The 144,179-nt window shown below is 46.4% G+C and overlaps 1 protein-coding gene across 2 annotated transcripts; it reads left to right on the forward strand.

Annotated features, from left to right (window-relative positions):
• Positions 1–18,859: 18,859 nt before the first annotated feature.
• On the forward strand, positions 18,860–107,289 carry LOC138582079 (ras-related C3 botulinum toxin substrate 1-like). Of its 2 annotated transcripts, none has more exons than XM_069653033.1 (7): positions 18,860–19,348; positions 78,326–78,397; positions 78,702–78,819; positions 95,863–95,925; positions 96,990–97,149; positions 97,731–97,902; positions 103,023–107,289. In XM_069653033.1, the coding sequence occupies exons 1-6, from the start codon at positions 19,308–19,310 to the stop codon at positions 97,862–97,864; spliced, it is 588 nt and encodes a 195-aa protein (XP_069509134.1). In that variant the 5' UTR covers positions 18,860–19,307; the 3' UTR covers positions 97,865–97,902; positions 103,023–107,289. The 2 variants fall into 2 exon arrangements, with proteins under 2 accessions (XP_069509134.1, XP_069509133.1); XM_069653032.1 differs by having other exon boundaries at positions 18,863–19,348; positions 97,731–97,866.
• Positions 107,290–144,179: the final 36,890 nt, after the last annotated feature.

The raw sequence follows: 144,179 nt of genomic DNA on the forward strand, positions 1-144,179 counted from the left end.
CTGCTTCCTCCCCTGTATCTTCATAGAGGCATTTGTAAAATCTAAGGAAACCCTCGTTCACTCCCTCCTGTGTGTTCCAGATCTGCCCTTCTTCTCCCGTTACCTCTCTGATTACTGTTCTCGGTGTCTCGTTTTTATAAAGCCATGCCAACAGCCTCCCTGTTTTGTCCCCCCCTGCGTGTTGTCTTTCGATGTATTTCTTAGAATTCAATTTGCATAGTCATTCCCAGAGCTCCCTGTTGGCTTGCTGTAATTGGCTCACTTGTTCGGCATCCTCCTGTGAGGTGCCCCCCTTCCACATCATTGCTTCTAATTTTTTCTCTGTCTCTTGTAGCTCTCGCTCTATACCCCCTTGGAGCCCTCTAGATTTGGATATGGCCGCACCTCTTACTACCAATTTAAACGCTTCCCATAGAGTTTCTTCTGACTTCACACTCCCTGTGTTAGTGTCAAAGTACTCGATAATTTCCTCCCTTAAATCCTCTCGGAATGCCGAGTCCCATGTTGGGATTCTTGCTCTGGGGGGCTGGTGTCTCCACTCCACCACCAAGGGGGAGTGTTCTGAAAGCGTTCTTGCCTTATATTTTGAGCCCACCATTTCACCCACGAGTTCGGAGGCAGCAAACATATAGTCCAGTCTCGTGTATAGGTTTTGTGGGGTGCGTAATGTGAGTAGTGCCTATCATTCGGGTGTTGCTGTCCACAGATATCCTCTAGCCCAAAGTCTCTCAACAAGGCCTGTAGTGCTTTTGTGGCGGGGGTGGGCTTATCTAGTTTCGTATCGGACCTATCCATTTTGGGATATAGCGTGCAGTTGAAATCCCCTCCCCATATAATTGCACCTCACAAGAGGGGGCTAACTTTGCCATATAGGGTCCTAAAGTAGGCCGCTGTGTCTTGGTTGGGGCATAGGTATTTATGATGCTCAATTCTCTATTCTTCAGCAGCCCCCGTACTACAATCATCCTCCCTTCTGATCCACCGTGGCTTGGAGCATCTGAAATGGCACATGACGTGCTACCCAGGTAAACATCCCCCTGGCATAAGCTGAATATTTCGCTCCCACGGTGGTCCCTCTCCACTTTTTCTTGACCTTCGCAAGTTTGTCTTTGGTGAGGTGGGTTTCCTGTAGTAATGCTATGTCCACTTTCTGCCTCCTCAGATACAACATTACCTTGTTCCTCTTCAAGTAGCTGTTAAGACCCCTCACGTTCCAAGTTACGATTCTGAGACTTCCCATTGCCATCCGTATTTTGTTCCCCTTACCCCCTCTCTATTCCTCTCTCAAACTTAGTTTGGCATGAGTATGGGCTCGTTCCCCGTCTAAATTCAAGGTTAACTCCCCAACTAACCCCCCATCCCGTTTCCCCCAACTTTGTTCAATGCACACATTCCCTTCCATCCCCCATCCTACCCATTCCCAACTGGTGACCAGCTCCATCCCTAGATCTCAGGCTCTCCCGCATTTGGTCCTATCTCGGGTTGTCGAGATCAGGAACCCAGCAGGGTGCTACCGATCTATCGGTATCCTAACTAATCTATTCACGGGGTATAATAGCGGGTTCCATGGGGCTCTTGCAATTTACTCTATATCTCGGTACCTAAGTATCCTTATCAATGCGGCCTGTGTAGCAAAAGTCACAACTGCCCACACCCTATCTTATATTCAAGTCTCAATGTCTAAGTCTGCAGCACTTTAGGTACTACAGCTTCTATGTTACTTATTTGCGCCGCCTTCCTTCTGGGTGCCAGTCTCCGATAGGTAGTTCTGTGTGTCAAGCCAATCTGACGCCTCTTCTGGGGTGTCAAAGAACAATGCTCTGTTTTGATGGTACACCTTCAATTTCACCGGGTATATCAACATGTACTTATAACCTGCTTCCCGCAGCCGTCTTTTCACTGCACCATAGTTCATGCGCCGTCTTTGTACCATCAGTGTATCAGTGTATGCCGTGATGTTCGGCGATGCCCTTTGTATCGTTCCTCCTTCCCTGTCTCGATATTTCAGGATTTTGGCGATCATTGGCCTCAGTGGGGCCCCTGGTGGTGGCCTCTGCGTTAAGGCCCTATGGGCCCGTTCCACTGCAAATCCTTGGGTCAAAACCCCTCCCGTTATTTCCTGCAGCAGCATTGTTTCAATGAAGTCTGTGGGGTTTGATCCCTCTGCTCCTTCCGGTAGTCCCACAATACTTACATTGTTTCTCCGGGCACGTCCCTCTACTTCTTCTGCCCTATTTTCCAGATTACTCACGCGTTGTTCTAAGATGTGAATCTCTATTTTGTGAGACGCGCATGCAGCTGTGTTCGGGGCCATCTCTTTTTCCAATTCGCCCGTGCGTTCTGCCAGCGTTCTGACGTCTTGCCTGAGGAGATTCACCTCTTCCTGTACTGCGCCCACTTTAAGTTCCAGTTTGGCCATCAGTTCGACTGTGGCCGATTCCAGTTTAGTTTCCCATGCTAGTTTCAGGTCCGCAATTGCTTCCAGGATCTGCTAATCTTTGTTCCCCAAGGTGGTATCTGTGGCTGGGGTCTTTTCCTTACTTCTTGCCCCTTCTGACATTTGCGGCATTCTCGTGTATTCCTCCAGCATGGGTTGTTTGCCCTTTCCCTTGGTCTGCTTATTCGCCATCTTGACGTCCCCGTATGTTTCTCTTCGGGTGCTCAGGAATATGGTTTTTGGCGCCTCAGGGATAGTCCGTACTTGGGTACGTTGCCCTCAGGGGACTGCAGTGAGAGTTCTCGTGCGCTGTATGTCTCTTGACACGAATGGATTATGTTCTCCCACGTCCTTGGCCGCTGCTGTCTCTTTCTATTCATGCACTCTGACTCAGTGGGGCATCTACGCGTCCAGGGGTTTGGGGGCCTGTGTTGATGTTACTGTAGGCCCTATAGGCACCAACCGTGGTCTGGTTTGCCACTTTACGTGGTGTCTCTGCTGCCGTGATTTCCGGTGGCCTCCTCACGTGTCCCTTGGAGCTTTTAGATGCCCGTCCCACTCTTCTGCCGCTGAGTCTCAGGCTCATATGATGCTCGGTGCAGTGAGACCACGTTGGTGTGAGCCTGCTGCCCGGTACTAGCTTGTAGCTTGGGCCAGTCTGCTTTTGGGCCCGTCCCTCCTCCTGGCAAATCCTGCCCGCATGGTGTCGTCTGGTCACCAGAGCCATCTGCACTTCCTGGATCAGTGGGTGCCTTCTGCGCTTCTGGGCCGCGGGTCTGTAGGGATTAGTGTGCTTCAGCTGGTTTGTTTTGGGAAGGGAAGTTGCTGCTGGACTAGGCTAGTTCTTTGTTGTGGGCGAGCCAGAGTGTGCCTCCCCTACCTCATCTTAGCGTGGTAATGGGCGTCAGCCGCCTAGATTACTTGCAGTCCACTTTTATGGGGTTGCCTGCAGCCCGATACGGTCCCCCTGCCGCGCTACACATGCGAGCTGGAGACGCTGTTCCCCATGTGAGAGTTACAGCCCCCTCAGGCACATCCAGTGCGTTTCCCGTGCCTCTGCCTGTGCTTAACTATGTGTCTAGAGTTGCTGGGGCGGCATTCAGGAGGTGTATGCGGCCTTGTATTGTGTTCCCCCGCACCGTTGTGCTGGCCGGCTACGCTGGATGAACCTCCGGGGCTCGCTGCATGCTCAGTTGTGGGTTGTTAGTCCCGCTTGTGCTGTCTGCATGGACCTTGTTAGTGCGCCTCGGCGCTATCTCCTCGTATGGGCTCACGAAGTCCGCTCGCTCCTCAGTGCAGATTGTGTTGGTGGGGGTGTGCGCGGCCTCTGATCCTGCCTTGTGGCACCCCTGAGCTCTGGGTGACATGGGCAGTGTGCCTTGCTGGCCTCGTCACATTTCACGCAGCACCCCGACACTTGGATGGCTTTGCTGCAGCCCTCTACGTTCCGTTCCGTTGGCAATGGGCCTTTGCTACATTGTTGCGCACCATCCGCGCTCCATTCGGCCGGTGCCACAGTGTATCTATGTCTCACACTGGCACCCGAGGGCCTGCAGCTCTCCCCGAGTCTGCCCCCACCGCTGCGCGGTGCAACAGCGTGTCTTGCTGAGACAGGCAGCGCAGAGGTGCTTACTGTGAGGAAGCACCATGCTCCTCTTCTCAAAGCGGGCGGCGCCCTGATTTCAGTGGGTGCTGAAGCAGCATCCGCATCTTGGCATGACCCTTTGTTCGGCAGCGTCCGCCATCTTGTCCGTAGGTCCGCGGGCCGGGTCCTCCAATTCGGTCCCTGCCGTTGCCGCCTTACACAATCGATCAGCTTCTGGTTATGCGCACCTTGAGCCCCACGCGTTTCGACAGCCGCCTGTCCATTTTTCTGATGTTTCAAGGCCTTTTGTTGTACTGTAGTGCCAGGATTATGCACGGATCCACAGGAGCTCCCAAAAGAGCAGCCTATTCCATGGCTGCCAAGCCACGCCCCCCCACCACACTAATTGATGCCATCCTAAAATATTCTATCTTGGTTTCTCTTTTGTATTTTAAAGCTTTAAAAAACATAAAACAAAGGATTGTCAAATTGTCATTTATAAATATGCATACAAATCTTTCAATTGTACAAAAAAAGCAAACCATTTATTTTGTCAATACCTGGACCGTTCTCTTCTGTCTAGAACCCCTTCCACTCAAATGGCCTACATAAACAAAAAGACCAGGAAAAGGGCTAAACAATGCCATCAGCATGTGAAATGGCAACCCTTCTCACAGAAGACTGCACAGTAATGTTAGTGCTATAAAATGAATTATTAGTCCAGGATCACTGTGTTGTCTGCTGGCAAAGTCATGATACAAGCATGAACGCTTTGGTTCCACAGTCTTGAATTTGGATTACTAATCACTAAAACTTTATGCTCATCATTGGAGGTGGCTTTCTAGGTTTTACAAACCAATTTCTAGACCTTCTCTGTGGTGATGTTATGTTACTTTATATAATAATGCTATCTGGTGCAGGTATATTGCTGATAATAGCAGTTGGTGTGCTACAAGACAAGTACAAAACAAGGTACATATCCATGCAGCTAGAATTTGTAATCTTGCATATGAACACAGATCTCTGCAAAGAGTGCTTAACCCACTGAGCAATCTTATGAACCATTGCTTCACTCAAATGTATTAATATGCATTTCAACTTTAGCTGTTGTCCATGATCAACAGAATTCCCATGGAAAGTTGAGAATGCTGTACAACATGTGCCGTAGTGAATGAACAAACCATGCATTCCATAGTGAGCACAGAAAGCCTTACAAGTTGAATTGATCGGAGAATAATGTACTTGTCAACAACAGACAGGCAAAACGTTTACAGCCTCAGGACCACACTATAAAATATACTGGTGTGTGCTATTTAAGTTTGTTGAACAATGAGAACTGACTTCTTTAGATCAAGCAGCTTTGTGGGGGCCCCCTCCAAGGTGGGGGCCCTGGGCAAGTGCCCCTTTTGCCCTCCCATGAAGACATCTCTGAATTATCGTTATCAAACCCAGCCGATAATGTGGGAGAACTTGCAACTAGTCTGTGGCAGCATGACCTGCCCAACTCTAGGTGGCAGGGTAGAAGCCAGTAGTCTTCGACTGATGGAGGAAGGGGCTTTGTTGGTTTCATTTAAACCGTGCATCCCATAACGATACGGTTGGAGGAAATAAGAGCTCAGCCCGGAGGATACTTTGCCAGAAAATGATTGCCAAGAGAGATGTACTCGAGATTCAAAATGTTATTAAGCCACCTCACTCCCTCCGCCTTATGATGCTCAACTGCTCACCAACTGCGCTTTGCAGGAGCTTCACTGGCGCTAGCATGGCTGGTTGTTTTGAGTAGAAGGCTCCTCCTCCACATTCCATCAATCACTGATTGTAAGTTGCACAGGCAGGCTTCACCAGCAGAAACGTACCACAACTGGTGCCCTCACACGCCAACTGAAATGTGCAAGCACTTCCTTGGAGAACATTTACATTGGAGCCATTCTATTTTTATTTATGACATTTTTTTGCCAATACCAGGTTGAAGACATTCCCTTCTCACTTTGCTATTTTGTTTGTAGTGTGAGGGTTAGGATAGAACGCTTGGACACAAGGACGGCTTTTGATTTCTGACATCCTAAAACAGACAGATCCTCAGTTTTTAGTTTTAGGTAGGGAAACTCCTCTTTAGAACAGGGTCAGAGAGACATTTTCCCAACCCGTTTAAGTTAATGAAAGTCTCCAACGGCTTTCATTTCTGACCCTTTAGACTGCACCTTTACATTTTGGTATTTGTTCCCCCCTTGTGCCCATTTGCACATGCCTGGCCCCACTGTGTCCAGGATCGGTGGTCGTTGATAGTTTAGTAATGGAATACCACACCATCTCTATGAGTCTAAGAGCACAGTTCTCCCTGCACCATGTACCGACTCCACCCAAGATTAGCCTGATGCAGGGACATTGCAAGCACTATCAAAGGTGGAGCGTGAAGGCTTCGCAAACCAGGACTCTGGAGAGCAAACTCTGGTGCAGGACCCATAGCATGGATGGTAGTAAAGATCAGGTGGACAAAGGCGGGGGAGACAAAGAGACAAGGTGACCGCTCAAGTATAAGGAAGAGACCAACACAAAGATTAGGAGAGGCATGACACAGGAATCAGGAGAAATGACTACGGGGAAGAAAAAAGGCAACACAGAGAATGAGAGAGAGTGCCACTTTATAAGGAAAGAAAGGGAAGACAGACCTGGAGGAAGACTGCCAGATAGGGGAGGGGGTTCCCAGCAATGAGGAAAAAGACAAGAGGAGGTCCAGCAACACAGGATGGGGAAAGGAGAAGGAGTATTGTGCAGAGCTCTGGCAGAATAAAGAAAGACGGATGCCCAGGAAAGCATCATGTCAGCAACAAAATGTGTCCTGAACATAACCACTGCCAGGATACAGGCCCAAATGGACAGACACTCCATAGATGGTGTATGTCCACCAAGAGCAGACACAGTGGTGAACACTGTGCTTGTGCTGAAGGTAGACCTAGGCGTGATTCTGAGCAGGCCATCTGTCATGGCAGCGCCCACATGGAGCGAGCATTGACTGCAGCAGGACCTATTAGGCGATACCATTGGCTGAACTTTGGGTCCAGAGCCAATGTGGGTGCAGCTGCCATTGCTGCCGCGGTAAGCACCAGCAGCCCACTTTGAAACAGTGTTTAACTATAGGTCCCCAGCTGTGTTTGGCCATATGTATCTCGTAATCAGCCCAACAAAACTAGAATGTACTATTTGTTCAAATTTCAGCTTGACTGGGTGGAGGCATGCGTAACGTCTGGGCGGATGCACTCGTAACCTCGAATATTGAGGGCCAGTGTGCAAACCCCTGTGTTAGGGAGAAAGCACCTCACTTCTGCACACCATTTTTTACAATGTCTTTCATCTTATACTCTCTGAAAGTAGTGAAGTTTGTAATGCAAATCATCCCAGTTATACTGCTGTTCAAATGATAAGCAATGCCCTCATAACTTTAGCTGTGCCATGGCACCCGTCTACCCAGTTAGGTTCTCAATGAACTTATCAAAACAAAGTCCTCCTCCAAAACTTCTGTAGTTTGGTGCATGACATAAGGTACTGTTAGCATTGCATTTTAAAAGATATACAATTCTCATGTTACCTTTGTAAGTTAACTGTTTTCCTATATATTTTTTTTTCTGTTTTATTTTGTCCCTGATATATGGCCTACAGTCTTCAACCCTCATTAACTGGCTCACCACGCATTCCCATATTTGCGCTATTGTACAGGCACCCTTCATGGGAATGCCTCTCTTATTTGTGAATGCATTCTTGTGCCCTGTCTTTTTAACCTCTATATTTCTGATTACAGCAAGACTTTGAAATACCTGCTCTTCTTCAACCAAAAATGACCTCATTGAGGATGCAGTGGCTTGCGTTTGTGGATGTCCTCCAAACAGGTTTCCCCATGCTCCTCCAGAACCATCAATGACAACATTGTCTCGCTTGCCCCTTCTCGTTCTGATTTCTGCAACCACTATTTTGCTACTGGATCTTCCCCTCCTCCCTCAAGCACTCACTTATGCGCCCCCTGTGGCAAAAAACCTTCAGCAGACCAGACTTGTCCAGCTAACTACCACCCTATTTCTATTACCCCTTTCCTTGGAAAACTCCTGGAGACGATGGCCTTTGCCCAATTTACCTCACACACTGAAATGATTGGCAGTCTCCACGACCATCAAACTGGATTCCAAGCATCCAGAGGCACAGAATGCTCTGAACACCCGTGAAGAACTGCTTAGATCTCTGACCTCTAACTCTCCAGCCGTCCTCATTCTACTTGATCTCGCCTCTGCCTTTGACATGGTCAACTACTCCATCCTCGTAAAACGGCTCCCTGATACCGTGGGTATCTCAGAGTGGGCACTGGACTGGCTGACCTCCTTTGTAACTGACCGTCCATCCCAGGTTATTCTGGGCACCTTCTTCTTTTCTGCCTTGTTCTCCTCCTGTGGTGTCCACCAGGGCTCCAACCTCTTCCCCTGGCTCTGCTGGCACACATCATTTACTCCTTCTCCCCCAACTTCCAGTGCTACACAGATAACACTCAACCCTTCTTCAAACTTCCTGCTGACCCACTTGCTTCTTCCATCATCCCGGACTGCCTATCTGCTATCCAGTCCTGGTGCACTTCCAATGATCTCTGTCTCAATGCCAGCAAGAACGAGATCCTTCCTATTGGGACCCGAGCTCCCTTTCTCTTCCACTCACTCTGGCTATCCTCTATCATCAGAAGCAATAATTCTTGACGCCATCTTCGACTCCTCTCTCTCTCCTTCCTCCCTCACATTCCGGACATTGCGATGAAGTCCAGATTTCAGCTCGTCCTTCTCAAAGGAATTCTCCCTTTCCTCACTTCCCCCAGAAGCCCAATGTTACCAGGGCTCTCTTTCTCTCTAGGCTTGACTACTGCAATAGCCTACTTTTGAATCTACCCTCTTCCGCTCTATGACCCCTCCAGCTAATCGAGAATAGGGCAGCAAGCCTTATCCTTGGCCTCAAGCCCAGGGACCACATCTCTCCTGCCCTAAAAACACTTCACTGACTCCTGGTTGCTGCACGGATTAAATTCAAATCCCTCTGCATCATCCACAAGGTTGTCTGGGGCCAGGGACCACGCTATCTGCAACTTGCTATCACTAAATATTCTCCCTCCAGACCTCTATGTTCCTCTGGTACCATCTCTCTGTATGGGAAGATTTTTGCTAAACAGAGGGCCCGAGACTGATCTCTTGCTTCAGCAGGCTTTCTCTTGTGGAACAGCCTCCCCATCCCTCTTCATCTTGAACCGAACATTCTCAAATTCCGGAAACTCCCCGAGCCTTTACTTTTCACTTCCTCCTTCCCTTCTATGCTAACCTCATAGTCGCTACGATTGGTGACCAGGGCCCTTATGTGTCCTTGGGACCCTAGCCTCCCACACTCAATCGCCTCAGCTTCTGGCTACACACAGCACTTGCCTCAGCACCCACCGGCCTACCCCCACTGTAGGCCTGCACTTACCCACTTATTGCAGCTCAAGGCTCCCTAGCACTTACTATACATGCAACTTACAGCTGATGCTCACCCATGAGCACAGACATTCCGCGACCCACCACCACTCTGCCCCCCAATTCTCTCTTTGCACTTGAATGTGAATGGAGATAGCGCCGGCAAACGTGCTGGTCTTGGAAGCTAGACCACACAGAGCAACAGAGGTTTGAATCCTGGATCCGTGCTTAGAAACCAAACTCGGGTATTAAGTGTGTTATAAAAAACCAATAGTGTATATACTGTTTTCAACCCATGTTCCCTCCCTGCCGGTATACGGGCGCTTTACTTGTTTTCTAAGCGACTAACTTGTTTTCTTATTGGCCCACAGAGGGCTCTGGCCTCTCCTCATTGCGATTTAGATTTGGAAGAGTTAAAACTAAATAAGACAAAAACAAAGACAATCCAATTTCCAAGTTCCAAAAAAGTAAATCAATTTAGTTGTTGCTTAGAGGGACAGATGATTTCCCAAGTTAGTTCTATTACATATTTGTGCATTCTTATATAAGGTTTTAACAACAAACAACATGCTTGGTCTGGAACCCAGACGGAAAAGAGTACCATTAGAAATAGATTCTGTCACTATTCACTCCTCCGATTATTGAAATGTTATAATGGCAAAGTTGTACCTAGTTAAATTTATGGTCTAGAGCTGTGGCACAGGGCTGGTGGGATTCTTTTGGCAAGACTTGAAGGCCTTCTGTGGTGCTCGGTTTCACATTTGACCAACTGTGATCACACCTCAGCTATATGTTTGAACTGAATTTGACTTCCCTAAAGGCATGTATTCAATGGAATATGATCTTACTCCTCTCGAAGATAGTAATTCCTGAGAAAAAGACCATATTCTGTGACCTAAATAGATGCTGGAAATCCGGTACGAATACATGGCTTAATGCATTCGCAACACAAAGTTTAGCTCTAGACACAGACCTAACAACAGATTTTTACAGTGTTATAGATGGACCAAAAATTGTTAAACGTAAGGTATGGGGAAAGGACTGGATCCATACAAATGAAGTGCTATCTAAATCAAAATATACAAATTATTAGATAAGGAGAACAAAATGGGTTATATACCTCGATACTTACTTAAGGAAATTCCCTAGTCAATATTATAGAGACCTGTTCTTAAAATGTTGATTAAACGTCTTGCATAATAATGAAATAAAAATATAAGTGCAGGATCTCTAAAGAGGAAGTCGATACTCACTTTTTGTAAGCAACAGGAAAAATCAGAATCCTGGTTCAGAAAATCAAATCAAATTTGTCTGGTAATCGTATCCTCTTTAATAGAATCAATCGTATCCTTGGAATCTGATTGGTTTTGGTGAAAGTAACATCTGGTGAAAATACATCTTTAACACTAGCTGCAGCCAAACTTATCAAAAGGATTTTTTCAAACTGAGAATGTAGAACTGTTTGACATCATATGACTTTGAATGAGTCTAGAATACACGTGTATTTTGTACTTATTGAATTTGAGCAGTCAAATAAGTATGTCTCTCTTAACTTAATCTTTTTTTTTAATCATTTTCTTATTTAATGCTATGAAATATTTTACATTTTGATCCATAAAATGTTTCTGAAATGTGATCTTTTATAATGTATTGTATAAAGGTTTATTCAAAACATATGTACAAATAATTTTTTTAAATGTCTTATTGTACTTTTTTCTCATCGAAAATTACATTCATGTTCATCAAATATATACATATAAATAAAAACAAAATATTCAAAAACCTTTATCTGTTCCTTGATATTGCACTGGCAACCAAGTTAAGACATGCAAGACTCAGCAACCGATTTGTGTAAGGAACGTTCAGTCATAGTGCACATACATGTACTGAGCGGCTAGTGTTTGCTTAAATATACTGTCTACAAAAGCAATGCATTTTTCAGTGCTTTAGTTGACAATACATTTAAGCAAACATCAAAATCCAGGCTTGTAGGTCCTTGCACACTGATGGCCACCAACAACAGGCAGTGCATAAATTGGTTTGACCCCAAGGTGTAGCGTCGAAATGGCTGGTGCAAAAGCAGCTGTGCCCAAACACAGCGTACCAACATCCATCACAGTGTTTAGTAAAGTAATAGCAGAGAATCAGGCATGCACATCTTACTCAGTGACCTTTTCACTCCTGGTGGTAGGCCAAAGCTAGAAAACTGCTTTCCCCATGGCATGCAGCAGTTCTGGAATACCTCTCTTCCAGACGCTGACCCAATGCTTGTTTGTGCTCCATTACTTCAAGGCTCACATCAGCCCACTACACATGGACCTGCTCCATGGAATGTGGAAGACCAGATGTGATGTTCATAAACACATGTTTTGTGGAGGAAGGGAAAGTGAAGAGATGTCTTGTATTTACTGTGAGATCTAAAGCAGATTTAATGTATAGAATTGCAGAGTATGTAAGCATCATGTAGTTTGCTGTTCCTAGGAATTGAGCTAAAAGATGTGCTTAGCCCAAAATACCTATCCCAATGAGATTCAAATGCCAAGCACTGGTCATCCCCCCGTCCCCTACCCTTATTAGACATCTGGAAATTTCTTTGAAGTCTCTGTAAAGTCAAGACATGGACAAAACTTGTGCCTGACCAAGGTTTTACGGTGGTGACCCACAATGTAAAAACAAAGTCCCAGCCAATGGATGTGAACTCTAAAAAATACACATGATTAAAATTCAATTTGTGGTCCTGCCCTGGGATGACTGACAGATTACATGCAACAGAACACTGCCACATGAGTGAGGGGGCAGAGTTATGCCATGTGCTCAAGAAAGATAAGCACACAAAAGGGTATTAGCCCTGGAAGAAAGAATGTACATTACTTTATAGCAGGCAGGATCAACAAAGAAGCAGATGGCCCAGGCTGACCTCTATGTTTGAAGAAAAGAAATGTGAGGTGTAATTGAAATTAAAATTATGCATCTGACTTTACATTACCGTAGGTATTATGGGTAAAAAATAATTGTTGATTATTTTGGGAATCATAATTCTCACAAAAATGGTTTAAATATGCTTGAAAATCGTATAAAAAGTCCCATCTGATCGTACAACTCCCCGCAAAATGTGGCATAGGAACCAGAGTTACAACCTTAAATGTGCTTATAACGTCTCAGAAAAAGTGACGGAGTCGAGAGTGGGAAGATGGTAGCTTATTCAATTAAATATCTGACTGTAAAATTGTGTGATGATAATTGGTATACTTTGTGAAGAAATCAAAATAATCTGCCATTCACACCTGCCGAGATGTGACACATTGCAGTGCGACCGGCATGATTAGACACATTTAGATATATACAGTTTATGATGTTTATCCTTAAATTGAAAAATGTGTCAAGTTGTAGATTTTAACTTCAATTGTAAAATGTTTCAGAAAGATAATGCAAATGGGTGGAGTCATACTTCCCAGAAATGTAACCTATGAACATCAGGACCAATTAAAGGCAAGAGGCTAGGTCTTGATTAAGGGGAGGACAAATAGATGTCCAATCTCAATCATGAGCCAATAAGCTGGCACCTGATGATTTAGATATTTTGGGGTGTGATTAGGGGTTTAAAAGGTGACACAAAATGGGAAAAGCGGTCCTCTTTCCAAAATAACAATTGTTTGTCAAGAGCTGACTAAAAAAAGGAGAGCTCTTTTACATTATCGGAGCTCTATAAGCTGAATGGAGCTCTATAATACGATTGGAAGAAAGACAAACAGAGGTATATTGGACCAGTAGGAAGACTAACATCTGGAGGGATCGTGGAGATGTAAATAGAGTGACGGATTCTGGAGGCCTCCATGACTGAACCTGCAGAGGCCATCTAACTAACTCCCTATCTTTCCCCTGTGATGATCCACAAGCCTTGATGACTTTTCCCGATCACCAAATCCAGAGAAATTCTAAGTGAGTAAACGTGTCGAACAGAACACAGTACTGGTGAGGTTTTATTTGAATGAATATCTTCCCCTAAAGAGATTGTATCTCGGAGTAGATCCCTAGTGTGTTCTGAGTAACTAAAAATTCAATTAATTCCCATATTTTCAAAGAACGTGGGTGTGAGCTCAGAGAAGTTTGAAATCCCTGATCCCTCTCCCAACGCTGATAAAGAATATAGACCTTTAAAGTGATTGGGCATCCCTAAATTATTCTTGCCAACCACAACATTTCCAAAAACGGAGGGGTGGATTTAAAAAACAAAATTCTCAACGGTGCAACATTCCCCAGACTATGCCTTAAAGCAGAGGAGTTTTGAATGATAAACTGTGGGGCAGAAAAGTGTCTCCCTCGTTAAACAAAGGGAAATAACAGATTGCACAGGCACAACTTCTAATGAGAGCATGAAAGAGACTCCAAATTGAAGAGAGATTTTCCCTGCCTTGTGGTAAAGAAAAAGATATATGGAGAAAAGTGTTTTGTTATTAAATGCTTGGAGATTTGAACATTGTTAGAAATAGAATGTGCGCAGGAATGTCAGAGCTGAATGGTGCTGCGCATGAAGAGTCTTTGCCAATTGAAAACGCGCTACATGTTATTTAAAATAAACCCCATGTAAAGTACATTGTGAAGTTAAATTATTCTGTCATTTCCAGGGTGCTGCACGATTTAGAGTATTTTGTGAGTGACCCGAGTATCTGAAGTATTCTATAAATCTGTGTTTCTATGCAACCACGGTGGAAAAGAAACAAAGAAGTAAAACTGTGCAGGTTGTTGGGTTAAAGAAGATGTGATCTTTGTTATCCTAAACCGACTGGTGTTTTCGATCCATGTGAAAAGTGAATTGATAGGAAATATTGTGTGGGCCTCATCACGAGATGGGCGGTAGCTCTTGAATGCGGCGGTAACATTGTTACCGCCACATTTAAGGGTCCGCCCAATCACGAGTCTGGCAGCTTTTGAATATAAATGCACCAACTTAACGCCCATTTTTGGGCACAAATACCCATTACTGCCCAACCCTTGATCTGGCAGTAATAGCGCCGGACCAGGTGGCGGTAATGGTATGATATGATATGGCATTTATAACGCGCCTATACACAAGTGTTTCAAGGGAGGGGGAACAGAGGGAAGACAGACAACATCATATTAGGCCAGGTGTCATTCAGCTTGCACAAGTGCATGGGAAGGGGTGAAGTGGGAAAGTGCGGGGGGACGGGGAGGGGGCAGTGCAGTACATGGGATAATAGAATAATAAACAATAAGTAAAAGTACGGCCAGCAGGTGGCAAGTGCAAGGGTAGTGCAGACATCACGTGTCAAGTGCTGGTAGTGGGACTGTAGGGATACAGAAACAGTTCCCAAGTGCGGGAGTTGCCAGGAAGGCAGTGCAGGTGTGTGATTGGTGGAGGAGCGGACCTGGGCCCGATATCAGAAGGTGGCCAGGTAACCAGTGCAGTTTCAGATTCAGCCAGGAAGTCATCAGGGGCGGGGAGGAGAAAAAGCAGAAGCCAAGAGAAAGGTTATGAGGGGCTTGAGATGATTCTCCTCAAGTTTCAGGGAGGCAGGGAGGCTGTTCCAGAGTGAGGCCCCAGCTGAAGAAAGAGATCTACCACCAAATGCTATTAGCCCGGGCCGGGACACGGCCCAACTTGTGATGAGGCCCTGTGTCTCGGACAGGGCAGTTTCTAGCCAACTTGGTGCCCAGGGTGAAACACCAGAATGTGCCCCCTCCCCCCAACTGGCACATGTCACTTTCAAGCTACACCTCTGTGTAGTGCGACAAAACCCCACCTCAATATGAATAAATAATTGCTATATAAATTAAGCTGGTTTCATTACATTGTAATGCAAGTACTTTACAGAAGAATTTTTATGTGAAAACACAGCTGTTGCTGTCCAAGTAAATAGTTTTACTGTCACCTGCTCTTAGGGAAGGCCTTGCCTGAATGGAGTTTGCAACTGTCCATACTGGCACACGGCGGTGTGACCAGCCTACCGGGGTCTGAGGGCCCACTGACCACTGGACCTGTGTTGTAGGTTTTCTGTTCGTACCACCTCACTTGTATTTCGCAAGGGGCAATACTAGACTAACCATATCAATTATTTTCTGATGGAAGGTTATCATTCCAAATGGACAGTCTGGTACACTCTTATTGTACTCTTTCAAAATACTTCTATGAGAGTGGGAACGTGGACAAATAGCACCAGTGAGGGTTCCTGTATGCTTTGCATTAGATCACAGAGTGTTTCAGGACTATAACATTGATCAGAGATCTCTATATTGAATAAACAAGTCTGTGATAAAAGGACTGTATGTGTGAATCTCTAAATTCATAACAGATGCATGGGTGGTGCTCAGCATTAAAATGTTGGTAACCATAAACCATACATACTCATTTGGACAGCTTAAGCTTTTGGATGCGAGTATAAAATGGCTGCAACATCAGCCACTCAAATGGGGTACGAGGGCTCTTTTGGTTCTTGTTGCTAAAGAGTTTTAGATGAGAAAGGGCTGGGTCTCAGTGTGAGCATGCCCAACCCCAATACAGAAACATCTTTGGGGAATTGCATCTATAGACAGCACAGGATACCATAGAAGAGAGACCCAATAAAATATGCACAGAAAGGCTACACAGAAAGGATTTTAGCTCTTACTAACTTTAGCTTGACCAATAATAAGCTGATGAAGCATTTTAGACAAAACCAGCTTCTAATGCATGGTAAAGGGTCCACAGTTCCTCAGCCAGTACCTCCTCACTATTACACAAGCTATTAGGGAGTTATTTTTACAAAAACGAGCTGGCCCATGCTTTATCTAAGAGAGCTGGCATTAGCATCTCTCATTAGTGCTGGCCAGCAGCTAGTGAAAATCATAGTGTTGTAATGTAGAAAGGGCATTTGGCCTAACGGATGTACAATTTGAGGCAACTTCTTTGATTGCTTTATGTGTTTAAGTGTGGGCGCAGTATGGCATGCTCATCAGAGCCACATACAAAGAATGTTCCAGTATGTTATGCATGGACAATGGACACATCAGACAAAAAAACAGGCATATGTGCTGTTACATATTGGAGTGCCACATATTCGCCATTAACCAACAGGGTGGTGGCTTGTGCAGCGCACACAACATTGCTGCACACATATCACTGCATTGATTTGCCATTGACTACTGTCTACATGGTGACACACAATGAACACTATTTTCCTAATGAAGGCGCTGAGTGAAATTGAGTTGTCACCTGGTGTGGGCACTAGACAGTGACTGGCTTGATTAGACAATTAAAAGAACTTTGATGCTGAGAAAGTAGCCACTAGAATACTTAGGCAAGAAAATGACAGTTAACCTTCCCAGGGATGCACCATATCTAACTAAAAAGTAATATACAAAAAAACAACGTTTTGGTGTGTCAAATAAAGAGACATAAACATAAAGAAAATAGTTTTAAACTGTTTTCTGCGTGGCAATTTAATTCTCTTTGAAGAATGCATAGGTTTGGTCAGCTAACTGATACGTGTGCAGGACTGGTGAATAAAAATGCCCCATGTTCAGTTTTTCACTCTGAAATGTTCAGCGCATACTGTGTAAACACAATGGCCATCACTTATAAATTGCCCCACTTGAAAAGCTGTCAACACAAAGAATGAGGGGCACATGGTGTGTGACTCCAGAGCATCTCACATGCAGTGTTTGGAATATGTATTCCTTTGATTGCATATTCTGAACGCATCGCAGTCATCCACAAGTCGGCAGAGAGCAGCCAGCCGAACATCGCAGAGGAGCACTCGCCGGCACAGCAGGCTGTTTAATCTTTTGTCCAGCAAGATCAGAGTCATCTTTCTGGGTTGGCCCCTTACAGCACTCCCCTCCTCAACTATTTAGCTCTGTGTCTCGGGCCGTTGCTCACTTCGCCCAGGCTAAAGAACGGGGCTGGTCCCCGAATGAAGTGGCGTTTTTAGTGATCATTCTTGAGCGATATTGATTTTGTCTACTAAATAATACATATATATTCTTTCTGCACACCAGCCTGATTATTGGCTTATCTATTTCACAGACGTGAGGGCTGATAGTGGTGTGAAATTAGTCCAAAATAGGACTACTGAAAAATCTGAAAAATTGAGTAATTAGTGTGGTGCTTTTGACTGGGGAGAAAAAGAATTGCATGCACTAATTGTTGCCTCATAAATATCTCCAGCCGTGCTATGCAATTGCTTTACAATTGCTCCTATGCATGGTCAGAAAAAAGCTGATCCCACGGCAAACCGTTGTCTGAAATAACTTGCCGGCGTGCAACAGTCTCTAAAGACCTTGACCCAGTGCATGGCAATGATGTCCTTCCTACATCATCCAGCCTTCTGGGTTGACAGGCCAGATAGCACCTAAGGGGAGGTTCTTGCTGCCAATTCCTCTCCATAAGGCCTCCCCATCCTAAGGGCCCACATCCAAAGGTGGGCACTCAAGAGGGCACATATTTGGCATCTCAAATAACTTCTGACACCCAACTACCATTGTTTCTCTCACCTGTCCCGCTTCTCTCTCACTTCTCTTCCTTCGTCCCAACTCCCCCGTATCCCTCTCTACACTCTCTTTCACTTACTTCCATATTGGTCCCATTGGTGCCCAATTCCAGCTTCTGAAAAACACTTTCTCCCTCTCTCCCTCTTCTCCATAATAAATAGTCCCTACTCTGCTCCCCCTTCGTCTAGCATGCCTTCCTGCTACCTCTCCCTCCGGGTTGTCTTTTCTGTTCTCACTGCAACCAACTTCCCTTCTCGCACCCTGTCGTATTCTCCTTTCCCCTCTCTCTTCATTGCCTCTTCACTGACCCCACCTCTCACTACCCACATCAAAATGGTGCATTGGACAGCACTTGTTTTATAATGAAAAGGAAAACAAGCCATAGGATTTAAAGACAGCGCACTTTGTGTAAAACCTCAGAAACAATACCTCAACCTGCTGAGCTACCTTTGCAGATTTCTGCTTATAAAGTTGTCACTTAACTGTCAAAGAAGTTAATACCATGTGTGGCTCTCAAAGCCAATATTTTTTGATCTGCAGTCACATTGATACTTTCACAGTTTCATGGTGGATGTATAAAAGGAAAGTGAAAACTATAAACAAGTGAGGTTCCTTCCAGTGTTACAATAGAGAGCTTAGTGTGCAGCTGTGTCCCTTATACAGCGGCTCCTGCGGTTTCTCTGTCCTCGACATCCGTGTCCCTCCCCCGGTCTCCTGCGCGCCTGGCACTCCCGGCAGAAACCTTCCCACCCTTCTCGATGTACACCTACTTCAGGAAGTCTCAGGAGAAACATGTCCCAAGGTCCTCCAATCGGGTTCTGGGGAGGAGCCCATAACCTGTCCCCCACCCACCTCCCAGGTAGGAACGTTTGAGTCACCAGGAAGAGCAGCGGCAGAACTCCCTGCGAGCCACAGTCCCCGGACCAGGAGGCAGGTGTAAACAACCTAGCCCCCACCCGAGTCCCCGAACCCTCCCGTGGGCGGCGGGTATCCCGGTACCTCGTCCGGACACGCGTGGTGACCTCTGTGCGACACGTCCGTCGACCCGGAAGAGTGTTCCTGCTACCCCCCCCCCCTTAAACCCCTCCCCCCCCTTTGCACAGTATCCCTGGCCCTGGTGTCTATTGCAGGCAATCCTTCACCTGAGAGCCCCCGTCTGCCCCCCCCCCCCACTCGAGGGAGCAACCTCTTCAATTGTTCCGCTCTCGCCTGCGCTGCAGCAGGCCCCACACACCTCAACAGCTGCTGAAACATCTGGTTGCTCTGGCGGTGACCCCTCCGGAGGCAGGCTATTGCGCCGACTGGACGTCTGTCGTCAGCCGGCATGCAGGGCATTTCCATCAAGTGTGTGGTCGTGGGAGACGGGTAGGTGAAACACTCGTCTCAACGTTAATGCGAGAGTGGCGGGTGGGGCGGGTGCTGAGAGACGGCTTGGGGTTTGAGAGGGGACTGATCGATATCTTCTGAGCTGCACCCCTGGCGGTGCACACGTGGTCTGACAGGGGGATGACAGTGCGACCTCTCCCTGTCACATAGCTCTCAACTCACGCGCTTTTGGCGGGTGGCACCCGCCTTGTAAACAGCTGACTAACCCGCCAAGCCTCCTGCGCGCCCATTCGTTTCAATGGGCCTCTCACCGCCAAAAATAAAATCTGGTGTTTTCACCCGCCTTTGCAACACAAATGGTAGAGAGCTATACACTGAAAAGGGTATCCCCAGTAGCTCACAGTGAGTGCAGGTGGTCTCCTCACTGCGTGGGTGCGTTCGTGAGAGGGCCCTCCTGACTGAGCTCAAGAACACTGTCACCGGGTCACGCTACTGTACTGCTCAAACAACATTCTCTTGGGGCCCTCTGTAGCACTGGAAAAGCAATGTTGGCGGGGGAGGCTCAGGCTGCTAGCTTGATATCATTGATATCAACGACTGCGTTTCTTGGCCTCCGGAATTCCCACAGTGCCATTTTGCAAGACCTGGGAAGCCAGTTAAATGGATCAGCGAGGGTAGGAGTGATTCTGAGAATTCGCAACAATAGAGAACAATGCGATGAGTCGGAACAGGACACATGTAAAGGAATAATAATTGCTTTGCCTTCTCATCATGCATTGCACTGCCCCGCATGTCCAAGGTGCATACCATAGTCATTATCGCACCCCATGACACCTACTACCCAGAGTACGCGCCTGTACACAAGTGTTTCCTGCACATAGAGCTGCTGCATCCAAATGTGTGGCTTGCTTGGTGTGTACATACAATCCCCGTGTACAAAATCGCTTCTGATTCGTGTCTACATGTTTGTGATTGTTTTCGCATTTGAGTTCCGTCTCTGTAGTCTTGTTTTTCGCACTGACGTGAGCAAATGCACATGCAAATCTGCATTCACAAGGTGTGTTGACATTCCCTAAAGGGCTAAAGGTGTGCTAGAAATCACCAACATGGAAGCTGCCCATTTTTAAGTATGCATCCCGAAAGGCAGGTTATTGTCTGGTCTGTGGAAAGGACATTGCAAAGAACATATTTCTTCATACTTTTTTTTAACATGAAAACGTCCATCAAATTTCACCAAACTTACCATACATGTTTGGATGCGGCCAGATCAGGTGCTCGCAATATTTGGGGAATCTTCATGGATAAGGTCAAGAGTTACAGAGCAAAATCCGTCCTCATGTTCCCTTAGCTCTAGTGTTGCTTCTGTGACATATATACATCTGAGTGAAAAAACACGCTTTAGAATGGCGGGCGAATGCGCCGTGGGACGCGGCATGGCGGGCGCCGCCCCTTAGTGGGGGTTGCCGGGCCAGAGACTCCCCCTCTCCCCTTTTCTCCTCCTCTGGCAGTCCCACGGGGGCGTGGGAGGAGGGGCCAACTCACGACCACGGGGGGGGGCGGAGGGAGAGGGGGCCGCCCCGTAAGTGGCTGGGGAACATGGACTTGGTTGGGGGAGGGGGGGTTGGCGGGAGCAGGAAGCCGGGGGGGAAGACCCTACAAAAGGGTAGGATCGTCACACGAGCGATCACTTCCCCCGGTTCCTGCTCCCGCCACGTGTGCTCCAAGAAGAAGCATTTTCCCACCCGCCCTCCCTTTATGAAGAAATGTGATGTAATGAATTTTGTTTCCTTTCAGGTCGCCCGGCGGAGTTACATTGCGATCCCTGTAGCAAAGCGCTGTCAGGCCCATAGGGGAATGCACAGCCAACAGATTAGATCTTACGGTGCCCCAGGAGTACTAGACTCAGGGGAGGCCCTGGGAAAAAGGGGAGGGAGATAGGGGTCTTAGAAACCATTCCAAACCCAAAAGAGAGGGGCGGGGGGGGGATCAAAAGAACAAAGCTCAAAAATACAACAAAGGTCTTCAAGGGAAGCCCGCCGGGGGGGGAAGGAATTTGGGGATGAGGGTCTCGAGTAGAGGCTGTGCTAGAGAAGAAGGTGGGACTGTGAGTCAAAGTAGTATGGGACACTAGTACATATGGACATCGCAGGACGATGACTTTTTAGGCAGGGAGAAAGTGGTGGGTCGGCACCGGAGGGCGGGGTCGGTCCGGTGTATGTATGGGGAGTATGAGATGCATTGGGACACTGTCGGTGGTGTCTGTATAGGAATCTTGCAGTCGCAAGGCGCCAAGGGGCGGCCTGCGGTAGATAGAAGGGGACGTTGGGGACTCAGAGAGAGGAGGGGGCGGGCAGAGCTGCATTTGGGTCAACGGACCAAAGTTAAGAGGACAACAAAACGATATGGATGGGGGCAAGTGGCAATCAACGACAGATGACCAAGGGGTAGAGAGAAGATAGACAGGGCCGGGGTACCCCGGAGGCGTCCGTACGACGCCGACGGTGGGGGGGGGAGACCCTAGGTAACCTCACACGGAGTAGAAGAACCTGTGGTGTGGTGAATTACGGATCGTATGTAAGATAACTCCAAGACTTTATGCAAAATAAAGCTGCTGTGGCATTAACACTTCCAATCGTACAACTTGTCTCCGCCTATTATTTCTTGCACAGGGAATGCTTAGGAGGGAAGGCCGGCACGTCAGAAAGGGTGGGGGGGAGTGGGGGAGGGGCAGGGGTGGATGTGCCGGCCTACACGACACCAGGACCAGGGGTTGGTTGGGTGTGCAGTGGGGGGGAGGTGAATGGCGTTAGGATGCCCCCGCTAAGAGTTAAGGGGACTACCTACACAAATATGATTAGGAGCCAAGATTAACATACACACACTCACTTCAAAGGGGAGAGAACAAACCCCAGTACTGCAAACACCGGGAATGCACATTATAAGTTAGCAGCGCACAGTGGGTCCAAATAAACACAGTCTCACATACAAAGAAAGTCCATTATCATGCAATTTGAAGATACCGTCGCACTATAGCACTGCTTTACAACACCCTCGCTAGTCATAAGATGGATGTCAGCATCATACTTTTTAAAGCAAGTGTTGTGAAGTAGTGGTGTAGTGTGAGTTAAGGCTTAATCCATGGTGTGGTGGACTTGTTTATTCTTTGGAGAGAGCTTCTGCACCTTAACGCTGACATTCACAAGGTTTGTAGTTTTCTGCTTTTTGTAGGCAGTAACCTTAGCTCCATTTTCAAAACGTCTTATTTGCACACATTCCTTATTTTTAAACTGTGTTTCGCTGTTCAAGACAAATGCAACGTGTGCATTTAAACATCTGCATGCATGGCATGTGCTTGTTGGTAAGGGTCTGCGGCTACGGTGCTCCCTGTCTTTCCGCATGCCGTTTGCGCCCATAGGCCAGTCCTGTGCTTGCTTCTCCACTCCTCAGTGTTTTTACTGTGGAATGTTTTCCGTCGCATTACACGTGGACACGCCTCATCTGCAAACGCGGGTATTGGTGACTCCCGGCCTACTCTTCGTGTTTGTATTTAGTGATTTGTATCGATCTTTCTTAACATGTACATTTCTCAAGTTTGCCTGAAGTGATTTTTTTGAATTTTTGTGGCATAAACCTGTTTAATGTGGGGGTCCTGTTTGCATAGACTTGCATAATAGCCTGGCAGTTAAGGGGTTAAGATAACGGCTAGGTTAACGACCACAAATCTCAAAAGTAGAAGTAGACAATTTTGGCATATCTGTCCCGAAAGCATATTTTGGGTCTGTAGAAAAACAAATGTAAGAACCACATTTTTCCCCTAACATTCTTTTACTACATGAATACATTAATACTCATTGGCATACGTGTTTGCATGGGGGCCGCATCTGGTGGCGCAAAGCTATTAGTAGCTAATTGCGCATGCGTAGGTTTGGCCTTGTTCAATAAGTCAAATAAGCTATTTCCATCGTATGCATGGCCTGTAAACAAAGTTATCCCTTTCGCATGCCAGTAATAGATATTACACAGTGCCCCCACACCGTAACCGTTGGGGCCATTCTCTTTAAACTCCTGCATGTGCAATCCTCAATCCTAGGTGGCTGCTGGCAGGCAGATGCTTTACCCCAATATAATCATATGACCATTCCAGTTTAAATGTATTTAAACAGGTGATCCTGGCTGGCTTTTTGGTGTCTCATGACTCATTATTTCCCCAGTCCAAGTGACAAACGGAATGTTTTACCATTGAATAACTAGGACAAACACGCTATGGAGGAAGTCCTTGCCTCTCCGGTAGGGTGACCAGACGTCCCGGTTTTGCCGGGACTGTTCCAGTATTTGGTGCTCTGTCCCCCTTTCTCAAGATTATTTTTCCATTGAAAAATTCAGTGGTCCCGGTTTTTGGTATTAGGTCTTCATAGCTGACAGGCAGGAATGCACAAAATCGCACAGAGGAAATGCTGCTTTTTACGAATTGAGATTGTAGTTTGTGATACATTAATTATAATATGTGTTTATTCAACCAGTGACTCTTAAACCTCCTTCTCCTCCAACCGCGACTCAAGTGTAGTGCCTTGACAGCCACTGTGAAGAGTTAGTCCTACTTTTATGTTACTTGGCCTGTCTTGGTTTTTTACTTTTTAAATCTGGTCACCCTATGCCTCTGGGCTTCCATATTTCTCAAAGGGTCCTGATGGAAGAAACTTGCACAGCTGCGCTGTTCCATCACTGGCAAGGAAAGGTATTGTAAGATCTCACTGCTGATCTCCTGTAGTACCAACAGCTAGAGGAAACTCCTCATGCGGGGTCCTTTAGCTTTAACAGAACTCTGACGAGGAACGTTCAGCTTGTGCTTGGCCTGTTGCCATGAATTTCCTGTTCCACTGGTGTTAAAAAACCATACTGTACATTCCTCACCTTCTACCGAGAAACTCACTAGCTATCCATAGAATCAAATAGTTCCTGCTTCCTTGTGCCAAAGCCCTTCAGCAAAACACACACACACTCACGCGCGCACCCCCCCCCACTCATAAGCCATGAAAAATGTCACAACTGCTTGATTTTGTTTTAAAAATAGGCAACATCCAGCCCGATTTTATTAACATTGGATGGACACATAAATAGGAGAAACCGTCGTCCTCCTTGGAGTGCAGCCGCTTACACGTGCCTCCAAGATGGCGGCCACCTAAGGGATGACAAAGGTCTTTTTAACATTTCTAGGATGAATCCGACACTTGGTATGTGCCCAGAATCCTCCTACAACCCACACCAAGTTCAGTCACTCGACAGGCCATTTGTGACAAAATAGGAGCTTGCTCACTCATCTTGTTTCTGCTTTGCTCAAAGGGCAAACCACTGAGGTATGACAGTAGGTGCTTAAATACACAGATAAAAACGTTTTTTGACCTCTGCCTTGTTGCAGTAGTTCAACGTGCCTTGCTCTAGTGCATGGCTGAATAAAAGCGTACCAGTATGCTAGAAGTTGGTGTCACCGGGTGCCTCAACCTTTACAACCAAAGCCACCAAGATAAAAAAAACCTAGCTGAGTGGCTACTAACCAACTACCTGGACCGCACTCACTACACTGCTCTAGACAGTAGAGTCTTCAATTAATATATTATGTATAAACACTTGTCTGACGCTCCACTTTTTAAAAGAGCTTTACTTGCTTCCATGCTTGCACCACACGACTTTGAGCGAGCCTGCGCACAGATTTGTTTCTGCGTGCTCTGCATATTCATGGATTTGTCCACATAAAGTAACGCCCACAACTCACCCCCACGCAAACCACACAATCTTTGTGCCTTCCTTTGCCCGACCATCCAGCACCCCTGAGAACTGCGTGCAAACACACATTAATTTGAAAGGACCCAAGTTACGATCAGCACCACTCAACTTGCATGAACCCAAGTTACAAGGTGCTGATCGTAACTTACAGAGGGCATGCAAGTTGCGTGATGCTGATCGTAACTTACAGAGGGCATGTGTTTGGAAAGATTTCATATATGTGCAATTTTCTCTTCATTTATGGACCCCTAATCTTTTTGCTTTTGTTTGGCTTTCCTATCCTGCCTTTTTCCAGTGGAGTCCAGCCTTCAGCTGAACTCCACTGGGATTTTGCTCACTTGTTGTGGGGAAACTGACACGCCCTTTAGACTGTCAGTACTGGGAAACTATGTATCCCTTAGTCGTTGACTGTGTTGCCATTTCTTGGTAACTTTTGAACACTGCACAATGTACCTTATAGTACCGTGCGCTGGGCTCCCGTTTTGTTTTATGGCCCAAGATACCCTCAAAGGATTTTTAGGTGATTGTACGAGTGTGCCTGGGAAAAACTGGTGGCAGCAGTTACTTTTCATAATGTTTTACTTCTTTTTACTGGGTCAAACTATGTTTAGCACAAGTCTGTGGCCATGTCTGAAAATGTTTCCTGTATTTGGGCATGCAGCCTCCAGCGAAAACCGTTCTCTTTTGCGGGCTTCCTCCTGTCACGTGTATGTGCCCAGGAAGCAGCCTGGGACTGTCTAGTCCCAATCCACACTACTGGTGCCAGGTTTTCTGGAGTGCGTGAATGAATGAGAGACTGAGACAACGGTGGACCAGGATTGGTCCACATCTGGAATGCCTGCAAGAGACATCTGGGGCCTCATTACAAGTACTCCGGTCCGGAATTAACACTGCCGGTAAAACCATACCGGCACCGTTTCCATGTCCGCGCAATCATGACCCGCGGCCCCGGTAATAGCACCACCCTAAACCGCCACCGCGGAAATAGGGCTCCCCTTAATTCCGCCTGCACGGAAACCCCTCCGTTACCGGCAACACGAAACACCGTGAGCATCACAACTAGCGCGGACACGGAAATACCGGGAAAAAAATGGCGGAAATACCGTGGTCACGGTGGCGGAACCGCCGCCACCGCAAACATGGCGTTATACACTGCCTGCTGAACTGAATCAGGGCACAGGTGCACCAAATCAGCCCAGCTGGACCTAGCAGGCCACTGGGAGCCTACAAAAGGGCCACACCCAGCCCAACACAACACAGAACCATGCAGGCAGCAGGGCTAGTAGCACTGGGACTGGGCCTACTCAACCAACAGGCAGTACTGCACATGGTGGCAGTAATGGCGCAGAGGAGGAGGCGTAGGCGGAGGAGGCGCAGGCGGCAACCAGCCAACCCTGCAGCTATGGCAAACCCCATTGCCCAGCCAGCCCGACCCCGCCGCCAGCCACCAATACCACGCATCAGGGCCTCACCCTGGAACCTCACCCCAGGACAGATCCACACCCTATACCGGCTGGACCGTGCAACTATCCTGCACATCACCGCCATGATTGAGGACAACATCAGCAGCCTAATTGACACCCCCACCGCCATCCCCCCCCTCTTGAAGGTTGTCTCAGTTCTGCATTTCCTTGGCACTGGCACCTATCAAAACACGGTTGGTGAGCTGCACGGCATATCACAACCGTGTTTCTCAAAAATCCTGGTACAGGTACTGGATGCCCTGTTGCGCCATGTGTCGGAACACATAGCCCTACCCCGCACCCTCCCCGAGGTCATTGCCACCAAGTTGGCCTTCCATGCCATAGCAGGCATGCCAAATTGCATAGGCGCAGTTGACTGCACCCACGTCGAGCTGACAGTACCACATGCAATTGAGGCGGTGTTCCGCAATAGGAAACAGTATCACTCTTTGAATGTCCAGATGGTTTGTGATGCCATGCAACTGATTACACACTGCTGTGCACGTTTCCCAGGCTCATCACATGACTCAATGGTACTGCGGAATTCCACGTTGCCACGGTACATGGAACGCTATGCCGGACAAAGCACATGGCTATTGGGTGAGTACAGCTGACGTTGCTACAACCCTGTCGGAGTGGTGTGTGTGTGTCCAGGCCAATGAGCATTGTGAGTGTGCCGCTGTGACCGCACATGCATCACCCCCCTTCCATCTACCAAATACACAGCGGATGCCAAACATCATGAAGGAAGACATGACAGGGCACCACAATGTGCCCGTGCACACGCTGCCACAGCCAATCCCGTCACTGTCCCATGAACCCTGTGCCACTGCAGACACCCACCCTCAATTGAAACACTGCCCCAAAAAGCACGAGAGGCGTGTAAATGATACGACATGTATTTACTACTTCCGTACAGTGGAGTCACTCTGCCATGTGTGGACAGCACTGCACCATGACATGCACACAATCAAATGTCACCCGCAGGGCACAGCAAACATGCAAGTTAATGTGTAGGCCCATATGCAGTCAGCGACATTCCTCGTGATGGCCAAAACATACCTCCAGACACTGCATGGTACATATGCATGAATGAATGATGATACAAGAATGCACAGCAGCAGATGAGGACATGATGCCACAAACACTGACATGTTCCCCCATCTACATCCCATGTAGGTGATGCGGGATATGCACTCACGCCATGGATGATGACACCTGTACGGAGACCAAGGAACAGGCATGAAGAGGCATACAATAGGGCACATATCCGCACACGTGGAATCATTGAGAGGACATTTGGACTGCTGAAGGACCGTTTCCGCTGTCTGAGCAGATCTGGTGGATCACTGCTGTACAGCCCAGTGAAGACGGGCAAAATCACGCTGGTATGTGCCATGCTGCACAATATATGCCTGCGCAGGAACATCCCAATGCCACCAGACGCAGATGAGGAAGATGGGGATGGGGATGGGGATGGAGATGGGGATGGGGATGGGGATGGAGATGGGGATGGGGATGGAGATGGGGATGGGATGGCACCGCCTCCCCCTGGGGGTGCACATGATGGCCAGAGAGCACGGGATGCCCTGATTCGCATTTACTTTTGAGTCACAGCACATTCACAGTAATGCACAAACATGGTGACGACAATGAATTAATAGTTGCACTGCAAAATAAATGATCAATGTCCACACATGTATGTCTTGATTTGAAATGGTGATGTATTGATGTAATAACAACAGGGAAGAAGGTGCATTGGTTAGGGAAGCTGTACACCCGGGGCCACCCACCACCCAAACGTGCCCACCCCCACCCAGAGCACATTGTCCAAACCCCCAAAACTACCTACCCCACCACCCAAACGTGCCCACCCCCACCCAGAGCCCATTGTCCAAACCCTCAAAACTACCTACCCCACCACCCAAACGTGCCCACCCCCACCCAGAGCCCATTGTCCAAACCCTCAAAACTACCTACCCCACCACCCAAACGTGCCCACCCCCACCCAGAGCCCATTGTCCAAACCCTCAAAACTACCTACCCCACCACCCAAACGTGCCCACCCCCACCCAGAGCCCATTGTCCAAACCCTCAAAACTACCTACCCCACCACCCAAACGTGCCCACCCCTCTCACACCCTTGTAGTCCACATGTGTCCTGCACTGCCCCACACACATGCCATCACTTCCGTGTGCGCTTCTGTGCAACCTTGCCCAAGGGACCCGTTAGCCTACTCGAGCGCCTCCTCGGACTGGCAGTAGTGGAGCTGGATGGGGTGGTAGTGTTTGATTGGCCAGAATCAGGGATTGAGGGCATCCGTGCCAGATTTGCCTGTTGGCCAACCAACATGGCCTCCACAAGCCTGGAGGTGTGGTCATTGCCCTCCCGCACATGGCGTGCAAGGGTCACTATGGTGCTCGCAAAGCGCCCAATGGACCTCGACAGGCGACGCACTGAGGCGCTGTAGCTCTCCCTCTGCAGCCTGGATTCCTCTAGCTGCCTCTCCACCAGCTGGGTGAGGGTAGCCTGCTGGTCCTCCATCCGCTGCATGCGGGCATTCAGTTCGGCCATGGATGGGGTGGGCGACCTCATGGGACTCCCCAGTGAAGTGGGGCTGAAGCCCAGCTCATGGAAGGAGCCCAGGTCTTCCAATGTGGGCATCTCCCCCTGTGGCCCCGTTTCCGAGTGCTCTTGCGGGGCACTGTTATCACTGCAGGCCGCCCCCTCTGCAGTGCTGCTGCCTTCGGTGTTGTGTTGGGTGGCCATGATAGGTTCCCGTGGCACCTGTCTGGACTCAGCCAGTGTGGAGACGGTGGGGATGTTGGTGGTGGTGGTGGTGTGCCGCACATCTGTAGTGGCTGGTAATGTGGCCAGAGGTGCAGAACTGCCGGCAGCATCCTCCTGTGTGGTGGCGGTGGCTAGTGTACTTGCCGATGCTGATTGGCTGTCCTGTTGTGCAGTGTCACTGTCACTTGAAACGGCTGTGGGGACACAAAGGGCATGCAATTAGTGTTGTTGTGGTGGCAGATGGGTGCATCACATGCGTCATTAAGATTGTACATTGAATGGTGTTAGTCACATGCATCTGATTGCTGGTGTCTGCGTTCAGTGATATTGGTTGCCATACGGATCATAATGGGTCCTTTGGCCCACACATGCACTGCCTGGGGGGGGGGGGGATTGTTAATGGGTCCTTTGGCCCACACATGCACTGCCTGGGGGGGGGGATTGTTAATGGGTCCTTTGGCCCAGTACTCACAACTGCATATTTACATGTGGCATTCATGTTTGGGCACTTACCGGCATCTGCAGGTGGGCTCACTCCTGCCTCAGCCTGCCCAATCCCGTGGATTCCCTCTAGGTGGAGGACGCTGCTGCAACGCTCCTCCCATGCTTGCAGCCTCAGTGGGGAAGGGGGTCCTCCGCCTGTCCCACTGCTGCGTTGGCGGTGCGTGGAAATGAGGTTGCGTACCCTCAGCCTCAGGTCGTCCCAACGCTTGTGGCAGTCCTTCACGCTCCTCACTGCCACGCCCACGGCGGTGCACTTGCGTGCAGCTTCGGCCCACACCTCCTTCCTCCGCTGCTGTGTGGCACGCCGTTGGTCGGCGCTGAACAGCATCTCAGCATTGTCCACGATGTGCTCCACCAAGACGGTTAGCTCCGCCTCGCTGAAGCGCTGTTTGCGCTGCCTCTGAGCAGGAATCCTGGCAGACATGCTGGTGGTCCCTTTTGGCTTCTCAGAGTCAGGATTGTGCTTGTGCTGGCTCTGGATGGCAATGGATTGTGCTTTTATATGATGGCCGCCTCTCTGTTTCCTGTTTTGGCGATCATGGTATTTCCGGTTCCGTGTCCGTGGCGGCGGAGGCGGAAACGGGTTTTGCGCCACTTGTGGCTTCGTTATTTCCATTTCCGTGGGGTATTCCGTGACGGCGGTAACAACGTTTCCGAGTCCGTGTGGTGCGCGCGACCGACAGCGTGTAATCGGACGGTTTTTCCGCACCCTTGCGGACACGGAAACGTTTTTACCGCCATCACGGATTTTGCACGGTCCCGGACTGGCAGGTTGTAATGAGGCCCCAGATCTTCCATTAGAAGTCCTCGATTTTGGCGCAAAGCTAATCTTGGATAAGAGAAGGGGCTCTGCATCCATTCCAGGTCAATCACCTGTGTTCTCACCGAACTACAGAAGGAGCCAAGCCTCCTACACAAAGAAACAGACTTGTGAAACCACCAGAGACGCTTTGGAAGGTTTTGGCACCCTTCGCCCTCTGCTGTCCCATCAGACCCCTGCTTTCTTCTTCAATCAAGAAGGCCTGCCAAGGTGCTTTGCCCCTTTGGAGTAGTGGGGACAATTACTATCTGCACCCCTGTTTACGCATCAAATGAGCCCCTTCGGAAGTGTTCCTGGGCCAACCAGCGAACTGTCCAGCTCTACCTCATAGTAACCCGCAGAACCACTGCGGTCTCAAGTGCAAACCCAAGATTTGGGCCATCATCGCTTGTTTGCGGTCACGTGCTTTCTCCTGACAAATTTTGCAGACCTAGCTCCTCTTATTCCTGAATTAGTAGAGTATGCGTAACGCTGCCCGCATCCACAATCCCTGCGTCACTACTTGGTGGTGACGTCGCTATTGTTCCCTTGCTGTTCTGCTCTCCTGTACCCTGAAGCCTGCTGAACCAGAATTTTCTTCATATCTCCATTGGAAGCTGAGAAAAGGCATCTATCTTGTCACAGATGATCGTTCTCCACCAAAGCCGCTGAGAGCCGTAGCGTCGCAAAACTGCAGGACTCAAACCTACTAGCGACCTCGACTAAACTGGCAAAGTTTGGTTCGGACTGTTCCGAGGGCGGTGAGTACTTACATTACTTACCGGTGACCACCTTGCACAACCAATCCCTTTTACGCAGAAGTATCTCTTAAAGGTATTTGAACTTGACTGGGTTAGCCTGTGCTCCTAGCTATTCTCGCCATTTCGCCAATTCTCACACCTTGAAACGCTTGTGTATAGGTGCGAAATAAATGCGATATCATATCATATCATATCATATCATATCATTTGAACACTGCTTTGCTGCCAAGGGCAGGGCCCACTTGAATAGTGGTAAACAATTCTTCATTGCCTCAAGCCCCTTTCCAACTTGCTGCATCCCCTCCAAGAAGACCCGCTTTCACCTTGATATGCACATTTCTGGCGACGTTCTGGCGATGTTGCATCCAATTGCGTTTATTAATGAGTCCCCCCCACTTCTTTTTTTTAGGACTTGACCCCTGATCAGAACCGGTAGTCTGGCCTCACCCCATCCCAGTTCTGCAGCACATCACCCACCACCCCCTGTGTGATAGTTGTCTCGGTCCTGCAATAAGGTTTACAATCTGATTGATTTGGCAGGAATACATTAGCCTGATGCACGTGCTTCTGGAGCTGAATTGCCATGGGCCACTCAATGTTTTTCTCCACAAAGGGTCGTCTAGCTGGTGTATGTTAGACTTTTTCAATAATGCACATCACAGTCTGATTTCCGGCTAGATGGAAAAGTACACTGTTCTTCACTACTGCTCCTATCAGATGCCTCACTAATGTCTGTATCATCAATGTCCCAATTACCTCCTCCGTGACCTGCCATCTTCCAGCTCTCCTTACTTGCTCTCCTCTCTTTTGCTTCTAAGCCCCCTCTAAAATGCATTCTATGTGATCTGCTTACCTTTATTTTCTACCTTTAGAGTCCTTCTACTTTACTTGCACCCTACTGTAACCCCTGCTTTCCTGGCCCTAGACCGGGCAAGGGAGTGTTCATTCCCTATCTCAGGAAATTAATTACTACATAAGTCTAAGGGCAAGCACATTCTGCCCAGGGCCCTATATCATTTTCACACAAAACAGACAGAAAATCTTTGAGTTAATAATTTGTACCTTCTACATCTATAGTATTCTATTAATTAGTACATATCCCTGTTCAAAAGAGACTAACTATCCCTCAGTTGGATACTGTCTCCCTAGTCAGGGCTGGTGTGCCACCTGTCTAGGTTGTCTCTCACTACTTTTACTGACAACTAAAAATAAGTGAACCCTCTAGGAAGTCAAATATACCTTTTATTACTTCCTCATAGTGTGTCTTATACACTAGAAAAAGAACAACATTTAAAACAATCTTTTTGTATTTTTTTTTAAAAAATTGAAATAGTTTTTTTTGTGTGTGGATCTATTGCCACAAGGGTTTTTACAGGATTGGTCTGTTCACTAAAATGATATGTTTTTTCCGAGCTTGCCAAATATATGCTTGTCTCTGGGGTTCAGGTCATCACCCTGAGCCTTTTTTGTATAGTCGACCAGTTTCAACAGGATGGAATATCCACTTTATGCAGGAATTAAACCTGACGTAACTAGTCAGGGTTCGAACTTAAAACAGACAACATTATTAATTTGTGTCTAAATCTCCTTCTTCTAGTCGGGGGAGTTTTGTCTCTTGTTTCCTATGCAAGCGTCTTAGTCTCGAGACACCCTAAAAAGGGAATATAAAAAGGGGAACCATCACTGAGTTGTCCTCTATCCATTCTATCAAAACATCAATATTCATATTGCATCTAGGCTGTCTTACCAGTTCTTGATTTCTTCTTTTTCTCTTGTCTGGGGGTTTCCTTAGTGGTTACCCCCCCTGCTTCTTGTCCCTGTGAGTGGATGAATAGACCGTATCCCTGATGTCATTCGGAACTTTTTTTCCACCCTACATACTGGTATCTTGTAGATGTCATTTCATAGGGATAAACTGCTTATCAGTATGCTGTCTTCAGATCATCTGTCGGAACTTCCATCTCAGTCTAAGTGATTAGCTGTTGACTGTTAGTCCACTCTGCTTGGATTGTTCAGCCTGCTCGGAAAACAAGCACCCAGGTAAGTGATGGCATAATGTCTCATTATTCACTCTAGCATGTGTGGCTTGAAGTTCCACACATTGATAGGTGAGTTTATCACCAAGCCTTTCTTTGTAAGGTAATTGTTTGACTCTTCTTCCTAACTGATACCACTGCAAGTTGTAATACATGTGTAAACAGTCTCTAAATGTACACAACTCTCTTTTCCATTTCAGTGGTGTCGCCCTAAATTAGCCTCACATTTGGTCACCTTCCACTTGTCTTAGTTTTATAATCGGATGTGTTTGTACATCAATATTCATTCCCAAACAGTTGCGATCATCGTGATGTACAATATTTTTTACATATGACTATCTACTCGTATCACGGCTACTATTGTCAGTCAAGGTGGTCCTGCCTGTAACGACTTCTCACCTCGTATCTGTGTAATGCACCATTTTGCTTCCGTCTTGCATCTCATGAGCGCTTTCCCCATTCACTCGCATCCTGCATTGAGTCAATGGCGGCACCCGTGTAGGTAATAGCGGCGTGTTTAAGTCATGTGATCGCGAGGGCTTTTTGGATAATTGGCTAGTGCTCTTTTTTATCTATGTCTATGTGGTACTCGTACTGTAAACGAGTTTCAAATTATATACATCACGTCCATGACTATTAATCATTGTGGTCATATTGGCTGTTGGTTCATGTGGTTACCCATAATTCACAGATAAAATATATGTACTGATTTTTGTACATGCAGTACGGGTCACTCTTGTTACAATAGTTGTTTTTTTCTCTTTCCACTGCGGCCCTAATGCATTCTGGTTCATGTAGTTTCCCGCATAGCACATCATTCACTGCATGCAAACCTATTTATCTACAGAGACCCAGTAAGGTATACTGTATACTTGTTACTTACTTTGGGTCCCGCCGAAACCTACATCGCTTCGGACTTCTGATACCCTACACCCAAGTATACAACCTCATTGTAAACCACCTGTAAAATTCTAAACTCTCCACCTCTTGCCTCTCAGTCGTCTGGGTATTATCAGTAGCTGCTACAACTGAATCCTAGGAATCTGACCACGCAGGACACCCTGCAAGCACCAAAACCAGTAACTACTACCATAATCCCCTCCCCAGTTACCTGCATCCATAGCCCAATTACACACCCCACCCACCAATGTACAATACCCCTCAGGACAGCCCTCCCGTTATAAGAGGAACACCAGACCCAACTGACTGAACAAAGACACACCCTTGAAAAACATCCAGACAGAACAACGTAAGAGCATGAGAACCAACGGACAGAACAAAGTCCCACTGACCCAAGACCCAACTGACTGAACAAAGACACACCCTTGAAAAACATCCAGACAGAACAACATAAGAGCATGAGAACCAACTGACAGAACAAAGTCCCACTGACCCAAGACCCACCTGACTGAACAAAGACACACCCTCAAACAGACAGACAGAACAATTTAAGACAATTAAAATCAACACTAGCCTGGCATGAGGCACCACCATTGGAAACTAACCCTATAAACCTAACACCAGACCAATTCCTCCCACCTAAGACCAAAATGACCCGACACAGAATTGGATGCAGAAAAAGAGAAAAGGAACACGGTACAAAAAACTCAGATACACAAGCTCAACTGCCCCCAGCAGAAGATGCCTTCAATACAGAACACACGCCGCAAAATAATACTATCGACAGAACAAACATTGCAAGAGAAATATCCTTATACTATACACCGTACCATGAACCAGCCAAAGAACCTAAATACTCCAACAACACCAACATTTCCATATGGAAAAAAACCTGTGCAACGGAACAAAAGAAGATGGGACCCAACAAGAGAATGGGATGACACCAACCCCCTTATTCCCTACATCACAAGAACAGAAGGGCACTATCAATACCCACATGAAATGACAAGAGATGAAGAAACAATAGCAGTCAGCAACCCAATTATCAATCCCACAGACCGATTGAACGACAAAGCCACCTTCACAGAACCTCTACCCCTCGGAGGCAGCATAATAGCACCCCAACTGAACACCCAAAAACCAAAACCGGGAACAAAAAATAAACCAAATGACACCAAAATATACACTGCAATCTAATTAATGCAAGATCAATATCCAAACAAGCCAACCAAAATATACAACCTCCTAAACCTCCTAAGTGATGGAGGCAGTCACATCCTTTTCGTAACTGAAACATGGCTAGATGACAACCACAAGATCACCCTCAATAACTGCCTGCCCGATACCTTCAAGTGCATCCAAGTAAACAGGAAAATCAAAAGAGGTGGTGGACTGGCAATCACACCTGGAAATTAAAGCAGAAGACCCATTAAACATCAACAAATGTGAATCCCTAATCATACGTCTATCAACAAATCCCAGAACAAACCTGAAATTCATACTGATATAAAGACCACCAACGTGCAATGCAGCCTTCATAGACAACTTCATAGAAGCAATCACCAACCTAGCTATTGAGCTTAACCAACTGATTATCCTCAGAGACTTCAACATCTGGTTTGATGAAGAAACCACAACCTCACAAAAATCTCTTACCAGCCAACTAACAACAATGGAAATACATCAGCTGGTCAAAGAAGCAACCCACAAAACGCATGCCCTACCTTCCTGAACGAACCTGAGATAAACATGGGGCTTGGATATATGTTTACGGGAGGGACAAAAAAAAAGCAGTCTCTGCTCTCTACAAAGTCATAATGCAGTCTCGCCCTGTAGAGAAACATACGGCCAGAAGCAAGTGGGAGCAGGATTTGGGGCAACAAATAGATGAGCAAGAATGGTCCCAGATCTGCGCATTAACCAAACAGATATCATGCAATTCCAGATTCAAACTAATTCACTATAAAATAATACATAGGACGCACTATACTCCGTCAAAGCTCAAACGAATATGACCTGCCACACTGGGAACCTGCCTGAGATGTAACATTGAAGACGCTAATATATTTCATATGCTCTGGGCATGTACAAAACTGAGGGGATACTCGACAGAGATCTGCAATGCTATAGATGGAATGGCAGATCAACCGGTGGATTGGTCACCGAGGATATGTCTGTTGGGTGCAGTGGGGAAAATAAAACCGACATGGCGTAAACTGTTGAACCTGAGCCTATTAACAGCCAGAAGAGCAATATTAATGAAGTGGAAAGACTCATACCCGCCAACCAAGTCGGACTGGGACAGAGACATGATATGGACTAATGACACAGAAGAATTATATATAGACTCAGTGCTACCCTCCTCCAGGCCCAGAAACATATGGGCAAGGTACAAACAATACTTGGCGGACATGGCAGAAATGGAGAACTCAGGCTCAGAAGGAAACTAATTGCTTATGCTGTAAAGTTGCTAAGAGGATTGTATAAATGTACGTGCATTGCCTGTGTGTGATGATAAATAAAGTTTAAAAAAAAAAGAAACAACCCACACGGCAGGACATACAGTGGACGCAATCTTCGCCAACTGAAAACTAATTACCACGGCACCACTGATTCAGGTCCTCTGGAGCGACCACCTCATCATCCCCTTCGTAATCACACTGCCCTCCCCAATAACCAAGAAACAAGGAAAACTACAAATCATCATGAAAAGAAACTGGCGAACCATAAAAAACTCCAACTTAATGGAACGACTGGAGATCACCAAACCACAATGAACAGCCATGGGCGAAGCTGACCTAGACGCTAAAATAGATATACTTCACAACTGGATCACCACAACAATTGACAAGATCGCCAAAGAAGAACTTTTCAATCCATCCCGCAAAAGAGCAACAGCAAAATAGTTTACACCACTACTAGGCACCATGAAAAGGAAAAAACGGAAACTAGAACTAGAATGGAAGAACAATAAAAGACTGCAGAAAAAAGTTCAAACTTCAACAACATACCCGTTCATACAAAAAGAAAATACAAAAAAGCAAAAAACGAAATACTATGACAACAGAATCCTCAAAGCACCACACACCCAAAAAGAACTATTTAAAATCATAAACAAAATTAACAAAACACCCAGCTGCGACAACGCTCCAATACCATCGAAGAAATTATTCAGTGACTTTGCAGAAACTTCAAAAATAAAATCATGACCATCCAACAGACCATACAAAACAGACCATGCAACGACAACACTGAAGACACTCACCGATGCAAGGAACATCAGAACAAACTCCAAAACTTCCTGCACATTTCAGTGGAGACTTTCATCAAACTCGTAAATCAAAGCAACAAATCGGGCTCCCCGCGGATCCCTGCCCTGCTGACATCTACAAAACAATCCTCTCACAAGGAACACCAATGGAATACTACAGGAACGTCCTCAACCAATCAATCTCAACACAGAGAGTGCCTCAAGCCTTCAAATCAGCATACATCAAACCATTCCTCAAGGATACAACAGGAAACGTAGAAGACCTCTCCAACTACAGACCCATCTCCAACATCCACTAACCAGCTAAACTCCTGGAAAGACACATATATAGAACAACCCAAGAATTCATAGAAGAACAGCGCCTATTAAACCAGGCACAAGTAGGCTTCAGACCGATGAGAGGAACAGAAGCAGCAGTTATTTTAATCTGGGGCGATCTAAAGACAAACGCAGACTCATACAACAGCACAGCTCTGATACTTTTAGACCTCTCTGCGGCATCCGACACAGTTAACCATGACTTCCTCATCATGAAACGGGAAGAATTCGGAATCACCAACAACGCCTTACTTTGGATCCAATCCTTCCTAAAAAACAGAACAGAAACAATATGGATGAAACCTTACAAATCAAGCCCAGGAGAATTGTTATACAAGGATCATCCTTCTCGCCACTACTATTCAATATCTACCTGTCACAGCTAATTAAAATCATCGAAAGACATGGCCTCACCTGTTACAACTAAGCCGACGACACACAAATAATCTACAAAATACAAGACTCACAAGACGACAACTCAACACTAGGGTACTGACTTTGTGTAATATACAACTGGATGAACTTAAACTACCTTAAACTCAACCCAGGCAAAACAGAAATAATGATCATCACAAAAAACGGAGAAGAAAACCTCTATATCCCATGGCCAACTGAACTTGGTGAAACGCCAGCCCCATCATCGATTGTAAAAAACCTGGGAGTCCTGATGGACAACAAACTCGCTCTAAAGCCACAAGTAAATGCCCTAATCAAGAAATGCTTCTTTCTCCTGCCATCGGCTAAAAGGATCCTACCATTGCTCTCATTCACCAACAAAACAACTACCGTCATCGCCCTCATCATGTCCAGATTAGACTACCCCAATCTAGGCATACCTGAACAACTCCTAAATAAACTCCAACGCATACAAAATGCGGCGGCCAGGCAGCTCCTTAAACTACCTCGAAGAGAACACATCAAACCAGCGCTGAAAATTCTACACTGGCTACCCATCAAACGGGATCAAGTTAAAATCAATGGCCCTCATTACAACTCAGGCGTTAAGGGTTTAATGGCGCCGTCGGCGCCGTTAACCCTTAACGCCTGATTACAAGTGTCCCTTTGCGGGTTGGTGTTTAACGCCTGCTTTTAGCAGGCGTTAAAAATCCAACCCGCAAAGGGACTTTGGAGCTAATTACGGCACCGTAATTTACAGTGCCGTAATTAGCGCCTTCCCCATTCCCATTATGCCCTATGTGGGCAAAAATGGGAATGGGGAAGGGCAAATGGTGAATGGGGAATTACCGCCCCACTCACCTTGGAATGGGGCGGTAATTCCGCCATCCACCATGGCGGAATCGTAACCTTAGCGGCATGGACCATGGTGCTAATAGTACCATGATCCTCTGCCAAGGTTGTAATGAGGGCCAATGTGCACAACGCACAGAGCAATCCATGACCAAGGTGCAGAGTTCTTCAGAAGAAAACTAAACGTACATCACACTACAAGGCCACTCAGATCCAGTAGCGACATCCGTTTGGAACCCAAATCATACAACAAGAGAAAACTCGAAGCAGCCTCTTTTTCTCACCTCCCCCCAAAAACCTGGAACGAACTACCAAAGAACATATGGAACACGAGAGATCACCTACAATTCAGGAAACTCCTCAAATCTTGGCTCTTCACCCCATAACCTGAAGGATTGCACATATGGACATACACAACGGAACTAGGCTGCAAGAAGAACCTATCCTGATTCCCTAAGTCATCAACCCATATAAATTAAGGATATACAAACCTGAAACATATCCACCTATCAATTAATAGACAAACCACATCAAATCATGCCAAAGAACACCCACAGATCAATCGGAAAGGAGAGCAAGGTATGACCCAGCAATATCATCTGGCCCACCTCGTGAACACAGGCAGCATTGGACCACTGACAGTAAATAGATAGGAACGAGCGGGGGATGATAATATAACACCACTACCTAAGCAAGGATAATGCTCACCCTCCTGGGTGTACTATGCTCAATAGCCTAGCTGAAGGCCAGCCTCACCACTGCCCCTGAAACAAGACAGTCAGGAAAGGGAAGAGTAGAATGTACCTATCCAATGGACTACCGACAGTAAATAGATAGAAAAGAGGTGGTGAATGATAATATAACACCACTATGGAATTAGGGGATAATGCTCACCCAACCGGGGGTACCAAGCCCAATACATGTGCTAGAAACAAGCCATGGTATCACCCAGAAACCAGACAGTCAGTAAACTAAGAGAAAGAATATACCTAGCCTGTATGACAACCTGTTACATATAACAAAACTACAAGGATTATGAGACATACAACCCACTAACCAAAACCTCACATTTCTTACTTAATTCACACAAAAACCCACACAACCACCTCTCTCACAGCAAACTGCATGGACTTAACCACACCGCAACAACAAACAATCAAAACATAGATCGCAACAACAGCACGCGAGGACTCGCTTAGATTCTATATGAACACCCAAGCTCAGCGGACGGTGAAAACCGAACTGAAGCTGCCAACAGTACACCATCTCTCTCTTTTATATGCCATCTTCACCCACTAACCCAACCCTCACCTTTTTGTTTACAGATCCACAGTAGTGCCTGGAGACCAACTCCGTTGGTGATGGTGCGCTATATAAATATCTTTGACATTAACATTAACATTAAACAGGCATTGTTCTGTGCTATTCCATTTGTGTCTACATTTCCTCACAAAGTCCTGCAAGGACTTCCATGGGCTCAAATCTCTTCCAGTTGTTATTGTTATGGACATACTGACTATTGGTTCATGTAATTTCTCACAGTTAACACAATTAAATATATGTACCGATTTTCGTCCATGCACTACGTCTTCACACCCAAGAGGATCAATCATATACCAAAGTATCTACAAAGATTCTCTAATGCGGGATATAGATCACAAACATTGAGGCTATGGTTCAACCTATATCCAATAAGAAATGTAACTGCATTGAGAAACCATGAAAGCAACCAAGCCACTGCATGCAGATTCTGTGGCAAGATAAAGGAGCCAGAAACTCTGGAATACCCAATTGCACAATGCACAGCGCTCTCTGAATTGAGAAAAACAAATTTTCACAAGTACCTCCACTTATATAGAACGTTAACTGCTGAAAGTCTGTGGACAATGATTCTAAGTGCACAACATGTATCTTTAAGCATAGCCACTATTAATTTTATCTTAAAACTGTGACTATATTAAATACCGAGATGTAACCAAATAATCTAACCAGATAATCGAAAAATAAGCATTCTTTAATCATCATTATTGCGCTCGAACTCAATCAGAACCTTCCACAGTACCAGAACGAAGGACAAGCATACGTGCAAATGCAAAGAGCGGATGCCAAATCCATTTAATCTTAAAACTAAACTGATCACAATCTTTAAAATGTATTTTATCATGTGAAAATGCAGAACAACACACACACATTACCTCTAGAAGCAAGCTCGTATGTTGTATATTTATAAAGTTGTAATTGCAAATATAAATATATTTTTTTTAAAAGTGTTACTATTACATGTTTTCAACCCTTTAACTTTTCTGTTGCAAAACACTCTGGTTATGACCTCATCCATACAGGATATTGTTGGTGAGGACACATGATTGGTTCATTAAGGTAGGCATAGCCTACACTAATCACTGTGGCCCATTTGGTTTTAAAAAAGGGCTTAGGTCCTCTTTAGGGCAGATCATCTCAAGACATTTCAAGGATTAGCAAGAATAACTCAGCATTGGACCCTGGCTGAAGGTACAGTTTGCCTTACATCTTCTGCCAGGGAAGGAAGGCCAAGACCTCCAGGAGGGAAGCAAGATCCCTCCCTCTAAACATCTCTCAGGGAACAGAGGGAGATACTGAATCAAGAGGACCCTCCAGTAGCTCCAGAACCGGTACACAGCCAACACACCGCGTGCCCTGCTAGGCTCTGCAGCAAGCTTCCTAGGTGGGAAGTGTCAGAAAGTCTCTGAACCAAACTAAGGACAAGGCAGCTACCTGCAACACTATCCTCAGCTTTGCGCCGTCTGCCTTAAAGGACCACATGAGTCCAGTGAAGCAAATAGGAGGTGTGCATCGATAAGCATCTACTAACGTTCACCTGAAAGGACATTTTCGAGCCAGTTGAGACCCTCGATCTGCAAACGACTGTACCGCTGACTGTTTTTATGCAGCAGTCGCTAATGCAGTCCGAGACGCCTCGACCAGTGCTTCAGACCCGCCAATCACCACTGAGATAACGAATCCTGACCCTGAATCACTGTGTAGGCTAGCCTACAGCCATCCATCCAGCCTCGCTCACCGACCTGCCTGCTGTCTGATACCTACAGCTGTCTCCCATCTTGAACTATGTCACAGAAGCTGAAAGGTGCCCTGAAACCGAATCGACCCTGTCAAGCACCAAAAACATCTAAAGCACAAGGTACATTGTTGTTCTGTCCCCCTGGTCCTTCTGCAAAGGCTCCTGGTGACATTGTATGACCCATTGCTCCCTTTGTGTTGAAACCAATTATCCTCGAACTGTTCCGAATAATTAATTTACCTACTACCGCCCTGTCAGTATCCAGAGTGCACCTCTTTTCCTTCTTTGAAACTGTCGGTCCTCTGCATTCCTTTACAGGGTGGGTTGTATGCTAGAACTGTCTATTGCGATAATAAGAAGGTCGATATTTTTATACAACCTTGACTGGACAGTCCGTTTTATCACTGGGTAATTGTACTTTCGCTGTGTTGCAACTAACCAACGATTCATAGCCTTGCAGAGAGAAGCCGGCCACTCCATCCATGTTACCAAAATTGGACAACGAGGTTTATAATTTGCTTGTGTTTCCAATCTGTTTGGATTCCTTCTGGTGTACTCGAGGTGTGGGGCTGATTGATGGTTTAGAAACCGATATTCATCCCTGGACCACTGGTGCCCCGGAAGTTGATTCGTCACATAGAGTCTGATGAATTGTCTACATTCAGGGTTACATGACAGGGCTGGTCGCTCACAGCTTCTGTTTGCTCTTTACATGGAGCCATTTCGACAACATATAATGAATGAGACTTTGATTGAATCATTCAGGCAGGAGTTGGAGGAAACTCATTTACCCTTTTATTCTAATGCTTTCTCCATTTACCAGTTACCAAGGGCACAGTTTTAAAGAAAAAGCGGGGGGTGCAATTCACCCAATTGTCTGCATATGTGTCATGTCCTTCCAAGACCAGAATACTAAGCTTACAAATAAAGAACTATGCATCTCTGTTTGTAAAGAATTTAGCAGAATTTTCTGTGGTTAAGCTATTTCAAGACGTTGAAAGTCAATTTCAATCATTGCTGGCCAATACAGGCTAACAACATTGTTCAAACCCTGCACAAATGCCCTCCCTTGCACTGCTGCTGTATGCCCTTGGTTCAGGAGTGGGGGCACATGGAGAAGAAGGGCATGCTAAGGGCACATGTAGATTGCTATATGAAAAAGGTCCCTTCTTGGCAGTTTTGGTTCTTTGCACTGCAGAGTGCAAAAGGGTGTTTACAATGGTGACAGAAACGCCTTTACACCTCCTCTTTCACTCTGCAGTGCAAACAAAACGAGTAAACACTGCCTGCCATTTAGTTATGCTGTTATGTTACGCTATGTTATGTGATTTGTACCAGGCACCACTGCCATTTTCATGGTCTCCAGGTGCTTTGGTGGATCTGAAAAGGAAGGCGGTTCGGGAGGCTTAGTTACTGGGATCAAGAAGGAGAGCGCAAGAGAGCTTTGATGTGCTGTTGGTAGCTTCACTTTGGAAAACACAGTCACTGTGTGCTGGGTTTGTTTTGGTCCATAATGATTTGATGGTGTTTTGTGTGTGGTTTCCTGTAGTTCGTTTGGCTTAGGATGGATTGCAGATTTTGCGTAGTTTCTGCTCTTGTAGAGGTATGTGTGTTTTCATTTGGTGTTTTGGGGTGAGTATGCAGGAAATTGGAAAGTTGTTGGTAGGGTTAGTAATGAGGCTGTTCTGTGTCCTTCTCTTCGGGGTGATGTTGGTTTGGTAGGGTTCAGATTCTTCTATGGTGGCCTACGTAAACGTGGTTTGTTTACTTGGCTATCCAGGGTTCATTAGATTTAGGTTGTTTTGGTTGTTTCTCTTGCATGTTTCTCATGGCAGGCAGTATTTACAATGTATTCTGATGGAATCTGCCTGCTTTTTTCTGGTGTTAAAACTAGGGGGATGCGATAGGAATCAATTAACTTTATGCCAGCATGAAAATGGGCCTCATTCTGAGGTCGGCGGGCAGATTGAAGCTGACCCAGAAACACAGAATCTGCTGCCTGACTTCCCGGTGCCACCAGGATATTACAAGTCCCGGCGGCGCGGGAAGTCAGGCGGCAGATTCCGTAACTCCCCATTCCCATAGGACTCCATGGTAGTGGGGAGACGGAAACACCAGCACCGTTGTTAACGGTGCCAGTGCTTCTGTGAAAAGTCTGTCTGCAGGGGGCGTTGCGCCCGGCAGGTCTGTGCGGCCCCTGTAGGCAGACTCATAGTATGCGGTCCAGAAACAAGGGTGCCGGTATTCTTACCGGTACCCTTGTTTCTAGACGCCACACATGGAATGAGGCCCAATGTCATGCTGGTATGGATTTTGAAGGTGGAGGGAAAACAGGAGGCAGAAAGGTGACTCCCATTTTGCCGTCCTCCACCTCAATCTACAAAAAACACAAAAATACCCCAGAGTCTGAACGCAGGGGTTAAGACAGATGTAACACCTTTTCGCAAGTCTTTTACATCTTTTTTACAATCCAGGGACTCCCTTAGTGTCATATACCTTCACCTCCCTCTGATGTCATGCACATTTTGAAGATTGAAGTACTACTACACCGATTACACTTTGTTTGTGGGAAGTGTGGTGTAGCAGTACTCCAACCTAACTTCAATTGTGCCAGAAACTATATTGCCTTCCTTTTCCAATCCTTCATAGGGACTACGGCTGGCTCCACCAAGCCAACAATCTACACCTTTCACTATATCCCTCTGTGGCTCCTCTGCTTCTTGACCTCGCTTTGAAGCTTTTCTTCCCTCTTGGCCTCTGTGGCTCTCCCTTCCTCTCTCTCTCACTGCATTTCCTTCCTCTCAAACCCTATCTTCACCGCCTCCTTAACCACCTCCATCACTGTTGCTCTCATACCCTTCCTTGTTCTGCAATTCAACATCCCTCTGCACCAGTCGTGCTAACACTGTATGTCCTAGGTGTCATGTCCTCAGATCATTCCATAGGCCATGTCCCGTCACCCACTCAGATAACCACTTTCTCCCAGTCACCTGTTTCCCGGGGCTCACGCAGGCAACCCAGTTTGGCTCGCGCGCTGGCGAAGCAATCGCCATACACCCTGCAGTCGCGCTTGCGGCCGTTTCTCCATTGGCAGTTGCCATGGAGATTAGGCAGCCGCTCGAGCAAGAAAAGCAGCCGCTCGAGCAGGAAGACAAGTGCTCGTTCCATTGCAACCCGATCACGTGACGTTATGCGGTCATGTGCCCCAGGCTCACGGTCACGTGATTCCATTCCACGTCATGTGACCAGGAAGTAATTGTATTTAAACCGGGCAGTGCTAGTATTCCGCGCTTCACAGCTGTTTTCCTCGGAGACTCTGTTTTGGCTGAATAATCCCGTACTGCTTACCTGGCTTCCTTGAATCTGGCTCTTGTTATTGGACTTCTTGTGGATCACGTTTGGCTACGGCGACTTCGTCTCTCCTGTTTCTCACGGCTTCTGACCTCGGATTGAATCACGGACTTCTTCTGGATCTCGCTCTTTGTTCCTCCACTGGATTCGGACTGCTTTTCCTGGCCTCATACCTTGTTTTTGCTCAACGGACACCTTTTGGATTTCCCAGACTGCATCCTTGTACAATAAATCATACTTCCCAGGTGGTAGTTGTCACCCAACTATCTGGGGACCACAAAATCTCCAGGTGGAGATTGGCTGAAAACATCCTGACCTATCCTTTTGGCTGGGTTCCTTGTCTACGTGAGTCCCAGAACCATCTCTCAGGTCCAACTCCCCTTTCATCGGATCTCCGGTAAGACCCTGGCCATTTTTGGTTATATGCATATAGTACCCTGCTTGCTTGGTATTTAATCATTGCATTTCTTTACAGCTGCCTTGGGGTTCCTAGTACTTCGGTTCCGGCCTCGGATTTCTCCACCTGTGGCCTCAAAGGTTGCACAGGGAGTGATTGATGATTCTCCCTGTGCGGCACTTGGGGACGGAGGTCTCTTATATCTTCACGACTATCAACGTATAACAGACTGTGAAGCCTGTCGTGTAAGATATGGAGGGTGCCGCCGAAGACCCCCTGGCCGCTGTCATCCAAGCACTTACAGTACTACGGGCCGACATGGTGGCTGCTAATACTGCAGTTCATCAGCGTCTCGACCTATTACAGAGCGCCCAACACCCCTTACCCGCAGATCCGGAACTTGGTGACGCCAATCCAGCACCAGTACCCCTTGTACACCCACTCCCGGCTCCCCTAGCTCCCGTTCCGGTGGTTCTTCCCTCTCCCTTTCCTTTGGCTGCCCCTGAAAAGTTCCACGGGGACCCGAGGAAGTTTAGGACGTTTCTCAATCAGTGCAAACTGCATTTTTTGTGCCGGCCTCTTGCTTTCCCGGATCCTACCACCAAAGCGGCGTTTACTCTGTCCCACCTAGCCGGTACGGCTGCTGCTTGGGCAAACCCCCTGTTAGAAACAGATCATCCGGCCCTCTATGATTTTGACCAGCTAGTTTCAGAAATGTCCAGAGTATTCGACACCAGATATAAAGCTCAATCACATGATCTAGAATTGCTGGACTTGTCCCAGGGTAAGGGCTCCCTCATTGAGTTTATCACACGATTTAATCAACTGGCCGCTGAGACCTCATGGCCTGAAAGCAAAAAAGCAGTTGTATTCTACAGAGGGCTAAGCGACCCTATGAAAGACGCTCTAGCTATGGTACCATCCCTACCTGTTCAGTTTCCAGCTTTGGTGGATTTAGCTCTCCAAGTGGACGCACGGCGTTCTGAACGCAGGGCTGAGGCCGGGTTTTCCCAGTCTACCAACTCTGCTGTTACTTCATCTTACAATGAGTCCGGTGAACCTATGCAAATAGGGGGTGTTAGGAGTCCCATCACCTCAAGAGAAAGGGAGCGCAGAAGGGCTGAGAATGCCTGCTTTTATTGTGGCTTGGGAGGTCATTTAGTAAAGGAATGTCCCCGAAAGCCCAAATCCAAGAAGCAGGATTTTCGCCCAGCTCGATCCTAGATGCGGGGGTAGGATCGAGTTCTCCATGCCCTTCCCCGAATATCACCCCATCATTTGGTCTAATCAGGCCTATACAAGTAGAAGCCGCCATACAGCCTGCCCCTGGTATCATTCATCCAGTACAAATCACTATCGACTCCGGGGCCTCTGGTAACTATATTGACATCACTCTAGCCCACACATTAAACCTACCTTTGATCAACAAATCCCGACCCGAACCTGTTCAAGCAGTCGACGGGACAGAGCTTGTCTCTGGCCCCGTCAAGCAGCAGACCGCCCCTCTCACTCTGACTATCCAATCAGTCCATAAAGAAACCCTCCACTTTGATCTAATATCCATGCCTCAGTTTGGCATCATCGTAGGAATACCCTGGTTACGGGAACATAACCCACACATCGATTGGGGAACAGGACACGTACATTTTGAATCCGAGCTCTGTCAGACCTTTTGCCTACCTATGGACAGAGAAACGGACACCCCAGCATTGGCCCTTGGTGCTGTTGCCCAACTGTCAATACGGGGCGACGAAATTCCCCCTATCACACACATAGTGGGTTTAGTCACCAGTCACATACCTATAGACTATCAGGATTACGGTATGCTATTCGATCAGGGCTCCTCCGAAATACTCCCTCCTCACCGCCCATATGACTGCCCGATTGATTTGGTTCCCGGGGCGGTGATACCTTCAGGCCGCATCTATTCCTTGTCCCTGTCGGAAGATCTGACCCTCAAGGATTACATCGATAAAGCGCTGCGTCTGGGCCACATACGACCGTCTAAATCATCTGCAGCGAGCCCTATATTCTTCGTGCCCAAAAAGGAGGGCGATCTTCGTCCTTGTGTTGATTATCGTCGGCTCAATGCCGTCACTGTTAAGAACCGTTACCCAATTCCACTCATCTCTCCTCTTTTGGATCGGTTGACCCATGCCTCCGTTTACACCAAGTTGGATTTGCGGGGGGCTTATAACCTCGTCCGCATCCGAACGGGAGATGAATGGAAGACCGCCTTTTGTACGCGGTATGGCCTTTATGAGTATATGGTCATGCCTTTTGGTCTATGCAACGCCCCGGCCACTTTTCAACATTTCATGAATGACATCTTCTCGGATATATTAGACATGTTTGTAGTGGTGTATCTTGATGATATACTCATTTTCTCTCACACTCTGAAAGAACATATACAACATGTACGAGAAGTGTTGTCCCGGCTGCATAAGCATTCATTGTTTGTAAAACCCGAGAAATGTTTGTTCCATGTATCTAACGTAGAGTTTTTGGGGTTTAACATCACACCTGGTGGCCTAGCCATGAATCTCACTAAAGTTCGAGCAGTCCTCGAATGGCCAACACCTAAAACCCTAAAGTCCTTGCAATCCTTTTTAGGTTTCGCTAATTTCTATCGGCGTTTTATCTCTGGGTTTTCCTCTCTTGTATCGCCTCTCACATCCCTTACCAGTCCTCTTGTCCCGTTCGAGTGGCAGGAAATACACCAGCAGGCCTTTGAGGCATTAAAAAACGCCTTTACCACAGCCCCGGTGCTCCAACACCCCGACCCTGATCAACCGTACGTTGTCGAGGCGGACGCCTCTTCTTTCGCATTAGGGGCGATCCTGTCACAAGCCTGTCCCACTACAGGGCGGCTTCATCCTGTAGCTTTCCATTCACGCAAGTTCAACCCTGCAGAAACCCATTATACCGTCACCGAAAAAGAGTTACTGGCGGTAATGGACGCTTTTCGTACCTGGCGTCATCACCTGTTAGGGGCCAAACACAAAGTTACGGTTTATACCGACCACAGAAACCTGCAAGACCTGGCGGCATTGAAATGCGTAAACAGCAGACAGGTCAGATGGCACCTGTTCTTCGCCGCTTTTGACTTCCAGATTAAACATCGTTCTGGCTCTGAGCATAGCAAGGCCGACTCTCTGTCCCGCTCCCCCAGAGGGGTTTCGTTACCAGTGTTCCCAGACACACTCCTTCCTCGGGGACATGTCGTCTGCACTTGTACACCCCCTATGACGCTATTGGAGGAGATCCGTTCGTGGGTCAAAAAACACCCCGACCATCTGTCGGAATGGGACCCCTCCTATCACAACGGTTTACCATATGTACAGGACCGTCTAGTTCTCCCTACCACTGACACCAGAAACCTAGCCCTGGAGTGGTCTCATGACGCCCCGATCAATGGACACCCGGGCCAGGCTCGTACTCTGGACCTCTTGAAACGATGGTGTTGGTGGCCTTCCATGAGACGTGACGTGGCTTGTTACGTGGACTCGTGCTCAGTCTGTGCTCAGGGCAAACATCGTAGGGGTCGCCCATTGGGTCTTTTGCGCCCCTTGCCTTTGCCACCAAAGCCCTGGCACACCCTGAGCATGGACTTCGTGACCGATTTACCCAAAATCCATGGTTATGACACTATAGGGTGGTGGTCGATGTTTTCACCAAGATGGCCCGTTTTGTCCCTTGCCGAGGAATTCCTTCTGCCCCTACCTTGGCCAAGCTGTTCTTTGACTCTGTTTTTTGTCTTTATGGCCTTCCATCTGTCCTGGTGTCCGATCGTGGCTCTCAGTTCACTTCCCGTTTCTGGCGTGCCTTGGTCACTCTGCTAGGCATCGATGCACGGTTCTCCTCCGCTTACCATCCGGAAACCGATGGTCAGACGGAGCGAACAAATCAATCCATGGAACAGTATCTGCGTTGTTTATTGTTACAGCAGCAATCATCCTGGTTGCAGAACATCCGGTATGCTGAGTTTGCCTATAACAACGCTACGCATTCTTCCACGGGTTTCTCTCCATTCTACACCATGTATGGCCAGCATCCCCGAATCCTTCCTGTTCCCGACGTTTCTCCCTCCGATAACCCCGCCGCAGCAACTTGCGTTAGGGATATGGTGTCCCTCCATGCCCAGGTCCTCCTTCATTTGCAGGAAGCGCAGGCTTCCATGAAGGCCTCCTCAGACGCTAGGCGCACCATGGCCCCTTTGTATCCCGTTGGTTCCCGAGTTTGGTTGTCCTCCCGACACCTCCACTTGAAGGGTTGTCGAAAACTGTTGCCCCGTTTTGTGGGTCCCTATGTTGTTTCCCGGGTCATCAATCCGGTGGCCTATCGCCTGGTTCTCCCTTCATCCTGGCGGGTTCATCCTGTGTTCCATACTTCTCTCCTCAAGCCCTGTCCCTCCTCGACTCGTCTTCGCCCTTCTCCTGCCCCTGTTTCCCTGGATTCTCCTGATGTTTTCGAGGTCTCGGATATTCTGGGTTCACGTTTCCATAGGGGTCGACTGCAGAACCTGGTCGATTGGTTAGGTTATGGTCCGGAGGAGCGTTCTTGGGTCCCTGCCTCAGATGTCCAGGCCCCCCGATTGGTTTCTCGTTTCCATCGGGAGCATCCTTCGTGCCCACGGGATCGTGGGCCTTTAGGGGGGGCTCTGTCATGTCCTCAGATCATTCCATAGGCCATGTCCCGTCACCCACTCAGATAACCACTTTCTCCCAGTCACCTGTTTCCCGGGGCTCACGCAGGCAACCCAGTTTGGCTCGCGCGCTGGCGAAGCAATCGCCATACACCCTGCAGTCGCGCTTGCGGCCGTTTCTCCATTGGCAGTTGCCATGGAGATTTAGGCAGCCGCTCGAGCAAGAAAAGCAGCCGCTCGAGCAGGAAGACAAGTGCTCGTTCCATTGCAACCCGATCACGTGACGTTATGCGGTCATGTGCCCCAGGCTCACGGTCACGTGATTCCATTCCACGTCATGTGACCAGGAAGTAATTGTATTTAAACCGGGCAGTGCTAGTATTCCGCGCTTCACAGCTGTTTTCCTCGGAGACTCTGTTTTGGCTGAATAATCCCGTACTGCTTACCTGGCTTCCTTGAATCTGGCTCTTGTTATTGGACTTCTTGTGGATCACGTTTGGCTACGGCGACTTCGGCTCTCCTGTTTCTCACGGCTTCTGACCTCGGATTGAATCACGGACTTCTTCTGGATCTCGCTCTTTGTTCCTCCACTGGATTCGGACTGCTTTTCCTGGCCTCATACCTTGTTTTTGCTCAACGGACACCTTTTGGATTTCCCAGACTGCATCCTTGTACAATAAATCATACTTCCCAGGTGGTAGTTGTCACCCAACTATCTGGGGACCACAACACTCTCCAGGTGGAGATTGGCTGAAAACATCCTGACCTATCCTTTTGGCTGGGTTCCTTGTCTACGTGAGTCCCGGAACCATCTCTCAGGTCCAACTCCCCTTTCATCGGATCTCCGGTAAGACCCTGGCCATTTTTGGTTATATGCATATAGTACCCTGCTTGCTTGGTATTTAATCATTGCATTTCTTTACAGCTGCCTTGGGGTTCCTAGTACTTCGGTTCCGGCCTCGGATTTCTCCACCTGTGGCCTCAAAGGTTGCACAGGGAGTGATTGGTGATTCTCCCTGTGCGGCACTTGGGGACGGAGGTCTCTTATATCTTCACGACTATCAACGTATAACACTAGGTCCTCAAACAGATACAACCCTGTCTGCAAAAAAAGTGTGCTGTTACAGCAGCATCTTTTCCAGCACAACAGTGATAGTGGGACCAGCTGACAACACATCACCCATCAGGGGTAGGAGAAACAACTCACACACTTCCCTGGCCCCATCTGATAGGTACTCCGCAAAATGATATCTGTAGTCCACTAAGTCCCTGTTGCTTTTGCATCAACATTGTTGCCCAAAAATTCACTACCAAGGAAAACAGGAATACATTAAATAGCAATCAGATAAAAAGGATGGGGATCAAAGAGCTAACAAAAGGAAAGATTATTAAGTACAAGAGATCCCCCAAACATCTAAATGAATACAGGACACAAACAAATAATTTTACTAAAACAAACAGAACACAAAAAAATGATGCAGATCCCCTCTCTCTCTCTCTCTCTCTTTCTCTTTCTCTTTCTCTCTCGCACTCACTCTCTCTCGCACTCACTCTCTCTCTCTCTCTCTCTCTCTCTCTCTCTCTCTCTCTCTCTCTCTCTCTCTCTCTCTCTCTCTCTCTCTCACACTCTCTCTTACTACCCCTCACTGCCCACCCCATGCTGTTGTGGGCCAGCTTTTCACATTCCTCACAGGTCTTTTAGAGAGGCCTAAAGCCCTTCGAAAGCTATGCGATTTGGGACTCGGATTGGGTGCCCAGAATAATATGAAGCTCAAGGGTTCAACCTGGCTCGCACAAAGTCATGTGATGACCAGCTTTCCAACAGGTAGTTTTTTGGTCAATGCAACCCATCCTTAGCAGGTTCAGACCGCGACTACCAGAGAATACCCGCAATCTGTTTGGTATAAAATTCACAGGCAGTTTTTTTGGCAAAAGCATAGTATTTGCCCTTTAAATGTTCTCATCCTATTCAATCATCTGGCATCAGGATATCTTAGAGAAGGCGTATGCCCTACATCTTGAAACGTCTGTTAACCAAGCACCTGTGGAAGGTACCTGCATGTGAGGAATTTAACCATCCGCCTGGTGGGCGTGCGCTCAACTGGGCTTTTTTAATTTTTTAAGTAAATGGAATAATGGTAGACAGACCTCAGGAAAATGTGTGGGGCTAATCCACACACATTTTTCTATGCTCACTCCACAACAAAAGCATGGACATGTGTACTCTGGAATGGACACCACCTACAGGGACAGTTCGCACCTGTCATATTTAGTTGGAATGTGGCAGCCAAGGAGATAACAATGTCATTCCACGAAGGGGGAGGCCAAACTTTCCCCTGCCAGGACAGCCTGATTAACTGACAAAGGCTCCATAGACCACCCTGCTCTTTTGTTAAGCCCTGCAGCAGGTGGGAATAATTAACATACCAACAGGGGGTACTTCAAACAGGCGCACAGGGGGCCTGGCTGCAGAAGATAACAAAGGAGATAGGAAACCCAATACACTTCCATATGTAACTGTGTCAACCTGAAGCCAGCTCCCGCCCTCTGTATCAATGACAAGTGAACTGTTGTTTCTGGGTCTGTTATTTACAGTAGGTCACACTGCTAGGGGGACCCCATTCATAAGGTACGAGAATGTGGTTTGCAGGAGCCAAAGAGCCTGATCTCTCAGCAGCTTCAAGGGAGACCTGCCGCTTTAACAGGAACCACGCAGAGAGGACCATTAACCATAGAGAATCTTTGAACAAAACAGACAGCAGGATCGGTGGGATTTAGTAGCACAAGGGAGTGAGCCCAGAGCTGTTGCTATTGAGAGAAGGGTTCTGCCATATTAGTTCTGAGGCGCACCATGTTCCTGTTTTCACCGCTTTACCATTCTTGTTGCAAAGCACTCTGGTTATGATCTCTCACATTGAGAAGATTGTTAGTAGGGAACCCAGGATTGGTTCACTAAGGTAGGCATAGCCTACACCAATCACTGTGGCCCACTTGGCTTTAAAAGAGGGCCGGAGCTCCTGTTAAGCCAGATCATCTGACAACTTCACCAGAAGTAACAAAGAGAAACTCAACCTTGGACCCTAGCTGAAGGTACAGTCTGCCTTACATCTTCCAACAATGAAGGAAAGCCAGCATATCCAAAGAGGGAAGCAAGATCCCTTCCCTAAACTTCTCCCAGAGAACAGAGGGAGAAAAGAACTCAGAGGACCCTACAGCCACTTCAGAACCGGTACTCAGTCAACACACAGCATGCCCCGCTAGGCTCTACAGCTGGATTACTGGATGGGACCCACCAGAGTTCTCTGAACCTACAACCAAGGACAAGGCAGCTGCCTGTATCACACTGCACAGCTGTGGGCCATCCATCCGCCTTATAGGATGACACAGCCCATTGAATAGGCTGGGAGAAGTGCCTCAACAAAATTCTACTGCAGTCCACCTTCAAGGGCATGTTCAAGCCAGTCTAGTTCTTTGATCTGCATCCAGGTGCACAGCTGACTGTTGTCAATCCGCAGTCACTTAAAAACATACGAGACATCTCGACCATTTCTTCAGAACCGTCAAACAGTGATGAGACGATTCCTGACCCCAGGCCAAGTGTAAGCCAGCCTGCAGTTGTTCGTCCAGCTCCACTCGCAGAAATGTCGTGCCACTCGATAGCCGCAGCTGAATTGTGTCTTGAACTCTGTCACAGAAGCCTGCAAAGTGCCCTGAAGCCGCCTTGACCTTGTCGAGCAGCAAGAGCACCTACAGCAAAAGGTACGTTGCAGTTCTCTCGCTTTGGTCCTTCCCAGAAGGTCCCTAGAGATATTTTAAGGCCCTTTTCCTTTTTTGCTGAAGCCAAGAAACCCTAACCAACTATTGTGGTTATTAACCATGCCAACCACCTTCCTGTCATTATCCAGAGTGCATCAGTTTCCCTTCTTAGAAATGTCTGTCCTCTGCATTCCTATACTGGGTAGGTTGTATTTTGTAGTGTTGTTAGATTGACTGTTGTCTTATAATAAAGTAGACATTTTGTATACAACCTTGACTGGACACTCCTTTTATCATTGGGTAATAGTTGTATTTTCACTGTGCTGCAACTAACCAACAATCCAGGACCTTTAGAGGAGATAAACCTGCCATTCTGTCCATGTTACCAAAATTGGACAAGGGGTTTTATAATTTTAATTGTATGCTTTTTATTCCAATCTGTTCTCATCCATTCTGGTGTATTAGATGTTTTAGCCTGATTGATGGTTTAGAAACTGATATTCACCCCTGGACCACTGGTACCCCTTGAATTTGATTCGTCACATGCATCGCAATGTCTTTGTAACTCGTAAAATGTTACCCCATAGTGCCATTCCGGGAAGGAAATTACTCATTCTTTAATGATCTCCCATGCATCCTTATTTTTTTTAAGCATTTTCCTTTTTGAAAACTTCTATTAGCTTTAGGAGACATGGATGAACGGTAATCCCTATACCAAATCTGCTGACAGTCTGAAGGAGTGTTGGCTAAAAAGTGGTTGCTTTCCAGTTTCCTCGGAACAGGGCTATTCTTCCTCTCCCCTTCACCAAGTGAGGGTATTGGTTCATTTCTGCCATAGATAGCTGCTGTCCTGAAGAAGTCACCCATGCCTCCACCCGCTCTGGGTCTCTATTGTGAGGGAACTAAGGAGATGGAGAAACACTGTTCCTGCCTCAGGTCTTTTGAACACCTGACCATGATTACTGAAACAGACCTATACAAAGATTTTCGAAAAGATTTTTGTGTTTCCCATTGAATTTCAACACAAAGCAATGATCATGTTTCGAAAGAAGGTCATCATTTTCAAATCTATTGCCAGTGTACAGCTGGTATGTTTCAACTGAAGATCAGCGAGGGTCAGCATTGTATGTGTGCCTAATCTCCCTGTCAAACAGATTGTATGGACACATCTTGGAGCAATCTGCCACTGGTGGGATTGAAGTCAATTGTAATGGTGCTTGAAATTCTCTGGGTTAAACATTAGCCCACCCTCTTGACCTGCATCCTGGAGTACTTCAGGGCAGTGCTGCTCAGGGTTGGTTGCCAGAGAGCAAGACATTTTGTCTGGACTGATCCTTTTTGGAGTAGGGGGTCTGATTGGCAATCAGTCATGAATGTAGTAAGTAGTCATCTCAGCAGGGGATGAAGTACACTCCTCATCGTTTTCTTATTTAGAAACCACAGAATTAGTGGGGATTTCAGACTTGCCTTGAGCATCCTTCTACCCTTGAATGGAGCTTACTCTGAGGCAGTCAGATTTCAGTCGTAATTGTCAGAAGTAGGTTCAACACACATAGAAGTCTGTCCCCATTGTGAAGGAAGAGGGCATTTAGCAAAGCTTCACTCTGGGAGGTTGTTGTTTCAAAATCCTTACATATTTTAGATGGACACAGGATTTGTACAGACCTGGTGGTCTGGTAAATTCGGCGACGGCAATTCTGTTAATCCCCATTCCTGTGGAGTCCAATAGGATCCCATGGGAATGGAGCGGACGGAAGCACTGGCACTGTGCGCAACAGTGCTGGTGCTTCCGTGAAGCTCTGCGGGCGGGTCTGTCCCGGCCGTCAGGTCTGCCCCCGCCTACAGAACTTGTAGTTTACCGGTCCGGAAACAATGGTGCCAGTAAGCTTACTGCCTTCTTCGATGATAATCTGATCCCCACTGTTTCCTCCCCTGGTTACTTGTAGATCCATTGCTGACTGTTGCCCTCCCTATCCTGTTGTTAGATCTCCACTACTTTGTTTCTTTACTCTCTAACCTATTCTTCCCCCTATGATTCTAAAGAGCTCTCTTGTTTCCCGAAACTAGGTCTGTGCTCAATAAATACCCTAATAATAAAGAGTTAGCATAGGTTCCTTGCCAGCTCACACTTCAAGCCCTAATGGAAATGGTCTTTCAAATTGATGTTCGGCTGCAGGTAAGGTTTGTTGAAAGGAAAAGGGAACGGCTCTTGACTGATCGTTCAGCCTTCCATTTCCCTTCGACCAAGGCACCAGAGACAAATACTCCTGTAGATGAAAAACCTATGCTTCTGGGTATGGTGAGGAGTACTGTGTGTGAAGAAGAATAACGTAGACACCATACGAATGTCTTCGTCTCTATTGCAGTGTAAAAGGGTATCTAGTGTGCAATTGTCCTCTTTGTCCTCGACGCCTGGTGGGAAATGAGAAACCACTGTAACTGAGGGGAAGAACTGTACAGGGCTCTCGAGGTGTCTTCCCCATACATATGAACCTACTTCGTGAGCTCCATTAATGGTCCTAAGGATTATCGTATAGGAAAAGGAAAATAAAACCGTTGAGGTACATGCACTACTTGATTCCTGAGCCTCAGGAATTTTCATGGATCCCCAATGCACCCAAACTAATACCTTCATTGCCTTATGTAAGGTTACTCCAGAGGCCATTCACAGTGTCGACGGTTCTTTGCTCGCTTTCGTCTTAGTCTCTACTCACAAGGTTCCTTTGCATACGCATATGGCGAATCATGTGGAAAGTCATGTTTTTCAACTTATCTAAGGACCTAATTTCCCCAGAATATTGGGACAGATGTGGCTGCAATTTCACAATCCTTAGAACAACTGGACTAGTGATTCCCTATTCCTGCTGTCAGATTTCTTAACTAACACCTGTCTCGCAATAACAGGTTATTGAAATTGGAAGGGTGTGTAAGACCCTGTTTCCGACACAAAGCACATGGCGGTTTCAGCCTCTGTCGCAGCTAAATACCATCAGTTTGCTGACGTATTTGAAAAACAAAAGGTGAAGACAGTACCTCCCCAACATTGCCTGGGATTGCAACATCGAGCTAACACCCTGTGCGGTGGTTCCTTTTTGTCATATCTACTCCTTGACAGAGACCAAAAAAAAACAGTACCTCCTCACTGTGCCTGGGATTGCAATATCTAGTTAACACCCTGTGCAATGGTTCCTTTTTGCCATATCTACTCCTTGACAGAGACCGTAAAAAATACACTAAGTAAGTACCTGGATGAACACTTGCAAAATGGAATCATAGTATTAACCAAGTCACCCGCAGGGCGCCCTTAGATTTTGTGCCTTACGAAACCCAAGGCCTGTGACCCTGCATAGTAGAGTACAGAGGGCTCAATGCAGTTACAATCAATAATTGTTACCCAATACCCCACATAGATGACGTTTTGGAATCCCTGCATGGAGCATCGCTATACACCAAATTGGATCTTTGCAATGCCTATCTTCTCCTCCACATAAAAAGCAGGCATGAAAGAAAACAGCTTTTCGGAACCCTTTTGGCCAGTTCAAATACTGTCTCATGCATTTTGGGTTGACCACAGCCCAAGCATATTTTCATTGGTTAATTGATAATGTGTTGGCTGAAATGCTGGAAGTATTTGTGGTAGCATATTTAGACGACATTCTTGTCTTTTCCGCTAACCAGGAAGAGCAAGATAGGCATGTGCTTCAAGTACTGTAATGATTATGTAAGCATCATTTAGCATTGAATCTGGAGAAATGTGAGTTTGATAAGACCGTAGTTGAATACCCCAGTTTCGTAATCGTTGCTGACAGCAATCGAACAGGGCCCAAGAAGTTCATGGATGTACTAGATGGGAAGAAATCCACCAACTTGAGAGAGCTGCAATGTTTTGGGATTTTGCGAATATATACTTGCACTTCAACCCACAATACTCCCGTCTGATCCTGCCATTGACCAAGTTAATGAAGAAAGGAGTGGTGTTTTGGAAGTGATACAGACTAAGCCTTGGTAGCACTGAAGAAGGCATTCACTACTGCTCGAGTCATACCAAAACCAAATAACACCAAGCCTTTTATGCTGGAAACTGTGGAGTCTGACTACGCCATCAGAGCCGTCCTCTTGCAAGCCCAAGATGACGATTCCTCCAAACATCCCATGTACTACCTATCCCGGGCCCTGACTAAGAGTGAATTAATTACTCAGTCATCAAAAAATAACTACTAGCCAAAAAGGAAGCCTGTCCCGGTGGTGGCATCTTCTGTTAGGGGCTCAGTGCCCCTTAGACATACGGACAAACCATCAAAACCTTCAAGCCCCAGAAAGCTTGCAATGCAGGAACAGTCGACACACGGACAGTTGACTTTCCATATCATCATAGTGCCTTGTAACTGTAATAGCATGGCTAATGCCCTGTCTAGAGTAGGACAACCTATTGCCCTTGAGCAACAGAATCCTCAATGTATGTTTTCTCCCAAATGATTCCTTAATGTAGTTCAGGGGTCTCTTGGTCAGTCCATTCCACATCGGCATCTTTGGAATCCTTGCCTGGAGTAGTGATCAAGAACCATATTCCATGGAAAGGTATGACTACAGTTCTAAACAGTTGCAAGATCGCCTCCATTTGTAACATGATTCACCTGCTGTGGGATATCGTGGAATACACAACACACTCAAACTCTTGAGTCGTCATTTTTGGTGGCCCTCCCTGAGAAAAGACGTTAAGGAATATGTACTTACCTGTTAAATATTTACACAAGCAAAGCGTGATGCCCACAAGCCTAAGGGGCTGCTTCAGCCCGTTTTCATTCCCAAACAACCATGGATGTGTATTTCAGTGGATCTTCCGCCATCTGAGGGAGACTGTCCTCATGGTCACTATAGACCTCTATGTCAAAAATGACAATTTCTGAAACTACCATCAGATCTGCAAATGGCCTTAATCTTTCTCCTTTTCATGGATTACCTCTGAAGATAGAGGGCCTCATTCCGAGTGCGGCGTTAAGGGGTTAACGGCGCCGGTAAGGATGCCGGTGCCGTTAAACTCTTACCGCCGCATTCCGAGGTCCCTTAGCGGGTCCCACTAAGGCCGGCTGGTAAAACCAGCCGTCCTTAGCGGGAGCCGCTAAGGGACCAGGGAGCTAAGCTAATACCGGGCCCGTAATTTACAGGCCCGTTATCAGCTCCCTCCCCCCTTAGCGGGAGCCGCTAAGGGACCAGGGAGCTAAGCTAATACCGGGCCCGTAATTTACAGGCCCGTTATCAGCTCCCTCCCCATTCCCATTAAGCCCTATGGGGGTTCAAAAGGGAATGGGGAAGGGTTTTTTGAATGGGGACTTACCGGGTCCTCCAAGGTTGGAATGACCCAGTAAATCCCCATTCAAAGAACCCGGACACGACTTTGGAAGCTGCCACTAGCACCATGGCTACCTCAAAACTCGTAATGACCCCCAGTGTCTGATCATGGACCACTGTACATATTACATTTTTTGGGAACTTTGAGTGAGAATGTGAACATCAAAAGAGCATTATCTCTTGGGTAAACTGCAAGAAGACACTTGCTGACCTTAATCGTTCTCCTGCACCCGCCTACTCCACTGGTGACATGTTGTGGTTATCAACACATTGGGCTTCATTACAACGAGTGCGGGCCCATAATGAACGGTGCCGGTAAGGGACCGGCACCGTTCATTACGGGCTGCAGTATCACGAGGTCTGCAGCGGGTCCCGCTCTGGAACGCCTGGTCAGACCAGGCGTCCTAAGCGGGACCCGCTGTAGACCAGGATGCTAACAACGGGCCCGTCATTAACGGGCCCATTGTTAGCATCCTCCCCATTCTCTTTGAGCTCTGTGGGGGCTCAAATGGGATTGGGGATGTACCGGGTCCGGGTCGCAGGAAAGGGAATTACCGGGCCCTCCAAGGTCGGAATGGCCTGGTAATTCCTCATTCCTGAAACCCGGACCCGCTAAAAGCGGCATGGCTGCCTCCATACTCGTAATGAGGCCCAATATCTTCAGTCCCATGGTTTGCTTACCAAACTCTGTTCTCGATTCTGTTGGCCCTGTAAAATATCCCCAGGGCTCTGAATCCTGGTGTTGTGTGTCTACGGCTTCCTCACACCTGGAGATTTAATCCTGCGTTCCATGTGTCTCAAATGAAACCAGTTCATCCACATCTATGGCCTGTGCCTACACCACCACCTCCGATCAATGTCAGCGATGACCATGAATATGAGGTTGATGCTATTTTCGACATTAAGATAGTCCATGGTCGTCTGCATTATACGGTGTCCTGGAAAGACTATGGTGTAGCGCATCATTCTGGGAACCGGTGGAAAACATCCATGCCACGCTACTGTTAAGGGCCTTTCATCGTTGCATGCCTCTATGTTCCCGCCACTGCAGTGCCTTGAGGCGGTGTCATACAGTCACAATTTCAGCCGCTTTCTGCCCACCCCATGCCAACATGGGATTGGCATTACACCTGACCTGGCGTTCGCCCATCCCAAGATTGTGGAATAATGACACCGTTGTCATGACATCACAACGCCCAAGCCAACACTCCATCATGACGCCAGCAGCATCTCCTCCATAATTGGGGCTGCGTCACATGTCTATGCACATCGCAATGCTCCAATCTTTCTCTGCCCTCCTGTCCTCGTGCTGTGCTTCATCCCTCTTGCCTCCTGTGCCACGGTGCTCCTCCTTCTTCCTTTTTGCATCTCGTGGCCTGCCCTCCTTCATGCCTTCCCCTTCATGTCTCCTGCTGCTTTGCTGTTTTGCCTTCCTCCCCAGCTGCTCCTGCTGCTTGCTGCCTTCCTCTAGTAGTTCAACCTTCCTGTGTTTCTGCCATCAGTCCTCCTGCTGCTGCTCCAGTATTATGCTCCAGTCATCTCTTGCTGCATCCTTGTGAAGTGGGAGAATGGAACAAAAGGCTCCCACCAATCCCCTCTCGCCCCTGGCCTAGAGGATCACGGCCCAGGCACCCGCCACGAGAGGAGTTTGCCCATCTACCAGACGACCAAATACCCTGGTACAGGAACATACGGATGTGCCCAGCAGCCTGCCATGCCCATGCCGACACCTGCGGCATGGATGGACTCGACTGAACCATCCAGCACTAAATCAACACATCGTTAGAGATGCCATGACGACCTAGCCAACGGTCAGCACACCCGTGCAAACATGCACACTGGACACTCCCACACCAATCCACACGAAGAACATACTCAGTGCTATGACGTAGGTGACGGACACACCCACGGACGTGCATCTTTATTATTTTTCACATAGGCTTTTCAAGATGCAGAAACGCAAGACGCACAATGAACTCATCTAAAAAGCTTGCTCACGCTTCTCCTAAACCCAGGCGCCATAATGAGAAATATAACAAAGACACGATACTGGGGATAAGGCAATATGATACCATAACCTAAAGCACCTGTGTATCAAACGGCTCTACCTATACACCAGACCCAAGTAGGCCGCAAGCAAGAGCTTCCATGAACATTGAATGAGCAAGAGTTCGGTTGCTGACCCTGCAGAATGAGCATGCCGAAAGCAGACAGCCAAGGGCACAATGTTGCAAACTCGCATGCCGCAAGCCAACGCCAAGGTCACACCTGCAAGTTAAACCAGGCACACAGTGGAAAAAACAATATTAATTGTGCAGAATTCTGCCTCAACCACGGTCCCACCTCACGTGACCAAGCCGAACCTGACAGGGTGCCAAGCCCAGGAAGAGGGAGGCGCCTGGATCCCCCGTTTCAAGACACAGGCAGATACAATTAAGCGACCCAATGAACATCTGCGGCGGTGGGAGTAGTCGGCCTTCCAGCATATGAATAAATCCTCACATTGTCTGCACATACCCATAGTGAAACATTGTTGCAAATGACAGGTGCACCGCGAGCTGGGAACAGCGATGGTCCCAGACTGGGGGGCTCGCTAGTGGACCAATCAGAACATGGGGCTCTTATCACTGACGCCATTAACATTGACCAATCCTCAGGGGTCCTCATGTAACAATTTTCATGTATCAAATTGAAGGGACAACCCAAGTATACCACCTGACTAACCCTTGACCACTAATAATACTATCTATACGTATGCTATACTAACCCTACCACTCGAGCAACCAATCCAGAGTGGCGATAGGTTTTTTGCTAACTTTCCCAGGTGACGCAAGTAGCGCGTCATACTAAGGTAAAAAGGGCCTGCGAGCCCCACGATTAGGAGAGAGTGTCAGGACGGACGCGTACGATCCTTGACCCATCCCTGCCGTTTTGTCTAATAAACAGCAGAACCACCTTGCTTCTTGCGTGTGTCTCATACTCTGTTGTTTTTGGGATATACGGGAGGAGTTGGGGCCTCCCTGCCCGGAGGTCAGCGGACGGCCCAGCAGACACCGGGAGAATTTCCCCCCGACAAGTTGGAGGCACTGCTGAGATCTGTTTAAGATCTGCTTTTATTTTATTTTTCCGAGTGCTCCCGTTGCGAGGCGGCCCGGCGGCGCGGCCCCCTCTGCCGCTGCCCCCTTTTGAGGACTACAGGACCATCGCGGAACTGCGAGACGACCGGACAGCGCAATCCGGATATTGGCCTTCGGGAGCCGGTTGAGAAGTATCCCGCCCGCGGTTGGCGAGTGTCCAGACGTGGTCCAGACGAGGGGAGGTGGCGAGCCGCTTGGAGGGGTGCATGCAGTCGAGCGGCCCCGCATCAGGAGAACTTGGTGAGTATGCCACGCCCAACAAGCAACGTGAAATTGTGAGGGAGGGGGGAGGAATTAAATACGGGAGGTGGGAGGTGTTGCACAGGTGCGCGGCGAAGGTTTGACAATTTAGTGTTGGCCATGAAATGAATGGTAGCCGGACGAGTGCGAGAGCAGTCGGCTACGTTACGGGAGAGAAGGGGGCGGAGCACGAAAACATCACGTGTGGCCGCTCGTAGACACTGATTGGCCTAGGTCGCGACTACGTGTAAGGGTGTGTGTGTGCGCGGTTTCCCACGATTTGGTAATTATTGATCAATGAGTAGATGAGGATCCCTATTGATCGAGCAGGAAACTCGATAGATAGATGACGTTTCCCTGTAGGCGGTAGCTAGCTGGTTGCCCAATACGGAAGATAATTGGCTGGTTAAGCCCTCCTGTCGAGGGGCGTATCACACGCGAGGCGACGAAGTGTGCACAGTCCGATTATATTATTGATTACCTTGTTCCAGGCGTGACAGGAAGACAGCTGTGGGGTTAACGGGGGTAGATTGCAAGTGTATTAAGAACTTACCAGTAGTTTGAAGAGATCGGTGACGTCACCAGTAGGGCTTTCATAGGATACCTCGAGTACAAGGCATTTTTATTTTTTTGAGAGTGGTGGGGAGGAGAGCTGTGGTAAGGGAGTGGAAACGGAGGTAAACGGTAATGAGTTGATCGGGGGGAAGGCGAAAAGGGGGACGTGGCTGCGCACGGAGAACGCCGGCCACGGCAAGTGTAGAAGAGGGAGGAGGAGCAAGTGAAAGTAGGACGGCTGTATAAGAACGTCACAAGGGGCACGCAGCCGCAGGGGGCTACGTGCGCCTCGGCCGCAGGGGGCCGTAAGGGTGTTCTGTAAAGGAAGAAAAGAAAGAAAAGAATATACAAATGTAAATACTATATTTTAATAATTTTCCTTAGCGGACTATCGCAAGTCCCCAAACTTACGGGGCCAGGTAAAGGTATAAGGCTGTGTATTGTAAAGTGTTAGTAAGATAACCGCTACCAAATAGGGGAAGGATAACAAGTGGAGCGCTACTATGTCATACGGGGCAGGATCGGGAGGGTGGGGGAACACCCTCACTACCCCGCTACAACACATATGTAAAACACTGTCACCCCATAGGGAGAAACTGATCAAGTATAGCATAGAATGGACACAGGGGACGGACAACAAAATGACAACACCATGGCCGCCTAATGGTAGCTTCGATCCATATACCCAACATTCACTATTAAACCATCTGCATAACACATACAAGGGGAAGAAGTTGACACACCACGTGGAGGCGTTTAACTTATGGAGGATGTTCCAAGGGTCCCGACCAGGACCAAACAGAATGTTCATTGTGGGGGAAACAACGGAAGAAAAGGAGATTAAGGAGGAAGGAGAGAATGGGGAAAAAGAGAGTGAAGGCACACAGAACACGGGGAACGGACAAGAGGGAGGAGAAAAGAGTAACAACTCAAAAGAAAATGAAATAAAAAAGGAACAGAGCGACGATATACCCCTAGCGAAGGTAGTGAAAACAGAGGGAGGGGGGTTGTATCCTTTAAGAGAACTAGGAGAAATGGCAAGAGAACAATTAAGGGCGGCTGAGGGGTACTCGAACCCGGCATACAGCCCGCCACCATATACAGCTACAGGTGGCCACACGGGAGGGGAGCGGACTAGTACGACGGGATCAGCTCATAGGAAGATGCCAGCAGGGGAGGGGAGGACTGGAGAAGAGCAGACTGCGGAAATAGGACAAGATGAGTGGGTAGCTGCGCAGATACTATTAAAATTACGAGGTTCATTAACAGGAGAAGAGAAGGAGGTAGTAAGGAAAATGGACGAGGATATTACCAGGGAGAGTGAAATGAAAGGGGAAGAGGGGAAAAGAAAGGGGGAAGAGCTGTTACGACAAAAGGAAGAGATTTTGGAGGAACGACTAGCAGAGTTAAGGGATGAGCAGAATGCACTGATCAAGCAGCTCGAGAGGGAGAAAAGAGAGAGAGCCACGGAAAGGAAAGAAGGTAAGAATGAGTTGGAAACAATAAGGGAACGAACTGAGGAGCAAAAGAGAGAAGCCTAAAGGGTAAAGGCAGTAGCAGAAAGGGTATCAAGAGCAGCACTGCGTGACAGGAAAAGAGAGGAAGAAGAGAAAGAAAAAGAAATGGCAATATGGAAGAAGAGATTACTATCAGAAACGACAAGGAAATACGAAGAAGGGAGGATGTTAGAGAATATATTAGAACGGGAGAGGGTGAGATGGGAAAGGAAGAAAGAAGATGAAAGGATATTGGAAAAGATGAATAGTGAAGTAATGGAGGAATTAAAAAAGAAAAGAGAGGAAATTGGTAGAGAGATAGCGGAGAGAAATTAAGGGGAAAGAGAAGATAGGAGAGGGGAGAGTGAAGTAAGGAGGTATGTATATAGAGACAAAGAAGTAGCAACAACATCAGCGCAAAGGGGAGCGATTGGTAAAGAAGAAAAGGAAGGAACGGACCTAATAGACTTAAAAACAGTAACGATTAGGGGGAAAAAGACAGATTGGGGGTTGCCATTTACGAATGAATTTTGTAGTGAGGAAGAAGAAGGAATGGAGAAGGAAGGAAGAAATAGTGAAAGGGAAAGCCTAGATAAACTATACACCACCCGGACAAATAGAGACTCACCATGGATCTGCAGGAGAAAAAATGAACTGGAGAGAAGTGAGGAGGAAGAGCAAGGAATAGCGGAAAGGCAGACACGTGAAGCCACACCGTCACCATCCCGTCCTACATGCTCCACCACCTCACGCTCATTACGTGCAACATGCCCATCTAAACTCGCGCCCTTCCCAAACGAACTGACACCCTATGCAGGTAGGCTTAGAGACCTTCCTGGACGCAGGCAGGGAGAGCGAATACACACGCCCACATTAAATACAGGAAATGATGAAAGAAGGGGAAGAGATGGAGGAGAAAGAGTTACGAGCAGGGGAAATACGGACGAAATTGACGATGTAGGAGACACGGAAGAAGAGGAGGGGTGCGCGGACTCGATTTTGTGGAACCCAAGGGGTCAAACGGGACACAACTTAATGCCACTTCTGGAGAGGGGAGGAGTTAGACCACAATACGTCCCTTGGAAGCATGCAGACAAAGAAAATATAAAGTGCAGGCTCCCATCATTAAGTGGAGGTGCGGGTAAATGGATATATGAAATGGAAAAACACACCGCAGGACAGAAACTGGCAGTGGGGGATGTAAAGGGCCTTCTAATATCAATATTAGGGGATGCAGCGGATGACATCTGAAAGAGAGCGGGCTTCCCTGGGGTCACAATAACAAACACATCACACGATGGGGCACCATTCGCAAACTGCAGACATGCATTATGGCAGGCACTGAGGGTACAGTATCCAGATACATCAGACATAGGAGCAATTACCTCGCGCAAGATGCGTGAGAACGAAGATCCTGTTGATTATTTCCAGGAAATTCAAGAGAAGTGGCGCATGGAAACTACAGAACAATGGGACAAAACACCAGCAATATTCTACCATATACTAATACAAGGGCTCCCAGAAGCAGTTCAGAAACAACTGAAGAAAGTAGTGGGGATGGAAGCAAAAGCATGGCCAGAAATACACCTGACAATAGTGCATCATTGTAGGACATGGCAAGAAAAAATGAAACAAAAGGAAGAGGATAGGAAAACGGAAGAGGCTAAACTAGTACAGAAAAAACTTACTAAATACACGATGGAAGGCACCCTAATAACTACACCTGCAACAATGACTCAAAGCCCCACACAAGTAGTGGCTGCACAAGATCCCTCCCAAATACAATCATCACAGACTGTAACACAACAGATGCCGCCACTCCAACCATACACGACTAACATGGGAGGAGGATACTCAACGCCAGGAGCTGGGTATTATAATTACAACAGGGGAAGGGGAGGAATGATGAGGGGGAGAGGATACGGATATAACACACAACAGCAGGTGGGAGGACTTAGAAATTCCTACCCCAAACAGTATACCAGGACAACACAGGAAGCTTTCCATGGCAGAACAGGGAACCACCGGTGTGTTGGATTTGTGGATTAGTAGGGCACATGTCACGCACGTGTAGAGTGAGACCAGGCACACCATCATGGAGCGAACAGGGACAACAAAGGCCCACACAGGAACAGCAGGGCATCCAGCAACAGCAGACATTGCAACAGGGAAATGAACAGCAACAACTAGTAACACAACAACAGCCACAGGCATATTCACTGCCACAACAACAGGTAGCGATAACACAACAACCCCAAGCACAACAAACACAACTGGGTAGGGTGACGGTCCTGGGACACAACCCTTACACAGGAAGTGGTCAATCATTATACCCTCAATAGGACAGCCCACAGACGGCCTTGGTGTGTCCCATCCTGTCGGTAACACCTAATAGTGCGGAGGAACCACGCATAGAGGTAACGATAGGTGACAAAAAATTATCATTCCTTGTTGACACCGGGGCGACCCGGTCTTGCATAAGGGAAGGTAAATTTAAGATGTCAGGCAAAGCTATGAACACCCAAGGATTCTCTGGGGCTAGAGGGTTGGTTCCCTTTACTGATAACATTCCCTTATCAATAGGGGATTATGACATGTCAGTCCCACTTTTATATTCTAGGGCCTCACCAGTAAATATACTGGGGAGAGACATAATGAACAGGTTGAATATGACGATCTCCTTTACGGAAGACGGCATAATTTGCTCCACTCCAGGAATTAACATGCTCACTGTACGACAAATTATGCAAGCATACTGTGGACAGACAGTGATTAGGGCTGAGCCAGTAGATGGTGAACTGTTCCAGTACGGGACAGACATGGCATTTGCATGGATGCCAGGGATAGAAGGAAAGATCTGGAGGAGGCCAGCAGCCTATTTGTTCAGACCAGAAACACCAGCCAATGAACCAGAAGGAAAGGTGATTTCAGTGAACATAGAGAGCATTATAGCAACAGCTGATTACATTGCTGTACATGCCCAAGACAGAGAAGGAAGAGCATGGAGGGCAGTGATAGCACTAGCAGAGGGATGTAGACTCACCCAGGTGTCAGATGAGGAGCTCTTCTCAGAAGAAAAAGAAGAAGGTGAAATGGTGTTTATGATGAGTGTGGAAATATGGCTAAGAGTGACGTACAAACAAGTGGCACAGAAAATTGCAATGGCACTTGAGGCACCCACATCCACCCCAGTTCCCTTCTTTGAGGAGGATATGGCAAAAGTACCCACATCATTATGGACTACTAGCCCCTATGACGTGGGGTGCATAAAAAGCACAGGGGGAGTAAGAATAAAATTGAAAAAGGGTGCAATACTCCCCAGAGTGAAACAGTACCCACTATCAAAAGAGGCAGATGAGGGCATATATGAAACAATAACGGCCCTTATAAATAATGGCATATTGGTCCCCTCAGAATCACCATGCAACACAGCTGTATACCCAGTGCGCAAGGCTAGAGGGGGGTCTTGGCGCTTCATACAGGACCTCAGGCCTTTGAACAACATAGTGGAAAAGAATACCCCATAGCTGCAAACCCGGCCACAATATTGTGCGGCATTCCAGCAGAGGCATCACGATTTACAGTGATCGACCTTAAAAATGCCTTTTTCTCAATACCACTGCACCCAGACTCACAAGATCTGACAAGCTTCACTTACAGAAACACAAAGTGGAAACACACCAGATTGCCACAAGGGTACTGCGAATCACCCTCAATCTTCAACAGAGTAATACAAATGGATTTGGGTAACATTGAAGTGGAAAGCACAGTGTTGCAGTATGTCGATGACATAATAATTTGCAGCACAAACGAAAGAAGATGCAGAGAGGACTCATTAAAGATGCTGACAATATTGGCTGAAAAAGGTTACAAGGTAGACAAGGAAAAGTTACAGTACTGTCAGGAACAGGTACTTTACATTGGTCAGCTCATATCCCAATATGGAAGAAAGATTGCACCACAAAGAGCACAGGCCATTTCAAAAACGCCATTGCCACAAACAGTGAGGGAACTGCAGCAGTTCCTGGGTCTGTGCAACTACTGTAGAGCATGGGTATTTGATTACAGCTCATACATAGGACCCCTACTTGAGGCGTTGAAAGAAGCTAACAAAGGGGAGAAAAAGTTGGGGTGGACAATGGAAATGAAAGAGGCTTTTGATGAACTGAAAGATGCAATATCAACTGCTCCGGTACTGGCCACCCCAGATTATGAACGACAATTCTTTATATTTTCACATTGCGACTCAGCAGTAATGAAAGCAGTGTTGGCTCAAAAAACAAGCTTGGGCTACAAACCAGTAGCGTTTTACAGCGGCCACTTGGATCCTGTGATGTTAGGTCATTTCCCTTGCGAACAAGGTCTCGCCGCAGCTGCCTTTGCGGTAGAGAAAGCGTCAGCAATCACCATGGGGTGCCCAACCACACTATTTGTGGAACATGCACTATTTGCAATATTGAACAAGCCTAAGTCCACACTAACCACGCAGAGGGCATCAGGTTATGAGATCATCTTATCTAGAGCTGAACTATCAATTGTTAGATGTAGCACGGTCAACCCTGCAAGGTTTTTAGCAGAAGTAATTGAGGAAGGAGACTATGCACACGATTGTACGCAGAATACTGAAATGTACTCATATACTAGAAAGGTTGAAGAGAACGCACTAGACGGAGGTGAGCTCTTGTTCATTGATGGGTCATCAACAATTGACCAAAGTGATGGGATAAGGAGAACTGGGGCAGCGGTGGTAAAAATGACGGAGGTACCGGTGTGTGTGGCGATGAAATGTGTACAATTACCACAGCATTACTCTGCTCAAGCAGCTGAATTGGTTGCACTGATCTTGGCGTTGAAGGAAAGCTTTGACAAACGAGTGACCATATATTCTGACAGCGCATATGTCACGTCTACTGTCCACTCAGGATTGTCCAAATGGAGGAGAAGAGGGTTTAGGAGAGCTGACGGCACTCCAGTGCAACATGCTCTCTTATTGGCTGAACTAATTGAAATAATAAATGACCCCCAAGAATTAGCCTTGGTCAAATGTACCGCACACACTAATGGAGAAGATCATATCTAAAGAGGGAATGCAGCAGCAGACGCACACGCGAAGTATGCTGCATATTTTGGTGAGATATGGAACCCTCCAGAGTCAGAGAGAGGGAGAGGGAGGGGAATAGCTAAGGAGATGTTGATAAGAGAAGGGTACACCCATCTCCCAGCCACACAGATAATGAAGCTACAAGCGGCTGCACCAATGACAGAAAAAGAAATATGGGTAAAAAGAGGATGCACAATGTCACCAACTGACGCACTATGGCGCCAGGGTAACACTGGAAAGATTGTAATGCCACTGGCACTATTGAACACCGCCCTGAGCCAACTACACCACCCAGCCCACACAGGCAAGGAAGTAATTGAAGCACGAACTAGGGAAGATTGGTTCTGCCCCGAGTTAAATTCCCATGTGTCAAATTTTATCAGCAATTGTCTCACATGTCAACAGTTCACGGCCGGTCACACGCTGAAGGTGATAAAAGGTACTATACCCCGGCCAGAGGGACCCTTCCGACACATCCATATTGACTATGTTGATATGATCAACGTATGTCAAGGAAATAGGTATATGATTGTGGTAGTATGCCCATTCTCGAGGTGGATTGAAGCAGGGCCTTGCTCACACCCAGATGCATTCAGAGCAGCTAAATTCGTAGTGAGGGAGGTCTTTCCCAGGTGGGGAGTGTGCGAGGTACTGCGGTCAGATAATGGCCCGCATTTCGCCAATGAAATGTTCCAGGACATCACATCCTTACTGAACATCAAGCATAAATTTGCATGTGCATATCACCCGCAGGCCAACGGTGTATGCGAACGCCTGAATGGCCTACTAAAGGAGGCAATTGCAAAAATACAGCAAACAACAAAGAAGAGTTGGTTGTATTGCCTTCCGCTAGCCCTATTTGAGCTAAGGAATAGACCAGGCTCCGACCACCACATCACCCCTCACGAGGTGGTGACCGGACGTCAAATGCGCCTTCCTCTGACGCCAACATCAAGAGCATTCACTGATCACGAAAACACTGCAACTGTTCTTGGTGATGAAATGTACCAATATGTGTCTTCTTTGATTACTAGTGTAGTGTTTGTGTCTCAACAGCTCGAGCGCACGCGGGGCGGGTCTAAGAGTGATCAACAAGAAGACGCGGATAAAGAATTGGAAAAGGAAAGACTGTGAAAAATTGCTAAAGGTGACCACGTACTACTCTGCAATTTCAACAGAAAGTGGAACAGCCCACGCTTCACTGGCCCCCACCTGGTAGAGGAGGTATCAACGAGAGCAGTAAAGCTACAGGACAAACGTGCCTGGAATCACCTACACGACGTAAAGATCTGCAAACTCCAGACCCGCCCTAGCATCACCGACAGGGCCATTGGAAGAACAACAACAGCGTCACCAAGGAGGAAGAGACTTCTACCACAGCTAACGGCCTAAGTGTCTCCATACCCTGCCACCCCCCAGATTCCCCAGAGACAACTACTGAAATAGAAAGGGGTAATTCCCATACCGCCCACCCCATGGTCACACGATCAAAGAGTAAAGAGACTTCCGCCAGTTGAGCCCCAAACCCTCTGCCCATCGACCCCCTACCCACTGCAGTAATAACTCAACTGAAGGACATTGTCTTGCACATATACACATGTAAACACTTGAATGTTCTCTTTCTTTTCTCTCGCACATGCAGGTACAGCGTATTATTGTACTGCTAAGAAAACAGATAACTAACAAGTTCACTGCCCAGGAGTAGATGGTACCCTCAGACGATAACTACCCTGAAGAATTATCACACCAATTTGTATATCACATAAAAAGGCCAAAGTACCTGAAAAGGAGGAGGGTACGTGTCTACTACACAGCATTTCTCTTGGCCATAGAACATTCAATGCCCCACCTCCACCCATACTTGCCTGTCCTAAGAGATAGATCGCTTAGATTGGCGCGGGAACAGCTCTTCGCCTGGGCACTGAACGACTACTTGATAGGGAGAGCTTGAAAACAACAACTAACACTAATAACAAGCATATTGAGAATTTTCAGGCGGGCAACTTTAACGTCGCAAGAATAAGCTGCCGGACTGCAGCAAGGTAAGAGCAAAATGCCGGTGAGATTAGCCTCTGTAATAAAGATGAAAGGGATTTTGATGATCACCGGGTTCTTGGCTGCCTCTGTATGGCAGAACAGTTATGCTATCAATATTTTTGCTGTACCCAAACCTAATATACCCCCACCCCCGGCTGCAACAGGTGTTACGTCATGTGGTACTAGCAAAATTCCACACAAGGGAAATAGAGTTAAATGCAGCACATACTCAGATAATAAAGGTATTGACAACTACATACAAAATTCAGCACACGTCTCGAACAACATGTGGTACCAACACATGACTCAAATAGGTAAACAAACAACAGAAGACAGCTGCTACGTCTGCTCACTGATCCCTTACGCCATGAGCGCTTCCCGAACTTTCGTTGCCACGGAAATAGATGAAAAGACAGCACGATGTATAATATACCTGGCACTGTTCCAAACGAAAGGAAGATTTCAAGGGAACACGGTGCACCTGGTATGGAAAACACGAGACACATACCCGTACGAAAATAACTTCCTCAAGGGTTATTTGAGTTACCACAAGGCCAGTTTACATGCTGAAGCATTCAGATACATAACAGGTGGCCCTGAAAAAGGAGAAACAAAGAAAGTAACACTACAGTACCTACCATGTGATTGGTACGCCACTGAAGTTCCTGGTAAACAAGGATGTTGGGAAAGACCACTGATAATAATAACAGGAAAGGTGTACCTGGGTGACAAATGGGACACAGGAGTGGTTGGCAGCAACATGGTAATGAGAGAGGATACTACAACTATTGCTGAACACAACAACAGATGTTGGATGACTTGGGTCAAGTACGTACCCATGCTAACGTGGATAGAGAAGGATGAAGACCCAATAATAATACTGCCGCTGACTGCACCTAAGGTATGCTACCAACATAAAGGAGAAGTGGACGTGGGATACAACACCAACTGTGCAAGCGTGACGGAGTTACCTGAGGGGACAGCAGGAACAGCAGTAGTAATGGACCATTACTGGGCCTGCGGAGAGAAGGCATACCACACACTGCCCCCTCTGTGGAATGGTATATGCACAATGGTGCACGTTAATGTACCATCACTAGTGGTGCCCCAGAAACATGTGAATGTGGTGAACTTCCCCAAAATGGATGAAGGGAACAAGAGGAAGAAGAGATCTGTACAGCCCCAGAAGGGGCCAGAGAACGAAAACAACGGCAACAACACTGTCCTGAATAGAAAGAAAAGACAAGGAGAACCTCTGACAGGAAATTACCTATGGGGAAGGTCGGAAACAGCACTCACTTCAATTCTGCCAGAACACAGACTATTCAGCAGAGCAGCAATGTTCTTCTCCTCAATCATACATCCGGGACTACAGGCTTACGCAAACGCAAAATGGCTCCAGATAACTAGATGGGAACTAATGATGACAATTAATTCTACAGTAAATGGATTCAACGCAATAAAAGAGGAACTGCGAGCAGTGAGGATGGTAGCCCTACAGAACAGATATGTACTGGACTTCCTCACAGCAATGGAAGGAGGAGTTGGTGCAAAGATAGGACAATCATGCTGCACATTCATTCCTGCCAACGATGCTGACAATGGTACACTGACAGAAGCAGTGTCACAATTGGCCCAGATGCACTCCAAAATGATGGATGAAAGTAAAAGTCTGAAAAAGGATGAGAGCTGGTTTTCGATATTATGGTCATGGATGCCATCTTGGATGTCAGATGGACTGAAGGTTATAGTTGGATGCATTATTTTGGCTGGAGCTGCACTGATCATAACAAGATTTTGGAAGGCCCGGAAGGCACGCACCACAGACGAGATGATCGAAATGGTCGGTATGCACCCCTTGATGCCAGCAGATGACGGCCAACACACAGGCACAATAATAAAAGAGAGAGAGAAGTTGCGCAACCAGATCATCACCAACCACCTGGACCCACCATCCGTGAAGCTCGAAAACCCAAGAAACCCAAGGAGCTACATAGGGAAATGGGTATACTGCACACCTGGAGGAACATGTGTATATATGTATTGGTCATTTGAAGACCATGTTAACCACTATGGGCATTTGGGAGGAGTAACTAAAATATGGAGAGAGAGAGGAGATAAGGAAAAGGATATGTTTGTGGTCGACAAGTCGACCAGAGGGGGGACTGAAGTGGGAGAATGGAACAAAAGGCTCCCACCAATCCCCTCTCGCCCCTGGCCTAGAGGATCACGGCCCAGGCACCCGCCACGAGAGGAGTTTGCCCATCTACCAGACGACCAAATACCCTGGTACAGGAACATACGGATGTGCCCAGCAGCCTGCCCTGCCCATGCCGACACCTGCGGCATGGATGGACTCGACTGAACCATCCAGCACTAAATCAACACATCGTTAGAGATGCCATGACGACCTAGCCAACGGTCAGCACACCCGTGCAAACATGCACACTGGACACTCCCACACCAATCCACACGAAGAACATACTCAGTGCTATGACGTAGGTGACGGACACACCCACGGACGTGCATCTTTATTATTTTTCACATAGGCTTTTCAAGATGCAGAAACGCAAGACGCACAATGAACTCATCTAAAAAGCTTGCTCACGCTTCTCCTAAACCCAGGCGCCATAATGAGAAACATAACGAAGACACGATACTGGGGATAAGGCAATATGATACCTTAACCTAAAGCACCTGTGTATCAAACGGCTCCACCTATACACCAGACCCAAGTAGGCCGCAAGCAAGAGTTTCCATGAACATTGAATGAGCAAGAGTTCGGTTGCTGACCCTGCAGAATGAGCATGCCGAAAGCAGACAGCCAAGGGCACAATGTTGCAAACTCGCATGCCGCAAGCCAACGCCAAGGTCACACCTGCAAATTAAACCAGGCACACAGTGGAAAAAACAATATTAATTGTGCAGAATTCTGCCTCAACCACGGTCCCACCTCACGTGACCAAGCCGAACCTGACAGGGTGCCAAGCCCAGGAAGAGGGAGGCGCCTGGATCCCTCGTTTCAAGACACAGGCAGATACAATTAAGCGACCCAATGAACATCTGCGGCGGTGGGAGTAGTCGGCCTTCCAGCATATGAATAAATCCTCACATTGTCTGCACATACCCATAGTGAAACATTGTTGCAAATGACAGGTGCACCGCGAGCTGGGAACAGCGATGGTCCCAGACTGGGGGGCTCGCGAGTGGACCAATCAGAACATGGGGCTCTTATCACTGACGCCATTAACATTGACCAATCCTCAGGGGTCTTCATGTAACAATTTTCATGTATCAAATTGAAGGGACAACCCAAGTATACCACCTGACTAACCCTTGACCACTAATAATGCTATCTATACGTATGCTATACTAACCCTACCACTCGAGCAACCAATCCAGAGTGGCGATAGGTTTTTTGCTAACTTTCCCAGGTGACGCAATTAGCGCGTCATACTAAGGTAAAAAGGGCCTGCGAGCCCCACGATTAGGAGAGAGTGTCAGGACGGACGCGTACGATCCTTGACCCATCCCTGCCGTTTTGTCTAATAAACAGCAGAACCACCTTGCTTCTTGCGTGTGTCTCATACTCTGTTGTTTTTGGGATATACGGGAGGAGTTGGGGCCTCCCTGCCCAGAGGTCCGCGGACGGCCCAGCAGACACCGGGAGAATTTCCCCCCGACACTTGACCTGCAGAACACCACTAATACACACTGCGGTGTTGAGGTGTTATGCCTGTTGGGTTTTTCCCCAGGGACTAGATCTGCACCTTCAGAGATAAAGGTGGATTCTAGGACGACCCGCATTCATCTACACGACACACTCACCAGAAGCAAGGCAAGGTGTCGAACTCGGCCTGTCCATAAAATGTAGAAATTCCTATTTGCATATCAGTCTGGTCCTAGCCACCTGGGAAATCCAGGCCCAAAATGCTAGGCAATTCTCCACTGAACAAGAGTGCAAATGTATATTTCACCTCTGTGTAAGGTACGTTGAGCTAAAACATGGTTGTGGAACCTCCTGACCGGGCACCTACCCACTGGCTGTGTTTGCTTTCAGTAGAGGGCTCCCACACCCGTGTCAATTCTGCACTGCAATTATGTATGGAACAACAGTCAAGTATATTCAACCATGAGGGATGCTTTTTATTATGCATTTGTGAACTGAATCACTGCTTGGAAGACACATATATGCCATAGTGTGATAAAAAAACATTTCTACAGGTTCACAGGATTAAGTAGTGAATCCATCATTTCAGACCAATGTTCAATTTAGGCACTTGACCACATATATTCTCAGCCTTACTGGGTACCAACATGTGTTATTCTTTGGGCCTCATTACCCGGTAGGCGGTCAGCCATGGCGCTATTAGCGCCATGGCTCATGCCGGTAAAATACCGGCACCGCCTTGGCGGAAAGGGGATTTACCGCCCCATTCCAAGGTTGAAGGGGCGGTAAATCCCCTTTCCGCCATTGCCCTTCCCCATTCCCATTTCTGCCCCATAGGGCTCTATGGGAATGGGGAAGGCGCTAATTACGGCACCGCAAATTGCGGTACCGTAATTAGCTCCGAGGTCACTTAGCGGGTTGGATTTTAACGCCTGCAAAAAGCAGGCGTTAAATCCCCCAACCCGCAAAGGGACCTCGTAGTAAGGCGGTAGGGATTTACCGGTACCGGTATTTTACCGGTACCGGTAAATCCCTACCGCCATCCGTGTAATGAGGCCCTTTGACTTTAAAATGCTAAAATAATTTTATAAAGAGGTGACTTGAAAAGTCCACAAATAACACATATCAAAAAAAGCTAAATAACTCATAGAAACATTTTAAGCAAAACATATGTATGTGTAGCATTATTTTCACCATTCTGAATCTACGTCTGGAAGTACTAGAATGCAGTAATGTCACCCTGCACAATCTCATCAGGTTTTGTGTCTGCATCGACACGATTTAAAGACAGAAGACAACAGCAAGCAGACTATGGGGAAGGGCAACGAACTGTAGGTATTGTAAGTCAAAGGCCTCATCACGAGTTGGGCGGTATTCCGGCTGGGATAGCGCCCAACTTTATTTGTGTTAGTGCACACCCATCCGACGACATTACAGCCTAATCATGGTGCAATTACTGTTTGGTAATACTGGCAGTGGTAATTGCACCAAAAATTGGCATTTTTCCAGCTTCTTTACCCCCAGCTCTCTGCTGGTGGTAAACACGCCAGACTTGAAATTGGGCGGGCCCTTAAATGCGGCAGTAACATCATTACTGCATCATTTGAGGGCTACCGCCCAACTCGTGATGAGGCCCAAAGGCATGCAGTTTGGTAATATGCATGAAGTGAAGAAATGTGTAATTCCACAAAAAAGATGTGTAAGTCAAAGTAGTGTAAAACTAAGAAACTAAGGAAGTGGACTAGACTGTACAAAAGGAGGAATTTACTTTATCAATTAAGCACCGACTGGGGGAGTACAGGTGGAAAAGAACCTATCTACCTCTTATTAGCCTAAATTCAGCCCTGTTATGAGAGCTTGTCAGAAGAAATAGTCAGTTCCCCACTCACATCTGTATCTGCTGCCTTCCACTTCAAGAGCTTCCCAGTTAGATGACCCCTTAATAACAAAGAGACATGTCAAATGGTATTTCCACAGGGCAATTGCAGGCTCTGTTTACGACGAAGCCCTCAAGAGCGTGAGACTTCCCCACCGAATAACCACACTTTCTACTTTTACAGTCATGAAAATTAGAAGAATTTCATCCAAGCAAAACCTGGTCAGTGGGGCATTGCATTATCCATATGGGGGGTGCAGACGGGCTATTTATGAAGGTATAACAATTCTTTTAAGAACTTCTCTTATGAGATTCGATGAAGTTAGAACATTAAAATGTGTTTTTTTTTTTTCTTGACAATGCAACAATGAACCTTCCTTTACCTGGGATTGTCATCCCAAAAACCAAAGACAGAGAACACAGTAATGTTTATTCAATAATATAACATAGATTGTACCTCACTCTTTCTTTCATAGAGCTGTGGGTAAAACCTGTCTGCTCATCAGCTACACCAGCAATGCCTTCCCTGGGGAATATATCCCGACTGTGTGAGTATCTATTGGTATCAGATGGGGGAGCAATTCTATTTTATCGGACAGTGAAAAGATGTGTTTACATATTTTACTCTACACTTCTTTTTCTCTTTCTGTACCTTTACCTCTTGTCTCCCTCTCACCTAAATATGTTTCATTCTTGCTTTCATTTCTCCATCCTATCCCCTTTTCTTGCAAAAACAAAGCCTCTTCTCTACGCTCTCTTTAATTATCCAATTTTGGCCACTACCCTTTCTCATTCCTCTTGCCATCTGTCCCTCTGACCCTTTACCCCCTTCCGTTTCTTGCCCCCTTGCAGATTTGAAAACTATTCTGCCAACATGATGGTGGATGGGAAAGCGGTGAACCTAGGACTCTGGGACACAGCTGCACAGGACGATTATGACCTACTCCGGCCCCTTTCATACCCGCAGACAGTAAGTGCTTCCCACTTTGTCCCTTTTCCTTGTCAAAGCCCTCACGCAATGAGGCGGGCAACTATGAGGAGGGTATAAAAAGATGGCCTTCCTTCAAGCATCCACGTTTTTCCTGTCACTCAAGCGAGTATAGTCCCCACATGGAGTTAGGGTAAGTATTTCCTAGTGATTTTCTTTTTTCTTCAGCATACATATACTTAATTGCACTTCTCCAGAGTTCAAAATGTGGCGGCTCATGCTCGTCTTTGACTTGGTTTTACGGGACAACGTTCCCCAGTCCCTCCACTCATGACACTCGCTCCCTGTCTGCAGGAGAATTGCTTTTAAAGCACTTTGCATTCCCCTTCAATGCGATACGTGGACAGGCACCTGCATTCCTGCAACTTAAACTTAAAAAACCTGTCCCTAACCTAAAACCTACACCATTCCCTCGCCTGTCACTGGCAATCACGGCCTACTTGAAAAGTAAATCAAGTCCTCAACCTTCTCCAGTCTATTCCTGCACAGAGAGCCCGCCCAGGTAACTTGCGTTTGAAAAAAGACATCACACCTATTGAAGAGAGTGCCCTGTTTCCTAACACATACCGGTTTTATTATCTCTGTATTCCTTTCTGTTTCCTTATCTTGGTCCTTCTTGTCTAGTATAGAATATTTCTGGCTGGTGTTTCCTTCTCCAGAAAGCTGTGGCTTGTATCACTAAGCACATTTCATTTGTCATGTTCAGGGCATACCAATAAATGTTTTGTGCATCTTCTCTATTTAGGAATTAAGATTGTATGAATGTGTGAACATCCCTGTTTTACCTGATGTAGGGTTGTGTGCGTCATACTTCCTGTTTATTCTGTTGAGTTGATTCTAATTGCTACAAACGATTGGAGTTGTTGACAATATGTTGTCCCATTCACTTGTGGTCCTTCTTATTCAGAGGTCTGATTCTCTATGTATGTTTTCTTCACCTTGTGGACAATTAGGTATGGCACTCTGCTCTGCTGAGTTTTCCACCTCATCCTCTTCCCACCCTCCCTCTTGTGTTCCTTGCTTTCACCTATTACTCTACCAATTCAAAGCACTGACACCTATGTTACTTTGGCTTGGCACTGCAAGATAAACACTTCTAGATTAATCAGGAGCTTGGTTTAATAACCCTATCTGGTGAAAAGGTCCTCCACCCTTCAATGGCTCACTTGAGCACATCTGAAGACCATCTCATTTTTACTGACTGTAGCACCACACCTGCATCGACTAGACAGTGGCGTCATGAAACTTTGCTTGCCATCTTGGACATCTCTGTACGCTCTTCTCTCTGTCATCTGTGGTTTCATCCAATAACCATTGACTACTCTGCGCCCCTGTGACCACGAGCATAATATTCTTTCATTGAACCCTTTGTACCTAACCGTCTATTTGTCTGATACGTAAGGTATTACTCCTGCTTCTTTTTTATTTCCTTTCAACTATTATCCTTTTTTCCTTTCCCCCACAGACGATGATCTGGTTTTACCCCTGGTGGTTGTACCCTATGCCACCTTCTAGACATGTCTCAGCACGGTAACACCACTACAGTGGCGACGCGGCTGGTATGAAAGACTCTTAACATAACAGATCATGCAGATGAAGAAGACTATTTATTTATTGAGATTCAGACAAGACTGTGGTATGCACACTTATTCTAAGGGGGTTGTGGGATCATTGGATACTTGGATTTGAATTTGAGAGCAGCAGTTGGTAACCCTGCACTCCCACTAAAAAAGCCTCCAAGGCTGTGGGCCTCATTATATGGTAGGCGGTAAGGGTTTACCGGTACCGGTATTTTACCGGTACCGGTAAACCCTTACCGCCTTACTACGAGGTCCCTTTGCGGGTTGGAGAATTTAACGCCTGCTTTTCAACCACTTCTTCTTCCTTGCCTCCTCTGGGGACAATGGCCCATGTTCACATTGGTTGAAATGTTGGTTTTCTGACCAGCGGTGAACGTTGGTACAGTGGTGCATCAGTGACCGCCATTTTTCAAGTAGTATTTCCACTAACCCTTCACAAGTTTTTGAGCTCCAGCAAAGATGGTTTGTGATAGACTGGGACCACTGCAAAATACTTTCAAAACCTTTCTTTTTTCCTGCAGCCGAGATTTTCTTACTGATTGATTTAGCAAGATGCCATACGTCAAATTGATGATTAATATATCACTGATTCCTTTATATCTGCATCTAAATGGGATGTTGTGATTGTAGTGGAAGCTCCGTCGTCTCCCTGAAACACAGCACTTGCGTTAATAGGGAAGAAAGTCTAGCAAATGTATTCACGTTATATGATCACGCATGATGGAGCTGTCAGTATCCATACCTCGTGCTGCTGAAGAATATCTATGGATGTTGCAAATGTAGTGCGCACTTCCGAAAGCTGTTGCGCCGATTCGTATACGCAAGGTCTCGCTTCCACTTCCCCTGGAATTACTTGAATGTCAGGCTCTGCATCAAGTGCAGGGGTTGACGCTCCATCAACTGCCTGAAACATAGTACTCGCATTAGTAAGGATTACAATATTGAAAACATAACACACACTTGGGGTCGACAGCACTGGTACATATCAATGGCTAACCACGAATGAAACATTGCGTAGAACAATCAAACGACAAGTATTACAGCGCTGATGATGACGCTCGATGGAGCTGTCAGTATCCATACCTCCTGCTGGTGAGGAACATCTAGAAATGTTGCAGATGTGGCGGACGCTTCAGCATCTCCCTGAAAGACAGTACTTGCATTAGCATGGATAACACTAATTATAACTGAAAACAAACACCAGTGGACGGTAACTAAGGTGTATATCAATTGGAAAGCACTAACCAAACATTCGAAAAAATAGTTACACTAAAAAACTATTACTTGACACGCATAAAACAAGTCTGTAGTGGAGTAGCGTAGCAAGATTACCTGATACGCGCTAGAAGTGGTTGATAACGGCGAGCACGTCAAGGATGTAGAATGATCTTGCTTCAGATTGAAGGGAGAGTCAAGAAGTTGTAAAGGTAAATTATTGATTGATAATGAAATGCCAATATTAAAAATAGCCATGTAAGGCGACAGAATACTTGAAAAATGCGCAATATAGCGCAGTTCCCTGTTCCCATATATATACATTTCGTTTGTGGGTTATGAAATCGAAAAAGAATTTATTGAAAAATGTCATTATTCAAAAAGCTATACACTCATATCAATATTGAAAGTATTACAAGGGATACAACACCTAAAATATCAATTAATCCATTAGGCTACCTACACACTGCCGCAAGGCCTAAAGCTAAATCCGGACACTTGACTCACCAGAGGCGGAATGTGGACGAATAGAGTGGGAATAGCGTTTGCGAGCAACTTCCGTGTTGTTCGCTGTTTATTCTTCTTTGTTACCCAAGATGTGGCGTACATGTCTGAGGAAAAGTGCAGGCTTCAGATGCGGTATCGATCACCCCTCTTGTCCTGTAAGACTTGTTGAACTCTACTTTCAAGCTCATCCAGTGGATATCCGCAATGTCTGACCCATTCTCTGATTCGATCAACAGTTTTCGGGAACACATGCATTGTAGTGCCTTCAGATTTCGCATGGGTCTTCGAAGGGCAAACGCTAATCGAACAGGCAGGCATTGTTGACAAATCTGAAAAGTAAATATCGACATTATTATACAATATTCATGAATAAAGATTTGATGCAAAACTCTATACTAAACTCTGAACATGTGACTCGTCCCTTGGATGTTCTGTCTTGCACGAGAAGGAAACATGCTTTCATTATAGACTGGACCCCCGAAGGATGCAATTTGATGACAATTGACACAGATGAAAATAAATAGATCTATTGATAGCATAGCAATGGAAATTCAAGTCAATAGCAATGAGACCAATGAACATAGCACTATTGGGTACTCTACTCGCAAATAGATAGAAATTTAAAAATCTGCGAAATATGACCAGGATACATGGCCTTACCTTGACCAACAAACAGTTGGATTCAGCAAGCAGAGCAGTATGTTGCGGGAGAATAGGTGGATGGCCACAGGTAGCGCACTGATGGGTATGCTCGAAGCGGTCACAGAAGTTCACGGATAGCACGACGACTAGCAGATTAGCATAGATCTCAGTGGTTCCCAGGTAGCACGTTCAGGAGTTGACTTGCAAAGCACAAAGATGTTCTCATGAGACATATTGAGTGGTTTTTAAAGTATTAGAAACTGGGGTGTGTTTGTGAATGAATGACGTATGTATGTCGTGGTATTAGGGGGGCGGCCTGCTTGAAGGGGAGGCCTGCATGGAGACACAGTGTCTGAGGAGGCCATGTGACCGATGGCCCCTTGGCGTGGGATACCTTTTCAAGTGTACATGTAGTTTAGCACCTTTGCCTTTCGCGCCCCTGACAGCGTGCATCCACTGGCGCGCACCTCCTTTGATAGAGGGTGGGTGGGATGGAGGGACCTGGGGCGTGCAGATAAGGCACAGGAAGACTGCCGAATGGTGACACACTTATGTGGATTGCAGGGGGGCGGCCTGCATCAAGGGGAGGCCTGCATGGAGACACAGTGTCTGAGGAGGCCATGTGACCGATGGCCCCTTGGCGTGGGATACCTTTTCAAGTGTACATGTAGGTTAGCACCTTTGCCTTTCGCGCCCCTGACAGTGCGCATCCACTGGCGTGCACCTCCTTTGATAGAGGGTGGGTGGGATCGAGGGGCCTGGGGTGTGCAGATAAGGCACAGGAAGACTGCCGAATGGTGACACACTTATGTGGATTGCAGGGGGGCGGCCTGCATCAAGGGGAGGCCTGCATGGAGACACGGTGTCTGAGGAGGCCATGTGACCGATGGCCCCTTGGCGTGGGATACCTTTTCAAGTGTACATGTAGTTTAGCACCTTTGCCTTTCGCGCCCCTGACAGCGCGCATCCACTGGCGCGCATCTCCTTTGATAGAGGGTGGGTGGGATGGAGGGGCCTGGGGCGTGCAGATAAGGCACAAGAAGACTGCTGAATGGAGACCCCTTGCCCTCTACTGCAGTATATCGTTGCCTATCAATAACAAATGCCACATACCGGAGATTCTTGTGAGCACAGACCCACACTTCAACCAGTGTATTATAGTGGTCAAGACCCTTGACCTAAGGTCTGTATAATCCAATGTTAATTGATATTATAGATATATGAGTGGCTTTTATAGAGACCTACTGAAAGACTTTGAACAAGTGTTATTTAGTGCATGCATTATCGAAAATATTTAATTTTAGCTTAGATAGATAGTGACCACCATGCTTCACAGCGACCATAACCTTCACCAATTCGGCGCACAGATGTCTGACGTCCATCCTTGAATGGAGACACACTTGATTCATTTAAAAAATCGAAACAACCGTTGTTAAAATATATGTGGTGTTTTATTTTGTAACTTATTTTCATGACACAAAAATACAAGACTTTAAAGATTATACAGGTCAGGTTGCAGCACAGCGAGAGAAAATCCCCTGTACTGACCGCTGTTACTCGGGAACGTTTCTCTTATGGCACGAACGGCACAGGCGGGTATCACTCTTCGAACGCGGTGTCCAAGCCTCCCGTGGAGCCACCATGTAAAGGAACGATAGGCCACCAGCCTGTACCACCTGTGAAAAGGAATGAAACAAACTGTTTTTAAATGACCAAGATAAATTTTCCCCCCCCAGTGCCAAGCCCTTTTTGGTGATTTCGGTATTGCAACACTCAATACTTTCTAACATTTTCTCCTTAATTAACCCCTTCAGTGCCAAGGACGAGCTATCTCGTCCTTGGCACTGTAGAGGTAATCCCAAGGACGAGATATCTCGTCCTTGGCACTTAAAAGGTTAATAAGCGTTTGTTGTCAATGACAATTCTTGTAACTAATGGCATTCAGCACGGACAAATGCTATCTAGACAATGCACACTATTGAACGACTTTCATGCGTTACTATGAGATGAATGTATAATTTTGGATATAGTAGAAGACCATGAAATAGGAGTGGCATGACAAGCAGAGTATACTTACTCGTTACTCGGATTACGAGGACGAACAGTTGCGCGAAGTTCGTGCATAAGCACCATCATTATTCTCAAAACGGCCCGTGTGAGGCAGGCTGCCCTGAAGTCTGGCAGCTCGGTGATGCATTGCGGTCGTGGCTCGCCTTCCGAAATGTAGGCCAGGCATCCCGAGTTTTCTCGGCAGCAGCAGTTCTCGTCCTCGGTTGGCATTAGCTCGCACCGATTGCATGTGCACCAGGTGGAGACGCCGTCCATGCGACTAGGCCCAGGCGCTTCATCTGTTGAATCATCCTCCCAACTGTTGTCCGAATCCCCATCGTTTTCGCGTGCTTCCCTTTCCAGTAGTTCCTACTCGGTATACTCGGGCTCGTACATGTAGGGCATTATTGTAGCCATTGTGTGGTAAACAAAGTACAATAATTTATAGAGATGGTACAGGTGTTCACACGGGCTACAAGCGGCGAAGTTAGCTGCCCAGAGCACAGAAACAGGTCACAGAATACTCAAAGTAATACAGAGAGAGGAATGGAATCGAAAATCTGCTGCTGTCTGTTGTGAAACGGTCTGTTTATACTTATTGTGGAAAGAGGCGTCCTGCCATTTCCATGGCGACACGTCATTAGCGGAGGCGCAGCGATTGTTGACATGAGACGTGCTTTGGCGTTGGGAAATGGGCGGTACGCATCTGCTGATGACAGGCTCAATGGCGGGGGATTTGATTTAGTGCCGCAAAAGCAGGTCAGACAGGGCGATGGGGGAAATGATAGGATTATCACAAAATGGCAGCGCCCAGGTGCCTGTTTTCACGTGCGTTTAATGGATGAAAACTCGGGTAAGGTCCATAGGAAATTTTTCTAAAATTGAGCCACTTAGGCTTAAAAAAACATGGCCGACCCGTAGGGACAATACATTTTTTTACCGGATCATGCCTTTAAGGAATTGACTGTGGTAATAACCAAGCCTTTTATGCGTATTTTGGAATGGCTAATGCTGCACAGACAAATGCAGAGAGCGGGAGAGAGAGGAAGTCATCCCTCTTGCAGTCCATGATTCGCTATTTGTCCCAGAAGAAAGCAGGGTAAGGACTGGGAACAGTGGATCCATGATCGTAGAAGCAGAGCACCCTCCTATTAAATAGACATCAGAAGGTGATTGCCAGTTACACCAATCCTGCAGCGACCTTCTCACCTGAACAGATCCAGGCTTTAGTTAGGGTGGCTGTAAATTTTGGGATTGATCAAATATTCCCAGGAAGGATCCCACCTGTAATCCCTGTGTTGGATATGATCCTGGAACCACCCACTCCGATACTTTCCACTGTGTGCCCTGTTTCTTCACCTATTATGAACCTACTTAAGGATCCCAGACCATTCCCAATGGTAGAAGAGGAGCAACAAAGAGATTTGGAAATGTAAGGGAGATATCTTGGTAAGAGGGTGAAACATTACATATTTGCAAGCATTATTGAACATCTTAAATTACACTTGAGGGCTCTGCAGCTCTGGCATCTGACAAGGATGTTGTAGGAAAGCCCCTAGATGCTCACACCAGAAAAAATACAACCCACTAGGGAAAAAGGCCCAATACACCTCTTGCAAGGATAACAACGTTTATTTCCATACAAAGGAAAAAGCGAACTCTGCTGCCGCGCAGCACTCTAGTAAAAATCTTTCAGTGCAACACATTATGAAGGTGTGCAGCATCATCAGTGACATCATTACATAGAGTAGAAACCAGCGCAGTTGGTTGGTGCAATCCTACACATAGGTTACCTGCTTCATAGGGGATGCCAGGCCATTGGTGCCAGCCCTGTCCGTCCATCTTCTTCCACGTTGGCGATGCTGCAGTCGTCATCTGTCAGAAGGCAGCCAAGTTGCACTCATATTGCGAACAAAACAACACATCTCTATATATGTAACAATGCACCTGGTACAAGCAGACAGGGGCTCAAGGGGAAAGCAGATGTCATACTAACTTTCACATTTCACTCCCTCCCAGACAGGATGGCATCTCTCCAACATCTTCCACTCTCATTCTGGGCTATAATTTCATCCCTCCCTGCACCTTGCAGCACAAATCATGTTATCTGGGACTGAAGGTAGGAATGCCCTGCTTTCTGATCTTTTTGATCGATCGAAGGGTCCAGCATGTTTATGATCAGTGGTCTGGGGCTGGCTAGTACATTGGAATTCATGGGTCCTAAAGCCAGGGCAATTGGGTGATATAACTGAGAGTTGGGACTGGTGGGGATTGGAGGCCTGTGCCCTCCTTCTCGCGGGATTGTATTGTACAAAGACGCCCAGCCCCACTCCCATTGCCTTGCAGGGCACATTCTTCGCAGGGCGCAAAGGTTGGCAACATTTTTGGACAATGAAGGGCTTATTGACCTGTGTAGCGCTGGCCTTTCTCATCAGTGCCCGGGATACAACCTATTCCTTGCTCCTGTTTACGGCCTAGGACTGGGATGCTGGTTGCCGCCCTCCTCCGTTTAAGCTTTGCGCTTGAACATGGCTGCTAATATCTGAGATGGATGCTGTTACCACATGTGCACTGTGCCTTATTCTAAAGCACTTGGGGGTGCGGGAAGATCGTGTCCCCTTCCAAACAATGTGTACAGTAAGTATTTACCAGTAGTCCTTGAAAGAAGTTGTGCTGCCTCATTACTAATATATATATATATATATATATATAATTCAGAAGAAAAGGAAGAAACTGGATAAAGCATCAGTTCCCCTTTGCTGGTCAATTCCATTCTGCCCAGTACTCAGGACAATTTGTCCATAGTGGAATCATTTCCCCATCTGTTAAAGGCAATTCTGCCTTAATCAAATTCGAAAACAGGGTTGTCCTGTTCTACATCAACATAGAGGGTGGAATTATATCCGGGTCCATATGGTGCAAGCAACGCCACAGTTCCTGTAGGCAGAGGAGACTCTTCACTCATTGGATGCCTCTTATTTGACTAGATAGCATTGTGCAGAGTTTGAGAAAGGTGTTCCCCTCTTCCACCCACTTCTCATTTTCCTACAGTCTCTTCTTGAAGATCTGCAGGAAATGTGCAATCCCATCAACATATCAGCTTTCTCCAGATACACAGGCCTTTAGTCCCACCTTCTACAGGGAGGGACCCGCAAGCATGCGGTTGGAATGTTCTGCGTTCAATCGCCTCACTGCTCCTCTTTCCCTTACCCCTTTCCTAAGATTCCCATGGTCTTGAAGCACATCAGGAAGTAGTGAGAGAGAGGGAGTGATTAGAATTACTCTGGGATGGGAGAGGAAGTTGTGGTACTTCCCTTTACTGAGAATGTCAGTTTCTGACCCTACATCACTGAGATGGCCTCATCTGCCTCTTCGCAGAGTTGGGATCAGAATATTTAAAACTGCAGGGGAGGTGGCCTATGAGTAAAGGTGCCCTCTATTTAGGTGGAAGCCTTGCTTAAACTATCCAGTCACACGTTACCCCTAAAGAGGTACAACAAACACTAGTCTATTTTCACATCTTGAGCCATTAGCTCTATTTTCTTGATATTGTTTTCTGGGAGCCCTGGACTCCTCTTCCATCGATGGGTAACCCATTAGGCTGCTCAAGATGTTTATATCATAAGATACCACATCAGATCCCTTTTCGCATCATGGGATCTACCCGCGTTGTTTATGTCCCTGTTAGGGCCTCCCATTTAGCCCTTGGTCCTGGCTTCTCTTCCAGTCATCTCATCCATGGTTCTGTTCCTGGCAGCCTGTATTTGGCAATGAGACTCCGAGAAGAAGGTGCACTGTTTTGTAACACCATGTCACATAGGTCACCTGCCAACAGGGAGGACTGTATTTAGGGACTGTGTACCAGTAGTTCAATCCTACATGCAAAACTGGGATCTTCCCTAAAGAACCAACAATCAGGATGGTCTTCTTCGCATAACAATGTCTCTCATCACTGCATGTGTGTAGCTAGGCATCTGCAGCCTCAGAAGCAATACCGGCATATCCCCCCATGGAGTCCAATAGGACTTCTTGAAATGTCAAATTACCAACATCACTGGCACTCATAATCCAGACGTAATACCGCCAGACAGAGTGCCGGTAAGAGTATCACCATTTACTGGTATCCTGGCAGAATTACCGCCAGGATACTAGCAAACTCGTAATGAGGGTCAAAGTTCCTTGAGCAGATGTGTCAGTGGTTGCAGCTGAGTAGTGAGTGGTCCCTGCTGTCTACTGCTCATCCCCTTAATTCCCTTCCCCTCAAAGCTCTGATATATATTATTCCTCATACCACTGTCCGTTTATCTCTTTCACTCCCTTATGAAATACTCCAGGCCTCTGTGCAGCTTCCCCTGCCACCTTCCCTACCTCCTTTCCTGGTCACTTCTTGTTCTACCTCTTCCTTACTTCTCTAATACCCTGATGTTACCATGTCAGTGTTAATCCCAGCTTCTGCCAACCACGCCTCCTTCTGCACCCTGTAAGGTACTACCTCCTCTAGATGTCTTAATTGTTGAGTTTTCACATCCTCCTTTTGGGACTGTCTGGCATCTGATGTTTCCACCTGTTTCTCTACTTTCCTAACTCACACGATAGCCTTCTGTTCAACCTCAGTGTTTGATCTTTCAATTGTCACCTTGAGCTCCTGCAAGCTCCTTTTGCCAACTCTTGCCCTGTTTTTTTACCAACCCCTCACTCAGCCATTTAATTGCTACAACATTTGTTTGTCCATTCCCAAGCTCAGCTCTTCAGCTTTTGTAACTTATCTCCACTCTAAATCTCTGATGTTACTAACTCCTCCTTGACCCTCTTAGTTCTCATGATCCCCTCCTGCTGCCACCTCTTCAGTCTCCCCGGTCTCTGCAGCCTTTGCCCCTTCCACTGCTCTTCAGTCCCCTATCATCACCAAATACACCATGAACGTGCCACACAAATTCAGCAACTGGGGTTGGTTGCTTTTGTACAGTGTTCTACCTCCCACACCCCCTTGGGTGTCACGTTCAGTGAGGGACCCTGTGACTGTTAAGTAAGTGAGGCGTTGGATTGGTTGTTGTCCCTAGGGGCACTGCAGTCTACTTTGCTCTTAAATGGTGGACCAAATCTGTAACTGGCCAATCCACCAGGTTAGACGCCAGTAATCCCTCTGTGACCCTTCCCTGTGGTGCCTTTGCTGCACTGGTATCTCCTGGTTTCACACCTTGTGAAATCAATACTGAACGCTCATTGGGTAAGCTTGCTAAACACCTCCGGTTACTGAATAGTGTGTGTGCTTGGAAAGATTACAAGACTGCATCCTTGGCAGAGGAATTCTCGGCCAGGAGACAATCCCTCTGTAACTGTGTTTTCCCTCTGATGCATCCTATGGTAGGAAAGTAGCGGACTTGCAACATTGTATCCACTGTACACCCAGGCTCATTGAATATCATCTTGGCACATTAAATTGACTTGACTGATGCCCAGGTGAAGTTTTACACATCTTGAAATACATGCTACCAGTGTCTAGTCAACTAAACGTTTTACATTAAAGGGAAAGGTACCTTTTCCAACATTGACACTGCAAGATTGTTTAAAAAGAGATGCAATCCCTCGCAATTCAGAAGGGGGTGTTTTATACTTATCCTGCAGGATCTCACCAGGGGTTTGGCCAGGGGTAGAGCTTCCAAAACTAACCTGCCCAAGTGGCCTGCCGGATTGATGAGGATCTAGAATCCCAGGTCTGGCCCTTAGTGAGGCGTTGTGATTGTCCCCTGCCACGTGCCAGTGTCCAAGGCTGGGTGACAAGGGGTCCTCCATATGCCAGTACTTGATCCAACATCCACTGCCTTGGGTGGCACCTGGCCCCTGGAATGACCACCTTATTGGTCCCCAGAATTAGGGCATAGTGCTTTCCTTATTGTCTGAGGAGTTGAGGTCTCCCTTGGATGTGGGGAGGGCTGTTAAGGACTTACTCGCTATGCCTGCATCATTCAAACTTTGTGACTCCATCTTTGTTTGGACATGGGGTATGGAACCCCGGGTTGGTGTCCTATGCCTTTGGGTTAGGTTGACCACTGTATCTCCATGGCTTATGCTTCTTTTAAGGTGACCTGCAGTCGTTGCAGGGAATGTCCATCAAAGTGTGGCTTCCTCGTGGGCTCCTTTCTGAAGGTGTTTCTCTTGAAGATGTTTGCAGCATGACTATGTGGGCCATTCTGGACACTTTCTTTTCCCATTATACACTGGGTGTGGTGTGTGGTAATGTCAGCACAATGTTCCTTTGGCAATGCTGAGAGAAGTGCCATCTTTTATTAAGTTGGTCACAGTATTACAATTACCCTTTAATCATTGTCTCTTTGGTTCCATTGTTATCGTCATTGTGCATGCTTGGCATGTCCTTATTGTTTAAGGTGTGTTTTGATTACATACTGGTTATCTTTATTAAACTGATTCCTTCTCTTACTTAACAAAGTTCTATTTCACATCCTGCTACGCAGAGGTTTGGATGATTATTTAAAAACTTCGATAATTGATAATAGATCGAAAAATGGGGCTTGATAGTTTAAAAACTTTAAAAACATTTTGAAAAAGTTGAGTTTATTTGATCATTCTTACCAAGATTTGATGTTATTTATTTAAAAGTTATAAAGAACCCATGGCGCTTGGCTCACAAACATTTCCAATGATATAAATGAGGAGATGGGTGCAAGCAGGTCTAAATTGCACCTCCCTAACTTGTACATCAAGTCTGAAAACTGGAGCAAATCTTTCATATGCTCCCATGGAAATATGATTGATAAAACGTGTCAAAGGACATCTCTGAGATGCTCCAGAGATCTCCAGTTTGCCCCCCATTTCTAAGCTTAGCAAATTAGCAAAATTAGCAATTGCAAGATACTGTGCGACAAAATTCTGATAGAAGTGATAAACCCTCACCTCAGTTCTAGCTCCTGACCCGGGAGGAGGACAAGTGAAAGGTCCCTCATTTCCTGGAATACACGAGGATTTGTTCATTTATTCAACAAGAGGGGCATAATTAAAGATGATCACCAGATCATTTGTTTTCAAGAAACCTGGCAGCAGGAGCCCCCTGTGAGTAATGGATTTATAACCTTACTTAATGCAGTGGGTAAAAACCAAAACGGTAGACCATTCTCTGAACACTTAACAATGATTAGGAATAACATCGGCCTAACTGTGATAAAAAACACAAATACACATTTATTTGTACAGGGGACTGTACTGGGAAATGGCAATAATGTGAACATCGATTATGGTTGCTTGCTAGTCATCAATGTATACTGGAATCCAGTAAAAATAACAACAGGAAGTCTGATTGCCTCAGTAACCAAGATGATTGACGACTGTACTATGGAATTCAGGAATCCACATATTATAATATGTGGTGACTTAACTATAAAAGGCATAGGCAAAAGGAAAGCCCAAGAAATGGAGGTAAGGAACTGCATGATACTAAATGGTCAAACTAGGGGAGATATTCTCGCCAAGCCAACATGGCCCCATAATGAGTGCAAAGCCACATTAGATTACATCTGGGTGTCAGAAAACCTCCAAAACAACACAAAAGACTTTCGAATCATGGCTATGGAAAGTAGTGACCACAACGCGGGAAAGGTGGAGAGGCACTGCAGTGATCTCAAAATAAACGCAGGGAAAAATGGCCTATGGCTCGATCTGAGAAGAATTGAAAACATAACTAAGAAATGAATCAACCTGAATATGCAAGAACCGAACTACGTGCCACTACTGGCAATGTATCAATCAACAAATACAGGATTTAAGCAATGTTATCAACAACCTAAACATTTGTATAGCCAGGAAGTAGTGGCGCAGAAGAGGATCTTGCAAAGAGACAAAGGCAAAGATAATGTAATTTGCATAATTTCCTTCAGAATTATACGGGACCAAGAGCAAGCAGATAAAATGTTAAACTCCATTTACCATTGGAATTCAAGAGAAACGTGGGCAATAATAAATGAAGGGACTCTGTCACAGAAAGCATCATTAAGTAACAGCATACATGCAGTAACGGGTGGTCAAACATTTTAAAGAAGTTTTCGCAAGGTCAACTAAGTCACGAGAGGAAGAAATGGAAGAGGCTACAGTGACCTGGGATTTCAACTTTAAAAAAGATATAATTGTTGATGCAATAACAAAATTAAGGAACTCAGGTGAGGTAGGACGCAATGGGGTGACTAACATCATGCTAAAGGAAAACAAGGGGGCCTGGGCACAGTTTATTAAAATCCTGTTTTGGCAATTCTCGAGAACAAGGACAATTCCGTCATCTTGTAAACTGGCAATAGTTTTCCCTATCTTTAAGAAAGGTGATAGATTAAATCCAAACAACTATCGGCCAATTGCCTTGTCAGATGTAATTGGTAAGTTATTTGCCTCACTCCGACATAAAAGGTTATCTAAATGGGCAGACGAAGAACAATCATTGATGCAAGACTGACTGGATTAACCAAGGGAGTGGGGACAGATCTAAATCTTATGCTATCGAGCAAACTAAAGCCTGAAAATTTAAAATCCCATCAAACTTTGTTTCTAGTATTCATCGATCTTCGTCTAGCCTTTGACAGTGTCAATAGATCAATGCTATGGGGAAAACTAAAGTTGTGGCAGTGTCCAGAGGACGTCTTACATGCCATAATTGCTCTACACGCTGACACAAAAATATTGATCTCATTAATGCTGAAGGAGCTCTAACGGATGAGATAACCACAGAGAAAGGAGTGAAACAGGGCTGCCTGCTGGCTTCGTTGATCGTCAAGCTTTATTTAGCTGATTTGCCTAATATATTTAATAATGTCAACATATTTCTCCCTAAAGTAAATGGAACACCAATTTCTTGGGTCATATACGCAGACGATCTGATGTTATGGATAGGACCCAAGTAGGATTCCAGGGACAGATAAATCTTCTTCACAACTATCTTAAGAAGAAAGAGCTTGAAATAAATGCAAGCAAATCTAAAATCATGTAATTGGGTGGTAAAGTGGGGGAAAACAAGGCAGACGTTTCAATGCAGAGCAGGCAAGGAAATAATTGGAACTACCAACGTTATTATATATCTGGGAATCTCGTTTAATAAATGTGTAAGAGGATGGTAATGGCTTCAAGATCTGAAATTAAAGATCAAAATTTTGTCTGCGCAAGGAATCATTCTACACCTCAAATTCACCATGAAACCTCTCATGTTTTACACACAGAAAGTAACAGCAGCAATAAACTTTGGCAGTGAATCGGGTCTGAATTTAAGCTGGACAATATGGAACACTCTGGAAAGGTATTTCTGGAGGAAGGTCCTGCGCTTACCCATGTGTACATCCATCGCAGCAATCCGGTATGAATTGAGGATTCAAAAGATGCAATCCATAGGATTATGGAAATCTTTGTCACTCCTACAGAAAATGTGCATGTCATTGTCAGCAAAACCGTATCACATATTGGGCTTATCCTCAGATGGGGCTTATCCGGGCCTATTAAAGAGATGGTATGAAAAAATGGCAAGGCCAAATTGATTACCTAAATGTCTTAATAGACACAGTAAGAGAGAATCCCTGCGCTGTTAAATGGAAGGTAATACAAAATGACTGGATAGAGACCATCAACAAAAGGTTGTTTCTCAGCTCCTTACTGAATTTAATGTGTGAAGCTAGTGCAATAAAAAGGCCTATGAAATATCTAGTAAGATGCCCAAGCCTATATCATCAGGACCAATTTCTTCACCCGAGACTGAACTTGTATCCAATAAAAAAAAATACTGCATATGAGACATTCAAAGAAGCTCAAAGACAATTAATGCAGATTCTGCAAAAAAGAGATGGAATCAGTATGTCACCTCAAAACAAGGTGTCTGAAATTAAATCTAGTAAGATGCTTCCTTCCACTTGGTAAAATTTGCACCAGTGACACTTGAGATGGACAAATGGTGGCAACAAATCCTGCAAGGAGAAAATCATATGCACACATGTGTGACAGTTGACGTTTTGGACGAAATCCTAAAACAAGATGTGTAATTGTTTGAAGCACTATAATGAATGACTGCGGAGAACAGGAGGGTCCTTTGTCATGGCACTTCCTTGATTTGATGCTTTTGTGGTCCTCTCTGCGCTTAGTGGACAATTATTTGCGATAAGGTAGGATTGAGGATGTATTTTAGTTCATAGAAATGGAAGGAATGTTGACTTTTTGAACTAATGGAGCAATGGACACGTAATGTAATGTAATACAAAAGTTTGTAATAAACTAATGAAACAATAAAAATAAAAAATAATAAATATTTGCTAAAGTGTGATAGATGCAAAACGCAGGTGCTCATCCAGATTTTGGGCCCAATGCATGGTGCATTACATGAGAGAAATCCAGTAAATGGCCTGAAGATCTAGGATTTGCTCATTCTATCTTTGACCTTATTGACAAATAAAGAAACTGGGGCATCTTTGGAGCTTCCTAAAGCATTTTGGAGATGTTCATGTGTCAGAATGAGTCGCAATAATGTGCCTAAGGGCATCGCAAAGTTCCTCCAGACCGCCCCAGATTTGCTCTCTTTGCCAATCAGGATTCAGGCTGCATGATCAAAACTGAAATGTTCAGGCCTCACCCAAGTGGAAGTCAGGCCCAACGTGTTTAAAAAGCATTCTATTTTTGGCTAAAAACTCTGACTTCTGAAACGCTATATAACATTTAAATTTGAATTCATAATAGATAATCACAACTTTTAAAAAACATTTTAATTACTTTCTATTTTCTTTGTTGAAAGACTTTTGCGTGAAGTGGTATTTTCAAGCATTGGGTTGGGATCATCCTTAGCTTTTTTCATGACAGCCTTTGGAGAAGGATGCCAACATATTTGTGAGATATAAGATGTATGCCTCAATTCAATATAAGTGCACATGACCAAAAACAGAAGGAGAGAAGATAACACTGAACCCCATGATGATCAGGACCAAATTATACCTGTCTTCACCATATGTTCCCCGTTCCTCTTGAATTATGACGTTGTGTCTTTCTTTTCTTTCCCTCTCAGGATGTTTTCCTAATCTGTTACTCTGTGGTCAGGCCCGCCTCCTATGAAAATGTTTGCACCAAGGTAAATTAATATTTTTGAAGTTATACCTTTGTTCATATTTGGATGCCTGCACATGTACAGAGTGCACATTTGGGGAATTTGAGTAATCCAGATGTTTCGGCTCATGCTGTAAGAATAATACAATTGGCTAATATAAAATAATGGGACTGTACCTGCTGTGTAATATCCAATTTGATGGTATTATATTTACGAACTTGGGAGGGGGATGTTAATCAAAATTAGAACTCTCAGTGAGTGCGTCGGTCAATCAGACTGCTCGAAACCCTGGATGAATCACACGATCCAAGACTGTCAGAGCAACCCAAGTGCTTAACGCACCCACCTTGCTGCAAGCCATAGCCCGTCCATCGCCGCCAACCCCTACTTTCTGGTTTCCACCCTCATATGCTGTCCCCCCCTCTTCCCATAACCCTGGCCGAGCCCCGACCTGCCTCTTCCCCCTTACCACTGCTCCCCTCAGCTTCCAGCATTACTGTTTCAGCATCTGCCATGGAAATGGAAGAGAGTCTTCAAGCAGAGCCCCGCCTTTCATCTCCATGGCAACCAGTCACTGCCTCATCTATCCAATGGCCCAGGTGCATATAGGGAGCAGCCTTTTTTTAAATTGTATTTTGCTATAAGCACCCCACGGGTTGCCTTGTTGTGCTAATAGCAATAATCAGCCGTCCAGGGGACATCACCAAACGGTAACAGCATAGGGGCCTGGATGTAAGGCCCTTGCTATGCTCGGGTCTATAACTTGGGCTCTGGGCCATTGCCATCTGGACAGGCCCCCTGAACTGGTGATATCTGCTTGATTAACTACTCAGCCTGTGCATTTTGAACACTGTTTCTTGTACTTAAGAGGGATTCCATCTTTCTTTGTGAACATGCTGTGTATTACTACTTGTATGCACACGTTTCAAGCTGCGGCAATCTACTGCTTCCATACTTTATATCCACTCCGTGATAGTTCCTACTCAGCATTATACTCGAGGGAAGCGGGTTAAAGTGCAGGTGACATGTAACGGAAGTGTCTTTTGCAATCCTTGCTATCACATTTCTTATTCTCGCCTCGTTCCCAGTGGTATCCTGAGGTCCGCCATCACTGCAGTAACACCCCTATTGTCCTTATTGGCACAAAAATGGACCTTCGTGACAACAAAAAAACTATTAAACAACTAAAAGAGAATAGACTTTCGCCTATCACATTCCCGCAAGGTCTGGCACTGGCAAAGGAAATTGGTAAGATTCCTGACCGCTGACTGTGTGTCTCTTCCTCTTGAACAGTATTTATTCCCTACATGACTTTTCTTGCTGAACTAATGACATCTAGTTACCCACCAATATTTAGAAATTGGGCAGCACTTTAACAGTGGGACATAGCTACAAAAGTAAAATAGTGACACTCTGAGTAAGGGGTATGCTGAGGTCTTACAAGCAAACAAGATGATCTGCAAATCTCCATATTTGAAGGGGCCTGTAGGGGATGTGCAGTGGGTGAACAGTCTTCATGCTACTTCAAGAATGTCGATGTACTATGTATTCGTACTATAGAAGGAGAACAATGGTGTGAGCACAGGATAATTAGCTTCCAATCAGATCCATCTTTTTTTAGCTCCTTTACAATTGGTGGGATTTCATGAAACCAGTTCTGCAGGAGCTGCTTCAGATTGTTGGGGAGTTCCTGAAGCTGCCACTGTTGGTGTAGCCATTTGGTCTCCTGAGGATATCTCGCCATAATAACACCCTTTATATCTCTCTCTCTCTCTCTCTCTGTCTCTCTCTCTCTTTTTCTCGTGCTCTTTGTGTTTTTTTTTCTGTAGGTGCTGTGAAGTATGTGGAATGTTCTGCCATGACACAGCGTAACCTGAAGACCGTGTTTGATGAAGCCATTAGGGCCGTCTTGGAACCACAACCCAAGACAATGAAAAAGAAGAAAACGTGTTTGATTATCTAGGGGTAAAAACATGTGGCATTTCTCCACTTCAAAGTTGTGTAAGGAGGCTATAATGGTTGGCATAAGTTGTCTAAGTATTCTATTGCCTTTCTGTGTTTTAAACAGAACATTCTACTCTTCTATTGGGTGTAATGTTCTAATAGCAATAGCGTCCCCTTCCTTGGACACCTGGTACTAATGAGATGCCCTTGGAGTACACTTGCGTATTTCTATTGACTAATGGTCCCGCCTCCCTTGTGGCCTTCTAGACGCACAAGCCCAACATGTGGATGACGATGCCACCACTGATCTTGCTAAGGCATCAGTGCAGAGACTGGCTTGCTCTATTTATCTCGGGTCAGCCTTTTGGAGGCAACACTGAAAATGCGACCTACAGCCTGAAGCATTTTCTAAATACAATTGTCCAACAGTCTGGCTGCATTTCCTATCCCAAGCTTCAACGAAGGTGGGAATCTGGCTCAGGGGAGATGGACACGCAATTGACACTGCCAAAAACACACCGTCTTTCAGTAGGTTTGGACATGCCATGACTGACACGACCCCGTCCCTTCATGCCTCTGGGAGAGCAGCCCAGCAATGTTCCTTTCTCTTGCCTGCTTGCATGTCTTTTGCAGTCCCCCATTTACATCTTTCACTCTGGAATGTGTGAGGCAAGACTCTTTATGAAGGAAACACAAATCAGAAACAGACATGAACATAGAAGACATTGCAGAGGTGAATCCTTGAGCTTCCCTCTTCCAGTGCCTAATGGCATAATCTGAAGATTATGAAATCTTAAAAATAAATGACTGTTAGCCTAACTAAGGTATCATCCTATTGTCTTCTTTGAATGTAGAGATATATTATAATAAAAAGTTGTGCAAAGCCAAACATAAAAAACTCTGTTAAAGGGACATTATCGTTGCAGCACATTATCTAAACACCAAGTAAATGAACCAGTTATGGTAAACTACGCCACAATAACCTGTATGCCGATAAACGCACTGTTTGGATTAACCCCCAGCACATCACAGATGACATCACAAATGGCATCATCACTGACAGTACTGATGACATCAAATATCCTAGTAAGTTGTTTTTGTTGTTGTTTTTGTTTTATGACATTAAGCAGTTTAAACACCGGATTTGACATGGACGTACTGCAATGAAAGCACGATACACATACTATAAAGGTGCTGTATGTGTAGACTTTAACCTCGCACAATGTTTTTAGCATACTCTCTTTAGAGTTTCACATAAGCTAATGATGCACATACATGTAACAATAAGCAGGTCCCATACGCATGATGACAGACTCTAATCTTAGTTTCGTTCTCTGATCATAGTAAGTGTTTGCCCCTTACTGGAGCTTCCCTATGTGTGCATATGATTTGTATGCATTAAGTAAACTATGGCTTTCCAGACACATGTCTAGGTATTCTTGTATATGGAGCCCTTGGCAGCAAGTTTAACATACATGAAGGTTGTGATAGCCTTCAATGTATGATTCTACTAGCACAATCTACCGGATTGAGAATGCTCCATTTCTATGGTCTATGCTGCAGTCATTGCCTGTTTTTATGTATTTTTAGATTGCTCTAATATCGACAGAACTTCATTAGAAATGTATGTTTGAATATGTACAATTTGTGATACTGAGAGGCCTACCTATCCACCTTCATGTTGGTAGCAATACTCTAATTTGAACCCCTTCTAAGGACTTTTCATGAGGATTCATAAAGAGTAGTGATGTTATTATATGTGATACATCGAAGATGCCATTTGTGATGTCATATTTCATGTACTGGGTGTTAGTCTGTGCAGATCATGGCACGGGCGTGAGTTATGTTGCATAGTTTACCATAACTAGTGAATTTCTTTGGTTTTTAGATTTTGCGCTGCAACCAAAAGGCCCTTAAACAACGTTTTTTCACCTAATTTCACTGGTTTTTAGTAGAGGAACTTAAACATAACTTCCCTTTAACAACGTGTGTTCACTGAATGTCAATGCTTTTTATAACTGAAGACGTTTCATGATGTTTGAGCATTCGATGTAAGTCATTATAATTCCACTTTTAATATATATGGAATAACTGTAACACTATTTTAACAAACAACTTTTTTGCAGTGCATACTGATGTGTATCACTTTTATGAATCACATGTTGGGGATGCAAGTCATGGTTTACATGCGATGGGCACCACCAAGCCGGCCTCAATATCCACTGCACCTAGCCTGCAACCCGGTCCAGTGTCCACTAGGGCATCAGGGCTACTGCACATAGGCTGCAGTCACTTCAGCAATATCTCTAGCCATGACAACCAACCTACAGTAGAAATGGGGCAGGGCAACGTAACCATAATGCACCTTTAACAATGTTTTTTTCAGTGATTTTCAAGGCTTTTTATAACGGAAGATGTATCATTCTGTTCCAGCACGGTATGTAAGTTATCAAAAATTCCTCTTTAAGAAATATGAAACAACTATAAAAATCCTATAACATATATTTTGCGGCACCCATTGATGTGTGTAACTTTGAGCAACGCATGCTGTTTCTGCAAGTTATGGCTGAATTGACTGGGGCTTGAGGTTCAGCCATGTCCCAGGCCTTACCAAGCAACCCACAATAGCCACGAAACCTGTTGCAGTCTGGTGGGTATGCCGTAATGGGATGGTGGGCCATTGTCCACGGCCGATGAGCGTAGAATGTTCTAATAGCAATAGTGACCCCTTCCTCAGGCATCTGGACAGGTATTGAAAATCTTCACTTGGTGTGTTGATCCAATCAATGGTTTGAATCCACAATGATTGGCCCTCTTTCCCCACACTCCCGCTAAACAGTGTAAACTGGTGAAAAATCATGGAGATTCCTCACAAACTTACTCTCAAAGTTCAAAACACACAGAAGCCTATAGGTCATCCTGGAAAGAAACAAAAAGGTCTTGCAAACTAGGCAGGACATTACACCAGGAGTATATAATTGGCTTAAAAAGCACTGCCCCATAATTTTGTTACCCATATTCTCTCAGAGATTTATCTGTAAAGCAGGGAGCAATTAGTTACTTACTGAGCCTAGATTGCATATTATTACCAATAAACTCTACTATTATTATTATTATTATTATTACTACCTGTAGGAGACATTTTCTTTGAAACTACGGTCCCTTCATCAATATCTATCTGGCTTACTAGATGCTGTAAAAAACAAAGGTGTATTTAAGAAATCTCTTCCAAGCTTGAGTTTTCATCTGTAAATTATCCAAAGATCTGCAGCAAATATAAATGCAGTGTCTGGCAGAAGTATGCATAAACAGTCTTTGTAAATTCATCAGTAGAAGGGTTCTATGTTGCAAGGTAATGGTCGTAATGAACCTTCACCTATAGGGCTTGGATTGAAATTTGCAACCGGGGCAGGGGAGCCATAATCAGGTGCCTCGGATCGTGGCCTGAATCCCACGATCTAAGCCCGTGCTCCAAGCAACCTGAAGGCAGCTCACCTGCTTGCCACCCCCCGCCCTCCCTCTGGTGTCCCAGTCTACCCTCTCAACCTCTACCCCACTTACCTGATCCATTTGGCATGCCACCACTGCTGTCACAGTTTCACGTCCTTGGCTTCCATGGTAATGCAAGAGGGGGCTCTGCATGGGGCCCTGCCTTCTATCACCATGGCGCCCATTTTAGGTAATTTTTTTGCTTGATGAACAGGACACCGAAGTGCCTCATGTTCTTTCACACAAAATACATTGTTGTCATCACGCTGGGTTTTTAGATCGAAAACACGGCGCCTGCCAGATCGGGTGGTAATGGCGCTGGGGCCCATTGTTAATACCCTCACTGAATTCGGACCTATAACTTGGGCCCCTGGCTGTGCGGATCAGTTTAATTGCTTTATTATACGACAGGGCAGCATCTAAGTTCTGAGTCTGTGTAATACGCGTTCTTTGCATTGAGCTTAATGTTACTGTAAACTATACTCTTCAACAATGTTGTAATCATGTAGTCTCACATCGGCACTCATTAGGAGTACAGTGGTAACCCGTAACACCAGATCTGGCACCTGACTTCCCGGTGTCATAGCAACATTGCAATTCGTGGCAGCGTGGGAACTCAGGCGCCGGAATTTGTAAGTCCTCATTCCCATAAAGTTCCAAAGGACTCCATGGGAATGGGGACTCGGAAGCACCGGCACCGATGCTAACAGTGCCGGTGCTTCCATGGCAACTCTCCTTCGCATGGCTGCTGCGCCCGGCAGGGTCATACCTGTCAGGCTCAACGGCCCCGGCAGGCAGTCTCGTTATGTGCCGGTCCAGAACATGGGTGCCAGTAAGCTTACCGGCACCCTTGTTTCTGAACCGGCCCACTCTTAATGAGGCCCATAGTGTTCCTTCTACTGCCTGGAATTGACTCCACGTATTTCGTTGTGTTCACGATGAACCAAGAACCATTCACAAACAGGAGCTGGCTACGAAAATCAAATACAGTCTCATTCTTGAGCAACACTACATGCAGATGTGATTGAATCCTGTGCAACACATTTTGAACTCCCTCTGAACAGGTCTATGTGCCCTCTAGCAATTGTCCTTTAATGTCTCAGGGCACGGGGCTGTATTTCTTTCTTTTGATCTATCACTGACAGACAGGCACCTGATAATTATAATAACAATTATATTTTTCTAATGGGCTTAATACCGGAAACCAGTTTCTAAGCGTGAGACCGGGATTCGAACCTTTTGTTGCAGTGCATTGTCTTGCTTCCAAGACAAACGCGTTGTCCCTGACGACCAAGCTAAACCATCACATTGCGCCATTTAAATTGGAACTAGTGGTATCTTACAGTATATACACACACACACACACAAACACACTCACAAACACACATGCCCATACCCGCCCCCCCCCACTGGGGAGTGATATTCAGAATTTAACATCGACAAATAATGAAGGACCAATACGTTTCTTCCCTTATGTAAGGCACTACCTATGCGCACCAGGTCTACCTGGAATAGAATGCCAACTAATGGAAATGCCCACATCATGTGATCTGTATGAGGACTTGGAGTGTGCACATTCATGTAAATCTAGTTTTGGGGTAAAGGCTTATATTGCAGGGGAAGTGTCTTTTTTGTGATGTGAGCTTTCTTGTCTTACTACCCATGACGGTGTCTTCTTTTCTTCACAGGTGCTGCACTTAAAGACTCTCAACATCGTTACAGTGATTTTACTTAACTAGTGCCATTGAATATTTCACCACACATTGTTACCGTCCATTCATCCTCAGTACTTCAGTTTTTCTTGTCTGTATATCTGCTTTGTAGCTAGATTTTCTCATATGTTTACAGATTTCAGGATTGCCTGCCCTAGTCCACTAGACCTAGCTGCTTCCCAACGTTTCGATGGGCAATATTTAATCTATGCCACACACACACACATGCCCGCACACACAAACACACACACACACAAGCACACACACACATGTGCACACTGATAAGAATGGATGAGGAGTGTTGGGCATGGTGTGGTATGCACTCTGTTGTCAAATAATCTTTGAAGTGCCATGTCATCAGTCTTTACTAATGAGGGCTGGATCCTCTTAGAACAATTTTTCTCATCAAAAATCCACCACCATGGGCCTATGTCTTCAGCGGTCCACAATAACGTGAAGAGTCAGACTGTGTCAAAACTATCATAAAATAAAAGCTAAAATGCACAGTTGCGTTGGCTAACTAAAGGATGAATTTAAGATCATATAAATACGCCTTCTCGATGGATGTTCTTTTATTTTGAAGCCAAGTTTCCATTTTAAACCTGCTGATTCTTGATTTAATTTGCCTTTTCTTGTTTCTGTTTTTCATATGTTATTATGTCGTGGAGACAATTGAGCCTATGGTTTACTGCCACTATTCTGCCTGCTCTTTCTCTGAGACTTAATACAATACAGGGTTACGTTTATTTTTCATCTAGGAGCTTCAGATGCCATTTTAAGTGATGCTTCTCTCTCCTTTTCTCTTTCGGATGCTTCCACAAGGCTGACTCAGTGATCCTATGAACCCCATATGCAGTCGGCTGGTCTGCAACACTGCTAATCATTGCACACTAAAGCCTTTGTTTTGACTGTAGAGACACGATCTCTAGTTTATGTGTCATTCATCATTCTGGTCTTAAATGTGGTTTAGTTACAGAACTACATCATTTAAGATATACAAGAATTTTGAAACCCATAATGCTATAGGGCTTAAGATTTTATTTTCAAAGCTAAAGAGGAATCTGACCATATAGATGGGAAAGTCTACAAAGAATATTGTCTAATCAAGGGAGATCCTATGGCAACAGGCAATCCTCATTGCCCACTGGACAGTCCGTGGAAATACTGAAAACGTTGGCATCCACACTTCCAACGTGTATTTAACTTTGATTATTTTCAAACTTTCGAGTGGGCCAATCTAATGCTGTGTCCATTAAGCTTGTTCACAAAATCTGGTGTATACGACGAATAGCACACATGATGGAAATTGCATAACTTTACAGTGAGAGTTGTCAACCTTCAGATCAAGTTAATTAATGAGTTACCTTCACATGGAAATGTGTTAGGAGTTAGGCTAGTGCATGTGCTTAAACCTATTGCTGTTTGGTGCTTATGTGGTCCACAATGGACAACTTCCATGCCTTCAATGCCACCATAACAGAAGTCTTATTGATGGGTTGCTGTGCAATACACATTAGCACTTAAATGTCATAGCAACGAGGCTCACTGGGAGCAAATAGATGGTCCAACATATAAACATTGTTCTATTAATAGTTGTGTCTTTTTTTTAGCAAACACACAGTTACATTGTCAATTTGCTTTGTCACTTTTTTATATAGTCTCCTTCTCATACATCCATACAACACTTGACGTTGCAAGCTTATTTCAGAAACTTTGAAAATCTGAGCATCAATTGATTTACTAAGTTGTTTAAAAACAAATGATTACAAACCAACTAAAACATGTTCCGTCTTGACTAGGTTCGAGTGGTATGAACGCTCCATAAAGAGATTCTGATGGAAGAACAGTGAATGGACATAGGTGTGTTCCTCACTTACAACATCTGAGCATCTTATAGGATGTCTACCCTGCCTTCGTATAGATAAAAGATATTCTCTTAGTAATACCTCTTGTATATGGTTTCCCAATAAATATACACATCTTCCAGCTAGATGACTGGGCATGTGTAGCTTTCTGACAAACTTTACCTAAGAACATGCAGAGCTGTCTGTAAATCGTAAAGATACAATTTTAGGTTTGTGCCTTGAACAGATTTGTGTGGGTCATCACATGACTTCCACTTTCATTTCCACTGTGTGTGTGTGTCGTGTTGACATTGGTATTGGGCCAGTCTGAAATTCGGTATATCAGGGACGTCTTCTGGCAGAACCACTAGTCTATGAAGCTCCATATCACATCAGATGATACTGAAGGTGTTGCTAATATGGGTGTTTCATATCAAAGTAATGCTGTCAATGAGTGGTGCAGGGAGAGGAAATAAATGAAATGTAATCAACATTATTGATGAAGTCCATGGCAAATGGTTGCATGTTTAGTGATCTTCTTAAAACATTTATTGTTAGATCAGATGCCTTTGTGAGCAGTGCCTGATGAAAGTTGAAGGTCCGTCAAGGCATTACTGAAATGCAATATCTATTGTATATGTGCATGGACATAGTGCAGTTTACCATCCAATATAGGATCCATTTATATTGTGGTTTCAACGTTGGGCTCCTCATTTATTTTATTCACTAGGAAATAGATGGAAGCCATTTTCTGTCCATGATTTTCAAAAATGCCAACACTAGTTTGGACAAATTCCTCAGCATCTAATAATGGTTTTGTTTTGATTTCGTTAACACTTTTGAACTTGATTTGCTTTGTTTGAGATTGTTCAGACTTAAGCAGAACCTGATCCACATGTGGGCTGTTTGCTGTGGTCCTCTTGGGGTTGTTTGCTGTGGTACTGTTGACTTCTTAGTTGGCCATTTTAATGCAATTCTGAAGAATTTGATGCCTTTACCAAAATGGAATCGGGCTCTTAAACAGGAGACACACTTGAACAAATTGATAATGTCAATAGACCTGCCTAAAGTTAAGCTTTTTGTTGAGGGCATACTGTTTCAACAGCCCTTCAGGTGTTCTATGCTTGCAATTGCTAATATAAGTATTGAACAATGTAAACTTAGTTTTGAATTGAAATCTTTTACTTCACCAATTGAAATATGTTTAAATCAAATCATGTATATTTGCACTCACTACTTGCATTTGTTTTCAAAATGTGTCATGTCCAATTGTTCCACGTGCCTTTGTGTAGGCTAATTAAGCAGCTAGTAGTAAGGTACTTTGTGGTGGTCTTTGGGAAAAGATTTAGAATAGAATAGAATTGGGTGATGAGGACAATGCCAAATGTACATGCATTTGTTGCATATATTTTAAGCCAACACTAAAGGCGTGATTGCCACAGCAGTGTTATAAAGGTTAAAGCCATTTTATGAAGACACTTGCCTTTAATTCATAACCGTGATCCATACTGTATGTGTCTATTGTGAAGAATCAACATTTGAGCACTATCTTTCAGCACCAGCGGGCCCCCAATTGTTTAAAGGAAATTTCTGTGATGGTTCCGCCTATTACACCACTAAAGAGGTATGCAGTGATAAAATTGCAGCAAAAATGTCACCTGTACAAAAAATCACAGCAAAAATACTGTGGTTTGACCCGTTAAAGGCGTACCCCATTACACCATTTAAAGGGAGAGGGGGCTGCAGCGGTGTCCCCTGCTCCTCTTAAATGGTATAATGGGTATGGGTCTTGCGGGGGTGTCCCCCGTAACCTTTACATGGATTGCGGTGGCAAAACCACAGCCTTCTTGCCACGATAATTTGAGTCTACGGCCATTTTTGCCACAATTTTAACACATGGAACCACTAGAGGTTGGGGTGTCAAAGTGTGGGTGATGTTGCACGTGGGCAATCTGCACTTTCAAATTATGAATGTACATTTTCCTGCAGATTCTATATCGGATATCTGCTAATGGACACATTTGTATTAATCCTGCATGTGTCTATGCATTCAATGAGGCACTGCACCCTGATCTACAATGTTGTACATGCGCTACCTTGATCTGTTGCTAGGATCATGGGTGTCATCTTGCTTCTGGACCTTTGGCAGTTGAATTCCTTTCACTCCACTGCTGATTTGTCTACACTTGTCAGAAAGGATTTCACAGAATGTACCTTTTAACTATTATTATTGTTGGATATGATATTATGTGTACTCTGTGTCCCTGGTGCAAAATCACTTCCCTGCAATCGCTCTGTAATCAACATACTTTTCATTGTCTTTTATGGGTATGTTTTCAATGTAAACTACACTGTTAATATAATAATAAAATGAGATTTGTATAGTATGTGTATCCAAAGCAGTGGTACAACATTTGTTTAATTGTTCGGCGTGTGTGTGGAGTTTGGCGAGTGTGGTAATGACAGCGTTTCTGCCCTCAACACTGCAGCCTTAGGCTTACTGCACACAATTACCCAGACTCGCTTTTATGTGGAAAAGGTCACTTTAATGTGACAGGCCACAGCTCACAAAGAAACGCTAACCTGGCACCCTGGTCTTACAGACTAACATATCCGTTTTAACAAATTGCCAGACAGTTAAATAAATAAACACTTTGTATTCCCCCATAATTAAATAATCAAAGCATTTTCCAATTCCTCCCTTCCTATCCTTTGCTCCCTTCCGTCTCCTTAAAATCCTTTCAACCTTCATTCCCGCTTTCTCCCATCTTCCGCCACGCCCCACCTTCTTCAATACCTGTTCCTCCTCTTTGTACCACCCGGGGTAGCCCATTAATGAAAACAGCACCACCCCCTTCCTTGAACACACTGGTACCCCAGTGTGCTTCCCCCACCCCTCCTCCAAAGGGCCATGTCCTCAGCACCAGAAAAACCCTCCCTTGAGGTGTTCTTTCTGCCCCACACCCCCTAACCTATGTTTCCCTTTATTTCCAACTCTTTATTATGTCTTCCACCGACAACCTGCTGTCCCGTAGGTAATAACTGTTCCCGTATACCGAGAGATGCATGCCGTCCTCCTGCAAAACTGAACAGTCCTCATAAACTATCTCCCGATGCTCCGGCACTTGCACCCCCAAAGCACTACAAAACTTCCCCATTTCCCTGTCAATCTTTTCCTTGTGCTTTTCACTGCCCCTTCATTCGCTGCACCCCTCCAAACTCTCCCCGGCAGTAACTTTGTCCAAAGCAACCTAACCCTAGGCCATATCTCTCGTAACCAGCTAAGGTCCCATTTCATCTTCCTTAACAATGATACTCCTGTGTCTCTAACTAAGTCATTCTTCCCTGCCTGAACAATTATCCCATCTGGAACCCCAAGGTGCTCCCTCAATCCCGCTAACATGGGCAGCAGTTGGTCCCACCTAAGCCCCCCTAAACTTGACCATCTCAATAAGGCAATGTTGTAGCTGCAACCCATTTGTGTTCCAAAAATCCTTTTTCCCACCTCTTTCCCTGCCCATTTTACAATTTAATGTCCACAAATCCACATCCGCGGCAACTCACCACTCCTCCGTGCCACATCTGTAAAAGAAAAATTGTTGTGAGTTTCTCTCTGCCATTCCCAAATCCCCCCCACCCCCACCTGCCACATTCCTACCCGGCCTCTTTACCAAACTCTCTGATGTACCCCTTATACTTTCCCGACCTCCCGTGCGCCAGACTTTTAACCTTCTTCTCTGATAGTCCCATCCTGCTACCCTCCAAATGCCTGCCCTCCTCCTAAAAGAATGAGTTCCAAAAACCTCTGCACTCTCCTCCAAGGCACCAAAGCCCTCCTCATAACTCCCAAGACGTGTGCTGCCGACACTGCCAACCCGTCCTCGTACTAAAAGACCAACCCTTCTTTTCCCCCACATGTCTCCTTCCAAGATAAACCCAACCTCACTGGGCACAAATCCTTACTACCCCAATCCAGAAGCACCCAACACCCCTTTCCTTTCTGGTCCATCTTAGATCTGCAGATCTTTATCCAACTAATTCTGATAAATGCCTGTCTCCCCGACTTAGACCACCTTCCTCTGCTATCCTGTTCCCCTCCTGTTCTCCCTTGTCCAACCATCCAGCACATTCAGTCCATATCATCATGTTTCCCCCACTGCACCAGGGGCCCCCGTGCACCCCTGTCCATGCAGACCCCTCTCATCGCTGTTCCCCCCCTATTGGACCAGGGGCCAACATGCACCGCCGTCCATGCAGCTCCTTCTCCCTGCTGTTCCCCCCTATGCCCCAGGGCCAAACAAGCTCCCCCTTCCGTGCAGTCAATCCACATAACCTGCCACTTCACGTGGCATCTCAGCGCACTTATCCCCTTGAGTGCCCCTCTTCTTCTGCTCCTTACCTGAGCGCAAAAACTCTGATACAACCCCTATTTTGCCCCAATAAACATGTCCCATAATCCTAGCCAAACTTGCAATTCTCCCTGACCTCACCTGTCAACTTCACCTTGTGATGTGGGTACTGAGTTCCTACCATAGCGCGCCATGTCTACTATCAAAATACGAAACCAGGGCCAATACCGACACCCTCTGTATGTCTCTCAGTATTATTCTGCGGGCCGCTATGCCCCTCTCAAGCCACCCTACAAGCCTGCTCACCTTGTCATGCGGCAAGTATGAGGCCCCTGCCACAGTGTTCAACTCCCCCCTATAAAGGTCAACACCCCCCCACCGGCTCTTCAGTTATATCCTACTGCCACAGCACTCACCCTTCCTTCCTTAATGTCTGGCGATCTCGACATCCTCCGACATTCCCGTTTTCTGCCTGCTCCCCTGAGATTGTCCTGCTAATGCCCCCTCCTACACAACCCAAACTGCACGTAACCGCACTGCACCCACAGATCTAAGCGCGCAACCATGAGCCGGAAAATGCCCAGCCCTTAGACAACGCTTTGTCCACGTAACTCTGGCCTATGAACTGCATCCTCCTCATCCTTGGACCTTGATAACTTACTTAAAAACCTACGTGAGAACCGCAACTTTAACTGGCATACGTGCTTTCTCCCCCAACTCCTGGCCCTGCTCCTCGCCCTCTCCCTCTGTCCCCTGATTGGAAACATTGCATAATTGGATGCCGTCCTCCGCATCTGCTGCACTCGTGCTTGAACTTGCACACTGTCCTCGTGCAGCCTTCCTTGTTGAAAGCCCAACATGCTGCTGACGGCTGACCTCTGCCTCCTGCCCCGCCCCTTCTGGGGCGGGGGAACCATGAAAGGGCGGTAAGGTACAGGTAGACCGCTCACTTTATGCAACTTGTGTGCTGGCCTTGTAGGCGCCATCCATTGCAGCCAGAGATCCATGTCAATCTCTCCCCATACTGCCTGGATATCCTCTGCCATCCTCGCACTAAACTCTTCATCATATCTCACCCAAGTGAAACCCCCAAAACTCTTAAACGCCTTCCTTATTACATCCATGTATTTCAATAGCGCTACACACCTCTCTGGAAACTTCTCGTAGTAAACACTTGCATATATAATAAAAGCTGAAGTCCAATTGTCAATCGTGACCAGCACCCTCTGGTCCTGTGGCCAACTCCCTACCCTCTTCCTTAGACCCTTCCTTCACTCTCACCTCCCTGTGCAAGAGTTTAAAAACATCCACAAACTCCCCAGCCCATATCTTTTCTTTTGTCGACCCTATCAAATGCGCACCCAGAGGCTTTGTAATGCCCATGTAAGTCATCCTTTTGTCCTTCCCTGCACCTTCCACAGCCTTCTCCTTAGGAACCTGCATTACCTCTGCAGCCACGGGTTCCTCCTCCTTGTCCATTTGTATTTCCACCGAGGATACACTCTTCTCCCTCTCCAAGGCCCCTTTGGTGTGAAACCCTGTTTCCCCACCTGTCCCCCGTATCCCAGCTTCATCGCAGCTTGTCCCCCAACTCATGCCTGACCTGTGCCAGGCCGGTGACCACTTCCGTTCCCACTCACCTCTGTCTGCTCCACCGTCACCTAGCCGCGGCATCCTGGCCTCCACTCCAACACTCCTCATCGCTTTTCTCACCGGGCTTCTGCTGCAGGGACAAAAAAACATCGGCAGACTCCCCTAACCAATTTCCCCACTGTCCTCTTGCACTCCTGCCCCCCCAACCTGACTTTCCCCTTTAGACCTTAAACCCCTTCTCACCGTTTCCCTCCCCCGTAAACCATTTTGCTCTTCCTCCTCCCACTGTCCAACATTCTCCTCCACCCATTCATCATCCCCCATGAAATACTATTGTTGTTGCGCCCGCAACCTCGGGCCGGACACTACTCTTCGGGTGAGCCCGGGGTGTCCGCCCTGCCGCTCCATTGACATCTTCTTGGCGGGGCCTTGTCGACCCCTGCCTGTTCCTCTCTTCCTGGGGGAGGGGTTCTCTCCTCCACCCTTTGCTCTTCCATTCTAGGGGCTCTGCTGCGCCCTCTAGTCTGCTCTCTGCCTTCCTCCTGAGGGGCCATTATCAAGCCCTCTCCTACCACCTCCTCAGGAACCACGGGGGCCGTACTCTGCCCTCCGATTAAAGTCCTCCTAGGCGGGGTGGTCGTTCCGCACCTTCCCCTTTCCTCATTACCCGACGGGGACCACTCCCTCCTCCTCCCACCTGAACTCTTTTGTAAGTATTTCCCTCCTCTGCCCCTCCGCACAGCCGTCCGTCTTGATTCCGAGACGCCCCTTGCCTTGCCCCTAGCCAGCATTGTGCCCAACTCTGTCCCCACCCCACTTGAGGCCTCCCCCGGACATATAGCTCCAGGCCCACTACCTGACCCTTCACCTACCTCTCCCCCACTCCTGGACTCTCTCCTAGGTACCTTACTCCTGCTCCTTCTGGCCCTTTTGTCCCATGCTCCCCCGCGTACCATCCGTCGCCGCTCTGCGCTGTGGCCTACCCTCTACTGTCCCCTTTTGCCCTGTAACTTACTCCACTACCCCTTCTAGCCGGGCTTTGGTTGCCCTGCTAATAATATTCAGAGCCTCCCTCAATGTCTGGGCGTCCACCAGGCCCTTCTTTCCCGAACCTCGTCCTGCCATCCTGTTGACCTGAAATAAATTCAAATAATGCTGCTGCCCCTTGCTGCCCTAAATTCCCCTGGCACCCGAGCCTGGATAATATCTCCCAGCAGGGCCTGCCTGAGGATATATGCAGTATGCAAATACCAAGCTTACTATAATTCTACTATCTCCAGTTGGCTGGCAGGCGCTAACCCTTTAAAACAGGGAAAAACTCTTTGCTGGCAGAAAAATTGGCAGGCGGCAGACCCCAGAACTCTCTAGTATGAAATCCTTACCACAAAGTTGAACAAAACCCTCTTGTTTTTTTAAAAAAATGTTTTAATTCCCCTTACCTGAAACCTTCCACCCTGCAATTATCTCCTTGCCAGGAAGATAAAAGCAGAAAATCCCCCACTAAGTAAGCAATATTGAGGCTGCTCTGCCACATGAAATTCCCAGCAGCGTGTGTTGCCCTTTAAGGGCTCTGCACTGCCACCTGTGGCCAACGAGCGTCACTGCACTAATGTGCACTTCTTGCGCAGCAGCCTACTGAGGATCCGTCTACTGCCAAAGCCTCCTCAACGGCCCTTTTTGCCCCGTCTCCGGCCTTCCCACTGGCCAAAAAAAGGACACAGGAGAACTCGCCCCTCCCCTGACCCAAAGGAAGACAGCCTGGACCCGTCGCTGCGTTGCCCACCGCCAGCCCGGATCGGGATGTGTCTCCTGATGGCGGTAAGGGGAGGTGCTTTATTTACAGCACACCCGCTATGACTTTATAAAAGAATTATTATTATTTAAAAAAATATATATATCCTATGTGCCTATCCGCTAGCCTTATTTAATAATATCTAGTCAGCCCTAATGCCCTACCTCAAATGCTGCTACTGACAAGGCCCCAATGCAGGGAAGGCTCGGTAGCAGGGACCTGGGACAAACGCTCGTACCAACTGTCGCTTGCTCCCAAACCTCCCCCGCCTTCTTTTGCCCCCCCCCCCCACCCATGGCACTCTATGCGCAGGCCAGTGCTGGCCTGTGCAGTGCCCAAAATCACCCCGGAGGGAAACGCTTTGTGTTCCCCCAGGTCCCCCTTTTCCCCATTGCAGTCTGTCTACAGTTGCTGTGGCTTTCCTGGACTGAAGGAGGAAGAGCATACATTTTAATTGTTCTTCAGCTGAATGCATGGAAGCAACTTTTTGTTTTTGCCTTTCTAAAATGTTAACTCTCAAATAGTCTGTTTTCCTACACTATGCATAAGGTCGACAACCATTGCTATATGCCACTGATTATGCAATTAGTATTGTTGAAAGAATCTGAGATACAATGCTGTACATTGAATTGGTTGGAGATCATTCTTACTTGAGTGGGTCTGGATCACTCAGGCCTGTTTGGTAATTAGAATGACGGTGGTTCTTGGGACACCTCTTCACAGTCAGTCATGGAAGCAGCCATTTTCCCTTTCAGCGTTCTCTCTTGAATCTGATGGCTTTCATAGAACAATTTTGAAATACGCCTTTAAAACATGCAGTGTGTATTTTCTATATTATGCTGCCAGCTTGTTGGCCCTTGTAGTTAGATGCCAGTGTATACTCTCTAGCAGTGCATTTATAAAAAAAAAACTTTAACATTGTAAACATGCTGTCGCCTCCCCCATTCAGTGCATATCAGTAACAGTTATGCATCCTCCCGGATGTTCCCTCACTACCAATGTAATTGGCATTCCATTTACATCTAATTCAAAGTATCTGCTTTGTCATTAGACTGTCATGCTTTTTTCTAGGTGCCATTTCACAAACGTGTGTAATGTGTGTGCAAAAGGTATATCCCGGTCACAGCATATGTTTCCAAAAAGGGGCAGGTACTGTTCAATCAGGGCCGGCCCTAGGCATGAGCAGTCTGTGCAATCACCCAGGGCCTCGCACTCATGGGGCCCCCGCAGCCTAGTCACAGCGGTTACATGCATACCAAGGGATACAACATGAACTTTCCATGGGCGCGGCTGGTTCCAGGCTGCTATTTTTTTTTTCACCAGTTTTCCACCAGTCCCTGCTAGGCAGTGCTTCCACATCTTAATCTTCTGTGACGCTCTAGCAACAATTTCCCACCACCCCAGTGGCCCACTAGAAGATGCCGAGCATGTCCAGCACTTTCATTACTGATCACTCCCTTTGTTTTGGCAGAACATTGAAAGTGGAAGCTGTTTTTATGTGATGGTTCATTTAAGGAACCATTGTTTTGAACAAGACGTTCCTTTTCCTTAACGTTTCAGTGAGTAGATCTGCGACAAAGGGTATTTTTATTTTGAAAGCACACACAAAGCACTAGGAAGCTGCCCACACCTATGCCTTCTTCAGAGACCACTAAAATATGTCACAAAAAGTTCTAAACTATTGCCCTTATTTTCATGTGTTCTTATTTGACACACCAAACACATTTTATAGAATGTCACATGTCACATCATATATGAAGCATGACTTTTCAAACAATGAAAAAAACAGGTATCCTTTTCTTACATTATCATCAGTTGTGAGTCCTTAAGTCTTGAAAGTACATTTACAAAACTCACAGGCAATTGTTTAGCCTTTCTGCTGAACTGCATTCTGATATTTGTAGACTTCCTTTCAATTGGGGGAAACATTTTTTTATTTTTATTAAAATGTTATAGTTTCCATTTGAAAACTTTTCATTTCATAATACATCTTCCTTACATAGAATCAGTAGAGATCATTCATTAACTTGGCAGTCTAGTTCCGAATTTCTTTTAGTTTGTACGGGTGTCATATTTTTTCATGATTTTGATCCAAAATTGAATAATGACAAAAATTAAATTCTTGTCATGTCCTAGAAGGATTTGAGCCCATATTGTTTCCTTCTCTGTCGTTGAGCCCTTCATCTTAAAATAGTTTCTGCAGAGTAGTCTCTCATTTTGAAGTTCAGGGCATTCCATAAGGGTATGGTGTAAAGTCTCAATATTTTCCTTGCATTTGCAAAATCTGCAGAAATGTTGTGATGTATCTATTTGTTTCGTATTACCTAGTCTCGCTCTTGTCGGAAGTAGATTGTAGATTGGGGAACATAACTCTGCAATCACACTGTTTTGGCTTAACATTTCTATAGGGATTTATATATTTGTGTGAGAACTTTCTTATGAGTTGCATACGTTTCAAGTCGTCTTTTTAAAACAGAGTAATAATAAATAATAATAGTAATAATGATATTGTTGAAGGCCAAATATGGGATGGCGAGGGATGCTGGTGGAGAGGTTGAGGGTGTCATGGTGTTTTGCCAGGATTATGAGAAAGAGGGTTGCAGTCTTGTTTCCCTGGTCCTGGCCCGTTGGTGATTTGATTGTACTATAAGGCAGTCTGTCTGCTCCAGGCCCAATCCCTGTCATGACGTCTTTGTAACCTGTGGTTAAACTAGGAGACATTGTTTAAGCATATAGCTCATTTTATATTTTCAAAATAATATAAGCATTGCTTGGAGCAACAATTTTTGACAGTCAAAATAATCCTCTTCTCTGGTTTCTGAATTAAAAACATATTGCATGTGTATATTCATTGAGCACAGACCTAGCTTCGAGAAGCAACAGAGTGCTTTACAGAGGTATGCAACAGAACAGACATACAGCGGTGGTAGGATACAGAGGGGCACAGAGGAGGGGTACAGCTGTAAAGGGTGGCAGGAATGAGAGGTGTGGAGGGTGTCTAGCAAGTCAGTTGGCATGGGGGCAACGCGATGGCCTAGGTGTTGAGGAGGGAAGATTCCTTGAAGAGGTGGGTCTTGAGTTCTTTTATGAATTGAAGAAGCCCAGGGGCGCGTCTGATGCTGACGGGGAGGAAGTACCATAGTCTTGGGGCGTAGGCAGCGAAGGTTTGTTTTCTGGTCCTTTCCTTTTTGTAGTGGCAGATTTCAAGCCTGCGCATGTCCTGGCTTCTGGTGGTGCACAGCCTGCCGGAGATGCTGAGTTCTCTGCAAGGTAGCTGGGTGATTTCAGGGTGATTGCCTTATAGATGACTAGCGGTACTAACCGATGATGCCCAGGTGTATAGCTCACATGCTCTTGGGGTTCTGCTACAGCCTTGTGTATGTTTTATTGTGTCATAACTTTATATATTTGGAAAATCACTAAATTGTGAAATAGCCTATACTGATAGCACAGGGCCGGAGCCTGCTTCACCCCTGTGCAGGGTTAATGGGTGGGGTTTTGTCAAATTTCACTATCGCCAGTACACCCCAGACTGCTATTTTTTTAAAAGTCGCCAAATCGTCAATGTCCCGAAATCACCTATGCTGATAGCACAGCCCGGACACTGCCATGTGCAGGGCGAATGAATGCAGTTGGTTATATTTCACTACTGGCAGTATACACCGGACTGCTTTGCTGACCTCTGACCCCAATTCTGCCCACCAACTGTGTGGAGCTCAATCCAACAATCGCATAATCGGCATTCTCCCGAAATCGCCTATACTGATAGCACAGGGCCGCACCACGCTTTGAGCAGGGCGAATGGGTGGGGGTGGTCTAATTTCACTATCGCTAGTACACCCCAGACTTGTATGCCGACCTTGGGTTAACATTTCATCCCACCAACTGTTATGGAGCTGGAGCCAACCCCAAACAAACAAACACACCTTCACAAATGTATACATAGATAGATGTAGAAAGACTTGAAGGTGATGTGTGCGTGCAGTGGGAGCCAGTGAAGGTCGATGAGGGCCGGGGAGTGAAGCACACTTCTCAGGGGCACAAGGGAGGACGACGGACGGCATTTGGCGAGGGCATTGCCCCCCACCCAGGTGCGCTAGGACCATTGATTGAATGATGGATCTAAAGCTGTTCGGAGGGAGGAAGGGCTTGACTTTCCGCAGGAGGAAGAGCTGATACCACGCTGTCTGAGTTTCCTTGGCTATGGCCCTCATTACAACACCGGCGGTAACCAATGGCGCTATTAGCACCATGGTTGCTGCCGGTATTGTGACCAGTCCGCCATGGTGCAATGGGGAATTACCACCCCATTCCAAGGTTGGCGGGGTGGTAATTCCCCATTGCACCATTTGCCCCATAGGGCTCAATTGGAATGGGGAAGGCAGTAATTACGGTACCGCAAATTGCGGTACCGTAATTACCTTCAAGGTCCCTTTGCAGGTCCCTATTTTAACGGCTGGTCTAGACCAGCCGTTAAGGTCGGGAGCCGCAAAGGGACCTCGTAATTAGGTGCTAAGGGGTTAACGGCGCTGCAGCCTTTTACAGCACTGTTAACCCCTTAGCGCCAGGGTCGTAATGACCCCCTATGTGTGTCTTGAAGGAGATGTATTTGTCAATGTGGAACCTGAGGTGTACAGGAGAGTGGAGCGTCCTTTGACGGGACCATAGGTCAGAGCTCACCCTCTAGTACCTGTAAGACAAGATTGCTGCACCTTGAGGAGGTTAGGGTGCAGGATTCACTTACTCCGACACACTTCAATAGGAAAGGGAAGTCCGTTTAATGACAAGTACAAAAAATGGGGAAACAAATGGTAATCAACAGAGTCGCGATGACCTGTCTCGCTTCAACTCCCAAATATTTCAATCAGACTGCAACTTTTATAGGCAAATCTCGTCATCATTTGCAAAACTCATATGTTTGTCATGCAATTCTATTGGTCGGAAAGGTAATTTAAGTATAGGTGCTATATATGTATATGGTAACAGAGCATGCGGATTGGATAACTCTTATCGGGTGGGCGTCTATGCCCATCCCACTACATCACTCATGATAGACGTCACTACAACTACGACGTCTTATTGGTTCTACAAGCTATAGGACCCTAGATTATTTGGTCCATTGTGATTGGGTGGGTTACACCCCTAGGCATAAATCTCCACTTTAATAAGCAGCATGCAGAATGGACACCCAGATGCGGAGTGCCCCAAGATTCAACCTGCCTCCCTTCCATCAATCAGTACCTCTAGGGCTATGTGTCAATAAGTTGGCTTAGAATGGCCTCGAAACTGTAGTTCTTATCAGGAAAAGTTATGGCATCCTCGGGTTTTGGGTGACATCAGACGTTGCTACATCTTTGCCCTTGGCTGGTCACATGTCTGTTCACCGTTAATCTGCTTCATTTTCCCTCTTTTCGTGTATTTATTCGTCCATAGCCTCGCCACCTGCCTGGGGCCTCATTATCTCGACCTTCACTGGCTGGTTGGTATGCTCTGAAGTTTTGATTCTCTGAGGTTGCTGCTCTCCTCCCTTCCTTAGGTTGACCTCAAATTCCCATGCATGAGCTACTTCTTACTGAGTTTCGATTCCACGCTTTCCTTTGGCTTGAATATGAATCTTGGCCTTGTTAGTCCTTTGCAATATGGGCTTAATTCTGCTTCACAAAATGGAGTTGCACTTGTATAGCATGCTTCATTGAGGTAGATATATACTTGACGCATGGCGCTCTATTCTTCTAATAGGCATTGCAAGCCGTACCGGTTACTTAGCTTCTTGCATTCCGAGCCTATTTACATGCATTCAGTCAGTTGCACACTTCGATCCTGGTTACGTTCTTTGTGCTGCAACGTTGTATCTTCTTATACATCTATCACATCATTATTCTTTACATTTTCGTCCTTGTGTATCACCTTTTGCTCATTGTTTTATATATGTCACGTCCGTTTGGGCTCTTCAGTCATCACCATTTGCCTTCCATTAAGGTTCTATGTGCCTCTTCGGGGACCGTTTATAAGTAATCTTCGTTTCATATCAGCTGCTGGTATGGCTGCCTCAATGGGTACCTTGCAGCCCACGGTTGCCTGGTGATAAGTGTTTTAATAGGTACGCATGTCCTTCTGATGGGTATTAGACAGAGCCCCACCGTGGCTCTCTTTTGGTTCATTTGATCCCTATACGTCACATATCTTGCTTCTGGCATCTCGACATGGGTGGCTGGAGTGCAGGCCATATTTGGGACCTCCTCTACACACCCCCCTCTGGTCGGTTTATCGACCACCTTTTCTTCTTCCTTTAGGTTATTCTTGGTTGGTTCTTCTATATCCAATTCTTCATCTTCTGGGTTTGTACATGATGGTGTGAAGGTGTGCATCTTTGGAGTCCATATTTTTTATCACTCCTTTCAGACTTCCTTTTGTTTTTACGTGTTTGTCTTTGTTCCAGGTCATTAGCTGGCATTGCCCATTTGGGCTGCAGTAAATCAATTTCCCTTCATATCTTCTTCATTTTCTGGGCTATGCAAACTTTGTTCCTTCTGGCGCAAATTCGCTGGCCTTCACAAAGTTTATTATTTCTTCATCAGTTAGGTCTATGGGTTTCCATCCTGGTTCGACATCGACCATAATTTTCATCCCAATGGCTTTCAGTCTCGGGTTTATCTCCCACCTTGTACCTGCTCCTGGTGCTTCTGGCTTTGAATACCTAATCACGTGATTCCTGGCGTGAGCTCTGTTTCTTGTCTTGATGTCTTGGATATAGTCATATTCATCAGGGTATGCTGTTCCTGTTGCCCATATCAGTGAGGCATCTCTCCCCATGAATTGTCCTCTGGTGTTGCACATTGCTACGTGTGACAGACAGTGTGCTGTCGGGACATCAATTTCTACAGCCACGAAGATCTTGGATTTTCCCATGCTGTACGGTAGGAGTGCACAGACGTAGCATTCTCCTTCAGCTTTTCTTCTTCCAACCTCGTTCATGTGTTGGTATCAAATGTTATTCCCTAGATGTGCTGTGCTGTCCAGGTAATCGTTCAGTTCATTGTTGTCTTCATGTGGGTTCCTCTTGATTCTTAATGTCTTTTGATAGTTAGCTATAGCTAAGTCTCTAAATGCGTCTGTGTGACTTTTTCTTGCTGGAGGATTCTCGGGCATGCTTGTTGGAGGAGCAGGCTTCATTACCTGTATCGGTGCGGCAGGAGAAGGTTTTTTGTGTCTCTTCTTCTCCTCTTGCATTCTCTCATAGGGCTCCTTTAACCACCATCTGTGTATCGTCTGTCCAACGTGGGGCCTCATCGTGGGCCTGGTGCTCGTAGGAACTGATGTGCTTGCTGCGATAGTCACTGTGGTTCTATTTTTTCAGTGCCTCATGCAGTTTCTTCGCTCTAGCTATAAATGGGAACAAATGGTCTATCAGCATTTGTGTCTTTGCAGTTGTCTGTCTTCTTGAGTGCTTTGGTTACATATTCTTTAGTTGGTCTTTTGCTTGCTTCCTCTTGGTTACTTCCACTATTTTCTGGAACTGATTGTTCGGTAGGAAGTCTCTTATTTGCTGTTGCCATCGTTGGAGGTTCTGTAGCCATTGACACTTGCCTTTGTTCGGGTGCATTCAGTGTGTGTGTGCGTGTAGTGGTCGGTGCTACGTTTTCATTCATTCCACGCTGACACTATCTCCAGATTTTCTCTTCATTCATTACCTCAAATGTGTATGAATTACTGCTAATTACATTCAATTTTAGTTCATTTACTTTACCATCAGGTTTTCTTGGAACCGGAATGACTATATACGGTCTGGGTGCTTTCGTGGGATTCGTACGTACATTATCTGGTGAGTGCACTGAAATTGGAACGTTTCGTGCACCAATGAAAAAGGCAGTTCTGATTGTTAGTGACAGAAAAACAATAATAATCACTATACATATGCACATTATTGTTCGGTAGGACAATTTGGAGCATTTTCTTCCCGGGCAGTGGGGGTGCCGCTCTGATTGCGGGAGGACCAAGCTACTATTTTGGGCCCCCATTTCGATCATGAGTCAAATGTCAGAGTTTTAATTCTTTTCACTTACTCCGTGATTATTTCTCAGAAAGTTTGTAACAAAAAGTGTCTTGTGCTTCACAAGTGTCCCCCCTCTTGCTGGTGACGTTTGTCTCTGGTTATGGGATACAGTTCCCTTGCTAGACTATGGAAAAAGATTAGACTACCACCTTTGGTGAGTCACATTCATTGTGCATAGGTCAGTTCCCAGTCCACCCCCCGAATTCGCTTTAGTCCCGAAGACATGATAGAACCTGTTTAGAGGGGAAAAAATGTAAAAATGGAAAAAAATGTAAAAATGGAAAAAATTGTAAAAATGGAAAAAATGGTAACATTCAAAATCAAATCAAAAATGGGAATCAAATAACCATAAAAATGAAAAATAAAAATAAAACAAAGCGGTGAAATTCTCTTCCCTGCTCTTCTCGATCTGTCCCACGCCGGGAAGATGAAGAACTGTGCCTCTGTCTCGTCGGTCTGTCCCACAGTGGTAAGTTTCACAGGAATCTCCTCGGGTACTCTCGCTGAACATTGGACAGCTCCACCTGGAGCATGATACCATGGAGGAGTGTTCCCATGTGTGCAGTGTTAGCTGGATCTCTGAGGAAGGTGATGACGTCAAACTCTACAGGCCTTCCCACCATTTCTGGATAGTCAGTGACTAGACGAAACAGGACATTATGTGCCAGCCTGCTGTCCTCGGGTGACAGGGACATTTGTCCTGCTTGGCTGGGTTCTGGATTACAGGCCTTTATTTTGACGTGAACAGTCTCTGCACTTTCCTGCTGCGTGGATTGCGACCACGTAGTTTAGCTTCATCGACAGTTGGTTCAGATATTCATTGTTTCTTGGATCTCTGATGTACGTCAGTGTATCTGTGGTTCTCCCGATGAGTCCTGGGCACTCATCTATGATGCGAAAGAAAAGCATGTGTGTCAGCTCATCAATGATCACTTGTGGTGGAAGCATCTATGTCCTTATCACCGTACTCGGGCAGTACAAGGAAGGCTTCCGCGATGACAGTAAGTAGTTGCCAGATTATTTTCTTGTTGGCAGGATTTTGGACAAAGTCTGCGATACAGGTAACTCTCCCTACAAGCGATGGATATGTCTCCAGTACTAACTGAAAACAGGACAGCACATCTCTTGTAATAATCATGTTGGGGGATGTCATAAGTTCTGCAAAACAAAGTCTGGGTGTTGGTTGATTCAGGTGACTGTGTGATGTTCTTAACTTTTGCTCTTAGTCTGCCAAAGTCTTGTTTACCAATAATGCTTGGATATGGCCTGATTCAAAAGTTTGTATTATCAGTGTGTTGTGGCTTAGATGCGTGATTCTCTTCTTCACCCTGCAACTAGAGTGCACAGAGTGTTCGTTATGTCCTTTATCCCCCTTTTGCTTGGAGGAGCTGTCCAGTTTTAAGCCACAACTTGCATCTGGGTTCTTTGTCTTGGTTCTCCTGCTCATGCGTCCTTCTTCCTCGTCATAGCTCTCGTCTGCACGTGCTGAGGTTCTTCCCCGTTGTCTTTAGGTTCTTCGCAGTGGGGTGCAGCTAAATGGATCTCACCGATATAAGGTTTAATGTCATTTAGGAAGATCCAAACTCTCCTGTCTTGCAGTTTCACGGCTGAGGCAGTGCAGTCCTCTACGATGAATGGGCGTTGTATCTTGGCTCATCCCACCTTTTCTTTGTGTGATTTCTCACCAGTACTGTGTCACCAGGGAAGATGAGTGGCGCATGTAGACCTTGAGCTGTGTCTGTTTCAGCACCTCCCTCTGGGTCTGGTGTTGTGCTGCACCCTTTTCATCATCGCTGTAATTGGTCTGAAATGACAGCGAGATTTGATGTCATGCAGTTCAGATATTCCGACAACTCGGTTCCCAGGACCTCTCGGGTAGACTGGGCATCACATCTAGCTCCTCATTCTCCTTTCCATGACTATCTCGTGCGGCATAAGATGATGGTCGGAGCCTGGTTGGTTCCGAAGAGCATTCAATGCCAGTGGTAGACAGTGCAGCCATCCCTTCTTTAGAGTAAGCTTCAACTTGGCTATCCTTTCCTTTAACAAGCTGTTGAACCTCTTACATATACCATTTCCCTCTGGATGATAGGCCAACGAGAACTCGTGCTTTATACCAAGCAACAAACTAATATGTTCAAAAATTGCATTTACAAAATTAGCCCCATTATCTGACCTCATCACCTCACCCCCCCCCCCCCCCATCTAGGGAACACTTCCCTCACCAGGAATTTGGCAGCACAGGTTGTGTCTGGGTGTGTACAGGGACCTGCTTCTATCCATCTAGAGAATGGACACACCACTACAATTAAGTACGATTTGCAAGTGCTGAAATGGCCCATTTGGCCGGGGGATGACTCCTCTCACTACTTTTAATGTGTGCCCAGCTGTGAACTGCTGGCAGATTATGCAGTTCATTATAAAGAATGCAACTTGCTCTTCTAAATTCGGTATGAACCAGTCTTCTGCGAGCGTTGCAGCTAGATTTTCTTGTGTCATATGGAATGGGTAATATAATTGCTCCAATGCTTTCTTTAGTAGGGCTACATGCATTACTGGTTTACTAGTGCTGTCTTGCCTCTGCAATCCATCTGAGGGGTTTAAAGAACACCCTCTACACTTCCAGAGGTTCTTTTCGTCCTGTGGTGCCTCCCCTTGTAGCTCCATCATTTGGGTTTGCCCCATATTACTATAGGCCTCTGGTGTGGCCCGAGCTATCATCATACGTTCATGGGTGCGTGCCACTTCTACTTCCATGATTGTCTAATTTTTGGATGCCATCCGCTTGGCTTCTGTGTCTGCTGCATGATTTCCCCGTGACACAAAATCTGTCCCGTGAGTATGGGTGGCGCATTTCATGACCGCTATGCCCACTGGGAGCTGTAGTGCCTTGATCAGTCTGTTCAATAAGGCTGCGTGCTGCACTGGCCTGCCGTCTGCCCGGAGGTAGCCCCTCCTCTTCCAGTGTGCTAGTCCAGCGTGCACTGTGGACGTCACATAGGCAGAGTCCCTGTACACCGTTACTTCCTGGTCTGCATGATTCTCAATGGCGAGTATCAACGCCAATAACTCTGCAGCCTGTGCTGAATAATGAGATGGTATTCGTGCACTAACGAGTACCTGAAATTCTCCATTTGCTATGTGTTTTATTATGGCAACGCCCGTATATCTTTGTCCGTCTTCTTGGTCAATTCTTGAAGAGCCGTCAATGAAAACGACCTCCCCTCCCGCCAGGGCATTTTCTTTTACCCTGGGGATTTCATCATAGAATTCCTCATAGTTTGCACAGTCATTAATCGGCTCTCCTTCAGTGACTGGCTCAGCTATGAACGTAGCTGGGTTTACTGTTTTATATCAAACTATTTTGATCGATGGATTAGATATAATCATTTCATCGGCAGAAGCCCTTTGAGATGTCAATGTGCCTTTTGGTTTTTCTAATATGGCAAATAATGAGTGCTCGATGTATAATGTCATGGAGCATCCCATTACAATGGTTGTTGCCTTCTCTATGGCGAACGCTGAGGCAGCTAAGCTTTGTTCGCATGGGAACTGGCCTCTCATTACTGGGTCCAGATTCCCACTGTAATATGCCAGGGGCTTGTATCCCAACGAGGTTTTTTGCGCGAGCACCTCTGTCATAACACTGTCATTCGTGTGCGAGAACAGGTAGAATTCCTCTGCATAATTGGGAATTCCGACAACTGGAGCCGCGCAAATTGCTCTTTTGAGTTCTGTGAACCCCTCTTCCTTCGCTTCAGTCCATTACATTTTTTCTTTTGTCGCTCAGGCCTTCTTCAGGGCCTGGAGCAAGGACTTAGTATATGAGCTATAATCGAAGACCCATGCTCTAACATAATTGCACAGGCCTAGGAAGCTCTGCATTTGTTTTATCGTGAGTGGCTTAGCCGTGTTCATGATAGCTTCAGCCCTTTCTGGGGTGACCTTTTTTCCTTCATCCGAGATTAGCTGGCCTATGTACATCACCTCTTGTTGACAATATTGTAACTTTTCTTTGTCAACCTTATAGCCTTTCTCAGCCAATATATGTCATCCACGTACTGCAAAACAACACTGTCTACTGTACTGTGCAAGACTCTGTTGAAAATGGATGGGGACCCACAGTACCCCTGCTGCAACCTCGTACTTTTTAGATGCATTTGTCTGAACGTGAAGGACGTCAGATCTTGTGAATCACGGTGCAGTGGGATTGAGAAAAAAACATTTTTCAAATCAATCACTGTGGAATATTTTGCTTCAGTGGGTATGTTGCATAGGATTGTAGATGGATTAGGGACTAGAGGGAACTCGGCTTCAACAATATCGTTTAATGCTCTTAAATCTTGGATTAAACGCCAAGACCCTCCCTTTGATTTCTTGACGGAATAAATCACCGTATTACAGGGTGATTCTGAGTGCACTAGGATGCCCTGTTCCATCATAGCGGAAATTGTCTTTGCGATCCCTTCATCCGCTTCTCTGGACATGGGATATTGTCGCACTCTTGGTAAAATTGCTCCTGGTTTCAGTTTAATGTTGACTTCTCCTGCCCTTTTCAGGAGGCCTACGTCATAGGGTCCTGTAGTCCATACTGAAACAGGCACCTGGCCCATATTGTCGTCAAAGTATGCGGGGCGGATCAGTGCCAACATCATTCTCTGAGGCACTTCTCGTTTGATCATTTTGACCCAGAATATGAGACTTACTTCCATCCTGGTCTCTTCTAAGTCAGGGTGTTCTTCGAACAGATCATCATCGGTGACGTCAGTCACTCGGTACCCTTCTTCAATGGCGATAATTGCACACCATTGTCTGCCTTCGTCGTCGAACCCTTCGACCATTACTACCTTCCCTCGTACTGCTGCAATATGTATTGATAAGGCAAATACTTGTCCCTCTTCTTCATGCATAGGTATTCTTGGTCTGAATAGAAACTCATCAGGGGTTCTCATAGTTCTATCTGCGAGGCCAGGCAATCCCGCCATAAGCACATGCACGCCATATGCGAAGACTTCCGGTTCTAATGGTATAGCTCTCATGGCTATGCGTCCTGAGTATGCTCTGATCATGTCGCACACGTTTTAATAATGCATTCCTGGAGTATGGAATACTATGCCCTCCTCTGTGAATGATATAGTCATATTCAACTTTGTCATTTAATCTCGACCCAAAATGTTTACTGGGGTCTCGTGTGAATATAACAAGGGTACATTCATTTCACAATCCCCCACAGAGACTAGGAGATTGTCCATAAAGGGAACTCTGCTGTGAGCTCCTGTAAAACTCTGAGTATCTATGGCCTGGCCGGACAAGGAAAACTTGCCTTCTCGTATGTACGAGCATGTAGCACCCGCGTCAACTAAGATGGAATATTCTTTCCCCCCATGACGATATTTACCGTAGGTTCCCTGTTACGGTCTGGTGTCACTGATAGGATAGAACACATCAGGGTTCCCAACGAGCTGTCCTATTTCATGTATAAGTTCGGTCCACTGTATACTTGTGGATTTCCTACATTTCCAGGGTTGACTCCCCCTCCGGAGTTTGTTCCCTGTGATATTTGCAGCGGTGACTGTTGGGATTGCCCCTGTGGCAAGTTCCCCATGTTCAAGGGTTGAACCCCTTGCTGCGCACCTTGCTGCACGCCCGGTGCTTGCTGCTGCACAGTGTGATTCTGTGCACTGCCCTGTTGCGGGAAGGCAGGCTGGTTCACCATGCCTGTTCCCATTCCTTGTCCATTTTGCAATGCGCCTTGGCTTCTGCACGCGTGTGCCACATGTCCTGTTATTCCACACAGCCAACACACTGGCGGTGGTGGGGCCATCTGTCCATTTGGCATATCTGAACTGCCCATCTGTATGTTTTGAAGCCCCCCTTGATTATTCTGGAAACCTCCCGGATTGCCTTGAAACTTTCCCTGTTTATTCTGCCATCCTCTTCCTCTCAATCCCCTTCCCCTTGGGTAAAATCCTGCGTTACCCTGGTCGTTCTGCAGCAGGTTAGTCGCCTGTTGTACGCTTGATTCAGCTGGGTTGGTCAGCATAGCTCCTTCAAGAGCATACTTTGATAACTTTTGCAGCAGCTTCGCTTCCTCACCCTTACGAGTTGCCTCTTTTTTCGATTCCTTTCTTGCAACAATCTACAGTAGTGTGCAATTGTCAACTGTATTTCAGCCCATGGTTTAGCTTCTACTCCTACCAATTTCTTGAGCTGTTTCTGCACTGGTTCATGCAACCCTTGCCACAAGATATGGTAGAATACAGGGATAGATTTCGACCAAGATTTGTGCGTTTCAAGAACCCACGCGTCTTGAAAATTCTGGATATAAATCAATGGATCCTCTGACTCTTTCATTTTTCGAGTCATTATAGCTCCCATATCGGAAGTGTCTGGGTACAGCACTCGTAGCGCTTTCCACACTGCTGCTCTACAATTATTGAATGGTGCTCCGTCATGGGTAGTGTTAATTATGGTTACCCCAGGGTACTCAGCCGGCTTCCACACATCGTCTGCTCTCTCACCATGAATGGCGATCAGGAGACCCTTAATGTCCCCTATAGCTAACGTGACACCCCCTGTCATTTATTCTAATTCGTATATCCACTTCCCGGCTCCCGATGTCAGCATTGGAAGCTTGTTTTTCAGGTTCTCTCAATCCATGTGTGGCCATGGAATATATTGTGGTCTTGCGCCCCCCTTTTCTTGCAGCAGGAATTGAAATACGCAGTCTTCCTTCTCTTTCCCCATAGCTCTCCTGTCTATCGCTGGGGTAGCACTCTCGCATCGCCGTCTACTTGGCAATGGGCCTCATTACGACCCTGGCGGTAATCCGCCGTCATTACCGCCATGGCGTAATGAACGTTAACGCCGTGGGACGATGGTGTAAAGTGCGCCACATTACGACCCATCGCGCACGAGCATTACGCCATGGCGGTAATGTAAACAGCGCCATGGCGGTAATGCCCCCAAAACGGCACCTACCGGCATCGTATGCGGCGCAAGGTGCACCACCGCCACCGCCGTACATAGCGGTGACCGTAGTTAGCGGTCACCGCAATTAGCGTTGACCGTAGATAAGCGGAACCGGAAGTAGCGTCACCGCGGCGGAACGGGAAAGAGCACGGCGGCCATCTTTAAAAACACAATCCATTGCCATCCTCCGAAACCACTGGACATCCGAGCCTGAGACCCCGCCAATACCGGCTTCAACCTTCTACCTGCAGGAAGATGCCGAAAGTTTTGAAAAAAGCCTGTGACCGCCAGCGGCAAGACCGCTTCTCCAGAGAGGAGCTCACCATTCTAGCGGAGACCCTACAGGAGAACGCTGCAGTGGTATTCTCCAACCAACTGACAAGACCGGCCATAACCAAGAAGAAGGCCATATGGGCACTGGTAGCTCAGCGGGTCAGTGCCGTGGGAACGACACCCCGCAATGTCAAACAGTGCCGCAAGCGGTGGGACGATCTCCGGCTCAGAGTCAGGAGCATACTATCAGCCAACATGAACCTGGCAATGGCAACTGGGGGAGGATCGGAGTCCCCTATAAAATTGCAGCCATGGGAGGAAATCTGTGCCTCCACAATCGGAATGCAGAGCATTGAAGGAGTAGGAGGAATGGAGAGAGGAGCCCCGACATCGGGCGATGCAGGTAGGTGGCTCAAATCAAGGCATGCAAAGTCCATTCATGTGAAGTACAATGTTGGCCCATAGTGTGAATGCAACACATCAGCAGGAGACTGCCCACAGATACATCCGATCTGCACCCTGTACACATGCAGCATGCACACCCTAACTGCAGGCACCCACATACCTCCATGCTACTTCCACACAAAAGGGAGTCAACTTTTTTCCCCTGCATGAAATGTGCCACATGTACTAACTGATGAGATGCCAGTCGCAACAATGCCCGGCCAATGTCCGCAGACCCATCAATAACACTCTCCCTCCTCTGTCCCACCACAGGCTCAAATTCCGACCTTGAGGAAGAGGACACCACAGCCTCCACACCCACCAAGAGGGCCAGGCCAACTGTGCCAACGCCACAACCCTCCACCTCTGTCGTCCCGAGGAAAACACCACAGCAGGCAAAATCCATGCAAGGGAAACAGGACAGGGCACAGACAGCCACCCCAGCAGGCAGTACAGCAGCAGCAGCAGCAGCAGCAGACATCACACCAATCATGCCCACAGAAGCCACAGCCTCTGCTGCAAGCAGCACACTTGGGGAGACTGCTGCCATTGCTGCCTCCTCCGATAGTGAAGCAGGGACCTTTGAGGAGAGTGATGTCAGGAGCCCCACAGGCCACCCTCATTCCCCCTACCTGTCCCTAAGCAGCCCGCATGTGGATGCCACACAGGGTCAGCCAGAGGATGACGATTGGCCAGCCACTCCATCCCCGCTGCAGGGGCAGATCAGCCCAATGGGAATGCCACTGCCATTAGCCATGGCCCAGAATCCCAACCATTCTCTGGAGGCGATTGCCACCCGGCAGCAGCAACTTTCCTCGCTGCTCGAAGAACATGTTGCTGAATGTGGGGGGTCAAGTGCAGCAATGGATAAATGTGCTGAGACTGTGAAGGCAGCTATAGAGTCGTCCACAAAGGACATCTGCGCGGAACTAGCTGCTGTGCGGCACGCCATCACTGACCTTGTGCAGACAATACGGGCCATGCGTCCAAATGAGCAGGCAGGATCCTCCTCGGTTGCCAGCTCGACACCGAGCAGCCCCATCCGCCGATCGGGGAGGAACCTCCGCAGCACAGGCAGGGGTGCCCCGGGGGCCAGTGGAGGGGGCTGCCAATAGTGGCCGGACAGTGTAGGAATCCTACTACTGACACTGCTGCACAGACCAACTCACACCTTTGTTGGGATTCCAGGGGGGGGGGAGGGTGGAGGGGGGAGTGGGTGTGTTGGGGTGTGCAGGGGGGTGGCGGGGTGGTGTGTTGGGGAGTTAAGGGGGGAGTTTGGGGGGGGTGTGTGCAGGGGGGAGGTGGGAGGTGGGAGGGGGTGTGTTGGGGTGTGCAGGGGGGTGGCGGGGTGGTGTGTTGGGGAGTTAAGGGGGGAGTTTGGGGGGGGGGGTGTGCAGGGGGGAGGTGGGAGGTGGGAGGGGGTGTGACACGACAGTACATAGTTCAAATACAGTTTATTCGTTTCACAAAAGGAAACGTGTGGACATTTTCATTGCGTATGTGTGCTTTATTGGTGTCCAGTCCTCAGTGTGCATGCCCCAGAGTCACACAGTGCCCCAAGTGCTGTCTCCATGCGATGAACACCAGCCGTGTGTGCTAGAAGCAGTGGTTGATGATACTTTGGCGCATGGCACGCCCCTCCTGTGCATCGCCTCCTCCATGTGGTGGCGCCCCTTCTGCACCCTCCTCATCCTCATCCTCATCGTCAGGTGGTTGCAGTTCTGCGTCAGGGGGCAGGGGCACATTCCGTCTGACGCACATATTGTGCAGCATGACACATGCCATGACGATCTTTGCCACCTTCTCATGGCCATACAGGAGTGCCCCACCAGACCTGCTGAGGCTTCGGAACCGTGCCTTCAGGAGGCCGAATGTCTGCTCTATGACCACACGAGTACGTGTATGTGCACGGTTGTAGTCCTCCTCGTGCTGGTTCTGCGGGTTCCGGACTGGCGTGAGGAGCCACCTCTTCAGGGGGTAGGCTGCATCACCTGTATGTAGGCGAGAATGTATGTGTCAGTCATGTTGTCTGTCCAGGAACATGATGTCCCACCATGGCTGGCATGGAACTGTTACCTTGGCTCACTTCTACATGCACTAATTGATTCACACTATGCAACCAGTATATGCCCATTGCTGCCATGGCCTGTTTAGCATGCCATCACCCTATGTATGCAGAGGGGTTTAGTGCATTGTGAGTGGCCTTCCTCTGTATCCGTTCTCTGTGTTACTCACAGCCAGGTGGAGTATGCATCATCCCCCCCCCCCCTTTCAGCCAGGTGGAGTATGCATCATCCCCCCCCCCCCTTTCAGCCAGGTGGAGTATGCATCATCCCCCCCCCCCTTTCAGCCAGGTGGAGTATGCATCATCCCCCCCCCCCCTTTCAGCCAGGTGGAGTATGCATCATCCCCCCCCCCCTTTCTGCCAGGTGGAGTATGCACTGGTACGTCATTCCCATGCCCACTTCCATGACATAGCACTCACCGAGTAGCCAGGATCTTGGGCCTGCATGTCGCTCCATGTAGCGTGGTATTGTGGAGTTCCTCAGGATCATGGAATCATGGGTTGATCCGGGGAATCGGGCACAACAATGTGTGATGATCTTGTTGGAGTCACAGACCATTTGCACGTTGATAGAGTGGAACTGTTTCCGGTTGCGGTACGGTACCTCCATGGCACGTGGAACCACCAATTCCACATGGGTGCAGTCGATGGCACCAATGCAACCGGGTATGCTGGCTAGTGCATGGAAACCCACTTTGGTGTTTGCAATCTCCTGGGCAGTCCGTGGTAATGAGATGTGGTCGTCTGTGTGCTTGAGGAGGGCATCAAGCACTTGGATGAGTGTTCGTGAGAATAATGGTTGTGAAATGCCATGCAGGTGCCCCACTGTGTGCTGGTAGGTGCCTGTGGCCAGGAAGTGGAGTACAGCCACTACCTTCAGTAGGGGGGGGATGGCGGTTGGACTTTCTATCATGCTGACGATGTCGTTGTGTGTCATGTCTACGATGGCGGTGATGGTGTCCCTGTCCAAACGGTACAGGGTGTGGATCTGCTCAGCAGTGAGGTTGTTTGGATTGGCTCTGATGCGTGGGATTGGGGGCTGCCTGCGTGGTGGCACTGGCTGTGCTGGTGGGGCTTGCTGGGCCTGCCTTGCCCTCCTTCTCCTCCTGCGTCTCCTCTGTGCTGCCTGTTGTTGTTGTTGTTGCTGTTGCTGTTGTAGTAGCACATGCATTGCTATCAGGTCCTCCAGCCCCAACATTGCTAGTCGTATTGGCATCATTGTGGAGTGTGACTGGGTGTGGGTAGGGGTGGGGTGTGCTCTTTTTATACTCCCCTGAGTCTGTATTGCCTTCACCTGTGCTGTTTCTGTGCACCTGTGGCAGCTGCATTCACTTGAATTGGCCCTTTACGGTTGGTTCGCGATGGCGTTATTTGCACCATGGCGGTAAGGTACTTAGCGGCCTCAATGATGGCGTTAGGTGCATGTCCGCTTGGGTCGGCATTTGCGTGCCTTTCCGCCATGGCGCTAAGTACGGTGTGGGCGGTCGCGTGCGCGCACCCTTAGCGCAGTTTGCGGCAGCGTTAACTACGATGCCGCTATTGGCATCGTAGTTAACGGTCACGGGTCATGATCGGACCTGGCGGAAAACGATGGCGGTAAGCATTTACCGCCATCGTTTTTCGCTTAGCGCCAGGGTCGTAATGAGGCCCAATGTCCTCAATCTGTCTACATAGGCAGGTGTTGGCACCCCCCTCTGACCGCGGGGTGTTCCCTCATGTTGGCCAGGCTGCGCGGCGGACTGCGATGCCCTAGCTACGGACTCGCTGGCGTCTGACCACCGTACCCCTTGGTCCCTTGGGAGCCACTTCTTGCGCCGTCTCCCTTCTTCGTGTGTCTCGTCCTCCGTCTCCTCACCGGAGTTGGACGCTGATTGTTCCCAGTTCATGCAACTCCTTGCATCTTCTTCATTCTTACTAATTTCTAGCCTGTCCAAGGACAGTCCCCTGCTCCCACTACTTCGAGAGACATCCTCGGTGTCCTATAGGTGAGTGCTTTCCAAGCACTCGTCTTCCCTTCCCCCTTGAGATATTCGTTCTAACCCCATCTCATCATATATCTTATCAATCGTTTCTCCGATGCTTCTGGTGTCGAAGTCATCTTCGATATTAACTCCATCTGTGCCTGACACTGACTCGTTGGCAGGGAAGAATTCTTCAATGTCTTCACATTCTACAACAGAATCGGGTTTCTTAACTTCCCGCTCCAGATATTCGAGATCGCGTGCTCTCTGTCTATGTTTGCGTTCTATATCATCATCGACTTCCTGGCGCTTCCTCGCTTCTTCTCTAGTCTTATCTTCTTCCCTTCTTCTTTCATTTCTACATTCCTTTGCCCTTCTAACTTCCTCATCTTCCCATCTCTTTACTCTCTTTTCACGTACTCTTTGCTCTTCTTCCAACCTTAGTATGTTCTGCCTATACTGTTCATAGGCTGCATATTGTGTGTGACTGAGCGGTATTCCTTGCTCTTTGTGATAAAGTTGTTCTCCTCTGAGCCTATCCTTCCTTTTTACCTTTTCATCCCTTATTACCTTCTCCTTTTCTCCCTCCCTTCTTTGCGTCTCAGTAGACTTCTCTCTCGGTCTCACATCATCACTTCCTTTACCATCAAGTTTCAACAATATCTGTCCTCCCATCCATGCCTGCTTCCTTTCCATTTCTTTGCCTCTCTCTCCTTAACGAGAGGTGCACAACTCTGTGCCTCGTCTTTCCTCTCCTCATCGCGTCTCTCCTTGTCCCTCGGGACTGCGGAGGTAAAATTAATTTCCTGCTCCTTCTCCTTGATTTCGTCACTACGGTACATAGGTGCCTTAAGCTCTCTTAACGGGTAGAGTCCCTCCGACTTTTTCCCCTCAAAGTCTGGCTCAGGCGGGGCTGGTGGCGCGGTAGGCATCTCACCCCCCTCCGTGCATACATTTAGGATCCAGTCTGCAGGAGGCTCTTCCTCCTTTGGCTGTTCGAACATTTTCCACAGTTCTAGAACAGCAAGACATTTCTCTAGTTTCTTGCCTGTGTATGTGGCATGTAGATAAGTCGTCATATGTTGTAAGACGGCTTTAGATAAAGACCCGTTCTGTGGCCACGGCATAAACATTTTGTGGGTGGTACCCTTAACCCACTCCGCACTATACTTCTTAAGCTTGGGTGCGTGTTTGGGCAATTGCTTGCACAAATGGGCAAGTGGGGTAACCTCCTCCATTCTCAACTTTCGTTACCACCAATATTTTATGCTATTTTCACACGTCCAACAGTATGAGCGAGCACCAAATACACAAGCTCCAATCCAATCTTTCTCGCCAAAATTCTATATCATCAATTTACTCAAGAACCTGACTTCTTTGGCGATTCCCTCTTAGATACAGAATTGCGTAAAGCCCAAACTTTATTTCAAACAATCAATGATACACTTCTTCACATATTGACATATAACAGGACATGCATGACAGACATTTGACAGACTAGACGGACACCAGCTGGACACACATATACCTGCCTTCTAATCAATACCCTGACATGGGGTTTAAACAAACCCTTTTAGTGCCATCTTTAATCGTCACCCTAGTTTAATCGTTCCCCATTATGTGGGCTCTGAGTTCATGTTTCTTCTGACCACTGTATTAAAGTGCAGGAACAAGGCGAATCCTTTTTATTTTTTTCTCTCGGGTGCTCTACTTTTTCCTTTAGGGTGTCCTCCCGGTATCCTCTACTTTTTATCTAGGGTGTCTATCCCGGTAACCACTTTTTATCAATTTATACTCAAGTCATTAACCCCTTACATATATATATACAGTGTTCTCTACTTCTGACTATTTTTATTTTTTCTCTTTATTTTTGCCAAAGTAATGAGTTTATTGTTTCACTCACCGCTCGCATCTCTTCCTTTCTGGAACTTTGGGATCACCGCCCCTCCTTTTTCCCGCCTCTTGCGGTCTTTTCATCCGATCCACTGCCTGTGGGAATGAGAAGGGTTATGCTTTGAAAGGCAGGTTCCTTCAGACCCACTGCGGATTTTATGGACTTACACTATCATTGTCCACGGGAATTAATCAATAGTTGATGGTCGGACCATCCTCACACTACCAAGTGTACAGGAGGGCGGAGCGTCCTCTGACGGGCCCATAGGTCAGAGCTCACCCTCTAATACCTGTAAGACAAGATAGCTGCACTTGAGGAGGTTAGGGTGCAGGATTCACTTACTCCGACACACTTCAATAATGACAGCTCAATAGTTTGGCAAAGGGAAGTCTGTTTAATGACAAGTACAAAAAACGGGCAAACAAATGGTAATCAACAGAGTCGCGATCGCCTGTCTTGCTTCAACTCCCAAATTCTTCAATCAGACAGCAATTTTTATGGGCAAATCTCGTCATCATTTGACGTGCAAAACTCATATGTTTGTCATGCAATTCTATTGGTCGGAAAGGTAACTTAAGTATAGGTGCTATATCTGTATATGGTAACAGAGCATGCGGATTGGATAACTCTTATTGGGTGGGTTTCTACGCCCATCCCACTACATCACTCGTGATAGACATCACTACAACTATGACATCTTATTGGTTCTACAAGCTATAGGACCCTAGATTATTTGGTCCCTTGTGATTGGGTGGGTTACACCCCTAGGCATACATCTCCACTTTAATTAGCAGCATGCAGAATGAACACCCAGATGCGGAGTGCCCCAAGATTCATCCTGCCTCCCTTCCATCAATCAGTACCTCTAGGGCTATCTGTCAATTAGTTGGCTGAGGATGGCCTCGAAACTGTAGTTCTTATCAGGAAAAGTTATGGCATCCTCGGGTTTTGGGTGACATCAGACGTTGGTACCTCTTTGCACTTGGCTGGTCACATGTCTGTTCACCGTGAATCTGCTTCATTTTCCCTCTTTTCGTGTATTTAATTCATCCATAGCCTCGCCACCTGCCTGTGGCCTCCTTATCTCGACCTTCACTGGCTAGCTGGTATGGTCTGAAGTTTCAATTCTCCGAGGTTGCTGCTCTCCTCCCTTCCTTAGGTTGACCTCAAATTCCCAGGCATGAGCTACTTCTTACTGAGTTTCGATTCCATGCTTTCCTTTGGCTTTGACTGGAATATGAATCTTGGCCTTGTTAGTCCTTTGCAATATGGGCTTAATTCTGCTTCACAAAATGGAGTCACACTTGTATAGCGTGCTTCATTGAGGTAGATATATACTTGGTGCATGCCGCTCTAGTCTTCTACTAAGCATTGCAAGCAGTACCGGTTACTTAGCTTCTTGCGTTCTGAGCCTATTTACATGCATTCTGTTAGTTGCACACTTCGATCCTGGTTACGTTCTTTGTGCTGCGACGTTGTATCTTCTTATACATCTATGACATCATTATTCTTTACATTTTCGTCCTTGCGTATCATCTTTTGCTCGTTGTTTTATATACATCACGTCCGTTTGGGCTCTTATGTCGTCACCATTTGCCTTCCATTAAGGCTCTATGTGCCGCTTCGGGGACCATTTGTAAGTAATCTTTGTTTCATATCAGCTGCTGGTATGGCTGTCTCAATGGGTACCTTGCAGCCCATGGTTGTCTGGTGATAAGTGCTTCAATAGGTACGCATGTCTAAAATCAATATCATCTAGTTTAAACATTAACTTTTCCTCGTGGTTAACAAAACTACCGATCTTCAGATCAAATAATAATCAAATACATTATTAAAATACCTAACCATAAACCTTTGTTAATGTCTAAAATCAATTTCCTCTTTAGAGTACATGAGAGCTTGTCCAAATAGATGAGGTTCAATAATAGAATTGTCTTGTTCTTCCCCGAACTAAAAAGTGACAAGTGTTATAATATGCTAAATCCTTCATGGTTACAAGAAAGTGTTAAGGAAAGTGTTAATTTTGTCCTAAATTAAAAAATAAAAAAAAATAATATTATAGACCCTGTAGTTATGGTTAAGTTGCTCAACCCATAGGAAGAGTACATTTTGGGTGGCTTTTACCTTTGCTACTCCTGGACGAATCCTCATGAAACTTTGCAAGAAAAACATATATGACTCGTCAGATTGATTCTGCAGAGTTTGGTGAGGTTTCATCCAGGGGGGCAATGTTATAGGGGGGGTCCCAACATTTTTGGTTTTTACTATTGATGCAATAATGGAAAAAAGAATGTGTTCACACCTACAGCTCAAACCGCTGAATGGATTTTCACCAAATTTGCGGCAGGAGTGGCAGCTTGGTCCCAAAAGCGTGCTTTTGTAAATTTGATGTAAATTTGTCCAGTATTTTTTTTAAAATGGACCAAAAGTAGGGAACAAAATTGAGGGGGGTCCCAAAATATTGTAAAGGCTTATAAATGTGGTTGCTTTTGCACAAATGTTTGCAAAAAGATTGAGATATGAACGTTTTTGCACAGTTTGGTGGGATTTTATCAAGAGGGTGGCAAAATTATAAGGGGGGATCTCAACATTTTTAGATGGTTTATAACTTTATTGCCATTTCATGAATGTGGACAGAAGTTTTCAGATAGATTATAGGCCCAACCTTGAATGTTTTTGCAAAAATTTTGTCAATTGGGGGTGTGTAAGGAGCAATGGCAAGCAAAGTGTCATAACGTAGGTACAAATAATAGTGATTTACCTTTGGTGACTGAGGTAAATAGCCTGTGGCCATGGGTGGTGGCCAGATTGTCCGGGTCATGACTGGCCATGACAATGAGGGGCCAGCAATGGGGTTAAAGTGGACATGGCTACCAGGGCCATGTGGTAACGTTTTTTGAAATTGGTATAGGTTTGAAAGGGAATAAGCATGTGCTCATGGTTACAGGTTGAAGTGTTGGATGGGATTGCAGCAAATATGCACGAGAAGAGTCAGGAAGAACTGGAAAGTATGGTTTTCCAAATATGTGCTGTGTTTCTTTTTTTTGTAAAGTGTAAAATGTAAGTACACAACACAGTGATATAACATTGGTGTCTGGGCAATGCGCCTGGTGTCTGCAAGGAGAAATGTGTACTGTAATTTACTTTTTGGGGTATGCAGCACTGCCGAAGCAGTAGGCTTGAATAGCAAAATATATTCTGCTTGCGGTTACAGCCTGAAGAGGTGGACTAGATCACAAAAAACGTGCGCGCCGAGCATTAGCAAGGACCTGAAAGCATGTTTTTGGAAATATGTATTGTGTTTTCTTTTGCGAAAGTGTAAGAATGTTAGTAGAAAATCCAATGATATACATTTGGTGTCAGGGTAGTGGGCCTGGCCCTTGGCAAATGCAAATATGTACTACGATTTCCTCATTGGGGAATGTGACATGGCCAAAGCCTATGCCCCATGGATTTCGAGACTGGCCATGGTTGCAAGCCATGAGCACTGACCATTGGTTACTTTATTAGGGCATAGTGGACACTGAGCTAGGGGTGCAGATTAGGTGCAGTGAATAATAGGGGTGGTTTGGTTCGGCTGGGTTCATGGTGGAGCCTTATGTCATAGGCAATTGAACAATGATTTCCATTCCCAGCATGTTCTGCTGATATCGACAGACATAAGTATGTGTTGCAAAAAATATGTCTTTTATGGTTTATATGGTTATAGCTCTTTCATATATAGAGCTATGAAGAGGAATTATCAATAACGTATATATAGTGATGTAACATGATGAAACATTGTCACTTATAAAAACCTATTAAGTTGACAGAAAAAACGTTGTTAAAGAGATGTTATGGTTAAGATGCATCCCAGTCTTGGGGCTCCTCTGCTCCAGTAGTTACCTAGTGGTGTCCCACCTTGGCATACCTTGGCATTTCCCTCCTGGGTTCTCATGAGCACTTTTCCATCCATACTGACCCTTCTATTCATGCACTTATTTATTTATTGGTCATCTGTTAAGTGCTTATACAATTAGCAAAACATGTTTCAAAGTGCTTACAGGGCAACAGGGTGGGAACAGGGGAAGGTAAATAATGAATTACAACAATGATCAATAATTGAATTAATAGTACAAATAATGAGGATAAAAGGAGGGGAGGCGAGCCTACTATGCCTTGTGAGTGTTCAGAATGTGCAAGTGCAGAGTGGAGAAGGGTAGAGGATAGATGCTGTGGTGCTCATGGAGAGGTGCTCAGGATGAAGTGCTAAGAGGGGAGGCCATAAGTGCAACCACCTGTGAGGGTGAAATATGTAAGTGCAGTAGAAAGACAGTGGCTGTGATGAGGGATTTGGGTGGTCAGGGTCCTAGGGAAACATAAGGGCCATGAACATATGTCATGCTACTGTATGATTAGCAAGGAAGAAAGGAGGAGAAGGAAGAGGTGAAGAGAAAATTCTTGAGGCATTTTCAGAACTCAAGACGCATAGGGAAAGGGAGGCAATTCCACAGGAGGGAGCCCGCCGAGGAAAGTGAACGACCCCCAGCTCTCCGTTTAGAAAACCACTTAACACACAGGGAGTTGGTGCCAGAGGAACGCAGGAGTCTAAAAGGGGAGAATTTGGTCAGTAAGTGTTGAAGATAGAGTGGTCCCTGGCCCCAGATAGCCTTGTGGATGATACAAAAGGATTTCAATTTGATCCGAGCTGAGACCAGGAGCTATTGAAGGCTTTGAAGGGCAGGAGAGATGCAGTCCCTCGGCTTGATGCCAAGGATATGTCTCGCTGCCCTATTCTGGATAAGCTGGAGAGGTTGCAGGGTGGATGAAGGAAGATTAAGGAGGAGGCTACTGCAGTAGTCTATCTTGGAGAAAAACAAAGCATGGATAACATTGAGTCTCTGGGGGGAGGTGAGGAATGGTAGAGTTCCTTTGAGTAGGAAGAGCTGAAAGTGGGACTTCTTGACAATGTCCTGAATATGAGGGATGAAGGAAAGGGAGGAGTCGAAGATGACTTTGAGTTTCCTGGCTTCAGAGAAGGGGGAAGGAAGGCCCATGGAGGAAGGCTAGTGTGCACGGAAGAAGTAGGGTACAGGGGACCCAATGGGGAGAATCTCAGTTTTGCTGGCATTGAGGCAGAGGCCATTAGTAGTGCACCAAGCCTGGATTGCAGAGAGACAGTCAGGGAAGAAGGAGGGTGCAAGGGCATTAGTGGGATGTTTAAAGAAGAGTTGTGTGTCTTCAGCGTAGCACTGGAAGTTGGAGGAGAAGGAGGAAAATAGGTGAGCTAGCCGAGAGAGGTATATGTTAAAGAGCCAAGGTGAGAGAATGGAGCCCTGGGGGATGCCACAGGTGGAGGAGGAAGTAGCAGAGGAGAAAGGACCCAGAATGGTTTTGGAGGGACAGTCAGTTAGGAAGGAAGTAAGCCAGTCCAGTGCCTACTCCGAAATGCCTACGGTGTCATGGAGCCTTTTATGAGGATGGAATGGTTCATTGTGTCAAATGCAGAAGAGAGATCAAGAAGGATCAGGACACCAATGGAGTTGGAGTCGAGAGAACCGTGCGGTTCTTCAAGGGTGTTCAGAGGAGCAGTTTCCATGCCTCTGGATGCTCAGAAACCAGACTGGTGGTCATGAAGACCACCAACAAGTTCCCTATGAGAGTTGAGTTAGGGGAGGGCAGCTTCTCGAGCAGTTTCCCTAGGAAGGGGGTGATGGAGATGGGGAAGTAGTTGGCTGGGCAGGAAAGGTCTGCAGAGGGGCGCACAAGGGAGTGCTTGTGGGAGGAAGGAAAAGAACCAGTAGCAAAGGAGTGGTTTCAAGAGCAGGGGTGAAAGAGGTGATATTTTCCTTGATGGTTCTGGAAGAGCATGGGGCGACCTGTTTGGAGGAGACCTTCATGGATTTGACTACTCTGGTGACTTCAGGGGAGACAGGAGTGAAGGAAGAGAAGGAGGAAGGAGGAGGGTGAGTGGTGGGGGGGCAGTGGGGAGGAGGGTTGGGTTGGAAGAATGTGTGACAAGGCTGTTTAATATGTCCTGTGTTTTGGAGGTGAAGTGAGAGGCAAGTGCATTGCAAAGGGCCTGGGAAGGAGTAGCGGGAGAAGATACTACAGATGGATTGGCCAGTTCCCTGCAGATTCTGAAGAGTTCAGACATGTTGTTGGATGCATTGGACACTCGTGCCTGAATGTGAGCTCTTTTTGGCATGGATGGCAAGTCTGTAGTGTCTCTGGATCAGGCGGCAGGCCAGTTTATCAGAGGGTGACCCTGAAGAGTGCCGCTTTTGTTCAGCAACCCTGCACTTCAGTTTTTGGTCTGCAAGTTCGGGGTCGTACCAGGTGTTATGCTTTGAAGCAGGTTTCAGGCGGATCCTCATGACTGGGGCAAGGATGTCAAGGCAGTTGTTATTGGACAGATAGAGGCTGCTGAGAGGATAATCCGTGGAAGAGTCCGTGTTGGGTAGACAAGGAGGAATAAAGGTAGAAGATAAGGCAGCAGCTGACACTCGTTTCATCGGATGGATGTTTGTGAACAAGGTTGGCAGGGCATTATGAGGAGTTGTTACAGGGCCATAGAGACCCAGATGAGTGATGAGGAGAGGGTGGTCAAACCACGAGAGCGGAGTGACCAGAAGAGTAGACAGAGTGAGGTTGGAGTGGATGATGGCGTCTAGCGTGTGTCCAGCAGAATGGGTAGAGCCAGAGGGAAGAATGGATAGGGGCAGGGAAGAGCAAATATCAATGAAGAGGGTGGTTGCTGTGCAAGGGGAGTCAAGGTGGAAGGTGAAGTAGCAGGTTGGAGGTAGTAGAAAGTATGGAGGAACACAAGTCCGCCCACTCAGAGAGGAAGAGAGAAGAGATGCCTGGGGGCCGGTAGATGGTAGCAATGGTCAATGTATTGGAGGGTGACCAATTTGCATACCAGGCTCTCAAAGGACGAGTAGGGCTGAGTGGGTAGGATGGAAGAAGGAATCAACTCTTGGAAGACTAAGGCAACCCCACTGCCAGCACGGTTGGGCCGAGGCTTTGAGGTGATCTTAAAGCCGGCATGTAGGAGTGAGTCAAAGGTAGCAACTGAGCTGGCATTGAACCAAGTTTCAGTGAGTGAGAGTATGTCCAGGTCAGTGTCTTCAAGGAGAAGGCAGATGTGCGCAGAGTGTTTGATGGCTGAACATCGTTGCCAGTCAAAAAATGTTTTGAGGAGGAGTGACGGGGTGTGGGACTTCCGACAGAAGAGGTAGAACAGGGGGGTGGGTAGAAGGGGGGGAGAGGCAGGTGAAGGAAGGACATTGATGAGAGATGGCAGGATCCGATCAAAGAGAAGGAGGTTGGCATGAGGGCCTTGAACAAGGACTGTGCCAGTGAGTTAGACATTGATGCAGCAGCGAGATGAGAAGAAGCCTGTAAGGAGGACCTCCTACTTGGTGCCGCTATTAATGGATGTTGAGGAGTAAGGATGGCGAGTAGCTGTGAGGTGAGAGGTGCAAAGGTTAGAAGATGGAACAGAGAGAGGATATCAGTGAAGATTTCTCTTGAAGATGCACTGATGTAGATGTCTGCAATTGGGAGGCCACGGTTAGCATCAAGGATGTCTTTTTTATGCTTTTTACATCCAGATTTAGTGAGAGAGGGAGTATAGGTGATGGTGTAGCAGTTGGAGTAGATTGGGGATATGGAGACTGCCATCTCGGAGCGAAGGGAAGTGAGAGGAAGAGAAGAGAAGAGGGAGGAGGGGGTATGGGTGCTGCACTGCATACTTCTGAACCTGATACACAGTTGGCCAAGTGGGTGTTAAGAGGGCAGACAAACAATAGTAGATGAAGGCATACCTAAGTTTGAATTTTAAACTGACAGGTAGATGGAATGCTGGATGAAAATCCACCTACATTTAATTTTACACTAACAGACACAATCAATGCTGGATGAAAACCCACCTTAATGCAATTTAACACTTACAGACACAATCGATGCTGGATGCAGACCCACCTAAATGCAATTTTTACTCTAACAGGCACAATCAATGCTGGATGCAGATCCACCTAAATGCAATGTTACACTAACAGGCACAATCAATACTGGATGCAGACCCACCTAAAAGCACCTAAAAGCAATGTTTACACTAACAGACACAATCAATGCCGCATGAAGACCCACCTAAATGCAATGTTTACACTGACAGACACAATCTAGGCTGGATGAAAACCCACCTAAATGCAATTTTACACAAACAGACACAATCGGTGCTGGATGCAGACCCACCTAAATGCAATTTTTACTCTAACAGGCACAATCAATGCTGGATGCAGACCCACCTAAATGCAATTTTTACACTTACAAACACAATCAATGCTGGATGCAGATCCACCTAAATGCAATGTTACACTAACAGGCACAATCAATACTGGATGCAGACCCACCTAAATGCAATTTTTCCACTAACAGACCCAATCAATGCTGGATGCAAACCCACCTAATAACATTTTTACACTAACCGACCCAATCAATGCTGGATGCAGACCCACCTAAATGCAATTTTTACACTAACAATCACAGTCAATGCTGGATGAAACAGGTGATTCAGCACAACAGAAGGAGGACATTGGAAGGGAGGCTAATGGAGTAAAGAGTACAGTAGAGTATCATGCAGCACAGGGATGACTGCCAGCAGAGCTGGGCTGAGTGAGATGCTAGAGATGCAGAGGCTGTGAGTCTAGAGGAGATGAGGCAGCCACTTCTCTCACTGCACAAAGCATATGTGCATTTATAGGAGCATTGTGTAAAAAAAAAATGTTTTAGTAAGGGACATTTTTTTAAATGTATTTCTTTTTTTATTGTGCATTTAGTTATGTAAAAACAACTTTTAGCACAAAATCACATAACTCCTCTACATATAAATTTATAAAAATGAATAGTAAAAGAACCAACATTTATACAATATGCAAGAATGCAAGAAATTCATAGCAAAATATAAATAAAGAAGGAAATTACCATATGAAACTTATATCACATTAGAATATTCAGAATTGATAGGTACCTGAGCCTACATTATATATTTATCTTGGCTATGACATATTGGCAACCTTCCTCAGAAACTCCTCCCACACTGCATATACTGCAGCCGTAATTACTACGGATTGTGCTCCAAGTATGGTTGACCAGAACTGATCCCCAATTATATCCTCCATTTTTGTAACAAATTTCAAGCAACCTTTTGTATAACATGTAATCAATAGGGGGCATGATGTTAATACATGTCACCTTGTTTTGAGTTTATTCCTGCACAGGCGGCCTTGACGTTCTATCAAAGGGTAATTTGACCATGAACCGGTTCCCTTCTTTGTGTGAAGCAAGTTAAAATGCAAATGCAAAATTAAGCCCTTCAAGCTTATTGAGCAGTATTTGGTCAGGTAACTACATGGAACAAAAAAGGGAAAACACTGGTATGTGTACTCCTTATCATTTTTCTTCCCATGAGGAGAGTCAACATTCTTGGTTCGATCCCAAAGTTTTGACTTCTAAAAATAAATGTGTTCGTAATTGTGTTAAAAGTCAAAGAAGTTTGGATCATAATCTAACGCTTCGAGATGTACCAAAGCTCTAGATCGTATTTCTGTCATAAAAATATTTTTCATGTTTCTTCCTTCTTCTACCTGCATGCCCAAATGCTTGATATAGCTCATTTGTGTTATTACAAGATTTTAAACATTTCGCGTATAATAAGGTCCTCGGTATACGCCATATTGTCTATAGTGACAGCAGGCCATATTGTTGCCTTAATGCATCTATGGGTGTTGCCTTGGGTAGGTTCATCATAGAACGAAGTAATTTACCTTTGATTTTATCGAACCAATCTACCGAGGCAAGAGGAAGAGTTTCTAAAGCATACAGAATTGGCGGGACTATACTCATATGAT

This window comes from Ambystoma mexicanum, chromosome 3q, assembly GCF_040938575.1.
Source record: "Ambystoma mexicanum isolate Mex_15411 chromosome 3q, UKY_AmexF1_1, whole genome shotgun sequence".
In the NCBI taxonomy this organism is placed as follows: Eukaryota; Metazoa; Chordata; class Amphibia; order Caudata; family Ambystomatidae; genus Ambystoma; species Ambystoma mexicanum.

What these genes read in the sequence shown, in the direction of transcription:
- LOC138582079 (XM_069653033.1), top strand. Translation starts at nt 19,308, where the DNA reads ATGCAGGGCATTTCCATCAAGTGTGTGGTCGTGGGAGACGG. An exon ending in TGTGTGGTCGTGGGAGACGG is followed by an intron (nt 19,349 to 78,325) that starts GTAGGTGAAACA and finishes TTTCTTTCATAG; the next exon opens with AGCTGTGGGTAAAACCTGTC. An exon ending in GGCACTGGCAAAGGAAATTG is followed by an intron (nt 97,150 to 97,730) that starts GTAAGATTCCTG and finishes TTTTTTCTGTAG; the next exon opens with GTGCTGTGAAGTATGTGGAA.